This window comes from Phascolarctos cinereus, unplaced genomic scaffold (genome assembly GCF_003287225.1).
Source record: "Phascolarctos cinereus isolate Bilbo 61053 unplaced genomic scaffold, phaCin_HiC Scaffold_726;HRSCAF=1367, whole genome shotgun sequence".
Classification (NCBI taxonomy): Eukaryota; Metazoa; Chordata; class Mammalia; order Diprotodontia; family Phascolarctidae; genus Phascolarctos; species Phascolarctos cinereus.
The window spans coordinates 392,437,932-392,582,110 of record NW_027556098.1 but is presented as its reverse complement, the minus strand read 5'-3'; the positions used below and the strand labels follow the sequence as shown (position 1 = coordinate 392,582,110).

General features: G+C 43.5%; 2 protein-coding genes and 1 pseudogene across 2 annotated transcripts; 1 reads left to right on the top strand and 2 right to left on the bottom strand.

Annotated features, from left to right (window-relative positions):
- LOC110203157 (lysosomal enzyme trafficking factor-like) overlaps positions 1 to 433 on the top strand; it is a 715-nt pseudogene extending 282 nt beyond the window's left edge.
- Positions 434 to 5,157: 4,724 nt separating this feature from the next.
- On the bottom strand, positions 5,158 to 21,059 carry LOC110199589 (solute carrier family 2, facilitated glucose transporter member 5-like). Its single transcript, XM_020974486.2, has 11 exons — positions 20,981 to 21,059; positions 19,614 to 19,774; positions 18,290 to 18,414; positions 15,413 to 15,565; positions 14,814 to 14,939; positions 13,831 to 14,018; positions 13,374 to 13,484; positions 11,378 to 11,479; positions 10,612 to 10,687; positions 9,640 to 9,767; positions 5,158 to 5,934 (listed from the first exon to the last, which is right to left on the bottom strand). The coding sequence occupies exons 2-11, from the start codon at positions 19,769 to 19,771 to the stop codon at positions 5,734 to 5,736; spliced, it is 1,368 nt and encodes a 455-aa protein (XP_020830145.1). The 5' UTR covers positions 19,772 to 19,774; positions 20,981 to 21,059; the 3' UTR covers positions 5,158 to 5,733.
- Positions 21,060 to 85,637: 64,578 nt separating this feature from the next.
- GPR157 (G protein-coupled receptor 157) lies at positions 85,638 to 125,758 on the bottom strand. Its single transcript, XM_078145692.1, is given in 5 exon segments — positions 85,638 to 89,666; positions 90,592 to 90,786; positions 104,433 to 104,474; positions 104,476 to 104,647; positions 124,765 to 125,758. Coding segments are annotated over 5 exon segments (1,056 nt in total). The 5' UTR covers positions 125,160 to 125,758; the 3' UTR covers positions 85,638 to 89,414.
- Positions 125,759 to 144,179: the final 18,421 nt, after the last annotated feature.

Here is a 144,179-nt window from a genome sequence, read left to right as displayed (position 1 = left end):
TTGATTCCAGTTTTCAACTAGAGGCACAGAGCATGGAGAAGGATGAACTTCCGCCAGAGAATGGGATGGATTGGAGTGAGGCTGGGTCTCTTAGCAAGTGCAGCTGCAATCTACTATGTTTTTGAAATCAATGAAACTTACTACAGACTAGCACTGGAACACATTCAGCAGTGTTCAAAAGAGCCACAAGAGGGAACCATATGGACACGTTCCTTGAAAGCTCCATTACTTTCTCTGCCTTTTTGGCTATGGACAATTATTTTTCTAATTCCATACTTGGAATGTTTTTGTGCCTTTATGCTTGCACAAGAGCTGACCCCAAACGGTGGGCTATTGTGTCATTCCTATATGCCTGGCAATTATTTGCCATCACCACCAAACTTTTGTCAAAGCTTCTAGTCAGATCAGCAGATTACGACTGATTGATCCATAAAACAAACACTTTTCTTAAGTAATTATAAAACTGCAAGTACTGTATCAAGTTTAATCACAGGACTGGGGTTCTCAAATTTACAGAGGAAGTTGTGGTTGGGATGGGCCTTTCTTTCCGAAACCTGATGAGGCAATTTTTTAATTAATGAAGTTTTAGGTAGACTGGTATACAGTGCTGCAATCCTGCTGGCTACAGATTTTCTTTGGAAGCAAGACCGTGTCAGACCATCTAGAGCTTCTAGAGCACATACATCTGGACTCTGGTTTTGTTTTTATTGTGTGAGGAAATAATGATTCAGAAATATTTCTTTTTGGCAAATGTGAGTATATATGGGCACTGCCTTTGTATTAAATATAAGAAGTTCCTAACATGATCATAAGATTTAAATTTTGCATAAAAAAAATAAAATGAGCAAGAGAAGGAAATGGCAAACCACTCTAGTTTCTTTGCCAAGAAAAGCCCAAATGGGATCACGAAGGGTCAGACACAATTGAAACTCAACAACAAGAACATTTTGGACATGGTGAGTTTAAGATGTCTGTGGGACTTTCAGTTCCAGATATCTAACAGGCAATCAGAGATGCAAGGCTGGAGATCAGCAACTTTTTGGCAACTCATGTTCTCAGTGTCTCCTGGGACACTGAGAGGTTAAGAGGTTCGTCTGAGGACACACAAAAATATGTGTCAGATTCTGCTGACTTAAAAGGTAGTTTTTTAACTGATACACCGAGCAGGTATCAAGAATAATGATAGTAATTATACATTATAGATAGTCCTCTAAGTTTTGCAAAGCCTCAAAAATGCATTTTCTAACTTGATCCTCAATAACCCTGTGAGGTACGTGAAATTACCTCCATTTCATGGAAAAAGAAACTGAGGCTTAGGGAGGAAGAGTGACTTTTTTTTGTTTGGGCAATAGGGGTAAGTGACTTGCCCAGGGTCACACAGCTAGTAAGTGTTATGTGTCTGAGGCCACATTTGAACTCAGGTTCTCCTGAATCCAGGGCCAGTGCTCTACCCACTGCACCACCTAGCTGCCCTCTGGAAGAGTGACTTTTTCCAAAGTCACCTAACTAGTAAGGGAGGATTGGTATATCCAGTCTTCCTGCTTTCAAGTCCAGCATCTGTACCCACAATGCCCACATTGCTCCAATAACAACAAAATATGCAAAGAAAGCCCCAGAACAGACCTTGCCTTCAAGAATCTGTTATACTTCAGCTGCTGTAAAAAAGGCAGGGGTAGCAACCATGATCTCAGACAAAGCAAAAGCAAAAGTAGATCTAATTAAGAGATGATAAAGGAAACAGTTTTTTGCTAAAAGGTACCATAGACAATGACTATCAGTACTGAATTTATATGTACTGAATGGTATAAAATCCAAATTCTTAAGGACAAGTTAAAAATGAGTTATAGTAGGAAATAGGCAGTAAAACTATTCTAGTGGGGGAACTCAACTTATCCCTGTCAGAAACAGATAAATCTAACTATAAAATAAATAAGAAAGAAGAAAATGAATAGAATTTTAGAAAATTTGGATATGATTGACCTCTGGAGAAAAATGAATGGGAATACAAAAGAATATATCTTTTTCTCAGTTGTACATGGCACCTTTACAAAAATTGACCATATATTAGGGCCTAAAAACCTCATAAACAAATGCAGAAAGTCAAAATATTAAATGTACCTCTTTTGAACCATAATACAATAAAAACTACATTAAGTAAAGGGCCATGGAAAAATAGATTAAAAATTAATTGGAAACTAAATAATCTAATCCTAAAGAATGTCAACAAATCATAGAAACAATCAGTTTCATTAAAGAGAACAGCAACAATGAGACAACATACCAAAATTTGTGGAATTCAGCCCAGGATTTAGGGGAAAATTTATATATCTAAATGCTTATATCAATAAAATAAAGAGCAAATCAATGAACTGGGCATGCAACTAAAAAGAAAATTAGAGGAACAAATTAAAAATCCTCAAACATAAAAACAGAAATCCCAAAAAAATCAGAGAAGAGATTAATAAAATTGAAAGTTTAAAAAAAAACTAAATAAAGCCAAAAGCTGGTTTTATGAGGAAAAAAAACACAAATAAACCTTTGGTTAATTTGATTAAAATAAAAAAGAAAAACAAACTACCAGTATCAAAAATGAAAAGGGTGAATGAAGATGAAACTAAAGGAATTATTAGGAGCTATTTTGCCTAATTATGTGCCAATAAAACTGGCAATCTAGGTGAAAAGCATATTTATGAAAATATAAATTGCCCAAATTAACAGAAGAGGAAATAGAATACTTAAATAACCCCATCTTAGAAAAGAAATTGAACAAGCCATCAATGAACTCCCTAATGAAAAAAAAAATCACCAGGACCAAACAGATTTACAAGTGAATGCTACCAAACATTTAAAAAATGTTTAATTCCAATAGTATATAAACTAAATTCCTTTTATGTCAAATACATGATGCTGATACCAAAACCAGGAAGAGCCAAAACAGAGAAAGTAAACTATAGACCAATTTCTCTAATGAATATTGATGCAAAAATTTTAAATAAAGTATTAACACAGAAATTACGGAAATACATCACAAAGATCATACACTATGACCAAGTGAGATTTGTACCAGGAATGAAGGACTGGTTCAATATTAGGAAAACTATATGTATAGTTGACCATATCAATAACCAAGAACAACAAAAATCATATGATTATGTCAATAGATACAGAAAAGAACTTTTGCCAAAATACAACACCCATTCCTATTAAAAACACTTGAAAGCATAGGAATAAATGGAGCTTTTCTTAAAATGACATCTATCTAAAACCAAGAGCAAACATTTTCTGTAATGGAGATAAACCTAGAAGTCTTCCCAATAAGATCAGAGGAGAAGAAAGGGTGTCCATTATCTCCACTATTATTCATTATCATACCAGAAATGCTAGCAATAAGAGAAAAAGAAATTGAAGGAATAAGAATAGGCCTCAAGGAAACAAAATGATCACTTTTTGCAGATGATGTGATAGCAGAGAATTCCTAGAGAATCAACTAAAAATCTAGTTGAAAAAAAAACTTTAGCAGAGGTGCAGGATATAAAATAAAATCCACATAAATCATTAGGATTTCTACATATTACTAACAAAACTCAGCAGGAAGAGAGAGAAGGAGAAATTCAATTTAAAATAACTATAGACACTATAAAATACTTGGGAGTCTACCTTCTAAGACAAACCCAGGAACTATATGAACACAATTACAAAACGTTTTTCACACAAAGATATATCTAAACAGTTAGAGAAATATTAAATGATCATGGATAGGCCAAGTCAATAAAATAAAATGACAATTCTACCTAAATTAATTTACTTATTCAGTGCCATGCTAAAGAATTATTTGATAGAGCTGGAAAATAACAAAATTGATCTGGAAGAACAAATGGTCAAGAATATCAAGGGAGAGGGCAGCTGGGTTGCAAAGTGGATAAAGCACTGGCCCTGGAGTCAGGAGGACCTGAGTTCAAATCTGGCCTGAGATACATAATGCTCACTAGCTGTGTGACTCCGGGTAAGTCACTTAACCCTTATTGCCTCATCAGCAAACAAACAAACAAACAAATAAAAAAGCAACCCCCAAACAAACAAGAATATCAAGGGAATCAAATTTTAAAATATGAAGGGAGGCAGTCCAGTATTTCACAAAATGGTAGTCATCAAAACAATCTAGTACTGGCTAAGAAAAAGACATTGGGCAATCATTTAACTTATCTGAGCCCCAGTTTCCTCATCTATAAAACGCCTGTAGTGTCTACCTGTGAGGATAGCATAGCAGAACATATAGAAAGCACTTGGCAACCCTTTTCTTATGTGATGATTTTAAACCAATTCCATCTTCCAGCCTCCTCCTTTCTCTCCTCTCATCCTTCCCTCTTCTCCTAGCCCCTTTTTCTGACCTATTCTTATCCCTAAAGAAGGCCAGGCTGGGGATGGAATTAAAGTCAGTTCAATTCAGCCTGTGCCAGGCTTGGGGAATAATACAAAGCTAAAATACAATAATACAAGCTAAAAACCCAACAGGAGCTTATATTCTGACATCTGTAGGGGACCAGATAGCCAGGACCAACTGTGTCTTATGAGCAGGGGTGGGGGTAGTGTCTCTTCTGAGTTTCCTACCACAGCCCTGAGCTCCAATAACTTCTACTAGTGAATCCATCCACGGTACCTTTCTCTTTCCCCTAGAAAAATTCTTCCCATTTTCTTTGCCCACTTCTCCCTGTTTCTGCTCAAGTGTGTTAGTCATCTAAAAGTTTACTTTTCATCGGCTCTTGCCCGGTCTGGAAGACTTGCCCCTTCCAAGGATTTCTCAGATGTTCCCATAGTTCCTCTAGGAGAGTAACACATTTCTGGCTCCCTTTTAAGCAGAGTAACCAATGTAATGGATAGAAAGGGATGATATGTGGGTTGCACTTTGAACATGCTAGGAAATAGCCAATGATATTTTTATAGCCCAACTCCAAGATCCCTGCAGGCCTGCCTTCCTCTCACTCATTTCTTCAATGAAAAGGCCAGACTGATGTCAAGACAATGGGAAGAAGATACCCAATACATTGGGTGGACCCTTGGGGTAAACCATGAGAAGGACAGATGAGAATCTCACTACCTGGGTAGCCAGAGTGGGTGGAGCACTGCAGAATCAATGAGACCACAGAGAAGAAGCCTGTCTCAATGGAAAAAGATCAAGTCTTCTTTAATGAGTACATAAAACAATCAGAGTTCTTAACAAATAACATTTTGGATTAAGGTTAGAATGAGTCCTTGAGTCTTTCTTTATGCTCCTACTTAGCCAAACCAATCGCAACCATCTATTTGTCTTGGTGCACTGGTGTTTCTAACATGACATTTTTCTGAGAATGATGTTTCCAGGGCAGAATAGTGACAGGAAGGAAGAAATTGATTCAAGCAGGGTTACCCCAAGGCCCCTGGAGGTCCCCAAACTTTGCTGCTATCATCTCTCCATGGTGGTTGTTTTCAATATAAAAGTTCGTATGATGAGAAGTCACAAAGGAGTTGCTGCTCAAGCCAGGCTGAGGAGCAGCTGTGAGTCCTGGCTTGGACTCAGCAAGCAGGTGACCCACAGAAAGATCTTGATTTTTTCAGAATCTCCCTCCACCCAGGAGTTCAGTGGATATTCCCGGTTTTCCAGGAGTCTGGAGTCTTGGGCCACAGTCAGTATGGAACCCACTCCTGTCTCTGGATAGGCCCAGTTCTGAGCTGGACAAGTGAAAGAGGCAGGCACTCCTACAGAGCAATGGACAGCTTGAAATCCTGCAGTTCCTGTTTCTCTGGCTGAACTTCTGACACCTTATTAATCTTGGTAAAAATCCGGTTGATTTCCATAAATGTCTTAGCCTTGGTCTCTGGGACGATGAAGTATGTGTAAATTGTGGTAAGGAGACATATCACACCAAAGATGATGAAGCTGTAGGCACCAAGACCCTCCTGCGGGCGTAGAAGTCAAGTCAGCAAGTATTTATTAAAGCACCTGGTTATACCTTTCATATCCGAGTGACTCTGAATGCCTATAAATCATCATCCATACCCCCTTCCCATCTGATTCCTCATTCTTGTCCCTTTCAGCCCTCCTACTCCAAAATGTTACCCTAATTCCACCCAGCCCTTCCACGGTGACGTATGGAATCCTTGTTCTACAGGCAATAAATTTCCCTTCATCTTAAATCTGTTCCTCTCCCACTCCTTCCATCTAGAAACTTGCTGAAACCTGGCTTTCCCTTGATGACACAGACTCTCTGGCTGCCCTTTCACTCATTTCCCTCAGCTCACTGGTTGAGGAAGGGAGGTGGAATAGTCTTTTCCCCTCATTGCCACTTTCAGGTTCTTCACCTTCTTCCATCACTCAATAGCCTTTCAATAACCATTTTTTTTCAGGTTCACCTTATTCATATCTACCACCAAATCAAAATCCTGGTAGTTGTTCACAGCTTACAATGTTTTTCACCTCCAACTCCTGCCCTTATACTACTTCAACACACATCTTGATTCTCCCTTAAAATATCCTGACTTCTCAGTTCCTCAACCTACTCACGACCTCCCATGAGCTGTTTCTCCACCCCATCTCAGCCACAGAAAGATAGTCTTAGCCTTAATCTTGTTATTACCTGCAAATGTACCACCTCCATATATTTAAGAATTCTGAAATTCCCTTATGTGACCATAATCTATTGAGGTTTTGCTTCTTCCTCTGCCTTCCCTTACAGAAACCTACAAATGATCTCCAATCCTTTAATGCCTCAATCCTCTCCCAGGCCATCTCCCCTGCACTAGCCACTCTCTTGTCTTCTCCTCATCTTGACTCCTTGGTGAAGAACCAATTCACCTCTATACCGAACTCCTCTCTCAAACTCCCTAACCCTCTTATCACATCACTGATTATGTCCGGCCAAGCCTCAGCCTTAGATGGCTCCCACCCATTTGTTTTCACCTACACATGTGGAGCAAATGTGGAGAAAACTGTGCTGCTATTCTGACTAGGTCCACTATAAATTTGTTAAATAACCTCAAATGAGCTTTCACTGCTACTAGGCAATCCTACAATATGCCTCCCTTATCAACTCACTACCTTCTCTCCACAAGATCTCTTCCAAACCTTTCCATCCCTCCTTGAGCATTCCATGGCTTATCTTCTGCCATTCTGTCAGCTGAGAACCTTACTTCATATTTTATAGGAAAAATAGTGAGACAATTCACTGTGAGCATCCTCCTCTCCCCTCTTCTTTCTCTCCTATCACTCAGATGCCTTCTGCCACTATCTCCTTTATTCCCGTCTCACATGACGAAGTGGCCTTACTTTTTACCAAGTCTAAGCTCTCCATCTTGTTCAAGTGATCCCTTTCCATCCCATCTCCTCCAGATTGCCCCCTCTGTCATTCCCATTCTTTCACTTATTTTCAATTGATATCCCTCTCTACTAATTTTCTAGGCAGTATGCCCATGTCTCCCTTATCCTGAAAAAAAAACATTCCTCACTTGGTCCTTCCATCCGGTCCATTTCTCTTCAGCCCTTTGTAGATAAACTCTTCAAAAAGGCCATTTACAATAGGTACCTCCACCTTCTCTCCTCTCACTCACTCTCTCCTCCTGGGTCTCCTCTTCTCTCCAGGTTTTTAGGGACACCACTCTCTCCCGGATCTCCTCCTACCTGATGGCTCCTTCTCTGTCTCCTTTGCTGGATCCTCTAACTGTAGGTGGCCCTCAGGGTTCTGTCCTGGGCCCTCTTCTTTTCTCCCTCTATACTACTCCACTTGGATGATCTCATCGGCTCCCATGGATTTAATTATCATCTCTGTGCTGATGACTCTCAAAATCTAACTTTCCTGTCCTGATCACTCTGCTGATGCTCAAATCTCGCATATCTCACTGCCTTTCAGACACCTTGAACAGATATCCAGTAGACATCTGAAACTTTGTCTAAGAATTCATTATCTTTCTCCCTAAACCCTCCCCTCTCCAACCTTCTCTGGTACCGTAGAGGGCAACACCATCTTCCCAGTCCCTCAGGCTCTCAACCTAGGAGTCATTTTGGACTCCTCACTATCCCCATATTCAATTGTTGCTAAGCCTATGGATTTTACCTTTGTAACCACTCTAATATGCCTCTTTCTCTCCTCTGACACTGCCAGTATTCTGGTACAGGCCCTCATCACCCCACCACACCTGAATTATTGCAGTAGCCTGAGGGTGGGTCTACCTACCTCACACCTCTCCCCACTCTAATCCACCCCCCATTCAGTCACTAAAGTGATTTTCTAAAGTTTAGGTCCAGTCAGGTGTCACATGCACACCCACCTGCATACACAATCATATGTACAAACATATACACTCCCACCACCAATCAATAAACCCCATTGGCTTCCTATTGCCTCTAGAAGCAAATACAAAATGCTGTGTTTGGCATTCAAAGTCCATAATCTAGCCCCCCCCCCCCACCTTTCCAATTTTCTTACACCATCCTCCCTCCCCCTACACAGTCAATCCAGTGACCCTGTCCTACTGCCATTCCAGGAAGAAGACCCTCCCTGTCTTGGTTCTGGACATTCTTTGGCTGCCCCCCAAGCCTGGACCACTTTCCCTCCTCTGCTTCAACTACTGACCTCCCTGGCTTCCTGTAAGTTTCAACTAAAATCTCACCTTCTATAGGAAGCCTTTTTCAACTCCTCTTAATTCCAGTGTTTTCCCTCTTAATTATTTCATATCTACCCTGTATACAGCTTGCTTTGCATAGATTTGTTTGCAAGTTGTTACCTCCATTAGATCATAAGCTCCTTGAGGGCAGGGAATATTGTTTGCTTCTTTTTGCATCCCCAGTACTTAGTAGCACATTGCAGGCACTAAGTTTTTTTTTGTTTGTTTTGTTTTGTTTTTTGCTTTTTGGTGAGGCAATTGGGGGTTAAGTGACTTGCCCAGGGTCACACAGCTAGTAAGTGTCTAGCACAGTTACTAAATGTTTCTTGATTGATTGAGAGGCACTGGGCTAAGCTCTAGGGGGTGGGGAACCTGTTACATGTGGCCCTCTAGGTCCTCAAGTATGGCCCTTTGACTGAATCCAAACAAATCCAGTTCCCTCACCCCTGCTCTGGGGAATACAAAGAAAGGGAAAGACAGTTCCTACTCTCAAGGAACTCACAATCTAATGGGAAAGACTACAAGCAAACAACTACACACAGACAAGGTACATACATGATAAATTTGAGATAATCTCAAAGGGAGGGCACTAGAATTAAGGAGAAAATCAGGAAAAGCTTCCTGTAGAAGGTGGAATTTTAGCTGGGACTCGAAGGAATCCAGGGAAGAAATGAGGAAGAAGAGCATTTCAGGCATTCTTCCTAATTAGGAGCCAAGGTCAGTTGTTTCTACATGGCTAAAGGCTCACAAGAGCCATCTGTACCTCAAAATCCATTGCCCTGGAACAAAACACCTGAGTTATGGCTCTGGACAGGGACAAAACTTGTATCAGATGCAAGGCAAGGATGGGCTCCATTTTGGAGGGCATGTCCACAATGAGGAGAGCCCCGGTCCACCCGATCTCATTTCTTTAAGTGCCTGTTTTATGTTGGGCCTGTGCTAGATGCACAAAAAGAGCTTGCCCCTTGAAGTTTTTGTCAGTCTGGGGATCAGTTTTCGTCTTACCTGAATGAAAGGAAAGATCAGTCCCACAGTGAAGTTGGAGAGCCAGTGGACTGTGCCTCCGACCATGAATGCAGCTGGCCGGGAGGACTGCAGGAAGATTTCAGTGATAATCAGTGAAGGAATGGGACCTTAGAAGGCAGAAGATGGATGAATGAGAATGAGATGTTGGGGCTCCTTCCTTGTTATTCCATTTGCTTGTCAGAGCATGGGGAAGGCTCTAAAACATTGGTACAGATAGGGAAAAATCCTCTACCAAATGAGTCAGAGTGAATTTTTTCCTTCAAAGGTACCTTTTTAATGGCTGGGTACTATAGAGGATGGCAATCATATGGTCAACTACAAAACTAATAAAGAATGTTACCTGGCCCCAAATGCCCACTAATTTAAGGAACCATTCTATGCTTCATTGCTGTGAGATGAGGAATGAGTCAGAATAAGGAGAAAATTAGATGATTATACTGTATTTTCCATACATTCTCATTTGACCTTTATAACAACCCTATGAGGTGGGTTCTACAGATATTTATGCCTGTTGTACAGGTGAGGAAATTGAGGCAGGTGAGGCAATTTGCCCTGGTTACAAAGCTAGTAAGTGTTGGAGGAGTGGATATGAACCTGGAACACTCTGTGCATTATATCAAGGTGCCAGCCCAGTATGGAACACTACTTTCCACAAAAGATAGCAGACTCTCTGTAATGCTCCCAATGGACACCTCTGTAAGGTTCTCAGTGAACTCCTTTGTAGCATTTTCAGTTGGACACTTTTTTAGAGTTCTTAGTGGGCCCCTCTGTAATATTCTTAATGGGCTCCTCCATCGCATTCATCATGGGACCCTCTATAATGTACTCAACAGACTTCAATTACTCAGTGGGCTCATTGCAGAAGTTTCTACAGCTAGAGTCGAAGTTATATCAAAAGGATTCAGTGGATTACCTTGACTGGGGGAAATGATATCGTGAATGGATACTTACTAGGCCCAATAGCATGACCCACAACATAGGCGATCACGCAGGCAATGCTGACATAAGGCATCCCAGCCACAGTGTCCTACGGGAGAAAAATCTTCATCATCAGATGTATGGCAGAACAGAGGCACCCAGAAATTGGCTAGGGTTGGGGGAAGGATGGAGGATGGAAAGGGTCCTCCAGGGGAGCCTTAAATTTTATTTCTTAGTGTTCATAGAAAAAAATGAGAGTACTGAGATTACTCAACAGAAATGAGTTTTTCCTGCTTAGGGGGTTAATCTCATTGCTTGGGGTTGAGTGGGATCCAGATGGCCCAAATTTTCTTTCAATAGAAGATTCCATCATTCTTCCAGGATATCTTAGGACTGTAGTAGATTTAGAACAGGAAGGGTCTTTACAACACAGGACTGGGAGGGCACTTAAAACACAGAACGTCAGAACTGGGAGAACTGTTACAATACAGAATAGCAGAGTTAGGAGGGACTTATTTGAACATTTTTACAAATGAGGAAATTAAGGCTCAGAGATAGGATGATAAGTTTAGAGTAGGAAGGGATCATACAGGTCACCAAGCACAATCCCTTAATTTCACAGATGAGCAAACTGAGGCCCATGGAGGTAAAAGGGCTTGACCATGGTCACACATCTAGGATGGGAAAATGGAGGGGAAGGGAAGTAAGAGTGACACTGATTTTTCTGGGCAGAGATTAGTGTCCGTGCCCCATTTTACAAGGCCTAGACTCTTAAAAAAACAAACCCATGATGCCCTACCTGGAGTGAAAGGGCTACTGTTAACACGATACATGCCAGGCAGCAGATACTGAAGCCAATCAGGATGAGCAGCCTCCTGCCTAGGCGCTCCACAATGAAGATCTGAAGGAGAAAGAAGCAGAAGTGAGGAAGGTCGTGGTCCAGAAGCTGGGACACCCCTGGGGTCAGCCCTGGGCTAGTCCAGGCCTCAGAGTCTGCAGGTCAGTAGCAGGTCCTGCCTGCAGGACGTAGCAGTCCAGGAAGCACCACGCCCACCTGGCACTCATGCCTCTTTTACATTAGGAAGAGCAGCCAAGAGATTGAAGACAGGCCCAGGAAACATGGCCACTTAAAGAACAAGAGGGAGGCTGGGTGTGGTGCTGTCTGCCTGCAATCTCTGCTACTGGGAAGACTGAAGCTGCTGGATTGCTTGAGCTTAGAAGTTCTGAGCTGTATGCAGTAGGACTAAGGCTAACAGGATGGTCACACTCAACCTGGCACCAAGAGTGGGAGAATGAGAGGTTGCCTAATGAATGGGCAAATCAGCCCAGATCAGAAAGAGAGCAGGTGAAAGCTTCTAGGCTACTCAGCAATGGCATCAGACCTAGGAGTGGGTGCTACACTTCCAGACTGGCTGACAGCCAGTGTGACCAATGTGATTCAGAATATTTCCATCTTTACTGGGCATTTGAATCCTGAAAACTAGAAACCAACAATTACTTTTTTTTTTTTAGCCACTACCAAGGGCTTCTTCACCATAACTTGTCTGCCAATTGCCATGGAACTGGATGAGCCAAAGGTGTCCTGCCTCCAAATGCCAGGCTACCCATGGACTAAACTATAATTAGGGCTGATCAATTGGGACTTTGTTCCAGGCCCCAACATTTAGAAGGCACTGGGTGCTGAGACCATTTCCAGTCCTCAGTTTATCTTCCATTTAGACCATGTATATCATGTGCATGTTGACTCTCCCAGTAGAATGTCAGTTCCTTGAGGGCAGGAGATAGAGACTGTGTTTTTATCTCTCTTTCTATCTCCAGCACAGTACAGTGTCTGACACACAGTAAATGCTTAATAAAGGCTTATTGGCTGACTAGCTTCAGTAATAGGGAAACAATGAACCCAGCAACTGATTATCAAGAATCAATTGAGTGTATATGTCCTATTGTCTCCCATAACAGAGTGGAAGCTCCTTGAGGGCAGGGACTGTTACATGATTGTTACATTGTTGTTTTTGTTTCCCTAGCACCAGGCTCAGTGACTGGTACTTTGTATTTATCTGATATATACCAGTTTTGTGCATGCTGATGTGGACAGATATGTTGTCTCTCCTGATACAATGTAAGCTCTTTGAGGGAGGGGACTGATTCATCCTCAGTACCCAGCATAATTTCTGCCAAGGAGTTTCAATAAATCCAACAAACATTTGTTGACTGACTGATTGACCATTCCTAAAGGACAAATGTAGAATGAGCCCTGCAGGGCTGGAGAGCCTAGAGTTGACCTCAAGGTCAGTCAAGACACGTGGTACATCATGTCATTTCTTTTTCCATCTCATTTTACAGATGAGAAAATTTGAGGCAAACACAGTTAAGTGACTTGCTCAGGACCACACAGCTAAGTGTCTGAAGCCAGAGTTGAATTCAGAAGATGAGTCTTCTTGACTCCAGACCTGGCACTCTGTGTACTATGGTACCCCCTAGCTGCCCCTCAGTACGTAACATTACTGGAGCTTTAAGTACAGAGTTATTGGGAAAATCTAGGGATGTAGGAAGGTCTCTGAGGATAGCTAGTCTTACAGGGAAGAGATGACTATATGGGAGTGCCATTTAATGACAACTGAGGTGAATTTGTGGATGGGGGCAGTGTGAGCAGAGAGGGAGAATTTCCTAGCCATTCTAGACAACTAGAAAGAGTTCCTCTGTGCACGCCATTCCCATTACCCTTGGAATCTCTCTTTCAGAGCTGCTGCCTTCAGAAAGGAAAAGAAGGTCTTGGGAACACAGGATATACGTACAGCTGAGAAGGTTATCAACACGTTGACCGCACCTGTCCCCACTGTGACATATTGGACATCCTGGTCATTCACTCCTGCTTCCCCATAGATCTGGTCTGCATAGTAGTAGATCTAGAAATCATAGCCCAGGAGACATCAGAGGGAGCCAGAGCAAGAGAGAACAGAAGAAGGGGTGACGCTTCTGGCAAGTGAGACATTTAGAGCTGTCCTGACACTGAGCCCCTAATGCATTTCAGGGGATGTCTTCTCTTCCTCCACAGGAACGTCTACAAGGCTCCAAGCTCAGCTTTTCTACTAGCCTTGGGATTCCCTCCCCCACATTGATTCCCCTACTACATTGATCCCCAATTCCCTCCTGGGCCTTAGGATTCTCCCACATGATGTTCCATCTATAGAACTGATTCCTAATTCCCTCCAGGGCCTCAGGGTTCTTCCTTTCTTTCATTGCTCTACCTACCGCATTGACTCCTGAGAGTTGCTGGCCAGCCATTAAGATGATAATGGAAATGAGCTGCCACCTGAGGGACTTTGTGGCAAAGAGTTTCAGCACAGACACTCTGCCAGCAGCTCTCTCCAGCTCATCCTCCATACGGATCTCCTCCACCTCAGCCTCAACATCATCAGAGTTTCTCAGTTTCTTTAAAGCTGAATGAGAGGACAGGGAAACAATTTGGAATTACACAAGTAAAATAACATACCCCTTGACCCTGAGATTCTGTTGCTAGGCATATTCCCCAATGAGGTGACTGATGAAAAGAGAGACCTCATATGTATCAAAACATTAATAGCAGCATTTTTAAACTGAAAACAAAGTAGGTACCCTTTACCTAGGGGATGGCTAAACGCATTGTGGTCCATGGATATAACAGAATATTATTGTAGTGTAAGAAAAGAGATGAATGAAGAGAAACATGGAAAGAACTACATGAACTGATGCAGACCGAAGTCAACAGAGATCAGAAAATGATATGTACAAATACAACAGAGCTCAGAAAATGATATGTACAAATACAACAATGTAAGTGGAAAGGACAACTACCATAAAACAATCAAAGATGAATCTCACAAAAGTACAAAGAACCAGCTTGATGCCCAAGAAAAGGCAATGAGAGGACCCCACTCCTTTGAAGAGGTGAGAGTTGAAGGGGTGGATAATTACCTTTGTTTTTCGGATTTTTTTTTTGATGTATCGATCTGTTTTGCTGCATGTCTTCTCCCTCTGTCCAGAGCACTCAAACCAACATCATATCAAAACATACAACTCTCCCTCTTCCTAAGACCTTCAACCAGATCTGCTCTTCTTGTAACCACCAATTGTCCTCTTGACTTTCAGAAGACCCACCACATCCTCGAGAGTGAGAGCTAGGAGGAATCTCAGAGTCCAATCTTCCTCAGCCCCAAAGCACCACATACTCCTGACATATTCTAGGGGAGTCTTACCTTTTCGGGCTCCTTCTTCATCTCCTTTCTGAATCAAGGTGTACCGGGGACTTTCTGGGAAGAAGGGCAGAAAGAGCAACTGCAGAGCTGCGGGGATCCCAGTCAGGCCGAGGAGAATGGGCCATCCTGCAAGGAATCACAGGAGCACAATCAGAGCTGGAAGGGACCTCAGAGGCCAGTAAGTCCAAAAGCCTCATTTTACAAATAAGGAAACTCAAGCCCAGAGAGGGAAAGTGTACTGTGTAATAGAGCTGAGATTTGAACCCGAGTCACTGATTCTTCTTAGAACAACACAACCTTCCTCAACCTACCTTTTCAGACTGAAATTCTACATTTTCTTCACTCTACAATTTAGTCAAACTAGCCAACTTGCTATTCGTTGCATATTTCATCCCATCTTCCAAATCTGTGCCTTTGGTTTGGCTTGGAATATACTGTCTCCTCACCTCCATCTCTTACAAGTATATCTTGTTTCCTGCAGGACTTTCAACCTCTGCAAGAGACAAGCCTTGTAACTAGTACCCTCCCTCCTCTCCACAATGCCTGGTGAAAGAAGGAATAACTTCCTAACTAGTTACAGCTGAGCTCATCAGCCTTACCTTCTTCACTTGTGAGGATAATCCGGAGACCAAAGATTTGGGCTGTAAGGATTCCAACAGTAATAAACAGCTGGGGGACCACACCAATGGCCCCTCTCAGGTTTTTTGGGGCCAACTCTCCCAAGTACATGGGAACCACATTGGAGGACAGACCTGATATGGATAAAATAAAAATCAAATTAGGATATATTAGTCTTGTGGGAGGGGGAGGGGGTATGCTATTCACATACATCTCTCCCATCTCAACATTTACATAAGCCGAACCCTTTGTTTTCTTAAAGCTATAAGAGGAGAGTGTAGGAGATGGATTAATGCATGAATCTTTAATGAAAACTTTTCATTGTAGTTGACTTGGCCAGAAAGAAGGGTTTATAGTTCTAGCAGACCAGAGAATAGCTAGTTAGGACCAGAAATATCTATTTAGGGGATCAGTCAGAGGATGTTGCCTCCAGAATGGCATCATTGCTGAAACTTAGATGAATGGAACTTCTGTTCACATTCCAACCCAAATGGAGTATATATATATATATATATATATATATATATATATATACACACACAAACACATATATGTATATATATATATATATACACACACACACACACATATATGCACACATATACATGTATACATACCCACATATATAAATTAATTTTTTTCAATTAGCCAAAGTACCTTCTTTTCCTCTCTCTCTCTGTATGTATGTATGTGTACATACACACACACACACACACACACACACACACACACACACACACTATCTCTCTCTCTCTCTCTCTCTCTCTCTCTCTCTCTCTCTCTGTATATGTATATAATCTCAATCTGTACTCTGAATCCATCATCTCTTTGGAGGTGGGTAGCAGCCTTCATCATGAGTCCTTTGGAACTATGGTGGGTCGTTGTGTTGAGCAGAGTTACTAAATATTTCACAGTTGATTATCTTTATAATATTGATGTTAATGTGTAAACTGTTCTCCCGGCTCTACTCTCTTCACTTCTGTATCAGCTTTCCCAAGTTTATCTGAAACCATCCCTTTCATCATTTATTACACTACATCCATCACATTCTTATACCATAACTTGTTCAGCCACTCCAAAATTGATGGACATCCCTTCAGTTTCTAATTCTTTGCCACCACAAAGAGCTGTTACAAGTATGTTTGTAAGCATAAGACCTTCCTCTTTTCTCTTTGGGGAAATAGTTAATTAATTAACTTGTTTAAATTAATTAATTAAAATAGGATTACTTAATCCTAGAAATTTCAATTTGTGTGGAGGAGAAATCCTTCCCTACCACTCTGGGAACCACTGAAATAAGAGTTGAAAGCATCCCCTCTTTTTTGGTTACAGATCTGTGGTTTCATTGGTATAGGGAATTTGAGTAAAGAAACTCCCTCTTCCAATACAAATGGACAACAAATGGGACACAAAGTTTCAATGATTTGTCCAGAGTCACACAGTCAACACGTGAGACAGGTGATACTGGAACCCAGGTCCTTCCTGATTCTCAAGCCAACTGGCTGTTCACTAGGGCACTTGGCCAACATAATAAAAATAAGGTTATGTAACACCTACTATGTGCCAGGCACTGTGCTGAGTACCTTCCTGTCTTGTCTGATCCTCTTAACAACCCTGGGAGAAATGTGTTGTTATCCTCAACACGCAGCAAAACTTCTGGAAGGAGAAAACGGGCTGGAGAAATTGTTGGTTGAGGGGGGTTGGGCTTAGGGGCACACTGCCTATCCTAGGATGAGATAGAGTGAAAGCCAGTCACAAAATGGTGTTGGTGTGGTAGAGAAATCAAGAGAACCAGTCAGATTCTGTCTCATGAACACTGCCCGCATCTTGTGCTGCCACATATTTTCTCCTCCATCTTGTTGCTTTTCTGTAAATCATCGGTGAGAAACTGGATGATATAAGTCATCTATTGTTCCATAAATGTAGATGGATGCAATTCATCAGCGTCCCTCCATTCTGAGAATAGAATTTTCCCCCCTCCCAACTGGGAAAGCCCCTAATCTTTCCTCTAATTAGAAATCAGATTACCTAATTGTGCATTCTGGTTTGTATCCTGGTTAATTGTTTTCTTATATTTAATTGGTTAACTTGATTAATTATTTTGAATACATAAAAATCTGCTTTGCTCTGTCTTCAAGGCCTTTGGACAAACTGGGGAGTCCACTGATCCATTTATTATGACTGCCCAGCTCTAAATTGCTTTTTTTCAGATCATTTCCTCAGTTATTATTAATGACTGCCACATCTAGACAGGGGAGATATGGGTGGGATGCTCTAGCGGAGATCACTGGTCAACCAGGCAGAAGGAAAGTTCTGGAATCCTAGAAATGAAGGCAGCCAATATGAGGGAGATGGGAGGACACAGAAGCCACAGAGATTCTTGTCCAGGTCCCCAAGGGACGAGGGATCCTTTCCAGCTCTGGATATAGGATCTAGTCTGCAGTCCTCATTTTACACATGAGGAAACAAATGCATAAGGAAATAAGGAGACATGCCCCTACTCACAGAGTTGGGATTCCAACCCTGATTCCAGACCCAGAACTCTCTTTCCACTGGGCCATGGGACCTGGAGGAATAGCTAAGTGATGTCTCCAGAACAATGCCAGGGGTTCCTCGTGGCAGAATGGATGGAGTGCTGGACCCAGAGTCAGGAAGACTTGAGTTCCAATCCTGCCTTTGACCCTTACTACCTATGTGACGTAGGGCAAATCATTGCTTAACCTCTTGGAGTCTCCATTTCTTCACCTGTGAAATGGAAACAATACCTGTAGTTTATTGAGATCCAAAGAGCTAACGTGTGGAAAACACTTGCCTTCCCACTAAGTCTGGCTATAACAATAGCCCATCCTCATGTTTACCTGCACATATTCCCACCACAATTCGGGAAAAGATGATCAACTCAAAGGACCCGGCCACTTTGCTGCATCCCATCAAAATAGCAGGGACAATGGAAAATATGTTGTTGATCAGCAAGGTCCCCTTTCTACAGAGAAAGAAAAGGCGGGAAATTAAGTCCCTTCTCTTGAGAAGAGAGACATGCAGTAACTACTGTGGCCTCTAGAGGGCACAGTGTCTAGAGAATATTCAACCTGGAGTCAGGAAAACCTGAGTTCAAATCCTTCCTCAAGCATTTACAAGTTAGGTGACCAGGGGGGAGTCACTGAGAATCGCTGAGCCTCAGTTACCTTTGTCTGTAAAATGAGGGGGTTGGGCTCTCTGGCCTCTGGGGGCTCATCCAGCTTTACATCTACGACCTCACTGAATCTTCCAGGAAAAAGCTGGATAACCCATGATCAGGGGCTTGGGGATAGGGCTGGACTAGGAGTCAAGATGACCTGAGTTCCATTTGACCTCTATCTGTCTCAGTTTTGTCAGCTATAAAATGGGGATGATGATGGCACTTAGGTCTCGGGATTGTTGTGTGGATCAAAAGAGATTATATCTGTAAAGTGCTTTGCAAACTTTAGAACACTATATAAATGCTAGCTATAATTACTGAAGTGGTGGATTCTTGCTCAGGCACAGAATAAGGTGCATTCTACCAGATTTTATGATTCTGTTCTGAGTTCTTTTATAGGTCCTAATCCAATGAATGCTTATTTTAAATTCTAAAATTTGCTGTGTATATATTTGTATTTCAGTTCTTATTAATGTTTACAAAGTACTTCACATATTTTATCTTGTTAGAACTCATAGCAATACTATGAGATAGATGCTGTTATCAATGAGAGGGAGCTAGGTAGCTCAGTGGATAGGGCACTGTGCCTGGATTCAGGAAGACCTAAGTTCAAATCCAGCCTCAGATACTTGCTAGCTCTGTGACCCTGGGCAAGTCACTTAATCCTGTTTGCCTCAGTTCCCTCATTTGTAAAAATGGGCATAATAATGGTACCTACTGCCTCTCAAGGTTGTTGGGAGGACTGAATGGCATAGTCTTGGGATCATCACCAGTATCATTATTGTTATCTTCATTTGGCTGAAGAGAAAACTGAGGCTAAGTGGTCATGAAGGTGATATCAAGAGTGAAATTCGAACTCAGGTGTTCCTGACTTCAGATCCAGCAATCTATCCCCTCTGCCACCCTATATAAAAACACAGGCTGAAGTTTTAATCCTAAATGTTCAAAGTTCTGCCAAGGCCTGATGATGGATTCCTGAGGGTTGGAGAACTTTTCTCACTTACCTACCACATTTATTTACCATTGGGGCAACCATGAGTGACCCAATGAAGCCTCCTAGAGGAAACATGGAAACGGTGACAGACCACAGCAGGGTCACGACTGTACTGCTCATATATTCTGAATTCCTCTTATAGTAGGTTTCATTGTAAAAGTTTTTCATGATCTGGAAACATTAAAAAAAAAAAAGAATTTGGTGGCTTTACTGAGAGAAGAGAAAACTGACAGCAGGAGGGATCATGTGAACAGTTTTCAACAATCTGGAGAGCAGTTTCATGAAGAGGGATTGGCCTTGTTCTGCTGGGACTTAGAAGAAAGAACTAAGAGAATGGGCAGGAAATGTGGAAAGAGCCCAAGAGCTTGCTGTCATGAAAATCTTCCTGCTGGGAGGAGCTGTCCAAATGTGGAATGGGTGACTAGGGACAGGACTCTCCATCACTGGAGGTCTTCAAGCAGAGGCAGGATGACCACTTGTTGGGGATGGGGCAGAGGAAATTGTCATTCCAGTGTGAGTTGGACTCAATGACCCTGAGACCCCTTCCAACTCTGGGGTTCTGGGTTGGGTCAGCAGGAGAATAATTGAAGCTATTAAGCACCCCACTCATTCTATCCCTTTCCAAACCTCAGACACCAACACCAGCTAGACTGAGTAGAGGGAAAGAATGTTTGGACAGTTTCCTTCAGAGGATAGCTGAGGTTGTAAGCTGGCCTTGCCAGTGTGTCTGAAGAAAAGGTCAGGCAGCTGTCACCAGGGCCGTCAGTCAGTACAACTCTTTTGATTGAGCACCTACTGTATGTAGAGCCCTGGACCAGTCAGGATACCTGAGGAAAGGCTGCTTCATCCTCGTTTCTCAACTTGTCCACATTCTCTGTTATTAGATCACAGGCTGACAAAAGCTCAGGGCTGAAAGGGACCTAGTCCAACCCAGACCTCAATGGGAATCCCCTCTGCAGAAAACCCAACAAGTGGTCCTCTGGCTATCTCCACTGGAGGGTAATCCACTAACCCCAGAGGCTGCCCATCTCACTTTGGGATGACTCTAACTGTTAGCAAGGTTTTCCTTTAAGGGGCCCCAAATCTGCCTCCCTACACCTTCCACTCACTCCTTCTTGTTTTGGCTTCCATGGCCAAGGGGAGCAAGTCAAATCTCTTTTCCACATAGTGGCCCTTCAAACACATGAGGAGAGATTCTGGAAGAAGTCACGTAGATTACAGGTTCTTCGAGGGCAGGGAACCCTACCCCTTATTATATCTTGTGTCTCCCCTTAATGGCAAGCATGAAACCTCATACACAGAAGGTCCTCAGGAAATGGTGTTGAATGAATGAATGAATGAATGACTCGATTTATTTCCTTTGCCAACACAACCTACCTCTGAGGGAGAGTTGACAACAGAAACATTGTACCCATACTGGAAAGATGATCCAAACGCGGCTACCAGTGTGACCAAAGCCAGTATCAGCGTAAACCTCTGTGGGAGAGACGACATCTTAGATTCAGGGAGCAGGTAATGGAAGTAAAGAGGCATTGGTGCATCTGGGAGCTTTGCTGCCAATGGACCTAGCCTTGGAATCTCAAGACCCAGAGAGCTTGACAAGAGTCCTATTACTTACTTCTAGTTTCCCACCTTCAATTAGGCTAATCAATCAATTCGCAAGCATTTATTAGGCACCTACTCTGGGCTAACCACTGTGTCAAGTTCCGGCCAGTTAAATCTCTGCTTAAGTCAATAGCCTCAGATTTAAACCTCAAGCACAAAGGCTCTTAAAGCTCAACAAAAAGGAAATTGATTAACAATCCTGTCATTGGTTTTCAGAGTTAGATGACCTGAGTTCCTATTCCATTTCTGATGTTTAAGTCACTTAGCCTCTCTGGGCCTCAGTTTCCTCACCTGTAAAATGAAGAGGATGTCTAAGGTACCTTCCAGCTCTCTAAGGTACCTTTCCCGTCTAGCACTCTAAGGGATACTGTCAGGTTCAAAACTCTCTTTCCTTACAACTACCCCATGAAGGAGGCGTGGCAACTATTAATCGTGTTTCCCTTTCTACCAGCAAGGAAAATGGGTCTCAGAGGGAAGCCACTCTGAGGGCTCATACAGCTAGTAGGCGGAGGGGTTATCATTCAAACTCAGGTCTCAAGTGCCACTTCTTGGTTCTTTCTTCTACACTGTCCCTCTACAGAGAAAGCACGAAGCATCCCACTGAGGAAGTATGCGCTGTGTATTTCATGGAAGACCTCACTTGAGGATTTCTAAAGTAAACACCATCTGGGGTTATGGCTGTCACTTGGATGATGGAGAAATAGAATCCTCATTTATAAGCAGTCTTCAACATCAGACAGAGGTATCATCAGTCTAAAGTGAGGCCCTGGGGCCCATCAATAAACCCATCTCATGTACCTTTAATTTGAAGAGGGGATGTTACTATTACTCCCTGTCGTATGTCTCCTTGTCTGGCTCTGAAGAGCCCTACTCACCTATCTTCAAAGATAAGCTTAGCATCTCAGTGAGGCAGGTATCCTCTGCTTTCAGGCAGGAAGCCCTGGGTTCAAATTCTACTCCAACAGTTTCTAGCTGAGTGACCTCAGACAACACACTTCACCTTGGCCTCAGTTTCCCCATCAGCAAATGGGGAATAATAAGACACCTACTTTACAAAGTTGTTCTAAGTGTCAAATGAGATAATATGTGGTAAGTGCTTGTAAAAATTCAAAGTGCAATATTCTTTTCAGTTTTTATTATTGTTAAGGATAATGTCTATTTCTGATAGATCCAGCATGATATAGTGAGAATTGGTCTCAGAGCCAGGAAGACCCAGGTTCCAATCCTGGTCATTAGCTCTATAATTCTGGGCAAGTCCCAAGACAATAGCAGAGAAAGTGTTGACTTGCAGGAGTGGAGAGACAATCCTTTAAATCAGTGAAAACACAATTATCCATTCCTTATGGCTGACTCTGGTAGAATGGAAGAGTCTGAAGGACAGGGATTATTTATTATTATTATTATTATATGTTATTATTTCACTTCTGTATATCCCTGGCCAAGCACGGTGCCTGACACAAACATAGCAGGTGCTTGTTAATGAATGAATGAATGAATGATCTCACCAGATTTGAGAATCAGTAAGCATTTGTGAAGCTCCTACTATGTGCTAGGGCTTTGTGCTAGGTGTGGGGAATACAAAGGCAGTAAGGAAACAGTCCCTGCCTTCCAGGAGCTTACATTCAATGACAAGAGACAATATGGCCACATAAGTACATGCAGACACTTGGTATTTGTGTGACCCTGGGCTAGTTTCTTAATTTCTCTCTGTCTCAGTTTTCCTCATGTGTAGAACTGGGATAATAATAGCATATACCTCCCAGTGTGATTGTGAGGATCAAATGAGGTAATATTTGTAAAGCGCTTTGCAAATTTAAAGTGCTATATAAATATTAGCTAATATTATAACAGAGTATGGACAACATAAAAAAGGAACTTAGAGGAAAAAAAAGATTAACACAGAGAGGGAGCAGCAGTTGTGATAAAAATCTCCATAGTGTGTGTTTGTGTGTGTGTGTGGTTTGCATGTATGTAAGATGTGTGTGTGGTATGTGTATTTAAAAGGTTGGGGATGTGTATACGTGTTTTGTGTGTGTGTGTGTGTGTGTGTGTGAGAGAGAGAGAGAGAGAGAGAGAGAGAGAGAGAGAGAGAGAGAGAGAGAGAGAGAGAGAGAGAGAGAGAGTCAGAGAGCACAGGAGGTAATAACTAAAACAAAATACAATCATTCTCTGTCCTGGGTGGGCAGGCACCCTCTCCCCACTCCATGACCCCCTCAAAGTTCTAGAAGGAAGGTGAAGGCACAAAGGGAACAGAGAAAGGCTGAGTAGAAATGCAAATTAACCCTGCTCTTGACCCTGAAGGACCCTGTGCAGCATGATGGGGATGGGGGTGAGGGTTCTACTAATGAGAGAAAGCATATTCCAGCTGGCCAAGTCAGCTTTCACCAGGGTGAATGATCAAATTAATAACAAATGCTGAAGACATCAGGAGGATTCTGCTGGAGAAAAGCTGTTCTCAGCAGAGAGAGAAATAAGATTCAATCCAATAATGAAAACTACTAGGATGGACACAGTACCCTTAGATTTTTCACACATTGGCTTATTTGATCCTAACAACCCTGTTATCCCCAATTTACAGTCAAGAAAACTGAGGTTCAGACAGATTGAGTGACTTATGCAGGGTCACACAGGGCTAGTAAGTGCCTGAAGAAGGATTTAAATTCAAGTTTTCCAGATTCCAAGTTCAGGATGTCTTACACTGCACCTCCTAGCTGTCTACAATAAGAAAATTAAAATAAAATTTCAGGCCTAATCTATGATTTAATTGCTATAGGGAGCTTCTTCTAGCAGTGGGATGGGTCAGTTGATAAGCATTTATTAAGAGCCTACTGTATGCCAGGCGCTGCGGATGAAAAAAGAAAGGCACAAAACAGTCCCTGCCCCTGAGGAACTCCCACTCTAATGAGGGAAACGTCCAAAAACGGTTGTAAGGAAGGGCAAACTGGAAAGAAACAGAGGGAGGAACTAGAATTAAGGCTTCCTGTGGGGCGGTGGTGCTTTAGCTGGCACTTAAAGGAAGCCAGGGAAGCAGGAAGGCAGAGATGAGGAGAGAGAGAGCATTCCAGGTATAGGAAACAGCCAGAGAAAATTGAGTGTTGTTTTGCTTTCTAATAACAGCAAGGAAGCCAGTCTCACTGGAGGGACAGGGGACGTGTAAGATGTTAAAAAAAAAAAGTTGGGGAGGGGCACTTCTGGAGGGCTTTAAATACCAAGTATCAAATTTTATATTTGCTTCTCTAGGTAATAGGGAGTCATTAGAATGTATTGAGTAGAGGGGTGAGAAATCACTTTTACTTTAATAGCTTTACTGAGGATAGACTGGAGTAGGGAGACTTAAGGCAGGCAGATTCACTAGCTGACAATTCTAATAATCCAGGCAGGAGGGGATGAGTGTCTGCACTGGAGGAATGGCAGTGTCAGAGGAGAGAAGGGGGCATACTTGAGGGATGGTGCTTAGGTGGAACTGACAGGGTGACAGATTGGATATGGGCATGGAGAGGGAGAGACAGACAGACAGACAGATAGACTCCAAGATGGTTCTTAGGTTGAGCCTGAGGGACTGGGAGGATGGTGTTGCCCTGTACAGTAATAGGGAAGGTGTGTGTGTTGGGGTGGCGGGAAGTTTAAGGGGAAAGCTAATGAGTTCAGTTTTGGATATGTTCAGTTTAAAATGGAACATTCCGTTCTAGAAGTCTGAGAGGCAGTCAGAGAGGCAAGGCTGGAGAGCAGCATTTTATAGTATTGATATCCTAGAGAACCCAGAGGTTAAGAGCCATGATGAAGAGTGGGAGTGCAGAGGAAGCCCCATCTGGGTCTTCATCTAGGACTGTGCCTGAACAGGAAGGTGGCTCTAACAGGATGGCCACTGAGTACCAGCTACCTGATGGGCTTAAGCGGACATTGCAGCACCTGAGATGGAGAGGAGAGTGGAGGAAGGAAAGGAGATCGGATGTTTTCACAAGCCAGGAGGCTCGAGGGATCCCCCCAGCTCAGTTAACAGCACCTTCCTTTCTTCTCCCCCTGTGCCCCGCCCCCCTTCACAAAAGAGGAGAAGCCATTGTCCCATTGGTCAGTTAGTCCTTTACACAAAGTTCTCTCTATCTCTGTGTTTGTCTCTGTCTCTCTCTTCTCCCCTCTTCTGGAGAAAAGTCCATTTTCCCTTCTTAAGATGTAGCTTCAAGCAGTCAGCTTTGGCCAAGTTCTTCTGATTCCTTTCAGTGTGCTATTTAAGCCTTTGTTATAAAAAGTGATGGAGATCAGCTTGGGCTTTCTTGATTATTTAAGGTATAGGAGAGTGAGAGAGAAGTCAGAGCTCTTAGAGAGAAAGACTCCCCCCACCCCTACCTCAGCAAAGCTGAGAAAATCTCTGGTCAGAGCCATAGAACAGAGTGTGTTATTTCATAGTAATCGAGAGCAATCCCTCCATTTCACAGATGAGTACACTGAGACCCAGAAGTTCAGCAACATGCTCAGGGTCACTTAGGCATCAGGTGTCAGAGGCTGACTATTTATCATCTCTTGGAGCTAGAAGCCTCCTGGCCTCTCTCATGCTGTCTCCCAGTGGCTGGGCTCTAGCCTTAGCCACTCTCCCACCCTTGATCCATGCATCCAATAAGCAAGCAAATCCCAGTCGACGGTTAGAATTTTATAGCAGTTTAAATAGTACAGAAATAGAAGGTAAGCAACCAGGGAATGATTTGCCCAAAGCTAACTGTTTAGAGCTGTGTCCAGAGGGGATAAAAATAGGCTTTTGTGTCTTCCACACTATCTTTTAAAATCAGGAGTGGAAAAGCAGGAATTCTGACCTCCACTAGGGGCCATTTGATGAACCACAGCTAGTGACCATTCATGAGGGGGGGTCCCCCCACCTCCTAACCCCCACCTTTGCCTCCCCCTCCCCAACTGTGGGTGTCTACCAACACTCTGTCCTGGATCCTCTTCTCCTCTCTGCATTCTCTGTTGGCGATCTCAAAGGCTCCCATGGGTCCATCATGATCACCTTCCAGATGACTTTCAAATCTCCACAGCTCTCACCTTTCTCTAAGCTCTAGACCCATGATGGTCTATTGGCCAACTCCACCTAAAGGTGCCATAGACATCACAAACTCAACAGATCCGACATAGGGTAGCCCTAGGAGTCAGCCCGGATTCTCTCCTCCCATTCACCGCCATGTGCAGTTACTTGCCAAGTCCTGTCAATTCCACATCCACGTCTGTCCCCTCCTCTCCAGTTACACCACATCTGTACTAATTCAGGTCTCATCACTTCTTGCCTAGAAGTTGTCCCTCAGTTGGTCTCCCAACATCCAGTGTCTCCTCTGCCAACTCATCTTTCACTGAGCTGCCAAATAGATATGCCTAAAGTACAGAGTTGGGCATATCCCTCCCTTGCTCAAAAAACTTCATGTTCCCTCTTGCCTTAGGAAGAAATATAAACTCCTCAGTTTGGCACCTAAAGCCCTTTCTAATCTGGCTCTAACCTCTATTTCCAGGCTGATTACACATTCTTCCCCTCACATTTCCCCACCATACATGAAATCCCATCTCCTATCTCAGTTCCAGCATGTCCTGCCCTCCTCTCTTGGGGCTCTGTGATGGGTAACTGGGAATCAAATAGGTTCTGCAGTTTACCTTGTTTTCTTTTTTCTGGTCTCTTAAGATTTTTTGAGAGCCTGGGGAGAGTGCACACAAACTGGGCTGGCCCTATAAGCAGGGTGTAAAGTGGGAAGATGGGCTCACCCACAGGCATCTCTCACCTGCATTGTCATCCTTAGAAATTTATTCCTCAGGTTGATTTATTCCTCTGAGAATCCTATTGTAATGCAAATGATCTTGGTGAGGGGTAATGAGGTTTTAGCAATTATTAGCACCTCTGTTGAGGAGTTTCAGGCCATGGGCTAGGTGCTGAGAGTACAAAGACAAAATGGAGTGAAACCATTCCAGTGCTCAACTACCACTAGGGAAGGTAGTATGTGTATATAATAGTACTTATAGTATATACCCAACAGTAGTTTGTGGAGGGAGGGCAGAAACAGCTGAGGGGCCCAAGAAATGCTTATTTGAGCTGAGCTTTGTAAGAAAGAAAATTTAGAAATTTTAGTAGAAAGTAGAGATTCTCAGAGACAAAGGTAAGGAATGGAGAACATGCCAGGCATGGAGCACAGCCAATGCTGTTGAGGTCTAGAGGTTTAGGGGTGCTGGGACCCCAACATCATGACATGTGGTCCTGCCTGAATGAATTTGACCTAAACCTTCTTTCACCCAAAGACAATGTTTATTAAACATCCTCCATATTGGCCATACTCAAGGAATCTGAACATTTGTAAGCTATTGACTAGATTGTAAAAATCTAAGCCCTTGGCTAGGTTCTTCTAGAAATCTGAGCCCCTTAATGGAGACAAGATGAATCTTATATACAGAAGACTGTGGGAGGGATCCAGGAGTGGAGAATATTGATGGGAGTGACTGGGAGATGGAATGGAGTTTAGATAGGATCAAGGGTGGGAAATGGTTATGAGCCATCAGCAGGTAATAGACAATGGAGGGCTAGGCTAGGTTAAGGGTTACAGAGAATTTATAGATTGAGCTTAGGTAATAATGAAAGGCCAGTTGATAATCAAAGACTTCCTTGATCAAGTGGGAGAATTCAAGGAGAATCCCATAGACAAATGGGACCCAAATTCCTTTTTGGGGTGAGGGGTAAAGGTCTCAGCTGGGGCCATACCCCATCGATGCAAAGGTTGGGAGACAGGAAATGGAATTGTGTGTTGTGAAGGACTTCAAGAAGACCAGTATGGCTGGATGGTAAGGTGTATGGAGAGGAGTATATGTGATATAGATGTTAAGGAAAGATGGGTGCAGGTTGTACAGTCTAAAATACCAAAAAGAGGAGTTTCTAGTTGATCTTATAGCTAGAATTTATTGAGCAGGGGGTGGCAGAGTTAGATCTGCATTTAAGGTTAGTGGCTTTATGGAGGATGGATTAGAATGTAGGGGAGACTTGAAGCAGGGAGACCCATCTGGGAAAGAATACAGGGAAAATTTAGGGAAAGATTGGAGATGGGTCCTAAGCAGTCTGGGGTGTGGGGGATAAAGTAGTTCTGGGCACTCTGAGATAAGGGAACATGCAGGGGGAGCCACAGCAGGTGGGGCAGGGATACTGATACCATCTAATTTGGCCTGGAGCTGGGGGTCCAAAGACCAGGGTTCAGATCCCGACTCTCCTCTGATTAGCTGCATAACTTTGGACAATTTTCTGCCCCTCTCTGGGCCTTGAAATGAGGGGGTTCAACTGAATGGCTTCTAAGTCTTTTCCAGCCCTAGCTCCCTTATCCCCTGCCTCTGTTATCCTGTGCCCAGGGGTGTGGCAATGCCAGCCTGAGAGGACTTGGTACCCTGAGGAGGAGGAGGGGGCAGCCACCTTTGCTTCATCTAATGATTTCCTAGATTTTTTGAATGAGTAGACAATTCCCAGGGCTTTGTATTTGTTTCTTCCTCATGGATTCCTGTCCTGCCTCCTCAAGAACTCTGACCCTTGAACTGGACTGGGAAGGTAAGGGCTTTAGGAGCAGTGTGGCAGCATTTAAGATGAGACCCTGGGGACGGACTAAACCCCTTTATCAGGCAGCAAAGAAAAGCCTGGCCTGGGGACTGATTGGCCCTTAGGCTCAGTACCTGGCATGAGGCCAAGCACGTGGCAGGCAATGTATCCATGTCTGCCAAACTGAATCCCAGCTTAAGAGTCCCAGGGGCCTTAGACATCCAGTCCAGTTCCCTCATCTTACAGATGAGGACACAGGGGCTCAGCATTAATAATAACAATAGCTGACATGTATAGTATTTGCAAAATACTTTGATTCTATTATCTCATTTGGGCCACCTAGAGAGGAGGGTACAGCAGGTATTAAGATACCCTTTTTCCAGATGAGAAAACTGAGGCTCAGAAAGGGAAAGCAACTTGCCTAAGACTTTCAGTCCAGTCCTGAGGGATGTCCCTTCCCTTCAATATTACATGTGTGTGGTGCATTTGAGTATATGATTATGACAAAGTAGTAAGGGCAAGTGGCTTGGAATCGAGAAACCTGGCTTCAAATCCTTCCCCAGACACTTACTAGTTGTATGATAAGTTATTTGACCTCTCTAGGATTCAGTTTCTCCAACTGCCAAATAGCTTAATAATAATAATAATAATAATAATAATATTAATAATAATAATAATAATAATAGAATTACCTACCTCCTAGGACTGCGTGGGGAGAAATTACTTTATAAATGTGTAGTATGATTATTATTATTACCTCTATATTTAAATTTGTAAATTATCTCTATATTTAAATATATTATTACCGCTATTATAACTAATTTAAATCTTGAGATCACTTAGCCATCAAAAGTTCTTTGCTCTCCAAAAGGGTTATTTAGCAGAGATAAGAAACTGAAAGAATAGTTATTGAAAGCTCTGAACACACACACACACATACATACACACACACACACCACACACACACACACACACACACACACAGAGTTTGCAAAGCTCTGATTAGTTTAAAAGCAAAACAATAAAAAAAAAAACCCAAACCTACCAATATCTAAGTAACTACAACAAATATTTCTATTAGCCAACATTTTATGGCTTCAGAACCTGTCTCTCAAGGGTCTCATTTGGATAAGGAACTCCTTGATTTTCACATGAGAGGCAATGCAGTGGGATAGAGTGCTAGCCTTCAAGTCAGGAAGACCCAAGCTGGAAGCCTGCCTCAGACACTGGATAAGTCACTCAATCTATCAGAGCTTCAATTTCTTTATCTGTGAAATGGGGACAACGACACCTGTAGTGCCTACTTGGAAAGCTTGCTGTGAGGGTAGAATTGACTATATAGAAAACCTCTAAGTGTCAGTTATTATTATTTTGAGCCCTTTTCCTGCATGATGCTTTCAGCTTCCAGCTTCCTCCCTCCCTTTCTCCCCCCAGTCCTTTTTGTAACCTATTCTGGCCCTTAATAAAGCCAGGCTGATAGAATTAAATTCCTTTCAGTTCAATTATATAAAGTGGCTACTCTGCACCAGGTGCTGTGCTAGGCTCTGGAAATACAGAGCTAAAACCCCAGTATGCCCTGCCCTCAAGGAGCTTACATTCTTATATCAGTAAAGGGGCCAGGCAGTCAAAGATATGTCATGTGGGCACAGGTGGGGGGGTGTCTCTTCTGAGTTTCCTCCTACAGCCCTGAGCTCCAGCAGCTTCTATCAGTGACTCCATCCATGGTATCCTTCTCTTCCCATTTTCTTTGGCCTCCTCTCCTGTTCCTGTTCAGGTTTGTTAATGGCTTTAGTTAGTGTGCCTGCCCAGCCTGGAAGACTTACCCCCTGGGTCTTGGCTTGCCCAGACTCTTCCATTGTTCCTGCAGGACAGTGGCACACTTCTGGCTCTCTTTTAACCAGAGTAACCAGTGCAGTGGATGGAAAGGGAAGACATGTGGACTGCACTTTGGCCATGCTAGGAAACAGCCAATAATATTTTTATAGCCCAGCCCTGGCCTGCATAACCCTTCGTAGGCTGCCTTCCTCTCACTTATTCTTGAAATTAATGGCCAGGCTAAGGTTTAAAGGGACCACTACCCTTTCTCTCACATGCCCAGCTCTCTCCTGTCCCAGGAGAGATAGGCAGGGTGCTGCATTTCTATCCCAGAGATAGGGCAATTCTAAGGGTTACTTTTGTGAGGTACCATCTGGAACATCGCAGCTGTCACTGGACCCTGAGGTACACCAGGTGATATGGGAGCAATGGACTGGGGGTCAGGAGAGGCTTTCAGTGAGTGTCTAAAGGGGCTGGGAAACCTGCACCCATTTTCTCACCTGGGGATTCTGCCACAATGAAAATTAGTACATTGGATAAGATAAATAAGGTTCCCCAAACTGGCTACAAGCAAGGCAGACAAGTGAGGTTTTGTCTAAGACATTAAAATTCATAGGAAAGAGATGAAAAATACAGCACTAATAACAGCAAAATCTTCACATGCACACTCATGCAGCAGAAACCATGATTGTTCATCAAAAGACAGGAAATGAGAGTTTGCAAAAGATTCCCCGAATGATTAATGAGACATTAATTAAAGCAAGACTGGGTTTTCACCTCACAACTATCAGGCTAGCAAATCTGACAAAGGCTGGTGGGGATTATGAAGACAGGCACATAGATGTACTCTTGGAGATATGAAGTGGTCCAACCATTCTGGAAAGCAATTTGAAATTATACTATTTTTTAAAAAATCACTAATTAGGCTGACCCAGCAGTACCATCCCTAGGCATATATTCCCAAGGAGCTTAAAGACATAGGAAAAGATCCCAGAGATACAAAAATATCTGTGGCAGCAATTTTTAATATTGTTGGTCAGTTGTTTTTCAGTTGTATCCAATTCTTTGTGACCCCATTTGGTGTTTTCTTGGCAAAAATATTAAAGTGGTTTGCCATTTTCCTTCTCCACTTCGTTTTACAGATAAGGAAATGAAGGCAAACAGGGTTTAGTGACTTACCCAGGGTCACTCAGTTACTAAGTGTCTGAGGCCAGATTTCAACTCAAAAAGATGAGTTTTCCTAACTCCAGGCCCAGTACTCTACCCACTGAGCCACCTAACTGCTCTGTACATAGTAGGTGCTTAATAAATGTCTAATTGAGTCAATGCATCAATATGCTCCCATTGCTTAAGATTTAAAAAAAATTTTTTCTTAATTCTTTTTGGAGGCAATTGGGGTTAAGAGATTTGCCCAGCTAGTAAGTATCTGAGGCCAGATTTGAACTCAGGTTCTCTTAACTCCAGTGCAGGTTCTCTATCCGCTGTGCCTTCTAGCTGTCCATTCCACTGATTTTTTTAACTGCGACTTTAGCTGTCCTAACTTTTACTGTAGCAAGAACATTAGTTGGTAGATGACTGAACAAATGGTCACATAGAAATATTGTGGAATATTAGTATGTAACAGGAAATGACAAATATGAAGTATTCAGAGAAAGTAAGATGACAGAATCAGGGCAATAATTCACATGATAACTATAATAATATTTTGACATCAAAACATGTTAGAACTCTGTTCAATCTCATGATTAGGGAACTAATGGTGGTGGAGTATGCCTCTCATTTATTGGCAGAGAGGTGGTGAACCACAGGAGTGGAGTGAGGCATATATGGTTGGACATGGCCTTTGTATAGACTTGTTTTCTTTGACTACCTATCTGTTACAGGGAGGAAGTCAAAGTTATCAGTGATGTTAAAAATCACCAGTAAGGCGGTTAAAAGCAAGGAAATTTTTGGAATGAAATACAGAAGTATACAATAAAAATAAACTGTTCGTATCTCTTGTGGGTGGAAAAAACTCATAAATCAACTAATTCCAGAAAAAAAGCCTATCATATACCATTTGTAGCTACGGATAAGGGTGAGTTCTTACCCAAATAAAGGTCAAAGTTAATTCTGATTTCATGAAATTGAAAAGTTTTTGAATAAGTGAAATCATTGCAACTAAGATAAGGGATATCGTTGACTAAGAAAATGTCTTTGTATCAAATGTTCCTGAGGAGTGCCTGCTATCAAGATACACAGACGACAGAAATATGTAAGACCAAAAACTGTTAGGAGATAAGGGGTTAAAACATATGAATAATCAAGTCTTAAAAGCACTACAAATTATTAACAATCATATGCAAGAATGCCCCAACTCTAGACTACTAAGAGAAATGAAAAGCACAACAATTCTGGAGTTTTATCCCCACATCCAGCAAACTGTCAAAGAAGACAAAATTAGAAGTAGTCAATGCTGGCGAAATTGTGGAAAGCTGCAAAGGTTCACACATTGCTGGTCTAGCTGTGAATTAGTGTGACCATTTTGGAAAGCAATTTGGAAATATACAAATGAAAGTGACTAAAATCTGTGCCCTTTGACCCAGAGATCCCGTAGTTAGTCATATAACCTGAGGAAGTCAACGATAAAAGAGAAAGGTCCCATTATATACCTACACATTTATTGCGGCTCTTTTTGTGAAAGCAAAGAAAGGGAAACAAAGCAGATGCCCATCAACTGGAAAATATCCAGACAAATTGTGGTGAGGCATAGATAATGAAATATTATAATGCATATTGATATAACGTATATTAATATAGTAAAATATAACAAGAAACATGAACATGAGGAATTCAGAGAAGCATGGGAAGACTTATACAAACTGAGGCAAAGGAAAGTAAGCAGAAGCAGGAAAACAATATAGACAATGTCTACAGCAATAGAGAGGCAGAGAAAAACAAAACAACCAAATCTGAATGCTGCAAAATTAGAGTGACCACGCTTGGCCCCAAGGAAGAGTTATGAGAAGACACCTCCCCCTTATTCTTTGCAGAGATGGAGGGTCCCATGATTATGGAATGTAGAATAACATCAGACTTTTTCAACAATTATAGTATTTTAATTAATTAGTTTATTTTGTTCCTCTTTTAAGATTCTTTATTATGACGATCACTCTCTGGAAAAGGTTGGGGAAGATACGATGCAAAGCTACATTAAGGTGGTATTTTTTTTAAAATTATATCGTGTTTACTACATGCTAGGCACAGTGCTATCTCACTTGATCCTCACAGCAACCCTGGGAGGTAGATGTTATTATTATCCCCATTTTACAGATGAGGAAATTGAGGCAGATCAAAGGTAAGTGACTTGCCCAGGGACACATAGTAAGTGTGTGAGGCTGGATTTGAACTCAGGTCTTCCTGAGGTCCAGCCTGGCACTCTATTTGCTGATATCAAAGATATCAACAAAATGCATTTAAAACACTGAAGTGATTAGTTCCCTCACTCACTCAACTGAATTTCTCAATTACTTCTTGTCTTATTTTCCCAAATTGTCAAAGAAGCAAATTTTGTTTTGTTTTATACATTGTCAAAATAAATGAAGGTGGTTATTTCTAGTTAAACAGCTCTCTAAAATGTTAAGGATTAGGGTAATGGAACTAAATTATAATGTTACCAATACCTAATACAGGTGCAAGATGCCACACCCAATCTGAAGAAACCTCTGATATGGAGCCTTAACAGTTTGCAACCTCGGTCCTTAGTACAGCTTTCAGAGCCAATAGTTTTGTACCAAGTTAAATCTTCGGGCATGCTTCATACTACTCACCCCGGATGCCGAAAGGATTTTTGGTTCTGCCAGATGAGGAGACAAGAAGACTGTTCTAAGCCAGACCTTGTCACTAATTCATTGTATGACTGGACAGATCTCTCTGGACATAATTTTCCTCATCTGTAAAATGAAGGAAAACTAAGCTAGGTGATTCCTAAGGTTCCTCTCATCTCTAATGATAACATTCTCTCTCTCATCAAATGTTCACTTATTACAATAATAGTCTTTGTGGTTTTTAAAGAGCAGAGCATTCCATCAATGCCATCTTGAGGATGTCTGCCACATAGCTGTGGCCCACTGTCTCCCAAGGGATCCCTTCAGTGATTCCAGAGAGGTCCCTTGCCAAGTGGTCAGGGTTTCATCTGTTGATGAAAATGTTTTCACTGTGTTTAATATTTTTTTATGATCTTTTTCTGTAGGAGGGAAATGGTTCTTTCTCTTTTTCTTTCCTTCTTCTCTCCCTCCCTTTCTTCCTTGTCACTTAGTCCAACATCTTCTTTTTACAGATGAGGAAACAGACAAAGAGTAAATGACTAGTTCAAGGTATCTCAAATAGTAAGTAGCAAGGCTGGAATTTGAAACCAGATCGTCTGACTCTGAATCCAGGGGTTTTTGAAAAATATGTATTTATTATACTCTTACTCTTGCAGGCACTGTGCTAGGTTATGGGGATGCCAAGAGGAAAGAAAGCCCTCAAAGAGTTCATATTTTAATGGGGAGCAGGGATCAGGGACCACATGCCTGTATATAAGTATATACAGAATGTATACCATGAATACAAAGTAGTTTGGGCAGGGTAGGCACTTGTAGCTGAAGGCTCAGGAAAGGATTCATGGAGAAGGTGGGAAACAGTCCCTGATCTCAGAAGGGCTTCCATCACCCCTAATAAATAGAAGGATCTGAGGAATGCCTAATGATAGTGGAATAGATAAGTCCCCCCAAATTACCATAGATTCAAAGAGATTAGAAAATATAATTACATTTATATAGCATTTAAGATTATCTTATTTAATGTTTTATTTTAAGATCATCTCATTTTTTTTCCATCACAATTACCCTGTGAGGTAGAAGCTATTATTATTCCCATTTTACAGATGAAGAGACTGAATTTAAAAGATTTGCCCAGGGTCACACAGCTAGCCAATATGCCAGGCCATACTTGAATTCACTTCTTCCCTACTACATTTATTGTAGTAACCTAGGTGTGGCTCAAAGTCACACTACTAGAAAGTTTCAGGTAAAATTTGAACCCATCTCTCCCAAATTTGGGTGGAAAGCTCTAGCCACCACCCCGGGCTGTCTCTGGACCTTCACCAAGTACTCTTAATCAAGTTCAAAGCAGCTTAGAGTCATTATCTTTGCTGGGTTTACCCCAAAGGCGATCTTTCATAAACCCCACCTTCTTTTATTGACCAGGCAGGGAAAGTGAGTCACGGCAGCTGCTTTGAGCAGGCTGCAGAAGACACATCGCCCAAGACAAGGCTCATGTCAGGGCCCCCTGCTTTGCACGTGGACAGCTGCTGAAAGCACCAGGTCAAGTAGCTGGTCCCTGGGGCAAAGTCTCACTAAGCCCATAGCCCACTCACCGTGCCAATTTTATTTTCCCCTTCTAAAATTGGGTTCATTCCAGAAGTGACTATCGAATAACCCTCTTGTGGCCTTGGGCAAATTGCTTACCCTTTCTGTTCTCCTGTCCACCAAGCAGGAGTCAAGACTCTAGTACCACCTATAGGACCTTTAAGGGGCTGCTAGAGCCTCAGGACTGGGCAAAAACTTGGAGAGAAAGAAAAGTTATTTTACAAAGGCGTTTTCTTCGAGGTAGGGAGATCATTAATAGAGGGGTGATAGAGAGAGAGGGAGACAGATAGAACATTATTCAATGCTTACTATGTGCCAGGGCAGGAGCCTAGAAGAGTCCTTGTTGGGGGACTTTGGAGATCAGATAAGTCCAAACAGCAGAAGCTGGAGAAAAGGTGCAAAAAAGATTGGGCTGGAAAGGACCTTAAATAGAGCCTAGTTCAAGCCCTTCATTCTATAGAGAAAAGTAAGGACCAAAACATCTGTAGGAGATTTTTTCCAGATCTTCACAACTAACTAGGTGGCACAGTGGATAGCGTCCAGCCTTGAGTCAGGAAGACTTGAGTTCAAATGTTGCCTCAGATGCTTACCAGGTGTGTGACCCTGGGCAAGTCACTTTACCCTGTTTGCCTCAGTTTCCTCAACTATAAAATGAGCTGGAGAAGTAAATGGCAAACCACTCCAATATGCAGTCCCAAGAAACCCCCAAACAGGGTCACAAAGAGTCAGGACACAAATGGAAAATGACTGAACAACAAAATATACAGAATATATACAAAATGAACACAAAGTAACTTCGGGAGAAGGGGCTCTATAATCTTGGCTATCAGTAAAGGCATCCTGTAGAAGTTGGAGTTGAGCTGAGTTTTGAAGGAAGCCAAAGATTTTCAGGGGCAGAGGTAAGGGAGCAAAGCATTCCAGGCACCAAAGACAGCCAGTGAAGAGAGAGAGAAGGAAAATGGTCAAGACTGAAAATGACTGAACAGGAAGTACCACAAAACAATGTGCCTGGACACCTGAGATTCAAAGGCAATGCCCTCTTACATCCTGCTGGAGAGACAAGAAATAAACAGTGCACACACACAAAAAATAAAATAAATGCAAGGCAATTTTTTTGGAGGGAGGGCACCCACAGAGAGGGGTGATCTATAAAGACTTCATGTAGAAATCTAAAGCCTGGGAAACTGAAAAACCAATAATGGCCGCAGAAACATAATGAAATAAACTCCCCTGCACAGCATACATGGCCAGACAGGATCCCTGCATTAGTGGTTTTTTAAAAATTGCTTTTCTCTGTTATAATGGAAGGTTCATTCACAGGGGTAGGAGTAGTATAGGGGGAGCATATCCAGAAATGACATTGATGGGGGGGGCATCAATGAAATTTATTTAAATCAATCAATAAAATAGAATCCATGTTTAACTTGTATTCACACAAACTTCCTAGAGCATTAGGTCATCCTAAAGAAAAGAAGTAGGATGACCCAGGAAGAGGGGCAGAAAAGGATCAAGGAAGTTGTCTCCAGTCTAAGCCCAAGAAAGACAGTAAAGTGGGGAGGCACTATGGATATCACCCACTGCTATCTCTTACCTAGAAGGGGGTGCCCTCCAATCCATGCCCCTAAAGCTAGGGAGGACCAAGGAGATTACTCCACACCCCTGCACACAGATACATACTCATCATCATCATCATTATCTGCCATGTTCTTTCCTTGTGCTTCTAACCCTTGTTTGGTAGAGTTGGACTTTGGCCCAATTTCTTGCACAGAATTGAACCAGAATTCCACCACCTAATTGAGCCTGAGCTTCAAGACTAGCTCTTTTATCCTCTATCTCTTCCCAGAATAGGTAAGAAACCTAAAGATCAGACAGATGGAGGACACTGAGCCACAGTGTCTGTAGTGTTATAGAATTATAGAGTCATAGTTGTAGAACTGAAAGGAGCATGAATGGTCATCTAGTTCAATCTTCTTATTTTACAGAGGAGTCAGTCAGTTCTTCATTAAGAAGCATTAAGCACCTACTACATGCCAGGCACTATGGTAAGCGCAGGGGAGACAAAGAAAGGGGAAAGTTCTCCAGAGGCTTACAGTCTAAGTGGGAGGGAGGAAAGCCTCAACGCAGATCACAAAACCTTAAATGATTTGCCCAAGGTCACATAGGTGGCAAGTAGAGGTCAACAGTGGTCAGCAAGCATTATTAAGCACCTACTATGTACCAGGCTCGGTGTTGTACCAGGCTCGGTGTTAAGCACTGGAGATACAAAGAAAGACAGAAACATTTTCCCTACCCTCAAGGAGCTTACATTTAATAGTGGAGATGACATGCACAGAACACGTTACTCTGACCCAAACCTAGGACTCTTTCCACAATAGCAAGAAATGGACAATTAAAATTAGAAGGTGCCCTGGAAGGATTCTTTGTCAGGAAATCGATCAAGGCCAGTTTGATGAAGTATGGTGCAATGGTGTGCTCCCAAAGCTTTCCCAAGGTAGGTGAGAAACCTGACCATCTGATAGACGGAGAAAATCCAGAACCAAGATGGTTAAAGATTTTCTTTACAACAATCCAGGAACAGCAGCTGGGAGTTTTCATTTTAACTTTGTTGTCAGGTTTTTTTCCTTTTTAACCCCTGGATCTTCTCACGTAAATAATTGCTACAAATTTGTGGTTAATCAAATTAAGAAGATAAAGTCTCTATTCAAATAATCTGCTCCACCCTTCCCAGCCACACCTCTGTCCCTCTCAACCTGCACTTGGTCAGACAACTACCCAAGTTTATCAAGGTTAACTAGAAGGCAGGCCAAAGAATTTGAGACTCTCTCTTTTCACCAAGATTTGGGGTGGCAGGGAGGGCCAAAAAAAAAAAACCCAACCCAAAACCAAAACGAACAAACCACTAAATAGTAATAAACCAACACTAATTCACTCAAGGCTAATTAGAGACATCTAGCCAGGGCATGTAGTACAGCCTGTTTTCCAAGAAATGGGCCTGTTTAGAAACACCCATCTCTGGGCTGCTTCACCAAGTATTTGCCTGTCAGTCTTCTTTTAGGAAGACCACACTTTCTCCTCTCATCATCCTCTTCCCTCAGGGCTGTTGGACTGAGGACAGAGAAAACATATCTAACAGTTGATTCATTTCAGGAAGAGACCAAGAGCATTTTCTGACAAAGTTTTACTTAGATGCCCTCTGTCTTCTTCACCGCAGAGACTTGGCTGCTTTTAAGTAAAGAAAGGATTTTGTCAGGTTGATGGAACAGAGGACTTCCAGATCTGGAATCTCTTCCAACTTCATCCAAATCACAGTTATGCAAAGTCCATTGGCTCTCTTCAGAGCTGCAAGAGGAATCGGGGACAGGGACCCTGTTTTCTTAGAATTTTCCAGGGCACAGATTGAATTGGAAAAATGTTAGTGGAAGATCTAGGCTAGCCTCATGATGGCTGAAGAGCTGTGCAGTTTCCAAAGGTTATCCTCCTTTGCCTTTGGATAGAGGCCCAAAGTAGTAGAAGTTAGACCAGAGAGTGTTGGAAAAATGCCTGAATCTTTATTCAGGTTTTGACATCATAAAATCCTAGATTTAGAATGAGCAGAGCTCTTGGAGTCATTCAGGCTAACCCTTTCATTTACAGGAGGAAAGTGAACCTCCCAGCAATCAAGTAATTTGCCTTAATTTGGTTTCTTACAAGAAGTGAGGAGAGGGAAAATACTATTTTTGTTCACTGAAAAAATTTAAATTAAAAAAATACAGGCACGTATTGAGGAAGTGACAAAGCTGGGATTTGAACTTCAGCTTTTTTCTCCCTCCACTTCAATTCAAAAACCATTTATTAAGTCCCTACTCTGTGGCAGGCACTGTGCTCATTGCTGGGGATACAAAAAGAGGGAAAAGAGTCCCTGCCCTCAAGGAGCTTACAATCTAAAGGATGGAGGGGTAGGGGAGGCAACATGCAAGCAAATATATTACAAAGCGAGATGATCATATATAGATACATGTGACAAGTAGGAAATAATAGAGGGAAGGCATCAGAATTAGGAGATCCTAAGTCCTTCCAAGCTTCTTTTATTTTTCATATTCATAGTTCATATTTGTATTTTTATGGCAGCTAAGTGGTACAGTAGAGAGCTGGATTGAGTCAGGAAGACCTGGGTTTAAATCCTCCCTCACAAACAAGCTATGTGCCACTGGGCAAGTCCCTTAACCTCATCCTCTCTCAGCTTCAGTTTCCTCATCTGTAAAATGGGAATAACAGCAGCTACTTCACAGGGTTGTTGTGAGGCTCAAATCAGATAAGGTATGCAAAGTGTTTTATGAACCTTAAAGCACTACATAAAGAAATGCTAGCTATTGAGATTAATTTTTTTATGGCACAGTAATATCCCATTACATCCACATCCTACTAGTTTGTTTACCCATCTCCCCACTCATAGACACCTACTTTTGTCTCCAGCTCATTGCCACAAATACTCTTTTGTTGTTGTTTTGGGGTAGGAAGGCAATTTGGGATAGATGACTTGCCCAGGGTCACACAGCTACTCAGTGTCTGAGGCCAAATTTAAACTCAGATCTTCTTGATTCTAAGGCTGTGCCACTTCGCTGCCCCTGCCACAGATACTCTTTTTAGGGCAATAGAGGTTAAGTGACTTGCCCGGGGTCGCACCACTACTAGGTGTCTGAGGCCGGATTTGAACTCAGGAAGATGAGTCTTCCCTGATTTCAAGTCTAGCCCTCTATCCACTACACCACCTAACTGCCCCCCACAAATACTTTTGATATCTACAGGATCTTTCTTTTTCCCATTGACCTCTTTGAAGCGGGATCTCTGATATGGTTGTTTTAGTCACTTTCCCCCCTATAATTCCAAAGCTCCCTCAGCAATGTACTGGGGGTGGGTGGGGTGCTGTCTTCCTGCTATTCAGGTAAAGGTTGAACCAGCTGTCCACTATTGTCTCTTCTGAGTTATTCAGAGCTAGAAGAGACCTTAGAGGTCAATCAGTCCAGTAACCTTGTATGGGACAAAGGTCATTTACTCAAAATTAAAAACAAAGACTTAGATACCTTGAAAGTAGAAAGGAGTTTATTGCTTTCTCCTGAGAAAGGGTACCGCCGCCGCTGTTAGCCACTGCTGGCCAGGAGAGTACCAGTTCGTTACAGAAATCAAGGCTTATTTATACCCTAAGTCCAGCTCCTCCTCCCTAACTCCCTTCCCCTTATCCCATTGGCTGGGCTTTCAGGGGGTACAATCTATTCACAGAGATGCAAATTTGGCCAGAGACAAGAAAAGTCGGGAAGTTTTGCAAGGGCAAGCAATTCAGGTTGGGGGCAGGGCTATTCTTTCGGCTAAGTACTTAAAAGCAAAGTCTGATTGGGGGGAGGGTTTTGAAAACAACAATACAAGAACCGTTAACAAGAACTAATGACCCTTTGAGGAGGCTTCACTTCAGAGAGATCATCTCACAACTTCATTTTATAGAATTGGCAAATCATATATAATCCTGAAAGTTCTGAGCAGAAGGCTTCTCAAGTGCCTTCCATCTCTGAGATTCATGAGAAACTGAGGCCCACAATGGGGAAATCCCATTATAGAACTTGGCCAGAGCCACCCAGTTAGGCACTGTCAGCATTTGAACCCAGATCCTCAGCCTCCCAATTCCCCTGCTCTCACCCCTGTACCACACTGTTTCTTTTTGATCAGGATATCTTGCCATCAGCTGGAAGCTGCTGCTTCTCACCTCAAAGGCTTTACAGCTCCAGCTTGTCTGGGGTAAGAAACTAAATATTGATTTTTTTCAGAGCAAAGACATCCCTAGGAGCAGTTATTTATTTCCAAGCTAGACCAAAAGACAAAATGAGTATGGCTCAGGTCAGCTGATAATATGCTCTTAAGAGAGAGGGAGACAGATGAGGTGCTGCTCCACCCCAAGAGGACACTTGTAAGTATTAACGAGACAGCCACCATCCTCTGTTCTCTCCTGTTGCTAGGAGTCATACAATGCACAGCGTTTCTTTCTTCTAGCCAACAAACCCAACAGTGGGAGAGGGGTGGTGTGACGGAAAGAATACTCTTATCTCCATTCAGAAGGGGCAGCTGGGTGATGCAATGGGGTCAGGAAGATCTGAGTTCAAATCCTACCTCGGACACTTCCTAGCTGTGTCACCCTGGGCTAGCCACTCTGGTCTGCCTCAGTTTCCTCCTTTGTCTAATAAAGGTGATAATAGCAGCTACCTCCCAGGGTTGCTGTGAGAATAAAATGAGATAATATTTATAAAGCACTTTGCAAACCTTACAGAGCTATGTAAATGCTGGCTATTCTAAGACTCTAACACATAAGCCCCAGCTTCACCATCTGCTTACTATATGAACAAGTCATATCATAATAATAATAATAATAATAACAACAACAACAACAACAACGATGACGAGAACAACCGCACGTGGCATTCCTACAGAATGCTTTAAGGTTTACAAAGCACAGATGCTGTCTTATTTGATCTTCACAGCAATTCTGGGAGGTAGGTGGTGTTATTATCTCCTTTTTACAGTTGAGGAAACTGAGTCAACAACTAGAGTTTGCCCAGGGTCACATAACTAGGAAGTGTCTGAGGCTGGATTTGAACTGAGGTCTTCCTGATTCCAGGCCCAGGGCTCTATGCACTATGGCGCCACCTAGCTGCCTCTAATTTAGTCTCTAGGAATCAGTCTTCCAATCTGTGAGATAATGGGTTTAGACAAGCTGCCCCCTAAGGTCCCTTCCTGTTCTAACTCAATTCATTCAGCAAATGCACATAAAACACTTCCTGTGAGCTTTGTACTCATCCCCCCACCTTCCTCGGGCCTCAGTTTCTTCATTTGTGCGTCCTTCATTCTCGAAGAGAACCAATGACATCAGGAGGGTGATGTCTCACAAAATGAAGAAGTTGGACGATGTCACAGCTAAGATCCCTTTCAGCTCCAAATTTTGATCAATTAATTAATGTTTTTTTAAGTGGCTGCTACATCAGGGCTGGAGAAATGGGCGAAATAAACAGTCTATGCCTGCTTTCAAAGAGTTTGCCTTCTGTGGACAGCTAGGGGCGCAGTGGATAGAGCACTGGCTCTGGAGTCAGGAGGACCTGAGTTCAAATCCAACATCAGACACATACCACTTACTAGCTGTGTGACTCTAGGCAAGTCACTTAACCCCTATTGCCTCACCAAAAAAAAAAAAAGAGTTTACCTTCTCCTGGGAAAAAATACAGAGAAAATAGTGTGAAGAAAGAGAGAAAACTAACAACCAAAGCATTGGGAAAGATCCTGTAGAAGGTGGCTCCTGAATTTGAGCCTTGAAGGAAGCTAAGGATCCATAAAGATACTCCATGAGGAAGATAGGTGGAGAAGGTCAGTTGATAGAGGGCTCTATCTGGAATCAGGAAAACCTGAGCTCATACCCAACTCAGACAGTTCCTGTCTGTATGACCCTGAGTAAGTCATTTCACCTAAATCTCAGTTTCCTCATCTGTAAAATAGGGATGATAACAGCATCTCACCTCATTGCCTGGCATATAGTGGTATTTACTGCGTCCAACTCTTTGTGACACCATTTGGGGTTTTCTTGGCAGAGATATTGGAGTGATTTGCCATTTCCTCCTCCAGCTCATTTGACAAATGAGGAAACTGAGGCAAACAGGGTGAAGTGACTTCCCCAGGGTCATACAGCTAGTGAGTGTCTGAGGCCAGATTTGAATTCAGGAAGATGAGCCTTCCTGAGTCCAGACCCAGCGCTTTGTGCACTATGGCGCCCCCTAGCTGCCCTTACTTTACCCATCAGGCACTGCAGGAGCTCGTGAAGATTAGTCTTCCTAATTCCAAGTGTTCTGTCCACTGCGCCATCTGGCTGCCCCTACAGTGTTTAATAAAAAATGCCTGTTAGTTGATTGAAATCACAATCAGAGATCTAGAGTTGGAATGAATCTTAGAAATCACTTCATTTTGACAGATGAGGAAATTGAGGCCCAGAGAGGGGAAAACACTTACCCAAGCCCACACATGTGGCAAGGATCAGAGGAAAGATTGGAACTCATGTCCTCTGACTTTAAACCCCATGTTCTTTTCCTAGCTGGGGGCGGGGGAGGCGTAGACACAAACACACAAATAAGTAAAACAGAAATTATGTACTAATTACTTAGGGCCTCGGTTTCCCAATATATAAAATGGAGAAAATAGTTGCAGTGTTTTTTTTGGAGGAAAGCTCTTTGTAAGCCTCAAAGTCTAGAAAATAGAATGTCCCATCTATCTCAGCTCTACCAGGCAAAAGTGGGTGAGAGGGGAAAAAAAGTAGGGGAGAGGGACTTCAGGAGTATAGCAGAAACCCATTTCTGACTGCATGGCCATGTGTGATCTGATCAGTTAGCAGGAAAGGCTGGGCGTTGAGGCTAATAATTTCAGATAAATCCAATGGGGCTTGGTGACCCATGTGATTTGAGCTTGAAATCTCTGGGTAATAAACTCAAGCCTTATTAGAGCTATTAGTACCTGGCACCACACCCCTGAAGGTTCAGTGCTAAGTGGAAAGGGGAGTGAGCAGGGGGCAGAAACATGACCTCAGTGATTTTTGTTCCACCTGATTTTTATGTCCCTGGTGGTTTGGATAAAATAGAAACTGCTCTGTTGGGCATTTAAAGTCCTGCATAGTCTGGCTCTAACTTATCTTTCTAGAATGATTTCAGATTACTCCCTTTTAAGCACTTAATAGTCCAACCAAACTGTTCCCCCAACAGGACATGTCATCTCTCATCTCTGCACCTTTGCACTGGCTGTCCCCCATGCCTACAATAGACTCCTATTAGAATCCCTGGCTTAATTCAAGATTCAGCTCAAGTGCCATGAAGCCTTTCCCAGAGCCCCTGGCTCCTAGTACCTCCCTCTTCACCAATCTGCTAACTCCCCGCCAATGGAATGTAAGACCTTTGAGGGCAGGATCTCATTTTTATTTTTGTATTTCTAGTGCTCGGCACACAGTGGGAGTTTCATCAATGCTTAGTGGTTGTTCGATTGATACCTTCAGCCATGGAGTGGAGTGGGGTGGTGATGATGGTGTGGTCATTGTAGCCATAGGAGTAGAAGAGATCACAGGAGTGGGGGTGGGGACAGTAAGAGAGAAAGCTAGGAACAGAGTGTTCTGGATGCTTGAACTTGGAACAGAGGTCAGACTGATCACAAGGGTTGAATTGAATGATGCAGCATCAGAAACTGGACAATTCTTCAGACATTCAATTAACACACTCATTAAGCTCTTACTGTGTGTGTGCCAGGTATAGTGCTGGAGATAGAAGGAAAGGCAAAACTACAATTCCTGCCCTCAAGTAGCTTGCATTCTATATAAATAACCCTATGTAGGCAAGCTACATACAAGACAAATGGGGAGAATCAGCTGATGAAGGGACTAGGGTTAAGGAGGGCTGGGAAGGGGAGGCTTTAGCTGAGGCTTGAAGGAAGCCTGGAGACAGATGAGGACAGAGAGCATTCCAGGCATAGAGGACAGCCCAAAAAACGGTCAGGACTCAGGACATGGAGTGTCTTGTCTGCTAGGAGCAGCCAGGAGGCTGGTGTCAATGGATACATGTGGTGGGGGAGGGGGGGGAGTGAGGCCTAGGAAAGGTAGGAGAGGCAATGGTTAGAGCACCAGCCCTGGAGTCAGGAGGACCTAAATTCAAGTACAGCCTCAGACACTAACTGTGTGATGCTGGGCAGGCCACTTAAGCCCCATTACCCCTCCCCCTCAAAAAAAGGTAGGAAAAGATACGATTATACAGAGCTTTAAATGACAAACAGGGTTTTATATTTGGTCATGGAGGTGATAGAGAGCCACTGAAGTATACTGAGTAGGGAAGGTAACATGGTCAGAACTTGACTCTGGAAAGAGCAATACAACAGTGAATTGTATATGGATTAGAGTGGGAAGAGAGACTTGAGGCAGGTGGGACCCACCAGCAGGCTATTGAAACAGTCCAATAGTCCTAGGGGTGATAAGGACCTGTCCCGGAGGGGTGGCAGTGTCAGAGAGAAAGGGGTGTATTGGAGAAATCTGAAGGTGGAATTGACAGGTCTTGGCAACAGACTAGATATAGGGGGAGAAGGAGAGAGACAGAGAGACAGATACAGACACAGAAAGAGACAGAGACACAGAGACATACAGAGAGTGAGATGGCATGTAGGAGGACTGGGAAGATGGTGATGTACTTGATAGTGACAGGAAACCTTGGAAGAGGGGAGGGCTTGAGAGTAATAAAGAGGTCAGTTCATAGATTTAGGAATAGAAGGGACTTACAGGCTCTGGTCCAATTCATCCTGTTTTAAAGATATTGAAATGAGGCACTAAAAGCTGAAGTGACTTACTCATGGTCACACACACACACACACACACACACACACACACACACAGTGGCAGGAGCTGGATGTGAATCCTGGTCTTCTGACTCCAAACCCAGCATTCTTGCCACGGTACCACTGACACCTAGTCAAGGGAGGCCACTAGCCACAGGATGCCACGCCTACTGTGTAAACCCTCAGAGGCCATTAAAAGCCTAACAACCTTTTCCAACAGGCACAGAATTTGACCTCAGTTATCATGCAGTGAATCAGGGAGGAAAGGGTGTGTTGGGGGGAAATTACAGCCTCAAGGAGTAGGGCACATCATGAGTGCTCAGTCCAGGCCAAGGGAGTTGCACCCATAGATTACATATCAGCTTTTATCACTGAGAAGGGGACAAGGCAAGCAAGGAATAACATCAACAAGGATGCGGTCATCAAAGAAGGTGAAAGTTCTGGCAGAGGGGGCACATGGGCACGTTCTAAAGTACGTGTGGGACCAAGCCACTCCCCAGCTGAAGAAACCTCAGTGACTCCCCATTGCCTGGAGACCAAAAGACAAATTCCTCTCTAGAGTGGCTGAAAGCCCAGCACAATCTCGGAGGCTATCTTTCCAGACTGATTTCATTTCACTCCGCTTCACACACAGTAAGATTCAGCCAGCCTAGCCTACTTGGGCTCTTCCCTACACAATATCTCATCTCCCACCTCCGTGCCTGGACTGCTCTCCCTTCCCTTTTTCCTGTCTTGGAGCACCTAACTCCCTTCAATGTTTCATCTCAAGGGTTCCCTCCTACAGGAAACCTTTTCACTTCTCCCCTCCTCTCACAATTACTTTGCATATATTGTATTGACTTACGTTTTGTGTATACACTGCATTGACATCTCTTTGTGGATACATTGTATTGACATCCCTTTGTGTATACACTGCATTGACGTCTCTTTGTGGATACATTGTATTGACATCCCTTTTGTGTATGCACTGTATTGACTTACCTTTTGTGTATATGCTGTATTGATATCCGGCTGTATATACACTGTATTGACTTATCCTGTGCACTTGTCCATTTCCCCAAGGAAATGGAAGCCCCTTGAGGACAGGGGCAGTTTGGGGGCTTTTTGTCTTTTTATCACCAGCAGCCAGACAGCCCTGGATTGAATTGAATTCCATTCCTTGGCTTGTGTTTCAGAAACAGGGAAGAGATTCACTCCCTTAAACGGGGAGTTCAAAGATTTTACAATTGGGTCAGAAGGATGCTTTCATAGCAGATTTAATTATCTCTTCACCCCTTTGCCCAGGTGTCCTCCCCATCCCCACCCCAGTGACTGGCATGCTCTTCCTCTTCCTCGCCGTCTCATCTCTTTCCTTCAAAGTATACCTTAAGGACCACCTCCTCTATGAAACCTTTCTTCATTCCCTCATAGGATTGGTCATTGACCCAGAGCTGGAAGGAGACCTCAGAGCACATTTAGTCAAAAATCTCTTCACTTTTCAGGTGAGGAAACTGAGGTCCAGATAGTTAAGTTACTTGTTCAAGGTCACATGAGGAATAAGCAATAGGGGCAGGATTTGAACCCAGGTCCTCTGACTCCAGAGCCAATGTTTTTTCCATGGTACTATGCTACCATTAGCTTCCAGGTCAACTTCATTGGCAGCCAGGTGGGTGGTGCAATGGTTAGAGTACTGGACCTGGAGTCAAGAACATTTGAGTACAAATTCAGTCTCAGACATTTCCTAGCTATGTGATCCTGGATAAATCATGTAATCTGTCTGCCTCAGTTTCCTCAATTGTAAATTGATAATAATAATGGCACCTACATTCCCAGGTTGTTGTGAGAACCAAATGAAGTAAAGTTTGTAAATAAACACTTGTTCCTTTCTCCCTCCCTTTCATGGGATAATAGTTTTAGATCTGGAAAGCCATTCTATTATTTTATAGATGAAGAAACTGAAGCCAGAGAGAGAATATGTGACTTCCCCAGGGTCAACCATCTCAGAAGTGTCTGCGACAGGATTTGAACTCAGTTCTTCCTCTAAGTATAGTGCTGTATCCACTGAAACACTTTTGTCAGATTCTCTTCTTTGCCCCATCACACTGTACCTATAACATTTATATACCTCTGTGTGTGTGTGTGTGTGTATGTGTGTGTGTATTCTAACTCCTCCACCCCCAACTCCCACAAGTTCCTTGAGAGTGGGTCCTGTGGTGTTTTTCATTTTTGCCTCCATAGTAGTAGTAGTAGTAGTAGTAGTAATGCTGTAAATTTTAAAAAACACATCCTTAACTTATCTTACTTGAACAAGACAGTAATCCTGTGAGGTTGCTGCTTCTTGTATTACACCCATTTTACAGATGAGAAAACAGATTCAAGCAAATTAAGTGACTTGCCCTAGGCTGGGCAGTACCTGCTTTTGCTTTTATATTTGTATCTTCAGTGATTAGCACAGCCTGGCTGTTAGTAAATTATTAAGAAATGTTTTTTCATTCATTCATTTAATCTTGCTTTTCCCAAGTTCTGCTAATAGTACAACAATCAGTCATTTCCCCAGGTTTGTTGTGAATTGAATGTTGACATCAAGCCAGAATCCTTAAAAGTCAAGGTTAATGTGACCATTCTCCAGGCCATGTAGAGTCCCATAATGATCCCTCCTTAAACAAGCTTTAAATAATTGAACAGCCAGAACTATTTTATATTTATTTATTATTTATATGTTATTTTATGTGTGTGTATTGATTTATGGACATGCTAATTATATAAAATATACAAATATAATTAGTTATAAATGTTATTTCTTTATATGTTATATGCACTATTTCTATATTATTTATATATCGTTTTAAGGTTTGAAAAGCACTTCAGTGGCAGCTAGGTGGCGCAGTGGATAGAGAACTGGCCCTGGAGTCAGGAGGACCTGAGTTCAAATTTGACCCCAGACCAAACACTTGACATTTACTAGCTGTGTGACCCTGGGCAAGTCACTTAACCCCAATTGCCTAATAAATAAGCAAAAAGTTTTTAAAAAGCACTTCAGAAATAGGGGGTACAATGGATAGAGTAGCAGGGCCTAGAGTCAGAAGGACCTAAGTTCAAATACAGCCCCAGACACCTACTAGCGATGTGCATCTAGACAAGTCACTTAACCATGTTTGCCTCACTTGTTTCTCATCTATAAAATCAGCAGGAGAAGAAAATGATAAACCGCTCTGGTATCTCTGGTATCCTAAATGGAGTCACAGAGTTGGACACAAGTGAACAACATCACCAAATATTATCTCATTTAACCTCACAACAATCCTGGGAGGTAGATGCTATTATCATCTCCATTTTACAGCTGAGGAGGGGCCAACTCCAGTTGTACTGACCTGTATCCTGCCACTGGGCCCAAATGGCTCTGGGGGTAAGAATGATGTAGTTGACTTTACACCGCCATGCCTCACTTAAATCCAATTCACTCACAAGTCATGATATCATCTTTCCCATGTCATGGTTCTCTTTGAGAATGAAGGACAAGTAACAATGAATGATCTGTGAGTATTAGCAGCTGCCCCAGTGGAAACCCAACTTGTCAACTCTAGTTGGGCAATGTAGCTCCTCCTTCCTTTTTTCCTTTTTTTTTTTTGCCTGTGCAAGTAGGCACTTAATAAAATGCTTATTCCCTTCCCATTTACCCAAATTCTTTGAGAGCCAGGACTTGTCTGTGTCTCAAAAATGCCTGCCTCATAATAGGTCTAACAGGTACTTCAATGCCACTGGATTGATCAACAGATTGGTTCATAGAGCATGTGGTTATTTAGAGCTATGCTTTAAAATGAGGAAGGATTTCAGAAGGTTGAGATCAGGAGACATGGGATTACAGGCCTGGGAGACAACCAGTATACATGCACAAAGGTGGAGGGGGAGGGGATCAGGGGTTCAGGATTAGCTAACAAGCCAATTCCCCAGAATACAAAGGGCAGGAAAGAGATTAGTGTCAAATAAGACTGAAAAGGTAGGTTTGCCAAATTATAGTAGGTAAGGGTTTGCATTTTATCTTATGGGCAATAGGAGCCATTGAAAATTTGAGTAGGGGAAGAACAAAGCCCGCACATCATGAAGAATATTTTTGGCAGCTACATGGAGGGTGGCTTGGGGAAAGGGAGGCAGAGAGACCAGTTATGACAATGGTGGTGGTGGTCCTTCATTCTCAAAAAGGAACAAATTGACATCACTATGTTAGAGTCAAGTTATAACGCATCTTGACTGTGGCCACTCAGATCAATACAAGCTCCGAATGCTCTACCACAGGTCGGGCACAAATAATCCATGCGAACTTTTGGGGTGGATTCTCTAAATCTGCGCATCTGCTTCTTTTGAGCAACTTCAGTTGTGCTTTGCTCATAGAACACGTGCTTTGCTCATCGATGCAGGTACACCATGCTGTGCTGGCCTATGTCCATGTCTCCCACATCATTCAATCAATTCCAAAGTTCTTTGATCCCAAAGCTCTGTAGACCTTCAGTTTGGAAGGCAGTCTAATACCTCTTTTCTCCCACACTTTCCTTTGGAGCTTCCCAAATACTGAGTATACTGAAAGTATACTGCCAAGGTAAGTGAACTTATCCACAGTATTCAAAACTTCTCCATTTGCTGTAACTGATGCAGAAGTTTTTTGTACATTGTGTGTGTGTGTGTGTGTGCGTGCTTTCACTGCAGGATGGTATAGCAGTAAGCAGGCCAGAGTTGGGCAAGCAGATAATTTTTAGGGCACCTTTCCTAGCCTTTTCCTCACATCAGGAGGTGAGCAGTGAAATCCTTCAAAAGGGCTGCTCACACACCCAGGGGGCTGGTAAAATGGTATGGATAATGTCTTTTGATTTGTGCATAAACTGGATTTAAGTGAGGCAGAGCTGCACAAAGTCATTGGCCTCACTCTGTCTTCCAGAGTTGTCATAGTCCAGTGGCAAGACAGAGTCAAGATGACATCATGGCTCAAGATGCAGTGGACGACTTGGTGTCTTCAGTGCCTTAACCAAGCTCTGAGCGCTTCCCAGCTCCTGCTTGAGCGGCCTTCATGGCCATTGGAACAAATTGTTCTCATCCATCCATCCCACCAGGGGAAGTCTTCACATGCTTGGGGTAAACACCCCCTAACTCACTGATAGGCTTGGGACCCCTTGGTTACCCTCAACCTGGTTTAGCCCTATCTACCCAAACAGCTTACTGGAGCATGGCTGCTGTTAATACTACAGCTTCTTGGAACTACAGAGGAGAGTTGAGTGGATCAGGTAGACACCAAAGGTGGAAAACAGCCCTGAAAGAGGCTCTGTAGCCCTCACACCAGAGGTACTAGTCTTCCCTGAACACACCCTACACCCCTATTATGATGACAGTCCAGGGTAACAGGTGATGAGGGCTTGAACTAAGGTGGTAACTGTGAGGATAGAGGAGCCAGAGAAATTATGAAAGAAGGATTAAGAGATCTAGCAACTGATTGGTTTAGGGAGAGTGAGAAAGAGAGGCAAGGGTCAAAGATGAGTTAGAACTGGAGGAATAAAAGGATGCTGTTACCTTGAAAAGAAATAGGGAAATCAGTGCAATAGAATAGGTATGGGATTCAGAGTAGTAAATGATTACAGTACTTCGTGTTTGATAAATATAGTGACTTACATTTTGGGGATAAAAACTCACTATTTGGTAAAAATTGCTGGGAAAACAGAAGAGCTGTGTAGTGGAAACTAGGTATAGAACAATGTCTTACACCAGTTACCGAGATAAGGTCAAAATGGATACATGACCTAGACATAAATGTAATAAATAAATTAGAGGAGCATGGAATATATTACTCATTACATTTATACATAGGAAAAGAATTTATGGATAAACAAGAAATAGAGAACATTGTTGGATATAAAAATAGATCATTTTGTTTACATTAAATTGAAAGGTTTTTGTACAGATATAATCTATGCAGCCAAAATTAGAAGGGGGAGGGATTTTTATAGTCAGTTGCTTAGATAAAGGCCTCATCTCAAATATATAGAGAACTGAGTCAAATTTGTAGGAATATGAGTTATTTACCAATTGTTAAATGGTCAAATAATATTTGGGCAAATGGTCAAAGAAAAAAACAAAGCTATTTATAGTCATCAAAAATGCTCTAAATCGGGAGTTCCACTTCCAGGAGCCAAGATGGTGGAGTAAGAAGTAAGTCACGTTCACCCTCCCTTATTGACCTCTGAAAGCCCAGAAAATATCCCCCCAGGAAAAACCATGGAACAGCTTAACCAGCAGAAAGACAAGGGGCAGCAGTCTTGTAGCCCAGGATGCTTGGGGGATTAATGGGAAAAGGCCCTCTTGCTCTGGGGGAGGGGGAACAGTACAGAATAGGTGTCCCAGAAAGCCCCACCTCAGCATACCAGGGGGAGATCCTGAACCCCAGGGTGGTGGAGCAGGCAAACATCAACACCAGGACCCCCAGGTGCCTCAGTATGGGCAGGGGAACCAGTGGAAACAGACCTGGAAGATCACCACATGCCACTGCATTCTCTGGCAGCCAAGTCTCCTGGTGCCTCAGCAAAACTCTGGGAAGTACAACTCCAAGAGGTAAAGCTCCAGGCTGAGAGACATTCTGCAGCAGCAAAACATCCCTGTGCAAGGCCCAGGTGAGCAGGCATCCTCTTGGGGCCAGATTCCCCAACCCTAACCATAGAGCAACAGTGTTGCTGATTCTAGGCCAACACCAGGTAAGCTGTCAGAACCCTACAGCTTCCAACTGTCAGCACCGAGGCCCCAGCACACAAAACCAGTGACCAGGCCACAGGCTTTCAGCACAAGAAGCTTGGGTCAGTGCTCCCTGCTCTCCAGCAGGAGAGCTCAATTTTTTTAAAAGTCAGGAAATAACTAGGGCTATATCCCAAAGAGATCAAACAAATGGGAAAAGGACCCACATGTGCAAAAATATTCATAGCAGTTTTTTTCGTGGTGGCAAAGAATTGGAAATTAAGAGGATGCCCATCAATTGGGGAATGGCTGAGCAAGTTGTGGTACATGAATGTAATGGAATACTGTTGTGCTATAAGAAATGATGAACAGGCTGACTTCAGAAAAACCTGGAAAGACTTATATGGTCTGATGCTGAGTGAAGTGAGCAGAACCAAGAGGACTTTGTACACAATAACAGCCATGTTATGCAATGACTAATATTGTTAAACTGAACCCTTCTCAGCATTACAAGGATCTAAGACATCTCCAGAGGCCTCGGGAACCATCTTTCTGATGGTTCCTCCTATTGGTTTTAATTTTTACTTACAACTTCACTAATGTGAAAATATGTTTAATAGGAATGTAAATGTAAAACTTATATCAGATTGTGTGCCGTCTTGGGGAGGGTGGGGGGGGAGGAAGGGGGAGAAAAATTTTCAACTCAAAAGCATGTGGAAGTGATTGTTGTTAAATCAATAAATTAATAAAATTGGGAGTGAAAAGTCAGGAAATAAGCAAACACCATAAGCAAAAAGAAATGTACAAAGACCATAGATTTTTATTATAAGGATGGGGAAAATCAAGGCAGAAATTCAGACGACAACAACATTGTCAATATGTCCACATCTGAAGCCTCAAAAGGGAATATGAACTGGTCTTAAATCCAAAAAGCCTTCTTGGAAGAGCTCAAGAAGGATTTTATGGAAGAGCTCAAGAAGGATTTTAAGGCAAATAAGAGAGGTAGAAGAAAAATTTGGAAAAGAAATGAGAGGTATGCAAGAGAGAGTCAATAACTTGGAAAAGGAAGGATAAAAATTAATTGCAGAAAACAAGACTTTAAAAAATACAATGGGAGGCAGCTAGGTGGTGAAATGGATAGAGCACTAGCCCTGGAGTCAGGAGGGCCTAAGTTCAAATCTGGCCTCAGACACATAACACTTACTAGTTATGTGACCCTGGGTAAGTCACTTAACCCCATTGCCTAAACTGCCCCCCCCCCAATACAATGGGGCAAATGGAAAAGGAGGTACAAAATCTAATAGAAGAAAACAGTTCATTAAAAATTAGAATTGGGCAAATGGAAGCTAATGACTCTATGAGAGAGCGAGAATCAGTCAAATAGAAAGAAAAGAATGAAAAAAATAGATGAAAACTGCCCTGAGGTCCTAGAACCAGAGGGTAAGAGTCATCAAAAGAATCCACCAATAACCTCCTGAAAGAGATAACAAATTGGAAAGGCTAAGGAACATAGTAGCCAAATTCCAAAATTGCCAGGCCAAAGAGAAAATACTGCAAGCAGCCAGAAAGAAACAATTTAAATATCACTGAACCATAGTCAGGATTATCCAGGACCTTGCAGCTTCTACATTAAAAGATAGTAGGGCTTGGAATATAATATTCCTTAAGGCAAAGGAGCTTGGAATTCAACCAAGGATCAATTACCCAGTGAAAATGAGCATAATCTTTTAGGGGAGATGGATATTCAATGAAATAGGGGACTTCCAAATATTCCTGATGAGAAGACCAGAGCTCAATAGAAAATTTGATCTTCAAATACAAAACTCAAAAGAGACATAAAAAGGTAAACAGGACAGAAAAAAATATGTTATTAATAACTTGTTTACATCCCTACAAGGGAAGATGACACAGGTTAACTCTTAAGAATTGTATTGTTATTACACCATTTAAAGGAGTATACATAGATCCATACACAGATTAAGGGGGTGGGTACAAATTGACTTTCATGGGAAAGAAATTTAACAACTAGTATCTCTGATAAGGGCTTCATTTCTAAAATATATAGAGAACTAAGTCAAATTTATAAGAATTCAAGTCATTCCCCAACTGATAAATGGTCAAAGGATATAAACACACAGTTTTCAGAGGAAGAAATCAAAGCTGTCTATAGTCATATGAAAAATGCTGTAAATCACTATTGATTAGAGAAATGCAAATCAAAACAATTCTGAGGGACCACATCATACCTATCAGAATGGCTAACATGACAAAACAGGAAAATGATAAATGTCGGAGAAGATGTGGGAAAATTGGAACACTATTGCATTATTGGTGGAGTTGTGAACTGATCCAACCATTCTGGAGAACAATTTGGAACTGTGTCCAAAGGGCTATAAAAATGTGCATACCCTTTGACCCAGCAATAGCACTTGTAGGGCTGTATCCCAAAGAGATCATGAACATGGGGAAAGGACCCACATGTACAAAAATATTTGTAGCAGCTCTTCGTGTGGTGGCAAAGAATTGGAAATTGAGGGGATGCCCATCAATGGCTGAATAAGTTGTAGTACATGAATGTAATGGCATACTATTGCACTATAAGAAATGAAGAGCAGGTGGACTTCAGAAAGACCTGGAAAGACTTGTATGGTCTGATGCTGAGTCAAGTGAGCAGAACCAGGCTGTACACAGTAACAGCCATGTTGTGCTAAGACTAACTTCAATTAGACTTAGCTCTTCTCAGCAAGGCAAGGATTTAAGACATCTCCAAAAGTCTCATGATGGAAAATGCCATCCACATCCAGAGAAAGAACTAGAGTTTGAATGCAGATCGAAGCATACTATTTGCTCTTTTTTTTTCTTCTGTTTTGTTTTGTTTCTTCTTTCTAGTGGTTCCTCCTATTGGTTCTAATTCTTCTTTACAACATGACTAATGTGAAAATGTTCAATAGAAATGTATACGTAGAGCCTAAATCAGATTGTATGCCATCTTGGTGAAGGAGGTGGGGAGGGAGGGTAGAAAATTTAAAACTCAGAAGCTTATGGAAGTGATTGTTGAAAACTAAAAATAAATTAATTTACAAAGGGAAAAATGCTCTAAATCATTATTGATTAGAGAGGTGCAATTAGAACTCTGAGATCCACCTCACACCTACCAGATTGGCTGATATGACAGAAAAGGAAAATGACAAATGTTGGAGGGGATATGGAAAAATTGGGATACTAGTGCATTATTGGTGGTACTCTGAACAAATCCAGCCATTTTGGAGAACAAACTGGAATTATGCCCAAAGAATTATAAAATTGTTTCCACCCTTTGGCCCAGCAGTACCACTATAAGGTCTGTTTGCCAAGGTGATCAGGAAAAAAGGAAAATGTTCTAAAATATTCAAAACAGCTCTCTTTGTGGTGGCAAAGATCTGGAAAGTGAGGGGATCAATTGGGGAATGGCTGAACAAATTGTGGTGTATTGATTATGATGGAATACTATTGTGCTGTGAGAAATGGCAAGCTGGTTGTTTTTAGAAACACAAACAAATAAAATTAAGGGGTAAGAGAGGATTATACTGTGAGAAGAAGAAAGGGAGAGGTAGAATGGGGCAAATTATCTCACACAAAACTGACAAGAAAAGGCTTTTATAGTGGAGGGGAAGTGGGGAAAGGTGAGAGGGAATGAAGAAATCTTATTCTCATAGGATTTGGCTTAAGGAGGGAATAACATACACACTCAGTTGGGTATGGAAAGCTATCTTACCCTACAGGAAAATAGGGGGGAAGGGGATAAGAGGGGGTGACGACAGAGGGGAGGAGAGATTGGGAAAGGCAGTAATCAGAAGCAAATACTTCTGAGGAGGGACAGGGTCGAAAGAGAGAATAGAACACATGGACAGACTTAAATGAAATAGCGCAGAGTAAAATGAGCAAAACCAAGAGAATGTTGTATATAGTAACAGCAATATTGTTACAAGTATAAATGTGAATGACTAAGCTGTTCTGAGTAGTGGGAACATAGCCTCATCCTCCTGAAAGAGCTCCTCAGACTTGGTATTCCACCTCATCACCACCCCTCTGGCTCTCTTACAGAAGGAAGGGGCCATGAGCTCCAAACCTCCATTTATCTGAGAGACCTCAACTTACACATCTCATTTCACACCTAGTTTAGAGACTTCTTTAACTTACTTTGGGCAGGTGGGTGACTCAGGAAGACTCATCTTCCTGAGTTCAAATCTGGCCTCAGATATTTGCTAGCATTATGACTCTGGGCAAAACCTTATTTGCCTCAGTTTCCTCATCTGTAAAATGAGCTGGAGAAGGAAATGGCAAACCATTCCAGTATCTTCGCCAAGAAAACCCCAAATGGGGTCACAAGAAGAGAAAAAGAGTCAGACAGCACAAAGCTGAGTTAAGTTCACCACTTGGTGTTCCTTCATTTGATTGTAAACTCCTTGAGGACAGGGACTGTCTCTTCATATTTGTAAAGCACTGAACCTGGCTTAAGCAGGTGCTTAGTAAATATTTATTGACTTTTGTTGCTAGGAAATCTCATCAATCAATCAACAAAGCATAAGATACAAGCATTCCCATCCTAGTGACAAGTAGGTACTAGTCACTCAAAACCTAGTACCCCAGGCACCTGCTAGGTCTAGAGCTACAAAGATTGAAATGATCTCTACTCTCAAGGGGTTCACATTTTAATTGAACACCATATGAATAACTACCACATAGACACAAAGGAGAGTCAAAGCAGTTTCTAGGACAGAGAACAACTGGGAGCAGAAGGGAAGACTTCACTTGAATTAAACTTGGCAGTTTAGAAATCATTTTCTTATATTCAGTTTCTACAGTAAACTGAAAAGCAAAATCCATTTTGCAATGAACACAATCATATTGTCAGGAGATAGAGATAAGGAAATAGTACATTCTGTACATGTGGGCTTAAACTGGCATAGAGACGGGCAATGTGGATGTCGCATAAGGAGAATAACAACAACAACAAAAAAAGACGGTTGAATAACAGTTAAGAACTGGCTGATAAGCTTTAAGTGAGGTGAGGATAGGAAGTAGTATTGCCAGGGGGTAAACAAGGGCATACAATTATGTCTCTATAGCCAGAAGGGACCTCAGAAACCATCTAATCCAACCACTTTCTTTTACCGGTTTGGATACTGAGGCAAGAAGTTATGTGCCCTATTTAAGGTCGAATAGCTAAAAGGCAGGGGCTGGATTCAAGTCCAAGTCCTAGAGATTCTAAATTCAGCCTCCTTTCCACTGGAAATGCCTCCCTCTCATCTTTGGAAGCCAAAAGGCACAGAGGGATAGGACAAGCGAAGACAGAGGCTAAGCCTGAGACTGAGAGCTTGAATCCCTCCCTGACGCCAAACAAAATAGGTTGCCAGGCTCCATACTCACCCCTCAATCCTCAGCACCCCTGGAAACTTTGCTAGTACACATCCTGGGTCTTGCTGGAGTCCCAAGTAGAGCAGGTAGAAAAGCCTGGGACCAGGAGGGACTGCTCAGAAATCCTTAGCTGTGGGGGCTAGCAGTTGGGACTGATCCAACCCTGGTCCCACTTCCCTTATCTTCCTGGGATCTTTAGAGGTGAGAGGGAAAGGGAAGGAAACATTCCCTTCCCTGTAGGCAGAGCCTTGGCTTCCCAGGCTGTTCTTTCTCTCTTGTGTTTATGTTTCTGGTTTTTAGAGTTGCCCTTCCTGGTGGGCTGAGCCTTAATGAGCCTGTGAGTCAGCACACATCTAGCTTAAGAGCAGCCTTTTGACTGGGAGGTAAGTAACCAGGAGGAGAGATACCTAAAATGGGGGGGGTTGGGGAGAAGAGGAGCAGTCCTGGCCCAATTCTGATTGGATTCTTGGGAGGAATGCTGGCTATTCTTATGACCTCATTATGCAAATGAGATGTGTTTCAAATTAAGACACAAGATTTAATAGGTACTTGGTAAGTGCTAGGTACTTTGGGGACACAAAGGCAAAAACACAGTCCCTGCTCCTTAAGAGTTTACACTGTTATGGGGGAGAGGAGAAATTGGGAACACAGTATGTGCACAACTAATTGGTTTAAAATTGGAAAAGGAGCATGATTAGGCCGTATATATCATCACTAACTTATATGCAGAGTATAAATTGTGAAATGCCAGGTTGAATGAATGCAAAGCCAGAATTGAGGTTACCGGTAGAAAAATCAATAATCTCAGATAGACAGAAGATACCACTCTATGACAGAAAATAAAGAAGGTGAAAGAAGAGAGTGTAAAAGCTGGTGTGAAGCTTAACATCCAAAAAATTAAGTTCTTGACAACTTGCTCCAATCATTTCCTGGCAAAAAGAGGGAAAAAAAATAGAAGCAGGGTCAGATTGTATACTCTTGGGCTCAGAGATCACTGCAGATGGTGAATGCAGCCATGAAATTAAAAAACACTTGCTCCTTAGAAGAAAAGCTGTGACAAATCTGGGCTTTGATCTGAAACAACACCTGGCCAGCAAAGGCCCATATAATCAAAGCCATGTTTTTTTCCAGTAGCAACATATAGCCCTGAGAGTTGGACTATAAAGTGTTTGTCTTCAGAGTTCGGTCTAAGAAAAAAAAATTAGGTTGTTTATTTCTTTCAAAATGGGTGGCATGCATGTGTCCATGCATGGGAGCTACAGTTTGGAACTGAAGTTTAGGGTGCATAGTTTATATACTCTTCCAACATGAGCTGATGCTGATGGGCTGTGGGCCCAAGCCGAGATCTTTACCCCTTGTTCCAAAGGGAATCTGGTTCTCATTTGTCTACAGGCCCAGCTCCTCATCTCTCTTTGAAAGCCTTAGCCCTACCTTTTGATCTTATTCAGATGTGCCTTCACCCCTTGTATTAAAAAGAATCTGGCTCCCATTTGTCTACAATCCCAGAAAACCCTTAAACTTTTAGGTTCCTTATTGACTCCCCTTATCTCCCTTTGAAAGCCCCAGCCTCACCTTTTGATCTTATGCAGATGCCTTTCAAACTTCTTCCTTCCAGTCCCCTTCATTACTGTTCCCATTGTCCATTCAATCTCTCAGACCTTCCAATATGAATTCTTACCTAGACCCTTTTCCCAGCCCCCTCCTCTGGCCATCAAAAATTACTTTAGTGTATATAAGATCCACCCTGGCCCCCATTAAAATGCTGAGAATCTCTCATGCCTGCTCATCCTTAGGGGCATCACCTGGCCTATATGATTTATCACTAATAAACTTTTTCTCTGTCTGGCAGAAGATTTGAGTTGAATTAATTCAGACAGGGCCTGGCGTCACAATCTTGGGGGTTCCCAGCGGCACCCCAAACTTCTAGACCTCTTCATATGGTTCTCTGCACTGGCAATAACTGCCAAATCTCAAACTCTTCTCCAGCCTCTACTGGAAGGTACGTAAACCTCCCCCTCCCCAGTTCCTTTGTTGTCTTGTGGCTGGGAGGGGGATTTCCAAGTACCTAGCTAGGCTTGGCTTTGGAAGTATTTTCGAGCCTGACCTCTCAGGTCCCACTAGGGCAGACAGCTACGAGGCTGTCTCACACTCAGCCTGACGCTCTCAGTCCAGTGGTTCTGTTGCTCACTTGGACCTGGGTATACCTTCCTTAGCATAGAGGACAGATTCCCTGTCAGAAAGCATAGGTCCAATCCTCTCAGTTCTAGGGAATTGGGAAACTGTTGGATAATTTTTTTACTTTTTCTTTTTTTCTTTTTTTTTTCCCTTTCCCCTAAACCCACAATGGGTCAATCCTCTTCAATTCCCAAAAATTCGCCTTTGGGCTGTCTTTTACAAAATTGGAAAAATTTTAGCTTCTATAAAGGACTGGCAAAGAAAAAGCTGGTGTATTTTTGCAACACCGTTTGGCCTCAGTATCACCTGGAAAATTATGAGGCATGGCTCCTTTTTGGGAAATTACGGCTAAAGACCCTCACAGAGTTAGAAAGATATTGTTGCAGAGAAAGAAAATGGGTGGAGATTTCTTACTTAATGGCTTTTGTTGAGCTTTCTAGAGACCCCATTCTCAGGAAGGATTGTAAAATGCTTGTAGCCAGAGCAACCCCACTAACGGGGGATGGAGATCAAATGGCCTTTTGGGATGATCCTCTTCTTATGGCTCCTGGGATTATGGCACCCCACAAAATATCCCCCAGGAATGGGATTACTAGAAGAGTGAGAGTAGGGGAAAGAGAGACTACATGATAATTTGCTTGTTAGAAGGCCTGAAAACAGCATTTTGAAAGCAAGCAAACTTTCAGAAGATTAAGGGAATTACTCAGGAAGAAAAGGAAAACCCTGCCCTTTTCCAAGATAGGCTAGTAGAAGCCATTAAAAAGTATACGAATTTAGATCCTGTCTCTACAGAAGGGCCAACAATCCTTAGCATGTATTTCGTTAACCAGTCTGACCCAGATATTGGGAGGAAACTACAGAAATTGGCAATGGGACCCCAAACACCTCAGGCCCAGTTATTGGAGACTGCCTTTGGAGTCTTTAACAACAGAGACCTAGTTGCAGTAGAGGAGAAAGAATGCAGGGAGAGGGCTAGAAACAAAGAACCTGCCCAATTTCTGGCTGCTGCCATGGCCAGGAAAAGACCCGGGGTTTCATCTGGCGACTCGGGCACTGGGGAAACCTGCTTTTGATGCCACCAGAAGGGCCACTGGTCCAAGGAGTGCCCCTCCAGGGCACCCCCCCCAGAGGAAGCCGCCAGGACCATGCCCCCACATGTGACCAGGAGGGACATTGGAAGGATTGTCCCCAAGGGTGGAGAAGTGGCGGAATACCACCAGTATCTAGTCTTCCAGTCCTCACAAGACTTGGAATGACAGGAGGGCCTGGGGCTCCGTAATGCTCCCACTTCATCTCTCTGTCAGAGCCCTGGGTCAAAATCGAGGTTCAAGGTAAGGTTACCCGGTTTATCTTGGACATGGAGGCTACTTAATTCCTTTTAACTAATTACTCTGGCCCTACTTGCCCCTCAAACCGTCAGGTCGTGGGCATTGAAGGTAGAATTTCGAGATGTTGAGAGACACAACTTCAGCCCTGCCTATTGGAGGATCTGTTGTTTGAACACTCCTTCCTCATTATCTCCGATTGTCCTGCCCCCTTGTTGGGAAGGGACCTGATGGTGAAACTGGGAAGCCAATTTTCTCTAGTTAAGCCTCCAATGTCTCTTTTTCCTATGTCCCCCATGTTCCCCTGGAAGTGTGGTAGACATCTGAGACAATTGTTTGGGATCAGGGAGTGCCTGGAGGAGCTACTCGTGCCACCCCAGCTGTTGTTAGCCTTCGAGATTCTAATGTTTTTCCCCATCACTGTCAATATCAAATTAAGCCCGAGGCCTGGGAGGGGCTACAACCACTGATTGAAAAATTCCTTAAGGGCAGCGAGGCGTTGGCAGTGGATAGAGCACTGGCCCTGAAGTCAGGAGGACCTGAGTTCAAGTTTGGCCTCAAACCAAACATTTGACACTTACTAGCTGTGTGATCCTGGGCAAGTCACTTAACCCCAATTGCCTAAAAATAAAAAAGAAATTAAAAAAAAAAAGAAAAATTCCTTAAGTACAAACTCCTGGTTCCTTGTGAATCCCCATGTAATACCCCTATACTTCCAGTGAAAAAGCCTAATGGGGAATACTGATTGGTTCAAGATCTCAGGGCTGTTAATGAAGTTGTAATTCCTATACACCCCCTAGCCCCCAGCCTATATACTATAACTCACTCAGATCCCTGGGGGTACACATCTCAAAGATGCCTTTTTCTGTATACCTCTTCATGCAGATTCGCAATTTATTTTTGCCTTTGAACGGTCACTAGCTGGAAACCAAGTCCATGTCAGCTTACATGGACAGTCCTACCCCAGGGGTTCTGGGCTAGCCCTCATTTATTTGGCCAAGCTTTGGGGAGGGATTTAAAGGACCTGGGACTAGGGGATAGTAGCTTGATCCAGTATGCGGATGATATTCTTATGTGTAGCCCCACCCGGGAGGCTTCTCTAAGACTTTCTTGGCACTAGAGGCTATAGAGTCTCTTTGAACAAAGTCCAGTCTGTTAAGTACCTGGGACATGAATTAACACCCACCTCTCGATCCTTAACCTTAGAGAGGAAGAGGACAGTTCTGTCTATCCCTGTCCCAGCCACAAAAAAAGCAACTTCGAACTTTTCTAGGCATGGCTGGATTTTGTAGACTCTGGATCCCAAATTTTGGTCTGATCACTAAACTGCTCTATGACTCAACCCATGGCCCTGATTCTCTCCCTCTTGAATGGGTCCCCAGCCAGGCTAAAGCCTTTGAGATTTTAAAATCTAAATTGACCACCTCACCAGCTTTAGCTCTTCCTAATTTAGAGAAATCCTTTACTCTGTTTGTGGACAACAGGAGAGGGCAGGCTTTGGGAGTCTTGACCCAGCTCTTAGGACCTAATCCTAGACCAGTAGCCTATTTTTCAACACAATTGGACTCAGTAGCTGCTGGTGGCCCACATGCCTCTGGGCAGTGGCTGCCACAGCCATTCTAATTGAGGAAGCCTCTAAACTTATACTTGGCCTGCCCCTAGAAGTCCTGACTCCCCACCCAGTTCAAAGCATCCTAGAAGCAAAAGGCCACCAGTGGCTAGCTAGCGGCAGGCTCACTAATATCAAGCCTTACTTTTAGATACCCCTGACCTAATCCTTCGGGTGTGACCTACACTCAACCCAGCAACCCTTCTTCCAGACAGTACCCACTCAGATATTCTTGTTCACGATTGTGAGGGGACTTTAGACAGAGTTTTTGCTAGTCGACCTGATCTAAAAGATTCTCATCTTCCGAACCCTGAGTTAGTATGGTACACGGATGGTTCGTGTTTTATTGAACAGGGGGTTTGGAGGGCTGGATATGCAGTGGTTAGCCTCCACCAAACTATAGAAGCCAAACCCCTGCTCCTGGGACCTCTGTTCAAAAGGCAGAATTAATAGCACTCACCAGAGCCCTAGAGCTAGGGGAAAATAAGTGGGTGAATATTTATACTGCCTCAAAATATGCTTTCCATGTACTACATGCCCATGGAGCAATTTGGAAAGAAAGGGGATATTTGACAGCAAAAAATTCACCTATCAGACATGCCCAGGAGATTTCTCTTCTCCTTCAAGCTGTTCAAAAGCCATCTGAGATAGCTGTTATCTTTTGTAAAGGCCACCAGAAAGGGGAAAGAGATTAGGCTGTGGGTAATCCCCTAGCAGATACTGCAGCAAAGAATGCTGCTCATCAATGACTATGCCGGCTCCTTTATTCCCACAGCTCCCTGACTCCTTTGCACCTTCCTACAGCCTCCAGGAACACACCCTTGCTCTAGCCTTCTTTAGAAAGGGGATATTCTCTTTCATCCTTGGAGTGGTTTTAGACACCCTCTGGCCAACTCCTTGTCCTAGAGGCAAACCAATGGAAGCTTCTTTTTAGCTTACATCAGGCCACACACCAGGGAAGAAACTGCCCTTCAGTCTCGATAAGTCCTATTTTTACTGGCAGTAAGTTGGGAGAAACCATTTGACAAGTCTGTCGGGGTTGCCCAACCTGTACCCAGGTAAATCCTGAAGGGGCAGTCAGACACCCCCCCCTTTTAAAATCTATTCAGAGGAGGGGTACCTACCCCGGTGAAGATTGGCAAATAGACTTCACATATATGCCTCCATGTAAGGATTTTAAATTTCTTCTGGTTTTTGTTGACACCTTTACTAATTGGGTGGAGGCTTCTCCTTGTAGAGCTGAAAAGGCTGGGGAGGTATTGAAGTTCCTATTAAAAGAGATTATACCTCACTTTGGGTTGCCTAGCTCCTTACAGAGTGACAGTGGCTCAGCTTTTATTTCACAAATAACCCAGTCTGTGGCAAAGACACTTAAAATCACTTACCACCTCCACTCAGCGTGGAATCCAAAGTCCTCTGGTAAAGTAGAAAAAATGAATCATACCCTAAATCGCGTCCTTACCAAGCAGTGCATAGAAATCCCAGAAGATTGGATCAAGAACCTACTTGTTGGGCTACTCAGAGTGCATATCACACCTCTGGAAAATATCAAGCTTCGCCCCTTTGAACTCTTGCATGGGAGGCTCTTTTTAACCTCAGACATTCTATTAGACCCTGAACAGCATTTGATCACTCAATTTTCAACCCAACTAGGAACTGTCAGAAATGCCCTAACAGAATATGCTAATAAACATCTTCCAAAGCCTCCTGACTGTGAAAAAGAGGGTCATACCCCAGTACAACCTGGGGACTGGGTCTATTTAAAATCCTGGAAAATTCTTAAGGGAGAACAATTGGATGTCAACGGGAAGGGACCCTACTGAGTCATACTCACCACTCCAATGGCAGTAAAACTTGAGGGCCTTTCCAGCTGGACTCATAATTCTAGGATTAAACCAATGTCACCTCTTGCTTCCCCCTCAGAGATTCCAGAATATACCTGTAAGCCTTTGGAGGATCTCAAGCTACTGTTTGGAAAGGCCCTAACCCCCTCCTCAGGATGGTAGATGGAAAAAGGTGAGAACTATCCCTGCTCTTTTCCTTCCTCTTGAAATCATTTACAACGATAGTGTTAATTTTTTTCCTCCTCCTCCTCTTCCCTGATACCTCCAACACACTTGGCCTCCAAAAGTGGGAGGAGAATTCCCTAATTAAACTGGGAAACTCATTAGGCCAGGGTGGAGTCCAGGATTGCTGGGTATGCCATTCACACCCACATGGCAATTCCCATCTCCCACCACCTGCCATCTTTGCAAAAGCCCCCCTCTCCAATATGACTTTCTCAGAAGTCCATGACACCCCATTTATGCTTGCCACTCCTCTATGGGCTACCCTCTCTATACCTACACCTTGCTTCTCTGCCAGGGAATATTCCCTTACTTGGGGGACAAGCTCCAAGGCCACTGGACAAGTTCATACCCCTGTGAAGGGAGGGTTCATAAGAATTTCTGCTGGCCTCCTGACCTGTACTACTTGTACAGATACCACTAGTGACAAATGTCTTTGGAATTTTACATCAGCTAGTTGTACCAATTGTACTGAGGGGGCATTCCCTACTTGCACCTATGATCACATCCCTTCCCCTACACTTCTAGTAGGTTCCTCCTTTTTAAGTTTTCCTTCCAAATTAATTTGAAATGCTATAGCCCCTTCTGGTTTTAACACTCTTATTGATCTCCTACAGACACCCCTCTCAACTGGGAGCTTAATTTGCAACCAATCTGATGGGACATCTATACTAGAAACTTCTTATGAACTCAGCTTATGTGCGCCCCCAAAGGCTATACTTTTCTTTGTGGTATTGGTGAACCACAGGACAAGAATTCTGGGGAAGAAGTAAGGTGAGGTGCCAACATGTGGCAAGACTCCAGCACTACTGTCTTGGCTACCCAATGTTTGACACCCTACAAGGACTTTGGGGTGTGCACTCTCGGATTTTTAGCACCCCCTTGTGAGAGATTATCTCTCAGAAGTGAAGCCTCCTCAGGGGGTCAATGGTTCTTGTTGAGTGGGATGAGGGGTTCCGTGAAGACTTCTCAGAAGAATAAATAGAAATTGTATTGAGACTCAAGGCAGGTATAGCAGCCCCATAAGCCTAAGTTTTGATTTACTAGAAATCACCCTGATTTATAGGAATCCAGCCCCAAGTACTCTGCCCCCCCCCGACACTTTTACATTCTGGTCATGGTGACCTTGTCACATCAGCTGACCTTGTCACATCAGCATCTAGCCTGACACACATTCTAATTGTTCTTTGTTCTCTGTCTCTGGGGGGTAGATTTTCATGCTTAGATTGTGAGCCAAATATTGGTCAGTTGGTGGGAGGGGGAATTTTCCTATTAGGGTTATTTAACCTGGCTTTTTTTTTTTCTGTATTTGTTTCCCTTCATCAGAGCATACTGGTGGAGGGACATCCAACTCTTGAGATTTGAAAATAAACTTTTTGTTCCTATCTTGAGATACCTCTAAGTTTTTTTTTAAGTATCTCATCTCACACACCCTTTCTCCATTTTCAATGCCATACAGCCTGCAATCTCTAACTTGAAAAGGGTAAATTGTAGATTTGGGGGAAATGTCCTTTGGTCTCTTAAAAAGAGAGTAGAGTATCTCATGCCCTGGTGTGGTCATCTACAACATGAACATATTCTCTCTAACCTTACGGAGACTATTCACCACTTGGCAAATGACACACCTTATGGTCTTTGGGAAATCCAGCAATCTCTGGATTCCTTAGCAAAAGTAGTTCTAGATAATAGAATAGCTCTAGACTACTTGCTGGCCTCCAGTGGGGGTGTATGTGCTTTACCAAACACATCTTGTTGCATTTACATCAACAACTCTGGGCAGGTAGAACTCCACACTGAATGTATTTTGGAAAAGGCAATAACTTCAGTGCTCCAAAATCTTTTTCATGGAAGTCCTGGCTTCTTTCTATACTGGCCCCTATTCTTATTCCCTTACTGATTATATTTCTCTTGTGTTTGTTTGGTCCATGTTTACTAAATATTCTTGCCTGGTTCCTTTCTTCTAGGGTCAGAGCCATCAACTTCCAGATGACTGCTCAGGCTGTATACCAACATGAGGACTGTAGCCAGCTGAACCTGGCATCAGCCGAGTTTTGAAGTTTGACCCCTCAAATGGGACCCAGAAAGGCAAGGACAGTTCTATGCCCCTGGCCAGCAGGAAGCAGTTTCAGAAGCTGAGACCTTAGCACCTTACCCCCAAAAAATTTGGGTCTCATTTGTTTGAGGGGGGAGTGATGGGGTGTGGGCCCAAGCCGAGATCTTTGCCCCTTGCTCCAAAGGGAATCTGGCTCCCATTTGTCTACAGGCCCTCGCTCCTCATCTCCCTTTGAAAGCCTTAGCCCTACCTTTTGATCTTATTCAGATGTGCTTTCGCCCCTTGTCCTGAAAAGAATCTGGCTCCCATTTATCTTCGGGTCACAGAAAACCCTTAAACTTTTTAGTTTCCTTATTGACTCCCCTTATCTCCCTTTGAAAGCCCTAGCCCTACCTTTTGATCTTATGCCTTTCAAACTTCTTCCTTCTAGTTCCTCTCATTATCTATTCCCATTTGTCTACAGGTCCCAGAAAACCCTTAAACTTTTAGGTTCCTTATTGACTCCCCTTATCTCCCTTTGAAAGCCCTAGCCCCATCTTTTGATCTTATGCAGATGCCTTTCAAACTTCTTTCTTCCAGTCCCCTTCATTATCTGTTCCCATTGTCTATTCAATCTCTCAGAACTTCCAATATGAATTCTCACCTAGACCCTTTCCCCAGCCCCCTCCTCTGGCCACCCAAAGTTACTTTAGTGTATATAAGATCCACCCTGGCCCCCATTAAAATGCTGAGAATCTCTCATGCCTGCTCATCCTTAGGGGCATCATCTGGCCTATATGATTTGTCACTAATAAACTTTTTCTCTGTCTGGCAGAAGATTTGAGTTGAATTCTTTCAGGCAGGACCTGGCATTGCAATCTTGGGGGTTCCCAGTAGCACCCCAAACCTCTACACCTCTTCAATGACACTCTTATCATCATTTCATCCCAGACACAGAAAATACCACTGAGAAAATACCAGACCATCCCCAGCTTTATCAGACCACTCCAAGGCTTGGGCTATATAGACAAAAGAATGTCTCCACCAAAGTTTGAATTAAATTACTTGCAAGCTCTGGTGGGGGGCTGACCAAGATTAGGAGAGTCAATGAAATCTCATATCCTTAAGAGGAAAAACCGAACTTAAAGTCAGGACTTTGGAAGAAGGGGCAAGGAAGCTCTGAATCTCCAACATATTGATTATTAATACTTATTTTTCACAAAGGTAAATTGAATGCTGCAGAATCCTTTGAGTTGTGGAAGAAGACTTTTGAGAGTCCCTTGGACATCAAGGAGATCAAATCAGTTAATACTTGAAGAAATTATTCCAGGCTATTCACTGAAAGGTCAAATAATGAAGATGAAGCTGAAATACTTTAGCCATATAGTGAGAAGAGGGGACTCATTGGAAAAGACCCTAATTTTGGGAAAGATTGAAGGCAAAAAGAATGGGGGACAGCAGAGCATGAGATGGATAGACAGGGTCATGGAAACAATGAACATGAACTCAGACTTTGAGAGATAGTGGAGGATAGAAGGGTTTGGTGTGCTGAAGGGTCCTGAAGAGTCAGACAGGACTGAACAACATGATAATAAACCAAGTCTTGAATTTACCCAATGGTAAAAGTTCACACTGAAAATTTAGCAATCAACTTGAGTTGATATAAACCAGTTCCAATACAAACCTGGACAGGACTTGTTAATAGTTAATTTTTTTCCTTTTTTTTTTTTAGGCAGTTGGGTTAAGTGACTTGCCCAAGTCACACAGCTAGTAAGTATCAAGTGTTTGGTCTGAGGCAAGATTGGAACTCAGGTCCTCCTGACTTCAGGGCCAGTGCTCTATCCACTGCACCACCTAGCAGCCCCTAACAGGACTCTTTAAAAAATACTGGTGGAGTGGATAGAATACATTGGAGCCTTTGAATTCCACCTCTGACATTTGTGTTGTGTGACCTTGGGCAAGTCATTTAACCCTGTTTGTCTCAGTTTCCTCATCTGTCAAAATGAATTGGAGAGGGAAATGGCAAACCACTCCAGTATCTTTGCAAAGAAAACCCCAAATGGGATCACAAAGAGTTGGACACACCTGAAAAAAACCAATAACCAAATGACAGAGTTGTCCAACACGGTTTCTAAAATTCCTTCCAGTTCTAAAAACTATGATCTATGAACAATACCAAAGGGAATGTCCAGTGTCATAAACATATTGTCAGTCTCTGGAGGGAAAAAAAATAAGATTCTTTAAATTAAACTGTATCTTCCATTCTAACTCCAAGCTCTTTATTGTTTGCAAAGCTCATTACACATATCATTTTACTTGATCCTCACAACAACCTTTGGAGGGAGGTGCCATTTATTTTCCCCATTTTGCATCTGAGGATCCTGAGACAGACAAAAGTCAAGGGACTCAGCCCGGGTCATTCAGCTAGTAGGTGTCTGAGGCTGGATTTGAACTCAGTTCTTCCAGACTCCAAGCCCAGGGCTCTCTCCACTGCACAGCCTAGCTGCCCAATGATTTAGAGCTAACCAGACTAGATCATAGATAATCTAGTCCAACCACCTCAATCTATAGTGAAGAAACTGAGGCTCAGAGAATGGGTTGGGTTTGTCCCACGTTATATCACTAGTAAACAAAAGATTAGCTCTGAATCCAGACCCTCAGCCTCTTAGCTGTTACTTGTACTCCCAATCTGTATAAAATGGAGTTAATTGCCCCCAAATAGGAATTCAGCCATATCCAGAGTAAGTTAACATCTCAACTGTGGAATTATGAAAGGGAAAGAAAAGGACAAGAACTGGATAGAGCTCTGGCATCAGGAAGACCTGGATTCAAATCCTCCCTTCCCAGGGTCAAACACTTCTCTAAACCTTAACCTCCTCTTCTGTAAAATGTGGAGGGTTGGACTTATTGACCTCTGAGGTCTGCTCCAGATCTCCTAAATCTATGAAATGAACTGAAGCTGTGGAAGTCTCTAGTCCTATCAATCCTACCTTCCTAATATCTGTTGAACCCTTTTCCTTCTCTTCCAACACTGCCACCAACTTGGTGTAGGCCCTCATCTTCTCATGCCTATATTATCACAATAGCTGCTGGTAGGTAGGCCTGCTTCAAGTGTCTCTCCACTTCAACCCACCCTCTGTTCAGCTGCCAAATTGATCTTTCTAAAGTGAGAGTCACTCCCTTACTCAATACACTGGTGGCTCCCTATTACCTTCAGATTTTAGTGTATCTATCAATAAACATATATTAAGTACCTCTAAGTGCCAGGTGGGACAGCTAGGTTCTGCAGTGGATAGAGCACCTGGCATGGAGTCAGGAAGACTCATCCTCATGAGTTCAAATGCAGCCTCAAAAAATTACTCATAGTCAATAAAATGCTGAGAAAATGGGGTATAATCTTAAAAATGACAGAATGGTGTTTATTGAAATCTGTTCAAATCCAAGGTAAAGTCATCACAGTAATACAAGTCTATACGCCAACCACTGATGCCAAAGAGACCAAATTGCACAGTTCTATGAACACCTACATCTTCTAGAACTAACACCAAAAAGAGATGTCACATTCATCCTAGGGGATTAGAATGCTAAAGGAGGAAATCAGAAGACAATCAGAACAACATGCAAGTTTGACTTTGGAGTACAAAATGAAGCAGGGCAGAGACAAATAGAATTTTGTCAAGACAACTTGTTGGTCATTACAAAGACTCTTTTTCAATAACCCAAAACGTGACTCTACACATGGACATTACCAGGTGGTCAATATAGAAAGCAGATTACAGCCAAAGGTGGTAAAGTTAGATATTGCTAGTTAAAACAAGATCTAGAGCTGACTATAGCTCAGACCATGAGCTTCTTATTGCAAAATTCAGGCTTAAATTGAAGAAAGTAGGGAAAACCACCAAACCACATAAGTATGACCTAAATAACATCTCTTATAAATATGAAGTAGAAGTGAGAAATAGATTTAAGAGATAGAGTGCCTGAAGAATTATGGATAGAGGTTTACAATATTGTACAGGATGAAGCAACAAAAAACATTTTAAAGAAAAAGAAGAGCAAGAAAGCAAAATGGTCTAATGAGGCTTTGAAAATAGTTGAGGAAAGAAGGAAGGGGAAGGGAAATGAAAAAAGGAAAGATATACCCAAATGAATGAAGAATTGTGGAGAATATCAAAGAGAGATAAGGTTTTTCTTAAATGAGCAGAGGAAAGAAATAGAAGAAAACAACAGAATAGGAAAGACAAGAGATCTCTTCAAGAAAAATTAGAGATATCAAGGGAAAGTTTCATACAAAAATGGACTGAGAAAAGGCAAAAATGGTAAAGATTTAACTCTACCAGAAGAGATTAAGAAAAGGTGGCAAGAATACACAAAAGACCAGAGCTCAATAGAAAATTTGATTTTCAAATACAAGACTCAAGAGAGACATAAAAAGGTAAAAAGGACAGAAAAAAACATGTTATTAATAAGGGCAAACTGTTTACATCCCTGCAAGGGAAGATGACACTTGTAACTCTAGAGAACTGCATTGTTATTACATCACTTAAACGGGGCATACAAAGACAGAGGGGGTGGCTATAAGTTGACTTTGATGTAATGATAAAAATCTAATTAAGTGGGCTTTAAGTGGATCTAAGTAAGTGGATTAAATGGATCTAATTAAGGGATTGTACTGGGAGAAAAGGAAAGGAAGAGGTAGACAAGGGCAAATTACATTACATAAAAAGGCACAAAAACCTATTATAGTAGAAGAAAAAAAGGGAGGGAGATGAGCATTGTTTGAACCTTACTTTCATAGGATTTGGCTCAAGGAAGGAATAACATAATCAGTTAGGTATAGAAATCTAACTTGCCCAATAGGCAGTAGGAGGGAAAAGGGGAAGGGAAGGGGGGAGGAATAGAAGGGAAGGAAGAAGTAGTAAGGGTAAAGGGGAAGAAAAGGGAGGGGGCTAATAGAAGGGAGAGTAGACTGTGGGAGGTGGTGGTCAAAGCGAAATACTAGTGAAGAGGGAAAGGGAAAAAGGAGAAAGAAAAGCATAAATGGGGGAAAATAGGATGGAGAGAAAGACACAAATAGTAATCATAACTGTGAGCATGAATGGGATGCATTCTCCCATAAAATGGAAGCAGATAGCAGAATGGATTAAAAACCATAATCCTACAATATGTTGTTTATAGGAAACACATTTGAAGCAGAGGGATACACACAGGATAAAGGTAAAAGGCTGGATATATTATACTTCAGCTGAAGTAAAAAAAAGCAAAGAGTACCAATCCTGATTTCAGACAAAGCAAAAGCAGAAATAGATCTTATTAAAAGAGATAAGGAAGGAAACTATAACCTGCTAAAAGGCAACATGGACAATGAAGTAATATCATTACTAAACATATATGCACTAAATGATACAGCATCCAAATTCTTAGAGAAGTTCAGCATGTTCCAGGAACAAACAGACAGCAAAACTATACTAGTGGGGGACCTCAACCTCCCCCTCTCTGAACTAGATAAATTTAACCACAAAATAAACAAGAAAGAAGTTAAGGAGGTAAAGAGAATTTTAGAAAAGTTAGATGTGGTAGAACTCTGGAGAAAACTGAATGGGGATAGAAAGGAATATACTTTTTTTCTCAGCAGTACATGGCACTTACACAAAAATTGACCATGTACTAGGGCATAAAAGCCTCATAATTCAATGTAGAAAGGCAGAAATATTAAATTCATCCTTTTCAGATCATGATGCAATAAAAATTACATGTAATACAGGGCCATGGAAAGATAGACTAAAAATTAATTGGGAACTAAATAATCTAATCCTAAAGGATGAGTGGGTCAAAAACAAAACATAGAAACAATCAATAACTTCATCCAAGAGAATGACAATAATGAGACAACATACCCAAATTTACAGGATGCAGTGAAAGCAGTTCTTAGGGGAAGTTTTATATCTCTAAATGCTTACATGAATAAAATAGAGAAAGAGGAAATCAATGAATTGGGCATGCAACTAAAAAAAAATTGAAAAAGAACAAATTTAAAAATCCCCAATTAAAAACCAAATTAGAAATACTGAAAACCAAAGGAGAGACTAATAAAATTGAAATTAAGAAAACTATTGAACTAATAAATAAAACTATGGGCTGACTTTATGAAAAAAAAGACCAATAAAATAGATAAATCTTTGGCTAATTTAATTTAAAAAAAAAAAGAAATAAGAAAACCAAATTACCAGTACCAAAAATGAAAAGAGTGAATTCACCACCAACAAAGAGGAAATCAAAACAACAATTAGGAGCTATTTTGCCCAACTGTATGCCAATACATTTGACAATATTGGTAAAATATTTACAAAATATTTATAAAATATGTACAAAAATATAAATTGCCCAGATTAACAGAAGAGGAAGTAAAATACTTAAATAAGCCTATCTCAGAAAAAGAAATTGAACAAGCCATCAATAAACTCCCTAGGAAAAAAATCCCCAGGGCCAGATGGATTTACAAGCGAATTCTATCAAACATGTAAAGAACAATTAATTCCAATACTATATAAACTATTTGGGGAAATAGGTGAAGAAGGGGCAGCTAGGTGGCACAGTGGATAGAGCATGGGCCCTGAAGTCAGGGGGACCTGAGTGGATAGAGCACAGGCCCTGAAGTCAGGAGGACCTGAGTTCAAATCCGGTCTCAGACCAAACACTTGACACTTAACTAGCTGTGTGACCCTGGGCAAGTTCCTTAACCCCAATTGCCTAAAAAACAAACAAACAAACAAAAGACGAAAATAGGTGAAGAAGGAGTCTTACCAAATTCTTTTTATGACACAAAAAATGGTGCTGATACCTCAACTGGGAAGAGTCAAAACAGAGGAAGAAAATTATAGACCAATTTCCCTAATGAATGTAGATGCACAAATTTTAAATAAAATATTAGCAAATAGATTACAGCAACTTATCATGAGAATAATACACTACGATTAGGTAGGATTTACACCAGGAATGTAGGGCAGGTTCAATATTAGGAAAACTATCAGCGTAATTGATCATATCAACAACAAAACTAACAAACCACATTATTATCTCAATAGATGCAGAAAAAGCTTTTGACAAAATACAACACCCATTCCTATTAAAAACACTAGAGAGCATAGGAATAAATGGAGTCTTCCTTAAAATGATAAGTAGCATCTACCTAAAACCTTCAGTAAGCATTATATGTAATGGGATAAGCTAGAAGCTTTTCCAATAAGATCATGTGTGAAAAAAGATGTCCATTATCACCACTATTTTTAAATATGGTACTAGAAACATTAGGTTTAGCAATAAGAAAAGATAAAGAAATTGAAGGTATTAGAATAGGCAAAGAAGAAACAAAGCTATCACTCTTTGCAGAGGCTATGATGGTATACTAGGAGAAGCCTAGAGAATCAAGTAAAAAACTACTTGAAATAATAAACAGCCTTGGCAAAGTTGAAGGTTATAAAATAAGCCCACATAAATCATTGGCATTTCTGTAGATTACCAACAAAACCCAACAGCAAGAGATGGAAAGAGAAATTCCATTTAAAATTACTGTAGACATTATAAAATATTTAGGAGTCTACCTGCCAAAACAAACCCAGGAACTATATGAACACAATTACAGAACACTTTGCACACAAATGAAGTCAGATCTAAATAACTGGAAAAACATCAGTTGCTCATGGGTAGGCCGAATTAATATAATAAAAATGACAATTCTACGTAAGTTAATTTACTTATTCAATGCTATACCAATCAAACTACCAAAACATTATTCTGTAGAGTTAGAAAAAATAACAAGATTCTTTTGGAAGAACAAAAGTTCCAGAATATCAAGGAAACTAATGAAAAGAAATGCTAGGGAAGGTGGCCTAGCAGTTCCATATCTTCAATTGTATTATAAAGCAGCAATCATCAAAACTACTTAGTACTGGCTAAGAAATAGAACGGTGGGTCAGTGGAATAGGTTAGGTATGCATGTATTCAATTGACTACAGTATTCAATGACTACAGTAATCTACTGTGTGATAAACCCAAAGGCCCCAGCTTCTGGGATAAGAACTCACTATTTAACAAAAACTGCTGGAAAAACTGGAAAAGAGTATGGCAGAAACTGGGGCATAGACCAGAATCTTACACCATATGCCAAAATAAAGTCAAAATGGGTACACAATTTAGATATAAAGACTGATACTATAAGCAAACTGGGAGAGCAAGGAATAGTTTGCCTGTCAGACTTATGGAGAACAGAAGAATTTATGACCAAACAAGGGATAGAGAACACTCTATCAAAATGGATAATTTTGATTACATTAAATTGAAAAGTTTTTGCACAAATAAAGCCAATGCAACCAAGAGTAGGAGGGAAGCAGAAAACTGGGAAAGAATTTTTACAACCAATGTCTCTGATAAGGGCCTCATTTCTAAAATATATAGAGAACTAAATCAAATTTATAAGAATACAAGCCATTCCCCAATTGATAAATGGTCAAAGGATATGAACAGGCAATTCTCAGATGGAGAAATTAAAGCCATCTATAATCACATGAAAAAATGCTCTAAATCACTATTGACTAGAGAAATGCAAATCAAAACAACTCTGAGGTACCACATCACATCTATCAGAATGGCTAACATGACAAAACAGGAAAATGATTATGTTGGAGAAGACGTGGGAAAATTGGAACACTAACGCACTGTTGGTGGAGTTGTGAACTGATCCAAGCATTCTGGAGAACAATTTGGAACTACGCCCAAAGGGCTATAAAAATACGCACACCCTTTGATCTAGCAATAGCACTACTAGTTCTGTATCCCAAAGAGATCAAAGAAAAGGGATAAGGACCTGCATTTATAAAAACATTAGCAGAAGCTATTTTTGTGGTGTCAAAGAATTGGAAACTGAGGGGATGCCCATCAATTGGGGAATGGCTGAATAAGTTGTGGTTTATGAATGTAATGGAATACTATTGCACTATAAGAAACGATGAGCAGGTGGACTTCAGAAAAACCTTGAAGGACTTGTATGGATTGATGCTGAGTGAAGTGAGCAGGACCAGGAGAATGTTGTACACAGTAACAGGCACATTGTGCTACAACTAACTTTATTATACTTAGCTCTTCTCAGTAATGCAAGGATCTAGGACATCTCCAAAAATCTCATGATGGAAAATGCTATCCATATCCAGAGAAAGAACTATAGAGTTTGAATGCAGATGAAAGCATACTATTTGGTCTTTTGTTTTTTCCTCTGTTTTGTTTTGTTTCGTCTTTCTAGTGGTTCCTCCTATTGGTTCTAATTTTTCTTTACAACAAGGCTGATGTGAAAATATGTTTAATAGGAATGTATATGTGGAGCCTATATCAGATTGCATGCCATCTTGGGGAGGGAGGGGGAGAAAATTTAAAACTCAAAAGCTTATGGAAGTGAATGTTTAAAACTAAATCAATTAATTAAAAAAAGGATACACAAAAGAATTATACAAGAAAGATCTTAATATCACTGATAACCACGATGGTGTGGTACTCATGTAGAGTGAGACATCCTGGAGAATGAAGTCAAGCAGGCTAATGGAGGTGACAGAATTCCAGCTGAGCTATTTAAAATGATGATGCTGTTGAAGTGCTGCACTCAATATGCCAGCAAATTTGGAAAACTCAACATCAGCTGCTGGATTGGAAAAGATCAGTTTATGTCCCAATCCTAAAGAACGGCAATACCAAAGAATGTTCAAACTACTGAACAATTGTGCTCATTTCACAAGGTTATACTTGAGATTCTGCAAGGTAGGCTTCAGCAACTTGTAAACTGAGATTTACCGAAAGAGCATGCTGGTTTCCAAAGAGGCAGAGGAATTAGAGACCAAATTGCCAACAGTTGCTGGATTATGGAGAAAGCAAGGGAGTTTGGAAAAACATCTACTTCTGCTTCATTGACTACATACAACTGCGGGGATCACAACAAAATGTGGCAAGTCCTCAAAGAGATGAGAGTACCAGATCATCTTACTTGCCTCCTGAGAAACTTGTATGCAGGTCAAGAAGCAACAGTTATGGAATAACTGTTTGGTTTAAGTTTGGAAAAGGAGTAGGACAAGGCTGTACATTGTCTCCTTATTTACTTAACTTATATGCGGAGTACATCATGGGAAATGTCAGGCTGGCTGAATCCAAAACCAGATTAAGGTTGCTGGTGAAAATATCAACAATCTCAGATATGCAGATGATACTCCTCTGACGGCAGAAAGTAAAGAGGAATTAAGAAGCCTCTTGATGACAGTGTAAGAGGAGAGTATAAAAGCTGGCTTGAAGCTTAACATGCAAAAAACTAAGATCTTGGCAACTGGTCCCATCACTTCCTAGCAAATAGAGGGGAAAGAAATGGAAGCAGTGTCAGATTTTTTATACTTGGGCTCAAAGATTGCTGCAGATGGACTGCAGCCATGAAATTAAAAGATACTGCTCCTTGAAAGGAATGTTTTGGCAAATTTGGACAGTATACTAAAAAGCAGATACATCACTTTACTGACAAAGGTCCATATAGTTAAAGTCATGGTTTTTCCAGTAGCAATGTATGGCTGAGACTTGGACTATAAGGAAAGCTGACCACTGAAGAATTAATGCTTTTGAATTATGGTGCTGAAGAAGACTTTTGAGAGTTCCTTGGACAGCAAGGAGATTGAATCAGTCAGTGCTTAAATAAATTAATTCAGGCTATTCACTGGAAGGACAAATACTGAAGCTGAAGCTTAAATACTTTGGCTATATAATGAGAAGATGGGACTCACTGGAAAAGACCCTGACGTTGGGAAAGTTTGAAGGCAAAAGGAAAAGGAGATGGCAGAGGATGAGATGGAGAGGTAGTGTCATGGAAACAATGAACGTGAGCTTGGGCAGACTTTGAGAGATAGTGGAGAACAGAAGGGTCTGGTGTGCCATGGTTCATGGGGTCACGAAGAGTGGGACACGAATGAATGAATGAACTATAACAGAAGCCAGGTAGATACAGTCTAATGGGGGAGATAACATGCAAACCAGTATGTACAAATAAACCATATACAGGATAAATGAGAAATAGAGCGAGAACACTAGAATTCAGAGAGCACTAGGTTGGGGAAGGCTGTAGAAGATGGCATTTTAGTTGGGACTTAAAGGAATATCCTATCTGGTTTTTAAAGCCCTTCATAACCTGACCCCCTCCTACCTTTGCAGTCCCCTTATGCCTCACTCCCCACCCTCCCATCCCTACTACAAATTCTGCAATCCAGTGACACTGGCCTCCTTGCTGCTCTTCAAACAAGATGCTCCAACCTGGACTCAAAGCATTTTCACTGTCTGTCCCCCATGCCTGGAATGTTCTTCCTCCTAATCTCCACCTTTCTTTAAGTCCCAGCTAAAATCCCACCTTGTGCAAGAAGCTTTTCCCAGTCCTCCTTAATGCTGGTGCTTTCCCTCTTCGGTTCCCTCCAGTTAATTGTTTGTGTCTTGTAGTTTGCATGTCATCTCCCCCATGTTAGAGGGTGAGCTCCATGAGAGCAGGGACTGTATTCACCTTTCTTTGTCTCCCCAGCAGTTGTCACAGGGCCTGGCACATAGTAGGTGCTTAATAAATTCCTGCTGAATGACTGAAACTATCCTGGTGGCTTTCATTAAGATTTTGTTGTTGTCCCTGTGTGCTTGGGTTCCGTGAGAACGGGGCCGAAGGAACCTGTCACCCATGTGGGCAGTGACTCAAGCCTCTCCCAGCTGCCCTGACCCCCTTTAGAGGCAACAAGGTAGCACCATGAGGCTAGATGGCTCAGTAGAGTGCTGGGCTCAGAGTCAGGAAGACCTAAGCTCAAATCCAGTCTGAGACATTTAATATCTGTGTGATCCTGGGCACATCACTTAACCTGTCTGCCTCAGTTTCCTCAGCTGTAAAATGGGGATAATAACAGTACCTACCCTCCCAAGGTTCTTGTGAGGATCAAATGATATGATATAATTAACATAATATAATATGTACTTAGAGAGTAAGTACTTAGTGAATATTTCCTTTCTTTTATCAGAAACTTCTCTTCCATTCATTTCAATAAACATTGAATTCACTACATATGGTTGCTGCCCATTTTCATTGTATTTCTGACCTTGGTTGGAGTCCATCTGGTCTCACCTGGACCCTATTAGGATTCTCTTTACAACAGCACCATCCAGTGGTTATCTTACCTTTCTTTACTAACCTTGTCCGAGGACTTCACTTCTGAAGGGGAAGGCAGCCCCTTCCACTGTGAGATAGCTTGGACTCCAAGCTCTACTCTGGGTTGAGGTCTAAGGCCTCTGCCCCTAATGCCTAGGAAGGCTTTCAGGTCCACACTGGCCTGTCTGCAGCTTCCACTCTGGGTGGTTCCTGGGGCCAAGCAATAGAAGGGTAGTTGGGACAAGCTATTTTTTTTCCAGTGTGAATTGAGCTTTAATTTCTTTTTTGAAGTGGGAGAGGGTAAAAAGAATGTCAGGGGAAGAGAGAGAGGAGGAAAGAGAAGGGGAGAGAGAAAGAAAGAAAGGGGAGAAAAGAGAGAGGCAGGAAAGAGGGGGAGAGAGAAAGGAGAAAAGAGGAAAGGAAAAGGGGGAGAGGAGGGGAAAGAGGAAGAAGAGGGAGGGGAAAAGGTGGAGAGAGAGGGGAGTGGGGAGACAGAGAGAGAAGCACAACACAGAGAGAGAGAGAGAGAGAGAGAGAGAGAAGAGAAAGAGAGAGAGAGACAGAGAGACAGAGACAGAGAGAGAGAGCGAGAGAGAGAGAGAGAGAGAGAGAGAGAGAGAGAGAGAGAGAGAATGTGCAATAACAAGTTTTATGAAAGCCAAGGATCCAGTGTTTCAGATGATGACAAAGTGCTTTTAAAATTGTTTATATATACTCCAAGGAGGCACAGTTTTGCTGGAGTGGGTTCCCACTGTGCAGATGTGGAATACAATATCTCTCTCTGCTTCCTCATGCTCTGATCTCAGAATGCACATCTGCTGGACATCTGCAGTGCTGCCCCTCCCACTCTATACTGGTCACTGGCCCCAGGACAAAGGCCCTCCTAAGCCTCCTGCAACACTGGAGGGAGCCCTGGGCCTTGGGAGTGAGCACTTCAAACCCCTATAACTAGCCGGGCTCCTGGACTCCACTCTCCCCTGCCTTGACCATCAGGTAGGACCAAAGACTGGGCATCATCTTTACCAAAGCTTTTCTCCACTTGCTGGGCACTAATCATTGAAGCAACATTATACTTGCTTCTGCAAAGGATTTGCTAGTCTGCTGCCCTGTGGTTCCACTTGGGAGGCTGCCTAGGCTGAAGGGACTTTCCATTTCCTATTTCCTCAAACCTATCAGTGACAGCCCCATTCCTCTTATGTCAGCATCCTGTTCTTCCTGCCCTCTGGAACCTCCTGTTCTACATTTAATAACCTGCCCTTCATAGACCCATACCCTCCAAAATACATACTCCGTATAAGCTGTCAAAGTTTAAAACTGCACTAAGATTTTTGGGACACCCTGTAACTTGTACTTCCTTGTATCTGTCCATTCCAGAGATGGGCAAAAACCTCTGCAAATATACAGAGCAGGAGACTGCGCTCCAAGAAGCTGTAGCATGCATAATGGCCACACCCTGGTGGCCATTAGACCATCTGCAGATGGGCTAAACCAGGTTGAGGGTAGCTGGTGGGTTTCAACCCTGTAGGTGAGTTAGGGGCATATCTACCCCAAGTCTGCGAAGATGTTCCCTGGCGGAGTGGGCGGATGAGAACATGTTGTTTCAACCCACATGAAGCAGGCGCTTGTGGAGCACTCAGAGGTTGGTCATCTAACCAAGGCCAAGGTCATCCATTGCATGCCGGACTACCACTGGTCCTTCTGACTTTTGTCCCATCATTAGACAGGACAGAGTCACGATGACTCTGGAAAAGAGAGTGAGGCCAACAAGTTTTGGAAAGTCTGCCTCACTTAAATCTAATTCATGCACGAGTCAAGAGATCACCCTGTGATGTCACTGATCCTCTTCAAAAACGAAGGATAAACAACATCTGTAGATGTTTCATTCTAATAGAATGTAGGCTCCCTGGGGGCAGGAACTGTTTTATCTTTGTATCCTTAGTGCCTATCTAGCTTGGCACATAGTAATTGCTTAATAAATGCTGATTGACTGACCAATGTATCTGAAACACAGCAGGCACTTAATAAACGTTTACAGAATGGAATAGGATCATAGGACTTAGAGCTAGGAAGGGCTTTAGATATCATCTAGACCAGTGCTTCTTAAACTGTGGGTCAAGGTTGTGAAAAATTTCACAATAGTAAAAGGTTTCTGAACATGCAAAGACCAAGAAATGAGAAAAGAGGTAGCGAGTGGAAAAAGTTTAAGAAGCCCTGGTCTAGACCAACCTTTTCATTTTACAGAAGAGGAAACTGAGGCCCAGAGAGCTTAAATGATTTCCCCAAGGTCTTGTAAGTAGTAAGTGGCAGCAGGATTTGAACCCAGATCTACCTTTCCAAATCCAGCACTTTTTCTTTGTTTTTGTTTTTGTTTCTGTTTTGGCTAGGCAATGGGGTTAAGTGACTTGCCCAGGGTGACACAGCTAGTAAGTGTTATGTGCCTGAGGCTGCTTTTGAACTCAGGTCCTCCTGAATCCAGGGCCAGTGCTCTATCCACTGCAGCCACCTAGCTGCCCCCAGCACTCTTTCTATGGGACCACTCTGCCTCTTGTTCTGGCATCCTCAGCAGAGAATATCGGATAGAGCTATATTTGGAGTCGGGAAGGCCTGAGTTCAAAGCCTACCTTGGGCAATTACTAGCTAAGTGACCCTGGGCAAATCCTTTTTTGGCCTGTAAAAGGAGAGATTAGGGGGGTGGGGAGCAGCACAGGTAGGTGGCACAATGGTTAGAGAACCAATCCTAGAGTCAGGAGGACCTGAGTTCAAATGTGGACTCAGACACTCATATAGATGTGTGATCCTGGGCAAGTCACTTAACCCCACTGCTTCAAAAGACAAAAAAAAAGGGGGGGGGGTTAGACCTAGATAGCTGCTGGCCCTCTTTCAATTCTCAAATTGGATGATTAATTCCATCAAGGAGAAAATTCTCTTTAGGTTTTAGAGACAAATGACCATGCAATACCCACTCATCTTCTTTAACCTATAGGACGACCGCTAGGTAATAAAGGCCTCAGGAAGCAAGAAGAAAATTGAGATTTCCTATAGCAACGGTTGTTAAATGAATCAACTGTTAAGTTAAACCATTAACTTTTAAAGCGTATCGTTGTTGAGTCCCGTCCAACTCTCTGAGACCCTATCTGGGATTTTCTTGGTAGAGACACTGGAGTGGTTTCCCATCTCCTTCTCCAGCTCATTTTTCAAATGAGGAAACTGAGGCAAATAGGGTTAAGTGACTCGCCCAGGGTCACACAGCTAGTAAGCGTTTGAGCCTGGACTTGAACTCAGCAAGATGAGTGTTCCCAACTCCAGGCCCAGCATTGGATACGCTATGGCACCACCTAGCTGCCCATAAGTCTACAAGGTACCCAAAAATGCTTTTAGTAACCTGAGAAGAAACTTAATGAGGAAGCAACATGAGGACAGGTAGTGTTGGGCCAGGACAGACCCAAGTTCAAATCTTGCTGCCTCAAGTGAGATCTCCCCAACCTTTGGGGCAGCCACCCCAAAATCAGCTTCCCAGTGTTTGGGGGGGCTCTGTCTCTGCTCCCATAGTGTGGGGACCACAGTTGGTCACTCCTCTGTATTCAGGAGGAGTAAGCAAAGCTGGTAGGAGTGCATGTGTGTGGGTGTGCACGCACACATGCATGCCATGTAGAAGCCACAGGTCTGATCCCCCTGCAGAAGGGCCCCTCCCAGCTCTGATTGTCCTCCTCTGGAGAGAATCAGGGCTGCGCCTATTACACATCTGTACCACGTATGCCGTGGAGCTGCCTGGGAACAATTCCAGCTAGAGTACTTGAACCCGACATCCCCACAAATAATGCTGCTGCCGCCCCTCCCCCCACACACGTGCCATGGAAAGATGCTCAGTTGCCCCATCTTATATGATTAAGCCTGTCTTGTTTCCCATGTCAAGAACAGGCCACACAGAATAGTGCAAAGGGCATGAGACGCAGACCCTAGAGGACCTGGGTTCAAAACCTGTCCTAAAGCACTTACTAGTTACAGGACTCCAGACCTCAGTTTCCTTCTCTGTAAAACAAGGGAGCAGGGGGTTGGACTAGGTGGGCCTCAAAGATCCCTTTTAGCTCTAAATCTATGATTTTGTGGACAGGGGTGATCAAAGCAGCTACATTAGTGGGAGATGGGGAGGAATGCAGTAGATGGTGGGGGGGTGGCAAGAAGACTGAATTTAGGCTGGACATGGTAACACAGACTTGCAATCTCAGAGGTGGGTCTCTCGAGCTCAGGAGTTCTGAGTTTCAGTGAGTTAAACCTATCTAGTGTCCACACTAACTTCTATACTAATATGATAAACTGATGGAGAGCAGGGGGGCATCAGGTCAGAAACAGAATAGGTGTAAGAGCCTATGCTGCTGATAGTAATAATAATAGTGGCCAGTATTAATGTATCACCTAAAGGTTTACAAATATTATTTCATTTTATCCTCAAACAACCCTGTGAGGGAGGGGCTCTTGTGCCCATTTTACAAATCAGGAAACTGATGCAGAGAGAGGTTAAGTGATTTGCCCAGGATCACCCAGCTAGTAAGTGTCTGAGGATGGATTTGATCTTCCTGACTCCAGGTCAGGGAAGGATCCAGCACTGAGCAGGCTCTTCACTTCAAGCCTAAGCAAGTTAAAAAGAACAAAGGGAAGGGAAAAGAAGGAAAGAGCTAACTTTTCTTCTAATGGTGTGGGTTCTGCAATTGTTAAACATGAGGCCAACACATAGGGCCACCAGAACCAGATTCAAAAGCAATTGGGAAATATTGAACAAAATAAAACTAATAAAACAAGCAATAAAATGAATAAAATAAAAAATACAATAGAACACAGTTAATGTTAATATGTGGTTTTCTAAGTCAATAAAGGTTCACAACCAAACAATTGGTAGAAACATTTCATCATTTCTTTTCTTGTATTAAAAAGATGAATCCGAATTCTTCAAGATTTTTACAAGTTCAAAGACTAATTGAGGATAATATTGAGAGAAAAAAAAGCCATTCTCCAAGCATCTCTCAATAGCTTCATAAAAAAAATGTGCACACCCAACCTCCAGGGACAAAGGCTGGGTGCAGTGGGTAGGGAAAGGGCAGAACTTTGTACACCTATGTTAACTTTACTGTACAGTACTGTGCATACTTTATCATTAACTTTCGTAATTCTGTTTATTATCCTGGTGCAGTATTCAACATGTCAGCATTTTAGTCCATTTTATCACTTGAATAAAGGTATTTTTTTGGGGGGGGTATGCCTTTGGTATATAGGCTGTAAAATGAGTTGAAGAAGGAAATGGACAAATCATTCCAGTATCTCTGCCAAGAAAACCCCAAATAGGGTCATGGAGTCTGACAACTGAAAACTGAACAACAATTATTTTATAGGCTAAGTGGCGTGGGTGGGTAAGGGCAAATTCACTTTAAGTAAAAATCACTTTATGTAGAGGTCCACTTTGTAATGCCCAGAACGGTCAGTATTAACATTACCTACTGTATTTTTATTTTGTTAAATATTTCCCATTACATTTTAATTTGATTCTTTGTATCTCTCCTTTACAGGATAGAACACTGGACCTGGAGTTAAGATCCGGGTTTGAATCCACCTCAATTGAAAGTCATTTCACCTCTGGTTCCTCAGTTTCCTTTTCTGTAAAATGAAGGGTTTGGATTCCATGACCTTCCAGGTCCCTCCTAGCTCTAAAGCTCATTCCCAACTCATCATTCTTTGTTCTGTCCTATCTCCCTCTCCTCCCTCGAATCAGTGGGGATGCTTCATCAACAAACATCGCAAGCCTTGGGATGGTTCCCAAACATCCTTCTGTCCAAATACATCAACTCCCACGAACACATAGCAGTTTATTAAGTTACAGCAAGGACTTTATAAAAATGTGTTTTCCCTGTAGTGGACAAGAGGACCCTGTTCATGCAGAGATAAAAATCATTTCTCTACAAAAACCATAACCCACAAAGAAATAGGCATTTGGCTGGTAGTTGAGTTAGAAAACGGGAAAGGATCAGAAAAACACCCCAAGGGTCTCAGCATCCTTCAGAATTTGTGTTCCAGATGAACCCAATTAAGAGCACTTTGGTGAAGAGAGTGAAATCCACTGGAGGGGTAGCTGGCCCAGGGCTGTGTCCAAAAGCATTGGAGTCACTCTTCTTGGCTGTTCTGAACTCAGGAAAAGAAGACTTGGGGCAGCCTGGGTAACTCTAAGCTGCAGACTCAACCAGAACCTGGGGCATGTGGCAAGAACACCTGGTAAAGGCATATTATTTAGTAAAGGGTTTTTTTTAAACCCTCCTAGCAAAGGAGAATTATCTTTTAAATTAAATGCAATTATATTCTTCAAGAGAGAAGGGCCACAGGGGCAGGTTTTGACTAGTTGCTGTCATCCCAGCTTACCCAAAGTGCTGCACAAAGGATGGACCAGGGCTGAGATTTCCTGCCAACCTGCCCTGGGCATGGCAGGTGATGCCAGCATGCTTTCCCCACCCCCCTGCACCCCTGGAGAAAAGGAATCCTAACTGTGCATTTGGTGGGGAAAGGGGTGGGGAGCGGAGAGCACTAAAGGGGAGGTAGTCCAATTAGCATCTGGTTGAGGACCTCTGGGAAGGAGGAAACCTCCCTCCCTTCTTCCCTCCAGGGGCTGAGCTCTAAGAGGGAGGCTCTTGAGCTTTTGACTCCATCTGCAGGTCAGTTTTCAAAGCCTTACCTGTTGAGGAAAATGGAAGATAACAATAATAATAATAAAAATAATAGCTAACATGTATATAGCACTTACATGCCAAACACTGTGTTAAGTGTTTTACAATTATTATCTCAATAGGTGCTCTTATTATCCCCATTTTACAGGTGAGGAAACTGAGGCAAAGAAAGGTGAAGCGACTTGCCCAGGGTTACACAGCTAGTAAGTGTCAGAGGGAGGAGTTGATTCCTATCCCCACTAATGATGCCACTCATATTTCAGAGATTAAGAATCCTACAGAATCACACACCTAGAACTCTGAGACTGCAGAAATCATATACGCCACCAGGTGGCGCCATAGCGCACAGAGCTAGAATCGGCAAGATTAGTTCAAACACTTCTGAGTTTCACCTGTCTGCCTCAGTTTCCTCATCTGTAAAATGGAGGCATAACAGCACCTAGCTGCTACGATTGTTGTGAAGATCAAATGAGCAAATATTCGTAAAGCGCTTGGCACAGTGCCTGGCACATAAAGAGTTACTTAATAAAATGCTCTTGACTTACTCCATTTAAGGTTTGAGGTTTTTTTCTCCCTTTCCTGTAGAAAGTAAAAATTCGAACGCTCACTTTCATAAGTGGAACTGTTTATAAAAGGAACCAAAAGTATTGTTTATCATCAACTCTCAGGTCTCCTCTTCTGTCTGAAAAAGTTTGTTACTGGCAAAACAGGAATCACAAGCAAGTGGGGCTATGGTTTTAATTCTGAGTATCAGTAAAGGGGATCAGTAATATTCCAGCTTCCTTTCTGCAGCGCCCAGTCACCTGAGGGAGAAACCACAGCAGGCAGGCCTGCATTTTCACTTTCCTCGCTCACTTCCCTGCTCTCTGTTCCCATCCTGGCTCCCTGCAGCCCCCTTCTCTCCCTGCAGGATCTCAGTGGAATAGAGAGTGCTGGCCTTAGAGACAGGGAAAGCTGAATTTGAAAAAGACCCACTTCAGCGATTTACAACCCCGGGCAAGTCACTTCTCTCAGAGCCTCAGCTACCCCATCTGTAAAACGGGGATAATAATAGCAACTGCATCACAGGAGCAAATGAGATCATGAACACAGAGAGCTTTGCAAACTTTGACAAGCTATTATTAGCCGTGTTCCACAGGACAGTACGTAGCCCAACCTGGTATTTGCTGGACTGGGTCCCACTTTCTCTGGGAAGGGTTATTGGGTAGTATAGTCTTACGCCTGACTGGCTGCTCACTGCCCAGGGTGTCGGAAACCTTTCCCTTCAGATAACTGGGAGACAGAAAGAAAAAGGCCACAGCAGTTGCGGGTGGGGGAAAATTGCTTTCCGGAATTAAAACAAAAAAAAAAAAGGAAGAGGAAGTTGGGCTAAGTGAGTGGTTACATCCAAAGAAGCTTATTCCCCATCTTTTTGTCCCCTGAAACTTCAGTGGCCGACCTCGGGGCCCATATCATCACTTCCCCCCAAATCCGCCAAGTCAGCAACTCTATCTTCGGCACTCAGTCCCCTGCCCCTCAACACACTGTGGTATTTATTTGGCTGGGGAGGGGGAAGAGGGCAAAAAGAATCAACAAGTCATTTATTCATCTGCTTTCCACAAAAGAAAAGTCAGTGTGAATTAGCAAAAAACCAACACAAGAGGGGTTAATGAACAAGATCTCAATTGCCTAGAAAAAAAATGTGACTTTACTCTTCAAGTATTTTCTTGTAATACTATTCTCATAAAAGGGATGATAGGGGCCTCTAGGCTGTCTAGACTCTAGACAAGGACTTCTTAACCCAGGGTCCAGCCCATGGATAAATTGGGGGGGGGGTCTGAATTTGGAGGAGGAAAAAAATTCACATCTTTATTTTCACTTAACCTCTTACTGAAATTTAGCATTGCCTGCAATTACTTTAAAACATTTTTCAGAAAAGAGGTCCATAAGCTTCTCCAGGCTGCCAGCAGAGTCCATGACACACAAAAATTCAAAGAAACACTTCTTTGCCTAGCTCTGATCGGCTCTTGGAAGTCTGAAGTAACTCATAGGAGGTGCCGAGGGCATCAACAGATTCAGGTGGCTCTTGGACACCCAAAGATGACCCACCCATGGTTAGGAGGGTTGGTGAGCTGTGCTATGCAGGTTGCATGTAACAAACTCCTGCTCTCAGGTGGTATGTTCCCCATCAGACACTCTCAGCTGGGGTTTTGCTGCAATTAGGCACCCAGAAACTTCCTAGAAACCTTTTGTTAATTCCTAGGTTGTTGGACACTTTGTGTAAACTGAGGCTGGGTTTCTTCAAAGTTTCCTGCCATGGAGTGGAAGGTCTAGGATGGTTCCTGGGAATTATTTGGTTGGGGGGACTCCATTTACCACCAACTTCCTCCCTGCTCATGCTCTCTGATAGAGGGGAGGCCTCCCAGCTCACAGAGGGGAGTGCACAGCTTCAGAAAGATTAATGAACCCTGGCCTGTGAGACCCTTCCCTCCTTGGCCAATAACACTAATGCAGAATATCAAGTCGGTGAGACCCTGAGACTTGGCTTCCTTTTCTCCACCTACTGAGCTATTGAGGAGAGAGAGAGAGAGAGAGAGAGAGAGAGAGAGAGAGAGAGAGAGAGAGAGTGTGTGTGTGTGTGTGTGTGTGTGTGTGTGTGTGTGTGTGCGTGTACCAAAGGCAGAGGCTCCCTGACCTCTAGGGCAGGTCACATGGGAAAACATTGCCCAAGAGTCCCAGGACACAGTGGAATTGGAGCATACAGCCTCCACCCCCATGTTTGGGAACACAGACAAATGAAAAACCTAGGAGCAGCAAATACACAGTCTATGTGCAACCCAATCCCCTGCCCAAAGTCGCCACCCCCCAGCAAGGACTCACAGATCAAGGGGGGAGGGGTGTTCCAGGAAACAAGAAGCCACCCACATATTTAGGCAAGAAGAGAGCTGGGGTCAGAAATTGAGGTGCTTGGCAGGTCGGAGGGGATCTATTTAGAATGCTGGGACTCTTCTGTCCTTGAGGGCAAGGGGCCCCTGTAATTGCTATCAGGATTCTCCAGAGAGGGAGACAAGCATCGTCGGCAGCAGCAGCAGCAGAGAGAGAAGAGCCGGGCTCGGACGGCTTGGGTACAGAGGACAAACATGATGCAGTTGGCACCTCCTTGGAATGTGTTCCCGATTCCCTGCCAGGGCAGAAGAGGAAAAGCATTCACTTGAAGGTCAGAAGGTGCCCTTCCAGATGTGGAAAGACCAAGACCTGTCTGTTCCTTCTTCCTGTCATATATCATCACCATCATCATCATCATCATCATCATACCTAACAGAAGGTTGGATGGTCCTGCCCCTATTGATAAGCTGGATTTGGAGTGTAAAAACGTGGGTTCAAATGCTACTTGTTACCTGCGGGTCCTTGCTCAAGTTCCTTACCCTCTCCAAGCCTTTAAGTTCCTCAACTGTAAAAATGAGGTGGCGGTTGCTCATGGTTCAGTCATGTTTGACTCTTCGTGACCCCATTTGGAGTTTTCTTGGCAGAGATACTGAAGTGGTTTTTGCCATTTCCTTCTCCAGCTCATTTTACAGATGAGGAAACTGAAGCAGACAGGGTTAAGTGACTTGCCCAGGGTCACACAGCTAGTAAGTGTCTAAGGTTGGATTTGAACTCATCTTCCTGACCCCAAGCCTGGCACTCTACCCACTGTGCCACCTAGCTGCCCCATAAAATGAGGGGGTTGGACTAGGTCTCTGAGGGATCCTATGATCCTTCCCATTCTCATCCCCCTAGTCCCAGAGTAGTTCTAAGTCTGTTCACAATTATCTTCCCAGAGACTTCAGGAGATTAGATTGATCCTCTCTAAACAGAGGGAGGGGAGGGGAGGGATGGGAGGGGAGGAGGAGAGAAGAAGGGAGGGGAGAGAGGGGAGGGGAGGGGTGGGATGGGATTTTCCCCCTCCCCGACATGCCCTTGGGGAAGGTCTGCATATAACTGGGCTGGTGGCTCTCAGGGTCATTTCTATTTTTCCAGTTTTGGACAGAGGACAGCGGCCCTGAGTCCACATGCCCTGGGAACTTGCTCAGTCTGTATATCCGAGGCAGGGCTCCTCCACTTACGTGTAAGACCACCAGCACAGGAGTCTGCACAGCAGGGGAGTTACAGAGAGTCAGGATGAACCGGACAGTGCTCCATACGCGCAGGCAGATGAAGATGAGAGGAATGAGGATGAGCTTCTTATCTGCTACCGAGGTCCGGTGCTGACAAGCGTGCGTCTCTGCCAGGAGGGGTCGGTACTCTGAGAGCGCAGCACGCTGTGGACAGCAAAGACAATTGAGTTCCTGGCCTCTCCTCTCCTCCTCTTCACCTCCATGTTAGCGCTCTCTCCCTCTTAAAATGAGTTGGCATAGATTTGGTATTTACCCAACCTTATATACATAAGAATGGAAACTCTTCGAGGTCCGGGCTGTTCCATTTTTGGTGTCTAGCACCATGCCTGGCACTCAGGAAGGTTTGACACTCGAGGGAAGCAGAGAGCTGGGCTTCTGATAACACCTCCTCCTTCCAATAGTCTGGGGGGAACCCATGTAAGGCATCTGGTGGCTTCCCCCACAGACTCCCCAGAAAAGCAGCCCACACCTGTGGGATACCATGTGCTGAGCCTGGCCCCTGAGGAACGGAGCTGACCCTGAGCAAGAGGCATCTGTTAGCCTGGGACCTCTTGGAGGGGAGGAGAGAACGGAAGCTCCCCTAAGGCAGGGAATGTTTTCCATTGTTTTGGTCCTTCTCTCCCCAGGGCCTGGCACATAAGAAATGGCTGCAGTCCCTCTCTCCCTGGAGGAGGCTGGGCTGGATTGCTTGGGTCCTAGAGTCCTGAGCTCCTCTAAGGTTAAGTCAATCAGGTGTCTGAACAAAGACCGGCACCGATATGGGGAACCCCTGGGGGAGGGATGGCCTAGCAGGCCGCCTGAGGGGGACTGAGCTGATCCAGGAGGGAAACCAGGGCAGGTTCAAGCTTTGGAGCCAACTGGTATTGGGATGGGCCAGGGGTGGGGAACCTGTGGCCTTCTAGGTCCCCGAGTGCTGCCTTCTGAGTCTAAGTTTTATTAAGGGGATTTGTCCTGTGAAGTTTGGATTCAAAGGGCTACACTTGAGGACCTAGAGGGCCACATGTGGCTGGATAGCCCATGAGGGTCTGTTCATCCAGCCTGGGTGAGACAGGGAGACCCAGTATTTGTCCCACTTGCCTCCACCCCTCCCTGCCCCCCAAAAGCTTATTAATTAGCAGAGTGCCTAGGCACACTGTAGGCACTGACTAAATATTTCTTTTCTTTTTTTTCTTTTCAGCCAAAGACAGGGTTTATTAGAACATCGATTAGGTGTGGGTGAGATTTAAAGAATCTGCCATATTGGCCAGACTTAAGGAATCTAAGCATTTGTATTGCTAATGAAAGCAGGCCAGATCTTAAGAATCTGAGCCGTAAATGTTTCTTGATTGATTCCCAGCTCAGCTACAGAGAGGAGGCAGCTTGGTACAGCTGCACCTGAAGTCAGAGGGCCTGGATTCAAATCCTGACTTTGCCACTTATTACCTCTGGGACCCAGGGCAACTCACTTCACTTGTGTACCCTCACTGGGAGGAAGCTAGGACCCACTCTAACCTTGAACCTCTGCTAAGCCTGGATTCAGGACTACTGTCCTCTCTCCATAACAAGATGACCTCAATTTGAACTAGATGACCTCAAAGGTCCCTTCCGGTTCTAAATCTAGTCCTAAGGGAAACTAGATCCCTGGCTTCCTCACAGCTATCCCACTTCAGTCACTCTTTGAGGGGGAACCCCTGAGGGATCTGTAGACACTTCCTCCTCTGCAAAAGAGCTCACCCCAAGCGCAGCCCCAGCTAAGGAATCAGGACAAATGAGCCAGCAGAACTTCAGAATGCACTAGACCAGGGGTGGGGAACCTGCAGGCTTAAGGCCATATATTTGTTCTATAAAATTTGGAGTCAGTCAAAAGGTACTTAAGGACCTGGAAGGTGGCATGTGGCCTTAAGGCTGCACTTAAGGACCTGGAAGGTGGCATGTGGCCTTAAGGCTGCACTTAAGGACCTGGAAGGTGGCAAGTGGCCTTAAGGCTGCACTTAAAGACCTAGAAGGTGGCATGTGGCCTTAAGGATGCAGGTTCCCCATCCTGGCACTAGGCTCTCACACAAAGCAGACTCTTGAGCCTGGGACATTTATTTTTAAGCTCTTTGCCCTAGACCGAGTTAGGGAGGACAAGCTGTGCTACACACTTGACTGTGTGACCCTAAGCAAGCCCCTTAACACCTCAGGGCCCCAACTTCTGTGAAGAGAAGGAGTTTTGTGGCCTGCAGTTCCCTAAGAGTTGCCAGCAGCGCTGCTTCCTATGAAAAACTGCCTTTGGGCCACTCTGTTGACCATTTCCATGGTTTCCACGTGGGCATTTCCTTGGAGAGGCCAGATTGAAGCACACCTGTGCCTCTCTCTCATCCTGATCACATGTAGACCCTACTGAAGCTCCACCCAACCTACTGGAGGCCTTCCTCTATCTGCTAAGCAGAGCACTCTTAGGTCTTCATCTCTGCATAGGCTCTCCTTTCTTCCATCATACGGTTCCTGGATTATATTGTTTTTATGCCACTTCCTGGGCATAAATGTCATTCATAAACAGGAATGATGGGAAGACCTCACCATCTCTGGCACATCCCCATTCTATTTGGACTCAGCGCCAGACCTTCATGGGGGGGGTGATGGCGGGGGCGCCTTTGTGGAGCAGGAGTCTTCTTGTTTTAGGGGCCACTTGATACTGATAACGAATGAGTCATTGAACAGAATTCTGGCATGTCATTATCTATTATAGGATCTTGTATGATCTTAAAATATGGGGGACCCGTTGATGGAAAAGAGACTGTACTTGACTCTGTTGAATTAAACAAACATTTCTGAAGCACCTATACCTCTGCCAAGTCCTTTATAAGGTACCAGGGAAAATGAAACAGATACCGTCTCTAGGAGCTCACATTCTACACTGGACTTGAACGTACAGGGCCATTCATTCGACAAGCTTTTTTTAACTACTTACCACGTCCCAGGTACTGTCTTAAACACTGGGGCTACAAAGACAAAAAGAAATAGTCCCTACCCTAGCTTACATTCTATCAATGGATGGGGGCAGAGAAAATAATGTGTATACAAATAAGCATGTACCAATGCTATATAATATATACAGTAATTACAATGCAAGGCAGCTAGGTTGTGCAGTGGATAGAACACCAGAAGTGGAGTCAGGAAGATCTGAGTTCTAATCTGGCCTCAGACATTTAGGAGCAATGTGATCCTGGGCAACTCACTTAACCCTTCTCCCCCTCAGTTTCCTCATCTGCAAAATTAGCTGGAGAAAGAATGGCAAAAACCACTCTAGTTTCTTTGCCAAGAAAACCCCAAATGGGGTCACAAAGAGCCAGACGACTAAAGTGGCCGACCATTGTTACTATTATATGCTTACATTTATTATCATTATTATTATTATTAGCCACAATGGCTAATACATTTTACATACTTTTTTTTTAAGTTTGCAAAGCACCTTTTCACATGTTGCTTCATTTGGTTCTCACAATAACCTTGTAGGATGACCAGGCTCGACTCCACTGGGTCAAATGTTGCTTTAAACAATCAGTAAATAATAAACTCAGGGTGATCTTGTAGTCTCTGCACTTGTCACTCAACTGCATGACTGAAGACAGTCCATAAAAATCCTTTTCTGTTCTCATGCATTTTTTGTTTAGTTTTGTTTTGGTTTTGGGTGAGGCAATAGGTGTTAAGTGACTTGCCTAGGGTCACACAGCTAGTAAGTGTCAAATGTCTGAGGCCAGATTTGAACTCAGGTCCTCCTGACTCCAAGGTTGGAAACTCTATTCACTGCACCACCTAGCTGCCCCCATGTATTTTTTTTTAAAGCCAATAATACCTTTGATACATGTACAGATCATTCTCAAAGATCTTGTAGGAATGGAAAAGAGGCAGGTGAGTCAGTAGTTACCAACGTCTCTTCTCTAGTCTTTTGGGGGACAATGATATCATTCACAATCTGGACAATAGACATTCTTCAGTCACGTGGACTTTCCAGCATAAATAGACTTTTTGAGTGGTCACCGACTTCTTGTAGAAGGTTCCACCAACACAATTCTCTAGAGGACCTCACTAACCATAGAGAAGTCCTCTTCAACATGTGGACTCTGAACTGTATCTTCCTAATCTATGGCACCAACATACATTTCCCTGTTATATGTCTCCTGAGATTTATGATCTAAGAGTTGTTGAAGTGTTACTTTTGTTGTTTTTTTTTTTCAAGAAATCTTGGATGATTTGAGTAGCTAGATGGATGGGAGATATCATGTTGGAAAAGAACCTTTAGGGAATTGTTTTTCTTCACCGAATCAAATAATTTTTCATAATTAACAAACATCAGGTACAATAGGATTTCTTTTCTTCTTATATTCTCTTCTCTTCTTTATATACATCTTTCAGTCAACTGTGAAATGGTAAAGCTGTGACCTATCATTGAATACTGCTTTCAAAAGCCTGCTTGTCCCCTACCAATGATCTCACTGAGGATATTTCTGTTTGTATATTAACGACTTGCATAAAGATTTCATATAGGTGGATGAGTAAATATAGAACTAGTTATAGTTTTCTTGGTTATCCTTTTTTTTTGTATTAACAATGTTTGAAATATTTTCCCCACTCTATTGGCATTTTCCCTCTCTTCAGTCCCTTAGTATCCTCATAACTGTGTCTTCTTCTGCACAGATCTTTCCTATACACATTTTTCCCATTCCAGCTGTTTTCCCATCTTTATTCTTCTCAGGGCCATTTCTACCAGCAAGCATATCTGGAGGTGAAGGTAGATTCCATGTGTAGTGGTTCTACTCTTCTTGGGAGTGAAAGTAGTTGGCAATCATTGTTAAAAACTTTCCCATTTTTCTTCCTGGAAAAGTTGTCTTCCCTTCATTTTCATCCTTAAATGCCCTTAGGATTATTTTGCTCAGCTGGAATTCTTGCCACACTCTCTTTAGACTAGTTTGACCTTCCACTGCCTCTCTCTTCTTTACTGTCTGCTCATGATCATCCATCATTCGTCTTCATAAGACTTTACAGAAAGGTCATCCCGGGCAGCTATCTGTCTCTGCTTGGGAAGGAAGTCAAATTTTTGTCAGAGGTGGTATTTGAACCCAATTCTTCACAATGTCAGGAGAAATTGAGAAAGGCCTCCTCACACTGGGTAGAACCCTCTCAGCGACCTTATGGAAGGATATGGACAAGAGTGGCATAGGAAGGGCAGACATAGGCTGAGAACTTGCTGTTGGAAGGAACTCCCAAGTCAATGAGATGATAATAATTGTTATCACAACTACATGTGCAAAAATATTGATAGCAGCCCTTTTCACGGTGGCAAAATATTGGAAACTGAAGAACTGCCCATCAATTGGGGAATGGCTGGACAAGCTGTGGTATATAAATATTATGGAATACTATTGTTTCATAAGAAATGATGAACGGACAGATTTCAGAAAATCCTGGGAGAACTTGTATGAACTGATGCAAAGTGAAATGAGCAGAACCAGGAAAATATGGTACAAAGTTTCAGCAATATCATGTGATGATCAATTATGAATGACTCAGTTCTTCTCAACAATACAACAAGACAAGGACAAAGGACTCACAAAGGAAAATGCTATCCACATCCAGATAAAGAGCTGATGGACTCTGAATGCAGATTGAAGCATTCTTTTAACTTACTTTATTCTTTCTCATGGTTTTCCCCCTTTTGATCTGTTTCTTCTTTCACAACTGTGACAAATGTAGAAATTTTTTTACATGACAGCACATGTATAAACTATATCAAACTGCCTACCATTTTCAGAAGAGGGGAGGGAGAAAATTTGAAACTCAAAATCTTGTAAAAGCAAATGCTAAAAATTTTATTGATATAACTGGGTCAAAAATAAAATACTATTAAAAAGAAAAAAATAATGATGACAAATAGTGGGTACTTGTATAGCACTCTAATGTTTACAAAGCAATTTACATATGCTATCTCATTTGATCCACAAAGTCTACTTCTGTGAGGTAGATACCATTAATTACCCCCTTTTTACAGAAGGAAAAAAATTCTTTAGTGCTTTCAAAAGTATGTTGTCACAATACAGCTCAGAGAGGCAAGTGTTTTGCCTAAAATTAACACAGCTAAAAAGTACCAAAGGTGGGATTTGAACCCAGGTATTCTGACTTCAAATCTGGTATTCTAGGCACTTTGTGGCAGTTGCCTCCCATATGGAAAATACTCTGATTAGAGCAATCAGACCTCCTAATACAAGAGCTTATTAATACCATCCTGATCTCAGCAGGAAGCAGAGTATGGCCAAGGAAGCCATGCACCCCCAAAGAGAAAAGAGTTAAAGACTGCATTCAAAAGCCTTGAATCAAAGTCTCTTTCACTAGGTAATGAATTAGTGAGTTTGGAGTGGGCTTTCTCTCCACTGATGGAGATCATAGCCCTAAGTAAATGGTCTTCATATGCTGGGGTTCTGTGATTTCACCAGTCTGGGGAACCCCTGGTGTAGACATGCCTTCTACTGATGTAATTTGGCCACTCATCTCCACCTTTAAGTTTTATAGCATTTTCAGGGCACTGAAGTCTTCCTGACTGAAAGTTTGTCTCTGTCACTCAGTTTCTCTCTGTCTCTGTGTCTCTCCATCTGTGCTGTTTCCCTTCTCAGTACCTAGCACAGTGCCTAGTAAATATAGGGTAATTAAATAAATGGGCTGCTAATTAATTACTGTGGGGGGGGGGTGTCAGATAGGTGGAGCAGTGGATAGAGTGTCAGAGTCCTGGAGTCAAGAAGACTCACCTTTGTGAATTCAAATCTGTCCTCGCTAGCTATGTGACCCTGGGCAAGTCACTTCATCCCTTTTGTCTCAGTTTCCTTATCTGTAAAATGAGCTGGAGAATGAAATGGCAAACCACTCCAATATCTCTGCCAAGAAAACTCCAAATGGGGTCACGAAGAGTTGGAAATGACTGAAAATAATGGAACAACAACAAATTAACTGACTTATTCACTAGGTATAATAATAATAACAGTTAGAATTTATATAATGCTTTAAGATTTGCAAATCACTACATAAACTGATGCTGAGTGAAGTCAGCAGAACCAGAAGAACATTGTACATAGTAACAGCAACACTGTGCGATGTCTAACTGTCATAGACTTGGCTCTTCTCAGCAATGCAAGGATCTAAGACAACTCCAAAAGGTTCATGATGGAAAATGCTGTCCACATCCAGAGAAAGAACTCTGGTGTCTGAATGCAGATAGAAGCGTATTATTTGCTCTCTTTTTTTTTCTTTTTTCTTTTGTTTCTTCTTTCTTGTGGTCCCTTCCATTGGTTCTAATTCTTCTTTACAACATGACTAATGTGAAAATACGTTTAACATGAGTGTAGGTGTACAGCCTATATCAGGTTACATACTGTCTTGGGGAGGGGAGAGAGGGGGGAGAAAATTTAAAACTCAAAATCTTATGGAAGTCAATGCTAAAAACTAAAAATTAATTAATTTAAAAAAAGATTTGCCAAGCACTTTATAAATATTATCTCATTTATCCTCACAACAACCCTGGGAGGTAGATACTATTATCTCCATTTTACAGATGAGGAAACTGAGTCAAACAGAGGTTAAGTGTCTTGTCCAGGATCATACAGCTAGTAAGTGTCTGAGACTGGATTTGAACTCAGGTCTTCCTGACTCCCGACCCAGTACTCTATCCTTTATACATATCCCCACTTTATGAATGAGGAAATAGATTCAGATTAAGTGATATCAAGGTCACATGGTTTGTATTTGTCAGAGGGTCTGAACCCAGGTCCTCTTGATTCCAATGCTGGTCTTCTTTCTATGATGCCATGGGGCCACAGTGCAGTGGAAATAGAGTAGCAATTGGAGTCAGAAGGCTTGGGTTTGAATCCTGGCTCTTCTGCCCATCAGACCTTGGCGCGAAGTGGGGGTGAGGAGTCAGTTCCTTTTAATGGACCTCAGTTTCCTCAACTATAAAATGGGGGTGCAGTGGACCTAAATGACATTGAAGTCCCTTCCTGCTCCAGAGCTATGATCCTATGTTTCTGTCGATTTTTCAGCCATGGTAACTCATGAAGGATCAGAGGATCACAGATTTCGAGTTTGCTCAGCTGGAAAAACTTCCCACCCTCTGGGCAGCACTTAGAAACCTCTCCAAAATTGGCTAAGCTTGCCGATATATAATAGTCCATGGCCAGGCCCACATTTAAGACCCTTCTTCTGTTTTGAGAGCACGCACTCAATCAGCATAGCCTTGAGAATTCCCCATCCCCTCTATTCCACAACAGGGCCCCAAAGGGTTTGTAAAGAAGAAGCTTTTGATTTGTCCCATCCCTGGGATTTCTTTGACATGGGGGACTCCCAGCGTGGAAACTCCCTCCACTCCTGAGGACAGGCAAAATGGCCTATAATGGCTACTTTTTTTTTTTAGATTTTTAAATTTTTTAAAAATTACCAAGTATTTACATAAATTTTTTCTTCCTGGAACTACTGGAAAAATAAAAACAAAGCCAAAATTCTTGTAACATATATGTATAATCAAGAGGAACAAATCTCCCATATTGCCCATGCCCCCAAACTCAGGTCTCATTCTGCATATTAGCCTAAGGAGGGCTGCATGTTGTATCATGGGTTGATCCTAAAGTGTTGATCAGAATTCTTAAGTCTTTTCAAATTTTTTTTTTGATGAGGCAGTTGGGGTTAAGTGACTTGTCCAGGGTCACATAGCTAGTAAGTGTCAAGTGTCTGGTCTGAGATTGGATTTGAACTCAGGTCCTCCTGACTCCAGGGTCGGTGTTCTATCCACCGCTCCACCTAGTTGCCCCCCAAATTGTTTTTGAAATGTTAATGATAACTTAGACTCTTCTTCACCAGTCACTAAGAAGTTGAGCGTCTAGCCCAGGGCCACTCAAGCAGCATGGGCCAGTGGCGACACTTGAACTCAGGCCTTTGTGATGTCAACTATCTTTTAATCATCTATTATACCATTTCTTTTCAGGAAGAAAAGGCTCAGGAGAGAGAGAAAAATATAGTTAACAACCCAAATGGCTTATGATGTAGGTGTCCCTTGAAGCAAGCTCGTGTGTGCCTGAGGCAGGAAGGGCCTGGTGAAGGGTGGACACCTTCCATGTTCAAGCATAACGAAAGGTCTTAATTCTCAAAAGGAGCAGGGCACAGCTCAGAACACTCCGATCTGAAATGCTGGGCACTGATTAAGTTTCCTGATGGCCACAGGACAGCTGCAGAGAGCTTCGGTCCTTTGCATTAGACAGAACTGCTAAGTTCAGAATACTCAGAACCAGAGAGCTGGCATGAGCCTCAGAGGTCACCTGGCCTGACTCTAACCTGAAGCAAGGCTTCTTGAACAGCATCCCCTGCTTGAGCATACAGCCCTGGAGGAGTCACTACCTTTTCAGGCAATCCACTCAAATCTGGGATGGTTGTGAGGACTCCAGTTGCTTGGACTTGTCTCCTGGGTTGAATGGAAACCTGTCTACCTGCATTTTTCACCTGTTACTGCTATTTCTGTCCTCTGGGTCCAAGCAAAACAAGTTGAATCCCTCTTCCATATGACAGCATGTCCCACACTTGAAGACAGTTATCATGTTCTTCCCGAGTCTTCTCGTTTTCAGCTTAATCATTCCCAGTTCCTTCAACTGATTCTCCTCTTCCTTCTTCTCTTCCTCCTCCTCCTCCTCCTCCTCTTCCTTTTCCTCCTCTTCTTCTTTCTCCTCCTCCTATTCCTCCCTCTCCTCCTCACAAAAGACATTTACATAGCATTTTTAAATTCTGTATAGGGTATTACATGCCTCAGTTTCCTCATCTGTAAAATGAGGGAGTTGGACCCAGTGACCTCTGAGGCCCCCTTCCAGGTCTAAACACTAGGATACTGTAATCCTATGATTATGTCATTTCAGCCTGACAACCACCAGATGCTACATTTATTTTTAACCCCATTTTACAGATGAAGAAACTGAGGGTCACAGAAGTGAGGCGAGTTGCCCAGGGTTACACAGCTAGTACATGTCAGGGATAGGGGTCGAACCCTGGTCTTTTTTACTTCAAGCCCAGCCCCTTTGTTCCCTTCACATATTCTAGTCCATCAGCGTCCCTCCTGAAACATCCCAGAACTAGACACAATATGCATCTTATGTGGTCTGACCAGGCCAGAGCAGTAAAACCCTCCCAACCCTCATTCTGAGGACCATATGTCTAACAAAGGACAGGTCTGACCATATCACTGTCACTCCATTACCTTTAGGGGATTAGTTAGGACCCAATACAAATTCCTTTTCAGGCTCTTCTATTTAATAAGCTTGAAATTTCAATGATGCAGGGGACTCCCAATGAGATTTCCTCCCCTGAGGCAGATCAGCAACTTATTGTCAGCATACAGCATCAGAAAATTGCCCGAGAAACTTAGAGGTTAAGTGACTTGTCCAGGATCACACAGTAGATCTGCATAGAGGGAGGGGTTGAAGCCAGGCCTTCCTGGCTGGGGGAGGCCAGGCTCTGCCTTGCTCACCCATCAGCCCCTTCTTTAAAGACCTTATTATAATTAAGGGTATGGGCTGGCCCCTGTGATTTCAGTGGTAGAGAGGAGAGCTGTCCAACACTCCTGGTGCTGCCAGCAGCACACTCCCCAGGGCTCCCAAACCACACTAAAATACCATTGGGAAATATTTAACAAAATAAATAAAAATACAATAGAATGAAGATCAGATGAATATGCGGTTTTTGAAGTCAATATGCAGCTGGCAGGGATCATATTGTTTAGTGGTCCTCCTTTCTTTCTTTCTTTCTTTCTTTCTTTCTTTCTTTCTTTCTTTCTTTCTTTCTTTCTTTCTTTCTTTCTCTTTCTTTCTTTCTTTCTTTCTTTCTGTCAGCTAGGCAATAGGGTTAAGTGACTTGCCCAGGGTCACACAGCTAGTAAGTGTCAAGTGTCTGAGGCTGGATTTGAACTCGGGCCCTCCTGACTCTAGGGCCAGTGCTCTATCCACTGTGCCACCTAGCTGCTCTCAGATCCTTATTTACTTTCAAGGCTCAACTCAAGTACTATCATCTCTGTGAAGCCTTTGACAGATAAGGATCATTATATGACCACTGCTTTCTCTGGCGTCCTGCACATGGTTATTGTCTGGTCCTTTCAGTCACATCTGACTCTTCATGACTCCATTTGGGGGTTTTTCGGCAGGCACACTGGAGTGGTTTGTCATTTCCTTCTCCAGCTCATTTGACAGATGAGGAAACTGAGGCAAACAGGGTCGCATGACTTATCTAGGGTCACACAGTCAAGTAAGCATCTAAGGCCAGATTTGAACTGAGGAAGATGAGTCTTCCTGCCTCTAGGCCTGGCACTCTATCCACTGAGTCACATAGCTGCCCCACACATAGTAGCTGCTTCATAAATATTTAACTGAGTCCATGCATCAACATTTTCCTATTGATTTTTGGAACTCCAGTGCAGGACTTTACATTCCTCCCTATTAAATTTCATATTTTAATCTTCAGCCCGCTGTTCTTGCCTGGAAGACTTTCTTTGGGGTAGGGGGAATCCCAATTCTGTTTCCAATGAATGCACCATCTCTCCTAGGTTCCTATCCCCTGCTAATATAAGTAGAACATCCATGCTTAAAATAGATGTAGGAAATCCATTGGATTCTCTTTTTTTTTCTTTTTGAGGCAATTAGGGTTAGTGACTTGTCCAATGTCACACAGCTAGTAAGTGTCTGAGGCCAGACTTGAACGCAGGTCCTCCTGCCTCCAGGGCCAGTGCTCTATCCATTGCACCAACCATCTGCCCCTCCCATTGGATTCTGAACTCCAAACTCAGGTCACCAAGATTTGTGGGCCTCTTACTGGAAACTGTTTCATAAGCTTTCACGACTGGAAACCTTTGTCCAATGCCTATAAACTTGTGGAGACAGAGGCCAGATTTTTAACCTCCCCCATCACAGCTTGAGCTTAGCTGGGTTTTAGATCCAGATAACAGGATTGCAAGGCTGGTGGGATGGAAAAACATAATGGCTTTTTTAAAAAAAGGTTCACAGACCTTCTAGGGAGCATAATTAATGATTGAATGGTTTTTAAAAAAAAACCCTACCATTTATCATCAAGTATTAGAGCTGCATCCTGGGAGGCATTGTTGTTTTTTTTCCCCCCCACAAATGATCAGAACATCTTACATTTCTTCCTAGGTAATCTTCTTGTCTCGCCAGCTTTTCCTTCCTACAGATGTCAAAAGAAATCTTCCTAATTAATCCTCATGTCATTGTCCAGCTCAGAAACCTTCTATAGTTCCCTACTGCCTAGAAGTTAATACACAAAACTCACCAGCCTGACATTTAAAGCTGTACACAGTCTGGCTCTGCCCTACCTTTCCAGCCTTATTTCACATGACTCCTCTTCACGCCCTTGACCTTCCAGTCAAACAAGATTCCTAGTAATAACTCTCTGATATCACCCTGCCATCACCTCCAGGCCTAGGACACACCCTTACTTCATCTCTGCTTGCTGAAGTCTTTTTCCTTTAAGCCTCAGTACAGATGTAGCCTCCTCCATGGAGGAAGCCTACCCTGATCTCTCCAACGGAAAGTACTGTCTCCCTCCTGAAGAATTATTCCGGGGGCACGTTGTCTGGCTTTCTCCTTGGCCCCTCACAATTCACACTGTACCATGCCTGTCTGCGGACATGTCACAACAACAATGAAAATAGCTAGCATTTATAGTAAGCTTTGAGGTCTGCAGTGCGCTAGACATATTATTATTATATCCCCTAGTAGACTGTAAGCCCTTTCAGCAAGGGCTAGGTTGTCTTTCCATATTTAAATCTCCCCATCTCCTTACATATACAGTAGGCGCTTAATATGCGTTGATCTTCCATGAAATTTCTCCTATTCTGCTCCCCCCACCCCCCACTTGCTCATGTCTCCCTTATCAAATTATCTTGTATTTACTGGACATTTTTATACACTCCTATGGGTATATGTTATTTCCCCTTTCAGAGCACTAGGTCCTTGAGAGCTGCTCAATTTTCATCAGTGTATCTATAGTGCCTGAGACAAGGGCTGGCAATCAAGAAGCATTTATTAATGAATTACTCTATAGACTAGGCACTGTACTAAGAGCTACAGAGATACAGAGAAAAAGCAAAAACAGCAGGTGATTAAGAAATGCATTTCTTAAGCACTTAGTGTATACCAGACACTGTGCTAAGTGCTAGAGAGACAGAGAAAGCAAAAACAGCAGGTGACTAAGCAATGCATTTATCAAGCACTTGCTGTAAGCCAGGCACTGTGCTGAGTGCTAGAGAGACAAGGAAAAAGCAAAGACAGTAGGTGGCTAAGAAATGCATTTATTAAGCATTTACTGTATACCAGGCACTGTGCTAAGTGCTAGAGAGATAAAGAAAAAACAAAACCAGCAGGTGACTAAGAAATGCATTCATTAAGCACTTACTGTATGCCAGGTACTGTGCTAAGTGCTAGAGATAAAGAAAAACAAAAAACCCTACAAAAACCAGTAAGTGCTTAATAAATGCTGGTCTGTTCCTTGATTTCACCTGCCTTTCCAAGCCATCCCAGTGGGATTCTGCTGACTGCTGACTTAACTGCACACACTTCCCCACGCCCCCAGGACGCACACCCTTGGCATTCACCCTGTTAAACTACGGCCCCCACCCCCACCCCCACCCCAGAGGGCCACCTTCCACAGCAGTGGCATCAAGCCCTAGAGAGCCCAAGTGCATGTGCGTGCTCCTGAGGCAGCCTCCATCTCCCTGGTCAGGGACAGGGCTGGGGACCTACCGCCCTGCTGATGTGCTTCCTGATGAGAACGTATAGCACGGGGGAGCACCAAGTACGCCAGTATCTCCCAGACCTTCCCTGCCAGCAGCATCCACAGTAGCCGGTCCTCCACCTCAATGTTGACCCAGCACCAGCCCACCGACACGTCAGAGGCGTCATAGCCGATCTTCTTCAGAGCAACAGCAGCTGCGGTGATCGCCAGCGGGACGCCCCAGCTTTGGAGGAAAACAAACAGGAACGATCACATGAATGAGGAACTGGAGGCAAGCCAGGACCATGGACTTGGGGCTTCAGGTCACTCAGCCAGTCAACAAGCATTCAAGTAAGTAAAGACTGTGTGCCTGGCCCTGTGCTAAATGCTAGAGAAACAAAGAAAGGCAAGACCCATTCTGCCTGCCCTCAAAAAGCTTACATTCTAACGACAGAGACAACGTGTATATAACTAGGTGCATACAAAATACATGCCCGAGAACCTTAAATACCTACTGGAATTTTGATTTGATGCTAGCCTCCTACTGTTAAGTAAGAGAGACCTGGCCAGAACTACTCCTTAGGAAGGTCACCTGGATTGGGGCAGGGAGAGATCTGAGGCAGAGTGATCAACTAAGAGGTTATTTTAACGGTTCAGGTGAGGAGATGACGGCCTGCACAAGGGCAGGGGCTGTCTGAGTGATGAGAGGGCAGAGCACACGGGAGACACGTTGCGAAGGTGGAAATGGACGCCATATTGGAGAGACGAGGTGAGTCCAATGAAGAGTCCAGGACAACACTGAGTTTTTGAGCCTGGGTCCCTGGGAGGCTGGTACTAATAGGAAAGTAACAGGAACCGGTAATAGTTCCTAAAAAACAGACGAGCAAACAAAGAAACAAAAAAACCCAAACCAATAATAACCAGTAAACCCAGTAACTGGAAAGCTGGGAAGAAAGGAGGGTTGGGTGGGTGGGGGAAGATAATGACCTCAGTTTGCTTTCTTCTTTTTAAAACAGCTTCTTTACTTATTTTAAATTTTATATATTTTATTTTTAAAACTTTAAATATTTATTTTGAATTTTAAATATTTTATTTTACATTTTAAGCATTTACTTTAAATTTAAAATATTTTACTTTTTAATTTTAAATTTTTTTTTAAAGTATTTCATTTATTTCATTAAATATAATGAGATCAGTTTGGGGCAAGTGAATCTGAAAAGGGTCATCAGAGGCTATTTAGGACACCCCTTTTTTCCTCCCACAGATCATTCAACTGAGGCCCAGAGAGTCTGAGTGCCCAGCCCAAAGTCACACAGGCAGCTAATAGCCAAAGCAAGGACCTGTCCAGAGGTCCACGATTCCAAGTCCAGCAAAGGCCCAAGAAGTAGACAAGTGATGGAAATCACTGGATCCTACATCTAAAAGTGGAGGGAACCCTACGGTTCACCTCTCTAAGTCCAAACCCCTAAGTTTCTAGATGAGGAAACTGAGGCTCAGAGAAGTTGGGTGACTTGCCCACAGTCACACAGCTAATCAATGTCTGAGGCAGGACTCAAACCCAAGGCCTCCTGAATCCAAGGCCAGTGCTCTACCCACTGCACTGCACTGCCTCCAATGACTGGCTGCCCTCCTCCCACCCACTGACCTCTCCTCATCCCCAAATGCTAGAGCTAGATTGTGGCAATGGGGGATGACCCTCTACCCCAAACTCCTTCAGTCCGAACTTGAACCACTGGCTCTGGGCCCTTGAGTTCTGACTGGTAAGCATCCACCTTATCTTACCCAGCTTTGGGCCCACCCCCAAGCCACGCTGCCCATCGCCTGCCCACGGCCCTCCCAGCCCACTTTCTAACTCTTGCTCCCCATTGGCATTTTCTTCCCTTTTAAGAACACACACTGCTTGAATTCATGGCCCTAGGGCTAAGCACAGTGTGATGGACCATGATGTGATAATGTTATTGCTGTTACTATTATTATCATAGGTACCTAATCAATGCTCTTTTATCCATTCATTCTGGAAGGGCATGTCAGCCTAGCTCAAGCCCTGGCAGCTCCAAACAAGGACTCTCCTCTCTGCCTTTTCCTTCCCTTGCCTTCTCTCCCCTCCCCCATCTATTTCTCTCTCCTTCCTCCCTCCTTGTTTCTCCTTCTCTGTTTCTCCCCTCTTGTCTATTTCTCTCCCCTCCCCATCTATTTCTCTCTCCTTCCTCCCTCCCTGTCTCTCCTTCTCTATTTCTCCCCTCCCCCATCTATTTCTCTCCCCTTCCCCATCTATTTCTCTCTCCTTTCTCTCTTTCTCTATTTCTCTCTGTCTCTACCTTCCTCCCTCTCTGTCTCCCTCTCCATCTCTCCTCTTTTCTCTGTCCATTTCTCTCCACTTTCCCTTCTATTTCTCTCTTCCTCCCTCTCTCTCCTCATTCTCTCTCCTCTTTTCTTTACTTCTCTCCCCAGCCCCATCTATTTTTCTCCTTTGTCTCTCCCTCTCTCCCTGTCTCTCCCCCTCTGTTCCTCTCCTCTTTTCCCTCTTTCCTCTTTTCTCTATTTCTCTCTCCTCTCCTATTTCTCTCTCCTTTCTCTCTGTCTCTCTCTCCCTGTCTCTCTCTCTCCTTCCCTCTCTCCCTGTCTCCCTCCCCTCTACTCTCCCCCTCCCTCCCTCCCTCTCTCAGAATGCTTAGCATTCTAGACACCACCTCCTACACAAGCCCTTTCTTGACTCCCCCAGGTCTAAGTGATCTTTCCCTCTTGAAATTACTTTGTATAATAAAATTCAGACTGTGAGCTTCTTGCCAGTGGGGACTGGTTTTTGCCATTGTGTGATATCTCTACCTCTCACCACAGTGCCTGGCACACAGTAGGCACTTAATAAACATTGGTTGACTTGACTAATAAGATCACAGGTTCAGAGCTAACCAGAGACCTCTGACATCATCTAATCCTTCACTTAACATCTGTTTTTACATCTTACATTTATAAAATCTCTTCATTTTACAGATGAGGAAACTGAGGTCTGGATAAGATAAAAACCTTAGGGTCATATACTATAGATCTAGAACTGGTTGGGACCATGGAGGCCTCCTAGTGCATTTGACAGATGAGGAAACTGAGGCCCAGAGATTAAGGGCCTCACACAGGTGGTACATTCCAGAGCTGAGATTCAAACCCAGTTCCTCTGAATCCAAATCCTCTGTTTCACACTCCCACCTTCTTGGTTCATTCCTTTGTATATATACTTTTGTTTTTCTCTGTGTACAGGCTTTGTTTCACCAGGAGAAAATAAGCTCCTTAAAGGCTGGGAATTTTTCTTTTTTGTCTTTTTATCCTCAGCCCCTAGATCAGCATTAAGTATATAGTAGGTGCCTGATACATGCTGCTGCAACACTAATGATACTAACTAGCAGTTATGTACTGCCTACTACACGCCAGGGAAGGGCACAAATATCTCATCTCACAACAACCCTGGGAAGTAGGTGCTATTATTATCCCCATTTTACAGGTGAGAAAACTGAGGCAGACAAAGGTTAAGTGACTTGCCCAGGGTCACACAGCTGCTACATGTCTGAGGCAGGATTTGAACCTTGGTCTTCCTGACTTCAGGCCCAGTCTCTTTAGATCAGACTCCCTTTGGCAGTCTGGGGAAGCCTCTGGACCCCTTCTCAGAATGATGTTTTTAATGCATAGAATAAAACACATAGGATTACAAAGGATAGTAATTATATTGAAATAAGGTGTAATTTTTCCCTATCCATGTTCAAGTGCCCCCCAAATCTTACCCCAGGTTAAGAAGCCTTACTTACCCCACCTTTGGGGTGTTGGCCATCCAGTTTCCCCTCACATCCAACTTTTCCCCTCACCATAACCATTGCTAGGGTTGGCAGTCGCTATCAGAAGGATGTGATTCTTTGGGGACAAGGGACAGCAGAGGCCTGCACACTGCTGGCTTCTCAGAAAACACTGAGCAGCAAGCCCAGAAACATTCTAACACAAAAATGTTGCACAAAGAGCTACATTTACAAGGATCTGGTGGGAGTGGGGCTGGGGAGGGCCACAGGGAGGGGAAGCCGCATACTTGGCTGCTCCTAACTCTGTCTGCAGATTTCACCCCTGGGAACAATGAACCCTCATTGTTCCCTCTGAGGGAACGAGGGACAGGATGTGGGAAAAATCAGGGGAGTGATTCCCCCGTGGGAGGAGGCCATGGCTTCAGAGCCAGAAGAGCGAGTTTTCTAAGGAGCTTGTGAAAAAGACAGATGGAGAAGGGACAAGGGGGCAGAGAGGGCAGGCGGACACAGCCTAGTACGGCAGACTAGCTGCAGGGCTGGGCTTGGGGGTCAGTCAACAAACACTGATTAAGCAATAAAAGTGCCACGAGGCATTGTGCTGAGTATGGGGGCTACAGAAAAAGGAAAAACAAAGTCCTTACCCACAAGGAGCCTACACTCTAATAAGGGAGATCCCACACACCCAACTCTATACATGCAAGACACATACAATGTAAAAGAAAGCTCATCTCAAGGCAAATCTGGGGTCAAATCAGGTCTCCTACACTCACCAGCTGTGTGACTCCAGGCAAGGCACTGAATCACCTGGGTCTCAGTTTCCTCATCTGTAAAATGGGGATAACAACAGCATCTACCCCCAGGGTTGTTGTGAGAATCAAATGAGGTAATATTTGTAAAGCATTTAGCCAGTGCCTGGTACATAGTAGGTATTTAATCCTTTTTGTTTTCTTCTTTCCTTTTCTTCCTTCCTTTTTCTTTTTTTCCTTCCTTCTTTCCTCTTTTTCCTTTCTTTTCTTCCTTCCTTCTTTCCTTCCTTCCTATCATCCTTTCTTTTCTTTCTTCCTTTTCCTTTCATTCCTTCCTTCCTTTTCTTCCTCTTCCTTTCTTTTCTCCCTTTTTTCTTCCTTCTTTCTTTCTTCTTTCCTTTCTTCTTCCCTTCCTTCCCTCCCATCCTCTTCTCCTTTCTTTCCTTGCTTTCTTCTGTCTTTACATTTCCAAAAAGTAGCCACGCAATTTCATAATCATTAATTGCCTGCTACGTGGCAGGTGCTGGGGTTACAAAGACAAAATCACCGTTGTAATAACAGTCAACATTTATATGGTGCTCTGAGAGCAGCTGGCAGTGCAGCAGATAGAGCACTAAGCCTGGAGTCAGGAGGACCTGAGTTCAAATGTGGCCTCAGACACTCACTAGCTGTGTGACCCTGGGCAAGTCACTTAATCTTTTTTGCCTCAGTTTCCTCATCTGTAAAATGAGCTGGAGGAGGAAATGGCAAACCACTCCAGCATCTCGGCCAAGAAAACCCCAGATGGGGTCACAAAGAGTAGGACATAACTGTCACAAGTTGTCAACAACAACAAACATGACACTTTAGAGTTTGTGAAGCATTTTATTGCCACGATTTGAGCCTCACAATAGCCTCGTGCTTTTATGTCCATTTTAGAGATGGGGAGAACAGAGGCTTAGAGAAAACCAAACAGCCCTGCCTTCAAGTTGCTTCCAGTCTACTGAGGATGAAGGTAGGGGAAAACAACACTGACCAAAAAGCATTTATTAAGTTCTAATGATGTGCCAGGCACTACGCGAGCTGTAACAGCACAAATAAAAAGGCACGAACAGAGGTAAGTAAAGGAAAAATTATAGATAGAAGGTACAAAATAATTTTCAGGGGGAAACACCGATCTGGGGAGATCAAGAACAGCCTTGTCATTGTTGTTCAGTCATTTCCGTTGTTTCTGACCCCCCATGACCCCATCTGGGGTTTTCTTCGCAGATACTGGAGTGGTTCGCCACTTCCTTTTCCAGCTCATTTTACAGACAAGGAAATTGAGGCAAACAGGGTTAAGTGACTTGCCCAGGGTCACACAGCTGGTAAGTGTTTGAGGCCAGATCTGAATTCAGATCTTCCTAACTCCAGGCCACGTGCTCTAAACCTTCCATCATCTAGTTGCCCTAAAGGCCTCCTTAACCTTGAAGGAAGCTCCAGATGTAAGAGGCAGAGGTGGGGAGGGAGTGAATCCTAGGCATCAGAGATAGCTTGGAGAGATGCCTGGAGGCCCACAGGGAATGTCTCATGTAGAGAAGAGGCCAGGAGGCTGGTGCAGCTGGAACAGACTGAATGTGAAGGATGGGACGGTGTAGTAAGTCCGGAAGGGCCAGTTGGAGCAGCCTGGCAAAGGCCTGAAATGCCAAACAGAGGAGTGTGTGTCTCATCCCAGGCCCCTTGAGGAGGGGAGCGACCAGCAGTCAGAGGGAGGCAGAGCAGAAGGAGGAGAGGCTGTTAAGGCCTCCAGTCCTAGAGGCCCAAGAAGAACCTATAGATCTCCCCCAGGCATCAGGGCCAAGAACCAGCTTGGGATTTCAGGTCAACTTGTCCCTGGACAAACATCTTCCTCTTTAAGGCAGTAAGTGAATTTAGCAGGATCACAGACACCTCATGAGTTATGTCTCGTCAGGGCAATAGGAGCAGTCTCTGACACACTCTGGGCTCGCCTCTCACAGACTCATTATGGGACCCTGCTGGTGCCACCTCCATGCTCCAGCTCCTAGAGAGCAGGGAAGTTTCAAGGTCAGGGGACATTCTTCAGATCTCACCTCTGCCACTTACTATGTGACCTTGGGCAGATCACCTCTAAGCTCCAGCTTCTTCAAATGTCCAAAGCAGGGTGGGGGTTGTAAATTAGTTACCCTCTATGATCCTGGGATCAGAATGCCTGCATGACCTTTGGCTAGGCACTTCACTTCTGGGCCTCAATTTCCTTTTCTGTAAAATGAGGCCACTGGACTAGATCTGGTCCCTTCCAACTCTAGATCTGGGACTCCAAGAACTCACACCTCACTTTTTCTCACGCTGTCCAAGACTCCCCTCCCCTTCCAACATGCCTCAGCACAAATCCCCAACTTTCCTGGCAGGAAGCTTTTTTTTTTTAAATTAATTCCCCTGAAGGCAGAAAGATAACCTACAGAGCCTGTCTATCCATACACACATTTTGGACAGACACTGAAAATGGACACTGAGCTGGACCCAGACTTGGGGTTGGGGGGCTGGAGGGAGGACATCCTGGATTGCCTGATGGGAAACCATCGTCAAAGCTTTCAGTGACCCACCCTGAAGCAAAAGTTCATCTCTTTCATCACCAATATTCTTTCTGGGAATAGGTATGGCTGGGTGTCAAGAAACCTAGCAATCTCTAAAGAATGAGCACCTTAGGATCAACGAAAGGGAAATAGAGAGGTGTGTGGTGGGTGTGTGGTGGGTGTGTGCGGCTGTAACACATTTACGAACAAGGATTTATAAAGGGAGGGTGCAAGAAGTCATGAGAGTAACACCTTTAATCCCTGTGTGGTTGGGCCAATCACTCCACTCCCCTGGGCGGCTTCCAGGAAGGGGTCAGACCTCTAAGGGCCCTTCCAGATTTAGCTCCAGAATGCTCTCAGTGACTGCATCTCTCTGGGACTCAGTTTCCTCATCTGTAAAACGAGGGCTTGGCTTTTGAATAGGTGGCCAATGAAGTCTCGTCCAACCCTAAATCTATGGTTCACTATCCTATGAGTGAAAAAGAAATTTTCAAGTGAAACATGAAGTAGAGACAGGAAGGAATTGGACGGAAAGGAAAGTTGAGCCCCCACCACACGAGGTAGACCCCTTCTTCCAGTCTTCCCTTCCTCCTGTCTCTGGGGAGAAATTAAGGAAAGACGAAATCATGGCTTCTAAGAGGCAGAGTCTGGATTCAAACCCAGACCTTTTAACTCCCAATCTTGAGCTCCCTCCACTGGAGGGGGCTGCCTCTCCATAATAACTTCCACCGATACACCGATGTCTCTTCTGAGAAACCCTGTTGGACTTATAGAGTCTAGAAGAGCTGGGTTCAAATCCTGCCTCTGAGATCAACTGCTTGAAGTAGCAGTCGGTATCTTCACCTCTCTGACACAGAAATTTCTGAAATAGGGTTGCTAATGATTCCTGTAACACACACGAAAGCACAAAAGTGGGAGGAGCCCCTACCCCAACATCCTCGTGGTCCTGACTGCTGACATAACGAATACCACCAGCATTAGGCTTTAAACTTCCCTGATAAAAGTAGAGAGCACATTCTCACCTTCATTTTCACAATTAAGGCAACTTCTCACAATTACTCTCCCTCTTTAGAAATGGGCTGGGCAGTGGATGAGAAAATTAGAGGCCTGTCAGATCAGATGAACCAGCAGAGCCTGACCTACCGGTCCAGGCGATTTTCTCTGAAGGCCTTAGGATAAATTGGAGCAATTAATGAGAAGACAGAGGATGCAAGGACAGTACAGCCAGCAGCATGCTCAACTTGGAGTCACAATATCTGACTTCAAATCCCAATTCTGCCTCTAACTAGCTATATGACCTTAAGCAAGTTACTTCTCTAGGCCTCAGTTTCCTCAGCTACAAAAGGAGAAGGCTTGGACTAGACTCATCACTTCTTAACTGTGAGTCATAACCCCATATATGGTTCACAGCCTACAGTTTAAGATGTGCTGAAGGGGTCGTGAGCAGAAAAAGTTTAAGAAGCCCTGGACTAGATAACCTCTTGAGGTCCCTTCCAGCTCAAAATCTATCTAGCCCATGGTCACACAGTAAGAATGAGAAGCAGGATTCGAATCAGGTCTCTGGTGAACCCTGCACTCTTCCCATTTCACTCACGCTGCCTGTAACCATGACTTCCTGTCTCTGGGCCTCAGTTTCCTTATCTATAAAACGACCATGCTTGACCGGTGATCCTGAAGGTCCCATGATCTTAGCCCAACTTTTAATTCTCCTCCTCTCAAAGAGTATGGTTCTAAAGATCTGGAAAACAAGGTTTTGGGGAGTAGTTGAAAAAAAATTGTGCTCTATGAATGTGAATAGAATATCACTGGGGAGGAAGAAATTTACATGAGGAAATCAGAGAAGTCTGCAACGACTTCTAAGGACAAATGAAGAGCAAAGTAAGCAGAACCAGGAGAACAAGGGATACAGTGGAAATGAAGAGATCACTAAAAGGAAACTAAACTATGAGTAAAGAAAAAACAAAAATGGTTCCAGGGGACCCCTCGGCAGAGAGGCACAGCAGAATTCAGCACGCAATGAGGTCCAGGCAACGCTTATTTTGGCTTAACAGTTTTTGATAATGAAGGAGGATTCCATTTGGGGCAAGTGGTATATTTAGAAATGATAAAAGGCACCAATGAGTTTGTGGCATTTTTAAATGCTAGTTTAGTAGCCAAATTGCTCAGAATCAGACAATCTTAGAGTAGGCAGAGATCTGGGAAGCCACCAATAAGGACAAAGCCCAGTAGGACAGAGCCGAGCAAGCTATTAACTCGATTCTATCTTGGACACTGAAAGAAACGCAATACCAGGGACACAGACCCCTTGCAACACAAACACCAAAGCTGAGCTCCAGACATCAGCTAAAAAGCCAGCTCTCGAATGAATACACTTAAACCTTGCTCCCCATCGAACAGTTCAAACAGAGAAACAATTTATTTTGGGGACACTGGGAGGGTATGTTTTATGTGTGCTAATATTTGCTTTTTTTAAGTGTCAACTCACCTTTTGCTGGTGAGGAGACTTTTTTTTCTCTACTAACTCTATCTGGGCCTGTGGAAAGCTGGAGGCTTTTTTTCCCCTCTACTAATTCTGTCTGGGCCTGTGGAAAGCTGGAGACTTTTTTTTTCCTCTACTTATTCAGTCTGGCCCTGTGGGAAGCTGATTCCAAGGAAAAGAGCCCGGACTCAGGGATGGGAACCATGCTAGGCTCAGCACTTCCTCCAGGGGGAAATGGTTAATTAGCATTGCCACGTCCCTCAGCCATAGGCATACAAAGACTCCTGAGGGCTGGAGCTACTGGGACAGAGATAAGAATACAGAAAGGAAGTGGGATGGCCTCAGTGCCTGGGAATCCAGGATGGAATGTTCCAGCAATGCAGTAGCACCCCTGCTAACCCCTGTCTGATTCTTGTCCATCTTCTCCCAGGAGCTCCTCTTCATAGAGCGCCACTCACCATGATGGAAGCCTTTGTCCCATTCGGGCGGTGCCGAGGGGCCACTGCGATGTCCACCTACTAGCCCTTACTCTTGGTCACATGACCCACCCATCTCCTTTTCTGATCTAGGGAAACCCTTACAAACAGACAGACCCTCCCTGGCTAAAGTTAATTGGTCCCTCGAAGACAATCCAGCTTTGGGCAAATCACTTTGTGGAATTCCTTAGGGTGTCGCAGATTCATATAAAAGTTAAATGACTCAGGCTGAATAATACCATGCTATTGGAGGAGCCAGGAGTGGCCTTTTCCTTACAAACATTTTTTACATCAGAGATACAGATTAACAACAGCAAACACGAACAAAGACAATACATAATAACAATAATAGATCACCTACACCCATTTCTCTTTGTCAAATGCTGTTCTTACAACAAGCCAGCCCTTTGCACTGTGCTTGGCACAGTGGGAGGTCCTTAATAAATATTTATTGACTGATTGAATGAAGCAAATTTGATAAGGCTTTTGATGCAGTCCACCTGACAGGAAGGCCAGCACCACAACCACCAGTATGCCACACTGTTCTTGTGCACAATAGATGAAGGGATGAAAGATACATTGCATAAAATATATACACCTATACACACATATAGGTGTATATACATATATATATATACATATATATATACACTCCTTGTACTAGAAACATGTATGTGTCTATATACTATATTTAATACTCCTTGTACTAGAAACATATATGAATATTATAATATGTGTGTATGTGTAATATCTATTTCTGGTACAAGAAATATTTTCTTACAACCCTCCAAGAAAACTGGGCCTTCTCTAAATTCCTTATCTCATCACCCTTTGATGGACAACTGGGCGGTGCAGTGGGTAGAGCATCAGGCATGGAGTCAAGAAGATCTGAGTTCAAATCCGGACTCAGACACTCACTAGCTGTGTGACCCGAGGCAAGTCACTTCATCCTGTTTGCCTCAGTTTCCTCATCTGTCAAATGAGCTGGAGAAGGAAATGGCAACCCCACTAGTATCTTTGCAAAATGGGGTCCTGAAGAGTCAAACGTGACTAAAAAGATTGGAAAAACAACTACAACAATCACCTTTTGAGATGATGCATGTGAAGCACCTACTATGTTCCAAGCACTGTGGTGAGCACTGGACTTAAAGCAGGTGAGCTTAGCTAAAGCATTAGAAAGGCAGGTTCTAGAGTAAGAATTTGCTGAAAGGGAACATTGCTAAACCATCGAGGGAGGCACAGGGGGAATCTTCCTCCTGGGAGATTTGAAAAAGATTAATTCTCATCTGCCTGGGACAGTAGCAGAATAGCAGAGTTGGAGATGGAAGGAGCTCTCAGTCAGTTAATAAACATTTATGAAGCAACTACTGTTTGCCCAGCACGGTGCTAAGCACTGTGGATACAAAAAGAGGAAAAAGACAGCCTTTGCCCTCAAGGCACTCACAAACTAAGGGGAATTTAATGGTCCCCACCCCTGGTCTACAGGCCTCCTCATTTTACAGAAGAGAAAACCGAGGCTTAGGACAGTGTGGTACAGAGGAAAGAATGCCCAGCTTAGAGTCACAGGACCCAAGTCTAAATTCTGACTCTGGTACAACCCTGGGAAAGTCACCACCTCGCTGGCCTCAGTTTCTTCATCTGTAAAATGAGGGGAAGAGGACTCAATGACTTCTGAAGTCCCTTTCAGCTTTAAATTTATGAAACGGTGACCATATTGGCTGTGTCTCTGGACCTCACTTTTTCCAGGGTGGTCGTGAGTTTCAAATGAGATCTCATCCCAGAAAAGACTCTGCAAAGTTGAAGGCATCTTGGAAATAGCCGTTACTGTATTATCATTATTACAGAAAAGACCTTGTGGAAGGGGGGGGGGAGATAGCCCTTAGCAACTAATTGACTAGGGGAGGATCTAGGTTAATAAAGAGGGGAACCTGTCCAGCTGGTTTTTCCTTAATTCCCTTGTCCTGTTTTCCAGGACAGATAAACCCATCTAAGTACCAAGGACTGATAAAGAGCTGGGGACATAAATTTTCCCAACTGATCTCAGTCTAGAGCAGAGGTCACCCAGTGCGTAGGTTGGGTTTGTGTGTGTGCTAATCAGATTTGAACAGACAAGCTGGACAATACACTTATCTCTCATAGTCAGAAAAGGGAAGCTCAGTAGAGCATTCTCCCTCCCCCCTCCTCTTTTTCTTTTTTGTTATCCCTCTGAGAGTTTCCTAAGCAGGAAAAATTCCTTAAGAATCCCTGCTGGGGAGAAATATCAACAGTACTTGAACCAAGGGTTTTTTTTTTTAAATTTGCACTTTGTTCAATGGCAAAATTGGGCGTTCCAGAGAGTTAGAAACAAATCTCCTGCCATTGATCTCCCTGGATACTTTAATCTCAAAATGAATTAGAGTGACCAAGAGTGACCAAGATGTCACTGACCCACAGCTATTCCTTCCCACCCCCTTCTACCTGATGAGTCAGACATTTTAATGACTTCTTCCCAAAGTCCATCAAGCAAGAAAAGCAGGAGAAAGGAAGGCCAGAAGAGAAGTCACTTTTCTAGGGTCCAGCAGAATATAACCTGCTTGAGGGCAAGGATTGGATGTCTGTGCCCTCAGCTCCCAGAACAGCTCCAGAAAAAAACCTAGAGGTGACTCCAATAAACCCGATACTGAGTCACTCAGGTAAAATTGTAAACTCTTTGAAGGCTGAGACCAGGCCACACCTTTCTCTCTCTATCTAGTGCCTAGTACACCATCCTAGACAGAGTTGGTACTTACTTAATAATAAGGTTTGTGACTAATGACAATGATGAAAAGTGGCAGGACAGCCCTAATAGGCAGAGAGCCCTAGGAGTCAAGGGCCCCTGTTACTACTATTTGAGTGACTTTAAAACAAGTCATTTAACCACTCTATGCCTCAGTCTCCTCTCTCTAAAATGGGCTGCACTAGGCAGCTCCTAAGGTCCCTTCAAGCTCTAAATCTGTGACAAAATTATCCTATGATGACTTAGAGTCTGGAAAACCTAAGGTTAAAGCCTATTTACTTAGCTAAATGACCCTGGGCAAGTCACTTGACTCCTCTGAGCCTCAGCTTCCTCAACTCTAAAATGGGGATGTTCATAGGACTGTTCAGAACTCAAATGAGATAATGTATTTAAAGAGCTTCGCAAACCTTAAAATGCTATTAAATTACTATCAACACCATCATTATTATATCTCATCTTTTCAACTACCCATAGCTAGAAACAGTGCTGTTATTATAATTATCATCCAAGAGTCTTACCAACTTTACTTTTCTGGAAGTCAAAAGAAGTGGTAGGTTTAGTGTTTGGATATTAAGCTGGGTGGAAAGGAGGATAAAGGGGATGATTAAGGTGTATATACACAGGTTCTGGCTTTTAAAGGTGGGGCCCTAGTCTCACACCTACTTCAAGTACAAAGGTACATGAGTCAGTTGTGACAGGAAAGCCAGACCAGAGAAGCCCTGGGTAAGAGTTTCTGAACCCAGCCCAATCTAGGCATGAAGGGTACAAATGGAGAAAAGTAAGTCACCTCCCTGGCAATAGCAGCCTTTAAAATGTTAAATGACACTGTGAAATATTGATTTTCTGGGGATTGGTTGAAATTTGGGCCATCGAGATCCCTTTGATCAAATGAGATAATACTTCTAAAGTGGCTAGCATAGTGCCTGGCATATAGATGCTACCTAAATAATTATTCTCTCCCTTTTCCTTCCCCTTTGGACCAAACTGCCTCGCCTCTGGAAGCATGGGGGGAGGGGGAGGGGAGGTTAAGTGGGAAATAAGAACAGAGGGCAGGCTCTAAGGTTTAGAAGCCTAAGATTTAGACCTGAAAAGGATGTTAGAGGTCAGCCAGCCCAGCCAACACGCTTTTATTAAATGCCACACACTGCTAAGCACAGGAGATCAAAGGAAGGTAAAAAGTAGTCGTCCCTCCCCCAAGGAGCTCACAGCCTAATGGGGTAGATATCATGCAAACAATAACGTACTAACAAACATATATAGGAAAAATGGAAGATACTGAATTAAGAGGGATAAGGAAAGGCTTCCAGCAGAAGGTGGGACTTTAGCTGGGGCTCGAAGGAAGCCAGGAGGTACAGATGAAGAGGGAGAGTTTTCCAGGTATGAGGGACAGGCAGAGAAAAGGTGTAGAGGCAGGAGCTGGAGTGTACTGTGCAAGGAGGCCAGTGTCACGGGAGCACAGAGTATGCAGAGGGGAGTAAAGTGTAAGAAGAATGGAAAGGTAATAAGGGGCTGGGTTATGAAGGGCGTTAGGAGCCAAACCTCTGACTGCACTGTAAGTGTTCTTTCAATGGAACCTCAGTTTTTTCATCTATAAAAATATAGGAGCTATCTTTCCCAGGGGCTTCTTCCTGTGTTGCTTGGGAAACCTTAAAGTACTAGTGAACTAACATAAGCTATTGTCATCTTGTGTCTTTAGCCTCAGGCAGCTGTTGGGCTGGATAGACAGACCCCTGGGAGCTATGTCTTAATCAAGTCCCTTTTCCTCTCTCAGAGACAGACTCAAGTTTGGAATAGAGAGTCTAATCATTAAGAGCTAGCAGGCTGCTTGGAGCACTTAACTGTAGTGATGAGAAAAGAGGGAAAAAATCAGTCACACAAAGCTTCACCTTCAAACTCCCAGCTCAGCTCAGCACGGGCTGAGATAGCAGCCAACCACCAAAGGATTATTTTGCACCTTGAAGGCTGGCCGATCTGTTCTAACCGTAAAGTCTGTGATCCTAACTAGGGGCAAATGTGAGAGGCTTTAGTAGGCACTGCAACCTCCAAGGCAGACAGAGCCAGCGCCCTCGTTGTCCCTCCTGTCAAGACAACTCCATCCAAACGTTTAGTGTTCCTTTCAGTTACCTATTAACCTCACCTCTTAGAAGCTTATTGATACAGGAAAGAAAAAAAGGACAACCTTGTGGTCCCTCTGGAACACAGAGAAAGAAGAGAGCTAAGCTTAAATCCAAGCACAGATTTAAAAAAAAATCATGACTCTAAACATGATGCTGATAACAGCATTTCTGAGAAGTATCACAGTGGCTTCCTAATGGGTTTATCTACTTCTTGTGTCCAATCTGTCATCCTCTGAACAGCTGTCAAATGGATTGTGATACACAAGTCTGACCAAGTCTCTCACCATAACCTTCAGGGGCCCCCTATTGTGGATAAAATTTTAACTTCCTCTGCTTAGAGTGTGAAGCCCTTCACGCCAACCTACTTTGCTTACTTTTCTATTTTTTTAAATTTCCTTTTTTATTACAAGCTTAACAACCATCACCTAACACAAACATTTCAGTAAAGGAAGAAGAAATAAAACGTATAGTTCATGAAACCATAAACTTCTGTTTTTCTAAAACAAAAGGCATATACTAAATTTAACATGACAGTAACATGACAGTAAAGAGACCATTTGTGTCTCTTGATTTTTTTCCTTCTGTGTATTTAATTTTTATTGACTTTCTTTTCTTTAAAAAAAAAATCTCTATCATTACCCCCTAAACTCCCCCCCAAGCCCTAAATAGAAGCCCTCTCCCTGGTATAACAAGTAAGTATAATCAAGCAGAACAAATTAACACATTGGTTAAATCAGGAAAATGTATGTTTTATTACATACCTCTGGCCCATTACTTTTCAGCCAAAATAGGGGAGGCAGATTTAGTCATCAGTTCTCTGAAGTCCCGATTGGTCACTCTGTCGGTCTGAAGTCTTTCAAAGATATTTTCCTTTATACTATAGTCAAAGCTTCACTTTCCAGACTTTTTTCCCCTTTACATTACTCCCGTTCTCTTCACACACTCATCTCCTTGGACATCTCATTTTCTACCTGGCTGCACTCATTTTTGATTTCTCCACCATGCCCCCAGGAAGGAAACTCTTCATTGGAAAATCTCATTCTGCAAGATCCAATTAGCTTTGCTACTCACACCTCATCAGGACCCCCCTGTCCCTCTGTCTGGGAACCTTCGGCCTCAAGGTCCTTGGCCTTTTGACTGAGCCCAACTTTTACAGAACAAATCCTTTTATTAAGGGGATTTGTTCTGGGAGGTTTAGATTCAGTCAAAGGGCTGTACTTGAGGACTTAGAGGGCCACACTTGGCCTCGAGGCAGCAGGTTCCCTACCCCGGAGGGTGGAACCTTAAACTTCCACTTAAGGACAGACATCTCCTCCTTCCCACCCTGGTAGTGCTCATTTTGGATTTCTCTTACTTTTCCACCATTCCCCGACAGGTGTACTCCTCACCCGCTCTCACTGCCTCCCCACACCTGCAGCTTTCTTCTGTGTGTTGTCTTTTTCCATTAGATTACAAGATCTTTGAGCTTGTGAGGTTTCCCCCCCCAGCTATTGCACAGTGCCTGGCACACGGTAGGCACTTAATAAACATTTCTTGGTTGCTGACATTCCCCATACTAGCCTTACTTCCTCCTCTCAACATGCCATTTCCTGACTCCACGATCTTGCATGTAGTATACAGATCCTCTTCGCCTCTGCCTTTTAGAAACCTGCACTCCCTAATGGCTCAAATCAGGTCCCAGGTCCCAGTGGGAAGCTTTTCCCCACCACCCTAGTAGCTTTCAGTCCATACTCCCTCTTCAAATAGTAGCTTATCTACTTTAGAATGTAAACTCTTTGAGTAGGGATTGTATGTGGATCCCTAGTGCCTGGCACATAGTAGGTGCTCAAAAAATGCTTTCCAATTATCTATTTCTATATTGTCTCCCCCATTAGAATGTAAACTCCTTGAAGGCAGGGGATATTCATTTTTGTCTTTGGATCCTCAGTGTCTAGCCCTCTACCAAACAAGTATATGTCTTCAATGAATGTTTGTTGAATGATAAATAACTGTGAGACAAGATAGTCCCTGAAAGGCCCATATCTATTGTGACTGGAATAAGGGACAGAAAAGATCAAAGGAATAGAGGCTTCCAGGGAACTTATTTCCTGCCCCCAGCACGGTGACTTACCTCCAACTAGCTACAAGATAGTTCCCCTAGGCTGGGGATAATAATAATAACCTCCAACTAGCTACAAGATAGTTCCCCTAGGCTGGGGATAATAATAATAACAGTCATCATTTACATAGTATTTTAAAGTTTGCAAAGCACTTTACAAACATCTTATTTTATCCTGATAACCCAGGGAGGTAAGGGCTATTATTGTCCCCATTTGATAGATAAGGGCCCTGAGGCAAACAGGTTAAGTGATTTGCTCAGAGTCATATAGATAGTAAGTGTCTGAGGCAGGGTTTGAATTCAGGTCTTCCTGGACTCCAGGGCCAGAGCTGTATCTATGATGCTATCTAGCCACCTGCTTCACAGAAGTATAGACTCGGGGCTAGAAAGAACCTCAGGGATTATCCACATTCAGATCTCATTTTATGATGAAGAAACTCTCCAAGGAGCACAGTCAGGATTCAAACCCAGTTCCCAAACTCCCAACCCAAGATTCTTTACACTGTCCCACCTGCCTGCCCTGCACATCCTGTGTGATTTCTTGTTCATGTTCTACCATGGGTCCTTCATAGAAGAGTCTCCCGCCCTAGCTAAGGACTTCCTCTGGGCCTTTTTTTGTTTTTAAACTTAGATGCCAGTGAAGCATTAGGGCTGTCTGGCTTCTACCCATCCCTCATTCCTGCTATTCCTCTTCTGATCAATGCTATATCCCTCAGTAAATACTCTCCTTAAAATTAATTGGCTCCATGAAAACAAAAAAATTTGGCAAAACAAATTTGTATGAGACCTGGGGGAGTTGCTGAAGAGTCAAAGGTCAGATGACTTACCCAAAGTCACAAGGCTAACATGTTGTCAAGTAATGGAGTCAGGGGTATGCTGGTAAATGTTTAACAACCAGCTCTCCAAAAATAAAAAAATGTAGATACAACACTTTTAAGTTCAATCTTCGTCGTTAACATTTTCTCCATCATTTTGTTAAGTCTAGACAATCAGCAAAACAATAAACCAAGACCAGATTTATAGCAGTTGCTGATTTTTGAGGTATAAATGCTCACAATGAAATCAGCCCGGTTTGAGCTGCCTCCAGCACATCGCTGGACAGATTCCAATCTAGTCTTCCTAACTCCAAGTCCAGCCCCTTGATTCCCTTATCCTACTGCCCCAGGAGACAAAACCTTGTCTTTCAGAACATTTCTCAAACATTCATGTTGTGTCCCCTCAGAAAATGTAAGCTTTCTCAGGGCAAGGGACTGTACCATTTTTGCATTTTTGCCTTTCTATCCCCAAAGCCTAGCACAAAGTAGGTGTTTAATAAATGCCAGTGGATTGGACAGCATGATTGATACTCCCTAATCACATTTCATATTTCAGTAGAGATTTAAAGTGACAAAGTATTTTTCTCTACAACAGCCCTGTGATGTGTGTGTGAGGTCCATAGTACAAAGATTATTTTCCCATTTTACAGATGAAGAAGTTCTCAGAGCTGGTAAGAGTCTCAAGTGTCCAGTTCTCCAGACCCCAAGCAAAACTGGCCCTCTGGGTACCCCACCGTGCTGCCCAGGACATTGGCCTTGAAAACAACTGTTGTTACACAGGTTAGCAACTCACTTTTCCCTTGACAGGTGGCTGATAGATTCCTTAGATTGAATGTACTGGGATGAGCCGCACAGGGTAAGGAAAGGTAATGGAAAGGACAGATATCAAAGAAATACAGTGTGCTTCCCGACTTGGTTATCAGAGACCCTTTGGTCAAAGCCTTCCTCCTCCAAACATAAATCCTTAGCTGGGGAAGGAGGCTACAGTGCTAAGGGTTGGATGGACTTTGAATAAGGGGGAAGGAACTAGCATGTTAAGCACCTATATGCCAGGCTCTGTGCTAAGCCCTTTACAAAATTATCTCAGTTGAGTCACTGGTGAGAAGTCAACCACTTCTCACCAAGGAGTAAGGAAGCAGAGAGAGAAAGAGAGAGAAGAAGAGAGGGAGACTGGAGAGATGAAGAAAGAGAGGGAGAAAGAAGAGGAGAGAGGGAGAGGGAGCGAGAATAGGAGGAAATCAAAAGAGCACTTTATTTTGAAATGGGACTTGGGTTCAAATCCCAGCTTTTCCACTTTTAACATGCATAACTTTGGAAAAGACATAGTTTCATAGATCCAGAGCTGTAAGGGAACCCAGAGGCTATCTATTCTACCCCCTTGTTTTCTAACAGAAGACACTGAGACCCAGGGAAATTCAGTGGCTTGCTTACAGTCAAAGAGGTAGTAAAAGCATCAGAGGTAGGGGTCACCTCTATGGGCCTTGGTTTCCTCATTTGTAAAAGGCAGGGATTGGACTAGATGACTTCTAGGGCCTCTTTTAGCACTAACTCTATCATACTTTCCTTTCAGGGCCTTTTGCAGAGGACCACCTCTGCATAGTCAAGCTGGACAATGTCCCTGTGAGGGCAGCCACTCAACAACTTCTAAAAGCTAGAATCCTGCTCGGGCTCCCTCTTTCTACCTTAAATAGAAACAAAACAAAACAAAACAAAACACCTCAAGGCTGGCCTGCTACTCTCAGCTGACCTGACCTTGGTCATGCTTCTTAGGTGAACTTGCTTTTGGAGGTGACCCCTGACACCATCCCCAGTTCTGTGGCTTCTTCTGCAAAATGAGGGGCTGGGTCTTGATGGCTTCTGAAGCCGCTTCTAGCTCCAAGTCTATTTATCCTATGTAAAAAGGAATCCCCTCTACCATCCACTCTACAAGTGGGCTTACAGCCATTACTTGAAGACTTCCCCCAATGGAGAACACGACTTCTAACACAGCCAACTCCCTTAGCTGCTCATTCTGCTTGACACAGAAGCTGGTATAGTAAGTGTGCTTATCTATAATCTATCAATCATCCATCCATCCATCCATGCATCCATCTATCCATCTGTCTACCTATCTTCTATTTATCTACCTGTCTATCTACCAGTCTGTCTACCTCTGTCTACCTGTCTGTCTATTTATCTATCTATCTGTCCTTCTATCCTTCATTGGGAGAGTATCTTTCTGGAAGTTTTTATTTCCGGTAAGACTCCTCCTGTGTCAGCTTGCCCTTTCAAGCCAAGGAGAGCACGCCTACTCTTTCCTCCAGAACACAGCCTGGAACTACTTTAAGAGAGCAATCTATAATACTAGGTGAAGGATAACACCCTCTCCCCGCATTAATTATCAAGTTTTTATGATCTAGGCTTGTGTTCTAACAAAAGGGAAGCTGTGCCGGCCCACAAGGAGTTTACACTGAAGGACACCTTTGCTAAAAGCATGATTTCCTGAAGGGAAAGAGGAGAAAAGGGGCTCTCCGTGGGCAAAACAGCACGGGAGCCATGACCCACCTGATGATGTGGAAGCAATACAGGAGCCGAGTCCCAGCCCAGGGGCCCTGGCTGCTGCGGACGATGGTGAGATACAAGTAAATCGCGATGGCAACGGTCCAGAAGAAGGAGCTGGTGTTGGCGAAGGTGGAGAGGGCTCCCTGCACCACGCAGTCCCAAGTGGTGTCCTGGAAGTCCTGGAGGACCCCATAGAAGTAGGAGGCGGCAGAGAGCAGGTCTGCCAGGGACAAAAAGAGGAGCAGCTGCCTAGCTCGGCTCCTCAGGTCCGGCCACAGGGCATGAGTGCCTATGAGGAGGCTGGAGCCCAGGAAGGAAAGGACGCAGGACAGCAGGACCACGATCTTCTCCGAAGGATAGACTTCGGTTGGGGGTGCAGGCTTCGAGGGGTGCAGCATGGTCAAGGAAAGGAAAGAGCAAAGGGGCTCTGGGACGAGAGGCTTCCAGGAGCGGATAGCCAGGGGAGGAAAGGAGATGAGCTAGTGAGAGTTACAGAGGGGCGAGAGATGGGGATCTAGGAGACATGCTGTTGGAGTGCCGGACGACGAAGGCAAAGAAGAAAGAATGGAAAATGAAGCGGCTGGAGAGAAAGAGCTAGGGGGTCTTGGGGAAAGAGGGAAGGTAGAAAGGGCTGGGACAGGGGGATGGGGGGGTAAAGGATCGGGGAAAGGGAGTCCGGGAAGAAGTAGGGAGAATGTAAGTTGGACAAAAGGGGCAGAGGAGTGCAGAAGCTGGGAGTCTGGAGAGCGGAGAAGTCGGGGGGAGACAAGGGAGGTGGGAGGGGGGGCAGGACGGAAGCAGGGGGGAAAGGGGCCCAGGAACTTCAGCCAGAGAAAGTTCCCAGTTGTTGCTGCTGCGGCTGGAGCTGAGGGGTGCGGGGGGGTGGTGGTGGGGCCCCGAGAGGCAGCCGCTCTAACTGCTCCAGTCCCAGCGCCGCGCACCCGGACCCTCCAGTCCGCCCCCTCTCGCCGCGGGGCAGCGGCGTCATGTGAGCGGTAACAGCAGCCCGGGCTGTGCCCACGGATCGGCCGGCGCTCGGCTCGGCCCCGCCCCCATTCCGCTCCGGACCCGCCCTGTCCGGGCCCTCGTGGCTCAGCTGGCCGCAGCTGCCGCTGCTGTTAGTGCTGCTGCGCCCCTCGGGCAACCACGGCGTGCTCCCTGGACATCTCACCAAGACCCCCGCCGCGCTACTGGAAAGGCTTGGCATTTCTGAGACGTCTTCCTTTCACTTTCTTTTCCTTTTTCCACGAGCAGAGAGCCCTTTGCTGTGGTCCCCTTGCCCTTTGTCAGCTAGAGAAACAAGAAGCAGGTGCTTTCTGTTCAAGTCACTCAGGATGAGCTGGAATTTCCCCAAGGACCCTCCTCCTGAGCCCAAGACAGCCCCGCACCCACCGCCAGCTGTATCTTCCCCTCCGGCCTTGGGTGGGATATAGAGCAAACATCGCCATCATCCGTCATCTCATTTTACAGAAATCTTCCCTGACGGCCAGGTCTCTGTGCTGGATGTGGCAGAGACCACTTCTTTTAAGGGGGAAAGGGATCGAGCTTATCAAGTACCGACTCCACTCAAGGCACTGAGTTAAGTGCTTTACAAAACTAGCTCATTTGATTTGTTCTGATGCTTTTCCCCTTAAATCACTGTGGCTTCCCGCCAGAGGATACTTTTCCTACATCTTATTAAATGAGAGGCTGAGTAGAGAGAGTTCACCTCCTACTCAGGAAAACCTGGGTTCGAGTCTTGCCTCTGATATTAGCCAACCATGGGCAGGTAGGTCAAGGACCTTTCAGTGGATTCAGGCGGCTAAGATCATCACTTAAAAAGGGTCCCTGACTTTCAGAATGGAGGGGAGCTTCCCACATGGGGAGTTCTCTATACACCAGGAGTGACAGATGAAGATAATCCTAGGTTTAGAGCAGGAAGGGCCCTTACGAGCTATCTGGCCCATTCATTTTACAGAGGAAGAAAATGAGGCCCAGAGAGGTCGAGAGGTTGCCTGGGTCCCCACAGCTTCTGAGGTGAGATTGGAACCCAGGTCTGCCTGACTCCAGGGCTGGTGGATTATATCCGATGTGCCATGATACCTTCTCAAACCACTGATCTGGGTTCCTCTCTCCTCCCATTTTTTTTTCAAAGGAAGCTGAAAACCACTTTGGCATGCCCACTTCTGAAGATTAAACCTATTGGCTGTGTAGGATGGGAAGCAGTCAAAAAAGAAACCACTTGCTGATTGGGAAGAATATATAAAGAGCTTTATATATTACCTTTTCCCACTTTAAAAGCCTGCAAAGAAATTTAATAACCTAACAGTCAACTGTTGAGACGCAATATGTAAAAAAAGCTTGACATTCTATTTTGCATTGTTAGCACACCATGATGTTACAGCAACATATTGCAGGCATTAGTTATGAATTATGTGACCCTAGACCAGCCACGGGGTTCCTCTAACCATGATGGATAGCAAAGTATCCTCTAGCAACGCATCTTGGGCAAACGACCAGGATTTTCACGCAGAGAGCCCAAGCCTCAGATCCCATTCATATTTCCCCTGTGGTGAAAAGGCCACCTTCTGAGTGATCTCAACAAACACTCCACACACATAGATTCAATTCAGAAAACATTGATAATCACCTACTGTGTGCCAGGCTAGGCGATTACAAGCAGGCAGTTGGGGATACACTAACAAAAATTAACTAGTCCTTGTCCTCAAGGGGTTTGGGGGGGGGGTCAACACTCAATATGTACATAAAGATATGCATAATATAAGAAGAGGGCATGGCTTTCTGATTTCATTAGTTTAGGGAACTCCCAGATGGCTGGACGTCTATAAATGCTGGTTAGCACCTTCTTGGCAATTTATCATCTTAGAGAAATGGAGAATCACCTACAGCCTAGATGACTTGGGTCACACAGCCTGTGTGGATATCAGCGGCCAGACGAACCAAGATCCTTGGGGGTTGGACTCTTTATCCACCAAGCTACTGGGCCTCTCAGATGCAAAGTATAGACAAAGTCATTTCCAGTGGGAGGGATCATTAACAACTCTGTGGGTCAAGAGAGGCTTCACATAAGACACAACTGAGCTGAGCTCTGGAGGAAGCCAGGGATTCTCAGAGGCACAGGTAGAGGTGGTGATGCACAAGCAGGATCACAGATTTAAAGCCAAAAATGAACCTCAGAGGCCACCTCTAACCCCCTTGTTTTTCCAGAGGAGGAAACTGAAGCCAGAGTGGGGCAACGAATTACCCAAGGCTTGGACCACAAACCAGATTCCAAATGCTTCATTTTCCTGATGCACTAGGGACACTTGAACAAAAGCAGGGAGGATGAATTGGATTGTCCTGTGTGGGGAACTGGTGGTGAGTAGGCCAGTTTGATTGGAATGGAGTTGAATGTGGAAAGGACCCATGGGAGACCAGAAATTCCCAGCCATTTCTGTAGTTTCAGCTTCCTTTGAAGTTGGATTCCATTTACATAGCTGCATTCTTTCCATCTCTTCTTTCATGGTCTTAACACCCCATCATTCTAGGGGGAATTCCCAGGAAGCCAGCATGGATTTTTCTGGTGCCAGCCAGGAGCCACCCTTGCTGCGGCTGTCCGGTGTCAAAAGCAGCCGATGACAAAAAGACATCTCACCTTTCAGCTGTACTGCCCTATTTGTCAGGCTGGATGGTGAAGGCTATAGCCTGTTAACATCCCCACGATGGTGGCAAATGGAACATGTACTCATTGTCTTTGGGTGTCATTCCCCTGCCCCAAACAAAAACATGCCCAGTGCCAGCCTACACAAGGAGCTCTGTCCTCAGCAGCATTAGGGACACAATTGGGACAGTGTCATATCCCTTCTCCAGAGTTCTACAAGTTTCCCTAGAGAGTTCTCCAATTTCTGAGTTCACCCTTAACCTTATCCTGCTCCCACATGGCCATGCCAGTGTTTTCTTAAATATGAACCATGAAGACTTCCCCAGGGATTGGGGGAAATGGTGGAATGAGAAGCAGGATTGTCCAATTTTCCTCTTTGGGTGTTTTGCCTTGATTCATTATTACGCCTGCTAAGGGATCCCCACATGGTGGCATTGTGGGTAGAGAGCTGACCTCAGAGATAGGAAGGCCTATGTTCAATTCTGGCTTCTGACACTTACAGGCTGAATGACCCCAGGCAAGTCATGTATCCTCTCATGTCTCCTGGGCAACACTCTGAGATCAAAAGTCACAAAAGTGACCTTTGTTGGAAGGGGACTTTCTTGACTGGGAGTCCCCTGTGACAAAGAAATCACAGGTATGGACTAAAAAGAAAAAAACCCCACCAAACACTTATGTAGTGTTTTAAGGTTTATAAAGTTTTCTACTTATGTTATCTTGTGGCCTAATTTTTTTCTCACAACAACCTTGTGATGATAATATCATTCTCACTTTACAGATAAAGAAACAGAGATGAAGTGAGGGTGCAGGGTCACACATCACATTTACAGACATGGAAACTGAGGCCCAGAGCTATTACATTACAAGCAAATGTTAAACATCTGAGATGGGATTTGAACCCAGATTTTCCTGACTCTAGGCCCAGCACTCTACTTGGCCACAATGCCTGTCATTGCTTTAGCTGTCAGCTATCTAATCACCTACTCAGACCCTTCTGAGATTCCCTCAGTCTTTTCAAAATCACTTTGCATTATTATGTACGTGTGTAAGTGTGATGTCCCTACCATACCCTTCCCTCCATTTTCTCAGTCCCAGCTCTAAGTAGAAAGTAAGCTCCACTCCACTTTCTCAGTCCCAGTCCTAAGTAGAAAGTAAGCTCCCCAAGGGCAGGGACTGTTTGGGGAAGGGGGTGGTCTTTGTTTCTCTAGAGCCCAGGCTAGTACTTGGTGCAAAGTAGCAAGTTAACGAATTGTTCAATTCTCTGACGCAACTGGGACAAACTTTCAGAAAGAACTGTTTTGCCCTTTTGTTGTGAAATAAACAGATGTCTCCTCCCGAGGGGAAGAGAGGAACTGCTCCTTTCATGGACCTCCACAAGCACTGGGGTTGACTGAGCAACAGCTGGGCGGCTACCCATGACCTGGGAAGGCTGAGACAGAGCCTGATTTCTTCATAGTTCTGGAATTGGCTTCCTTCTTCTTTCATTAGTCCAGTGATGGAACATTTCGTCACCCAGAGGCAGAATTATGCCTAGGAGTGCTCATAGATCACAGCAGAGCAAAACTGAGTATTAGAAATGGTCAGTTCTGGCTTCTGACACTTACTGGCTGAATGACCCCGGGCAAGCCATGTATTCTCTTACAACTCCAGGGCAACACTCTGAGACCAAAAGTTACAAAAGTGACCTTTATTGGAAGGGGACTTTCTTGACTGGGAGTCCCCAATGACAGAGAAATCACAGGTATGGACCAAAAAGAAAAAAGAAGAAGCTGCATCAAACCTAAACCAAAACATTTATATCTAGGCCAAAGACTTTTTTTTTGGTCACAGATCCTTTCTATCGACCCCTTCTCACAATCATGTTTTTAAATATCTAAAATAAAAGACATGGGATTACAAAGGAAACCAATTAGATTAAAATAGTTATCAAAATATTTCTTAAAATTCATGGACCCTGCATTAAGAACCCCCAACTCCCCTCTTTACCACATGAGAAAACAGACCCTGAGAGGTATAGGACCATAAATTTAGGTCTGGAAGGAACTTTCAAGCTCAACTAGTGTAACCCCCTCATTTTACAAATGAGGAAACTGAGTCCCAGAGGACTAGTCCAAGGTCATACAGCTAGTGCATATAAGAACCCAGGTCCTCTGATTCCAGATCCAGTGGACTTTCCTAGTTCAGATTCCTGACGAGGAAACCTTTTAAATAGTTCTTCCTTTCTAGCCTTCCTATCCAAAGATACCATGGATACTTTCTAGTCAGTGTTCAAATACTCCAATCTATGATTCCTAGTCATCTTCAAAGAAGGCCAGGTTTTGTAGACCTAGCTTGATGTTGAGTGAAAGGTTTCACAATCTAATCATTTTCAGGATGCCTTTGGGGGTCGGAGAGGTGGGCATGCTTACTATTGGCTTCCTTGCCAAAGGATCTCACAGATGCTGTCCTATGCTTCGTTTAATGAGAGAGAAGGAGGCAATGGCCAGTTTGGGTGTTTGTTGGAATGTGTTTGCTGTGTCAAAAATAATATTTAAATATGTCAAGCAGCTGTGAATTTGGAGCTGTGGGAACTCCCTCCACCAACTCAGATAACAACTGTGTGTAACATAATCATGTTGGCACCTGTGACTCACATATGTTTAGTGACTTGCCCAGCCACCAAAAGAGGGCTCTAACTTTGGTCTGTCCCACTTCAAACTAGCATTGTTAAAGACAGAAAACTGTTAATACAAAATACGATATTAACCGACACTATCCCTTAATCACCCTAGCGATGTCATGGAATCCAGTAGTGTCCTTACATTCCTATCCTTAAGATGATATTGATTAGGTTGAGCTGAACTACACCCCAAGGCCCCACCCTGAGATTTTGCCTTCAGTGCAAGCTGGATCTCAGCTTCTAATGTCCTTGCTCCTTTCTGTTGTGATTCATGGCATGATGGGCAAAAAAGCCAGAGTGAAGTGATTTTCCTTGCCCAGACTGCCAAGGGCTACTGGGGTCTCATGATGAGACCTCCCTTCTCCTCCTAAAAGTATAAAGAACTTTTCATAGATTTTTCTCGGTTGGAAAGTCCACTGTGCTCATGTGACATCCCCCAGAGTGGCAGGTTTACCACCCTGTTATCTCAATTAAAGACACGTTATTCCTCAGTTCATGGCACTGATTTATTTCGGGACTTGACAATAACAATTTGTATATTTTTAATTAAACAAATCAGAATAGAAAGTGTGAATTTTTTCTCTGCATTTTCTCAGTGTGATACAATGGAGCCAGGGGTCTCAGTGTGGATCCCTAGCTCTGGCATTTGCCTGTGAGATCTTAGGCGAGTCCCTTATCTCTGTGGGCCTCAGATTCCTTGTCTGTAAAATGAAGGGGGAGGGTGGGCTAGATGGCCTCTGAGGTCTCTTCCCAGCTCTAAATCCTTTGATCTTAAGTCACTTGCATTGCTGGGCTTCAGTTTCCATATCTGTAAAATGAGACAGCTGGGCTACTAGAATTCTAAGGTCTATATGAACGTTGTAACAAAGCAACAATTTTTACAGATGCTTTAAAATAGATTTAATAAACTCAATTCCATAAAGCCTTATTAAGTGCTTCCTATGTGTTGGGCACCCTCCTTGAGGCAGGGGATGCAAAGATGAATATGGTATACAGTCCCTGACAAAGTAGCTTGCAATTTACCAGTGAATATCCACTAAGCAGACTTGAACCCTAGGTAGAGTCGCTGCTTGCCTATGCTGTTTTGGGTCAGGGTCTACTCTAGCCAGTTCTAGAAATGAGTACTCAGCTGCATGGCATCATGGAGAGAGCACTGGCCTTAGAGGGAATCCTGAGTTCAAATCCTGTCTCTGATACTTTTTGTGACCTCTCCGAGCCCCAGTGCCTCTTATGTACAATGCAGAGAATAAAACCAGTAGCACCTCCTTTGCAGAACTGTGGTGAGGCTCCAATAAAATAGTATGGCTTTGCAAGCCTCAGAGTTCTCTGCATCAAATGCCAAATAAGCCACATATCAGATAAATGTCAACTGCTATTAATGGATAGAGACATTTAGTTCAAAGGTAACTTGGGGGAAGAAAGTGAACCTTTCTATGAGAAGAAAGGAAATATGGGAAAGAGTGAAGAAGATAGTAGGTAGAAGAGCTATCATAACCAAAATACGACCCAAGTGGATCGGAGTGTGTAAGCTCGGCATTCTCAACACCTAGGACAGTGCCTGCCACACAGCAGGGATGAGGACTGGACTAGTGATTTTGTAGGTATAGGGAACTCCTGGGTGAGGAAGTTCCCTCCATCAGTGCAGGTCAGCACCTTTTCTGCAAATTAGTCTGAGTTGTCTAGAGCCCTGGGAAATGAAGCGGCATGTCCCAAGGCTTCACACAGACAAGAGGTGTCACAGGCAGATCCTAGCTTCAAGCCTAGCTGTCTCTTTACTACTCCACGCTGCCTCTCATAAACATACCAGTGTTGAATTCATCATGCATGGGCTGCTCTTTTCCAGAATCCCATTTATCCTTAGAATGGACCACACTGCCACGGTCAGACAGAAAACCTTTTATGTATGTAATGTGAGACACACACCACTAGATGTCACTGTGTCACCTATGTAAGAACATGGTCAGCCTCAAGAGCACGGATTTAAAGCTGGAATGGGGGGCTAAAAGGTCATCAATGCAAGCCCCTCGTTTTAGAGAGGACGGAACAGAAGCCCAGAGTTAGGTGATTCCTAAAACCTGGGTCCTACTAGACAGGCAGGCAGGTAACAAGCATTTAAAATATGCCAGGCTCTGACAAATACACACCTAAAAAAAGTCAGCCCCTGCCTTTAAGGAGCTTACATTCTAAGGGAGGAAGGAACACACTAGTGGGAACTGAAGCAGGGGAGGAGGAGATGAAGTCTGGAAAGTGAGAAGCACAGGCTGGAGGAGGAGAGCTGGCCAGTCTGGACCCCTCCCCAAAATGGAAGCCCCAGGAGAGGCTGACCTAGAGCAGAAAGGCCTCTCTTCCACATCACAGAGGGGGAAGGGAATAAGCATTTATCTAGCACCTACTGTGTGCCTAACACTGTGCTAAGTGTTTTTACAAATATCTCATTTGATCTTCACAACCCTGGGAGGTAATTTCCATTTTACAGATGAGGAAACTGAGGCAAATAAAGGTTAAGTAACTTGCCCAGGGTCACACAGCTAGTGTCTAAGGCTGATCTGATTCAGGTCCTCCTGACTCCAGGCCCACTGCACTATCCACTGCACTATCTACATACCCTTTGTTTAGCCATGTGGGGAATAGCTAAACAAGCTGTGGTACATGAATATAATTTAGGGGGCAGCTAGGTGGCACAGTGGATAGAGCTCCAGCCTTGGAGTCAGGAGGACCTGAGTTCAAAGCCAGCCTCAGACACTTGACACGTACTAGCTGTGTGACCCTGGGCAAGTCACTTAACCCTGATTGCCTCAGCAAAAAAAAAGAAAAGAAAAAGAAAAAAAAGAAAATCTTGACTATGGAGAAGCCTGGGAAGATTTACATGAACTGAATCAGAGTGAAATAACCAGGAAAGAACCAGGAAAACATAATGACTTAACAATGCAAACGGAGGAACTGCTGGAGACAGTGAAATGCTGATATGTTCAAATTTGTCCCTCAGAGGAGATACATATTTTGACAGAACTTGTCAGAGGTTTGGTTGGTAAGTATTGCAGCCAACCATTCAATCAACAACACAGAGATAGGACAAAAGTGTATTTATTAGGCTCAGAGGATAGACATCACTGTATACACAAAGGCATGAGCTCTGAGCAGCAGTTTTCTGCCACGTTATATACATCTGAGTTATACAGGATGGGTACCATGCAAGTTCAAAGAGTAGAAAGGGAAGATGATGATTTATAGACCAAAGGACATATGGCAAGAGGAAGACATACATCAAGTAAACCAGGAAACTAGCTGGCAAGCACTGGGCGTGATAGCTGTAAATTTGGAAAGGGAAGCAACTAACCAGTTAACACCAGGGCCACACTATCGTTGATGTCTCAGCTTGATTTTGCAGACTTTAGCTGTTGCATGATCTACTCATCTTAAGTAAGAATACTGTCTTATCCCAAAGAGAAGATCCATCCCCTCTTGAAAAGCCTTGGGACCATCAGCATGGAACACTTTGTACACTGTCAGACTTGGTTGATATATTGGCTAGTTTTGATGAACATTTATTACTCCTTCCTCTTCTTTTTATCCTTTGTAATAAGGAATGGATCCCTGGCAGGGGGGAAATGTGATTAAAAACAAAAGATAGAAATTTACTTTTTTCAAAGACCTATTAAAGAGACACCAATCTTGGCACTGATAGAGAGTTTCTTCCCGGAGAGGTCTCTATCAGTGAAGTCACACCTGGTCCCAAATTCAAATACTTCATCTATATCCAACTTACAGCCCCTTCACATCTACGCATCTCTCTCTAGTATAATGCAACCTCCTTGGGAGCTAGGACTGATTTGTTCCTGCCTCCCTGCACCCTGCATAATGTCTAGCACACGGGTTGGATTCCTTCTTCAGCAAGCTTACCATTTTTAAGTACTTACACCTCAGGAATCACATCTGCTAGAAATCAGGGCTTGGTATATCATTTTGATTGTCTCAACTTAACGAAATGTCAATAATTATTAACAACTAATAAGTTATTATTAGTTAATAATGAACTGATAATCAATAATAAGTGTAAATGTTTGCATGATTTCCCACCTCCCCCTCTTGTTGAACATTTTCCAGCACCCCGTTTTTGCTCTTTAACATTGAGTTTAATAGAACCGCTACAGCTCAGGGAATGAAGTTGTCACCAACTGGCGTGGTACCTGTAGGTTAACAGAAACATGCTTTAATCATGCCAAGGGCTTTGCATCCATGATATCATTTGGGTCTCTCAGCCCCACTCCTTCAGCCCATATCATTCGGGTTAAAGGCCCCTGGAGACTGAAAACAGTTGGCTACCTCTTCTCTAGACAGCAGACCTTCCTCTCTGTGCCTGGTGGCCATTTTTAAATTACCGTTCCTCAATTCTGTCTCCTCCTTGGCATTCCACACATCTCTAAGGGGACACGGGAGCCATTTTGTCCACGGAGTGAAGGAAGTTGTGTTTGTATACTTTCTCCCAGGCAATTTGTAACCCAGTTGGACTGGAAAAGCTTGAGGAGAGCAATCTGAAAACCTGATATGGAAATACCCGGGGTGGGGTGGGGGAAGGGCACCACCCAAACCAGCACAGAGCCCATCCCATCCCAGCAGAGGGATGGCACCAGGGCAAAGTTCCTCCTCCTAAAACAGCAGAAAGCAGAGGGAAAACTACAGATGTGCTGACTCTGCATGAGCCAGGGCCTGGGGGAACTTTGTTCACCCTATGAGAGAATGTGTCTCCAGATCTGTGTCCTCACTGACTTACTTACTGTGACACCCAATGCCTTCATGGGAGTATACAAAGGCCCCCTTTTCTCTCTCAAAGAAATTAAGAAATAAATATTTCTCTAGTCTCAAGTATTCCCAGACTTATCAAAATGATGAAAACCTTATCGGTGTTTACTCACATTTGTAGGGCAAATATGGCCTCTACCAACCAAATTCATTGCCCCCTTTTCTAAAGACCTAACCAGTTCCAGTGAGGAAACTGCAGAAAAAATTTACAAGGAACTCTAAGATCTGGGAAGTTGAATTAGGTTGATAATCAAACCTAGAGGGAGAATAAGGAAGCTAGGCGGTTCAGTGGATAGCACTCCGGCCATGGAGTCAGGACTTGAGTTAAAATTTGGCCTCAGACAACTGATACTTATTAGCTGTGTAACCCTGGACAAGTCACTTGACCCTGATTGCCTCACCAAAAAGCAAACAAAACCCTAGAGAGAGAGTGCCAGCTAATTAAAGTCATTACTGGTCTCCCCTAGATTAGATTGAATGGTTTAGGAAAATGATTCTCCAGGGAGCTGTCATTGAATTCTTTCAATCATGCCCGACTCTTTGTGATCCCATTTGGGGTTTTCTTGGCAAAGATGCTGGAGTAATTTGTCATTTCCTTCTCCAGTTCATTTAATAGAGAAGGAAACTGAGATAGACAGGGTTAAGTGACTTGCCCAGAGTCACACAGCTAGTGTCTGAGGCTTGATTTGAACTCAGGTCTTCTTGACTGCAGGCCCCTTGCTCTATCCACTGCATGACCTAGTTGCCTTCCCCAGGATGGCAGACATTCTAAGTGACTCGTCTGAAGAGGAATGAAGAGTGCGGATTGAACTTTTGCCTAAATTCTTTAACTGGTTTATCATATTGTGAATTGTCTTTGGCATTATCAAGGCACAGGGGAAACCCTGCCCTTTTTTGGGATTTCTCTCCCTAGGGGGAGATGTTTAGAACAGCAATAACTTAAGTAATAAAACCACTGGGCTTAGGCCCACAGTGCAGAGTACGCTTGGGCTTTTCTTCCACAGAACTTGAGCTCCCTGAGGGCAGGGGCAGTTTACTGTCGTTCGAAAATCCTCAGCTCCCAGCAGAGGATCCCACACCTAGCGCTGAAACTCCAATCCCTCACCTGTTACAGGTGAGGAAACTGAGGCCCAGCCTGTGGAAGAGACTGGGAAGAATTGTTTCATTCATTGTATTTGTAACTCCAGCACCCAGCAAAGCACCCGGTGCTTGGCTGGTGCTTAATATGAGTGGATTGACAGATTGCTCAAGGTCAAGTACATAATAAAGGCAAAGCCAGGATTTGAAAAAAGCAAGTCTTCAAACTCGAAATCCAACCCTCCTTCCGTCCCACCAGTGAAAGCCAAAGGCCATATGGAAATGCAATTATGAAGAAAACCAAGCATAAATACTGACAAGGTATAACACTGGAAGTCAATTAATCAACAAACTTTTATTAAGTGTTAGGTTACAATGCAAGCCCCGAGTTCAAATCCCACCAAATCTCTCCTAGCTATGTGACCCTGGGACAGTCACTTAACCTATGTCGGCCTGTTTCCTCAACAATAAAATGAAGATAATAATAGCGTCTATTTCCCAGGATTGTTGTGAGGATCAAATAAGCTCATCTTTGTAAAGGGCTTAGCACAATGCCTGACACATAGTAGGTGCCATAGAAGTATGTAACAGGCACTATGCTAGGTGCTATGAATTTGAAGGCAAAAATGAAATTATCTTTGCCCTCAGCTTACATTCTTGCAGAGGAGAAAATATTACACATATGAAATATGTAAATATACAATACATGCACATGAAATATTAATGTACAATCCAATAATATAATACATACGAAATGTGTAAATATATATATAAATATGTAAAAAATATACAAAAATATAGGCAAAATAAAGACAAGGTATATTTTTTGATGGGAGGCGGAATTAGGGAAGGCTTGATGTAAAAGATAAGGCCTGAGCTGAGCTTCTCAGGGAAACTAGGAATTCTTACAGGTGGCACAGTGGAGACAGTGCTGGGCCTGAAGTCAGGAAGATCCAAGTTCAAATCCAGCCTCAGACGCTTCCTAGCTGTGTGACCCTGGGCAAGTCACTTACCCGTTGTTTGCCTCAGTTTCCTCATCTGTAAAATGGGAATAATAATAGCACCTACCTTGCAGGGTTGCAGATCATATGAGGAGACTTAGCATAGTAGGCCCTACATAAATGTTAGCTATTATAACTATTATTATTCCGTGCATGGTGGTCAGCCATACAAGTCATGGATGGGAGATGGAGTGTCAGGTTTGAGGAGCTAAAAGATCCCAACTGGACAGAACAGAGTTGATGAAATCCACCTAATTAGATGCTAGGCACGTGGATTCTGGCTTTGTTGATACCTCAAGCCCGCCACACGGTGGCAGCCACCAGTTTCTGTAACATTTCTATAGGACTGGAACATGTGGCATGAAAGAGCCTCTTCTCTTCCCTCTGGCTTATTCTCCGGGCTTCATTCAATCCAATTTAAAAATTTTTTAAAGCACTTATTAACTACCTGGGCACTAGGTTGTTGGGGTTTTTTTTGGGAGGGGGGTATATCGTTCAGTCATTTTTCAGTCAATTCCAACTCATTTTCTTGGCAAAGATATTGGAGTGGTTTGCCATTTTCTTCTCCAGCTCATTTGACAGATGAGGAAACTGAGGCAAACAGGGTGAAGTGACTTGCTCAGGGTCACATGGCTAGTAAGGGTCTGAGGCTGGATTTGAATTCAGGTCTTCCTGACTGCAGGCTCTGTGCTTTAATCTCTACACCTCCTAGTTGTCTCACTGTGTTAGGCACTGGAGACATAAAGACAACAATGAAAAGTTCCGGCCCTCAAGGAGCTTGCATTCTATTTGGAACAGGAAGCATTAAAGTACTCCCCTCTTCGAGTCTACCAACAACCCTTTAAGGTAGGCAGAGCCAGAGCCAGAGAGTGGCTCAGAGGAGCATCCCTTCATGCAAAATGGAGAGGGCCCACCCACAGCCCAATACTGAGCTCAGCCCTGGGTGGCAGGAGTAATGAGCCCAAATCTCAGCATGGCAGGCAGTGTGGTCTAATGGGTAGCACCATGGACCTGCAATCTAGAAGCCCTGCGTTCAAATGCTGCCTCAGACATCTACTAATGGCATGATCCTCACAAATAATAACATTTATAAAGCACTATGTGCCAGGCACCGTGCTAAGTGCTTTATAATTACTATCTCATTTGCTCCTCACAATAATCCTCAGAGGGGGTACTATTATTATCTCCATTTTACAGATGGGCAAGCTGAGGCATACAGGTGAAGTGATTTGCCCAAGGTCACCGGGATATCAAGTATCTGAGGCTGGATCGGAATTTAGGTCTTCCTGATTCCAGGCCTGGCGCACCATCCAATGCGCCACCTCAGTTTCCTTATCTGTAAAATGGGGATAATATCTACCTCATAGTGTAATCATGAGGAGCAAACCAGATAACATATTTAAAGAGCTTTGTAGTCTTAAGGTGACCTATAAATGAAAGCAGTATAACTTTTAAAATTTATTTTTAGTTTTCAACATTCACTTTTATTTTATTTTTGGGTTTTGGTGAGGCAATAGGGATTAAATGACTTGCCCAGGGTCACAGAGCTAGTAAGTGTCAAGTGTCTGAGGCCAGATTTGAACTCAGGTCCTCCTGACTCCAAGCTTGGCACTCTATCCACTGCGCCACCTACATGCCCCTCAACATTTACTTTTATAAGATTTTGAGTTCTAAATTTTTTCCCTTCCCTCCTCCCCAAGATAGCATGCAATCTGATATAAGCCATACACATACAATCATATTAAACATATTTCTGTGTTAGTCATGTTGCGAAAGAAGCATCAGAACAAAAGGGAGAAATCATGAGAAAAAAGAAAAAGAGAAAATAGTATGCTTCAATCTGCATTCAGTTTCCATAGTTCTTTCTCTGGAGGTGGCTAGCATTTTCTTCTATGAGTCTTCTGGAATTGTCTTAGATCATTGCATTGCTGTGAAGAGTTAAGTCTATCAAAGTTAGTCATCGCACAGTGTGGCATTTACCGTGTATAATGTTCTGCTCACTTCACTCAGCATCAGCTCATTTAAGTCTCTCCAGGTTTTTCTGAAATCTGCCTGTTCATCATTTCTTACAGCACTATAGTATTCCATTACATTCATATACCACAACTTGTTCAGCCATTCCCTCAATTGCCAATTCTTGGCCATCACAAAAAGAGCTGCTATGAATATTTGTGTACATGTGGGTCCTTTTCCCATTTGTATGATCTCTTTGGGATACAGCCCTAGAAGTGCTATTGCTGGGTCAAAGAGTATGCAGTTTTATAGCCCTTTGGGCATAGTTCCCACATTGCTCTCCACAATGGCTGGATCAGTTCACAAGTCCACCAACAATGCATTTAGTATTCCAATTTCCCCACACCTTCTCCAACATTTCTTATTTTCCTGTTTTGTCATGTCAGCCAATCTGATAGTGTGGTCCCTCAGAGATGTTTTAATGGCAATATAACTATTAAAATAGGAAGCTACTCTTCCCCAGCCTGGCCCTTCCCTGTTCTCTTCTTCCCCTCCTGGTGGCGTGCGCAGCTGTGGCCTCATAAGTAGGGGTAGATGCCCTTCATCCCAGGGTCTCTGTCTCCCATCCACAGAGACACAAAGCCTGGAGGTCTGGAACCTTTTCTCAACATCCCTCCCCTCCCCCTTCCAACTATATTAGTCTGAACATTTTGTCTGGAAGTCACCTGCCTTTCATTCGGGCCTGCCCCAGGTATGTCCTACCCCTTCCAGCTTTGGGCAGACTCATGGTTTGGCGGATTCTTAGAATACCTGCCTCCTGATGGCAGAAAGGTGGGGAACTATCAGGACAGAATGTTGCATACCTTATCAAGCAGAATCACTGTACTGGCTGTTTTTGGTTAACTTTTTCTTGGCTCCAAGGGAGTCTCCAGTTCTGTTTTGGGTTTTTTTGTTTGTTTTTTGCTCTTTTTTTTGGTGAGGCAAATGGGATTACGTGACTTGCCCAGGGTCACACAGCTAAGAAGTGTCAAGTGTCTGAGGTCAGATTTGAACTCCGGTCCTCCTGACTCCAAGGCCCGAGTTCTATCTACTGCGCCACACAGTGGCCCCAGAGTCTTCAATTCTGGCAGGGGAGAGATAGGATATATCCAGAAATGACAGATGTAAAAATAAAAGGCATCCAATAAAATGATTTTAAAATTAAAATTAATAATTACTTGCTATAAATTTAAAAAATATACAAAAAATTATGTAATACTAATAGCTGTTAGATCTAGAAGAGAGCTTCATTATTACAAAGTTATTACAAAAAAGAGGCCTTTGTTATTATAAACATCACACTTATTTTACAAAGACGACTTTAAGTGACTTTCCCCAAGGTACGCAGAAAGCAGGGCTGAGAGGCTGCTGCACTCCAGCCCAGCACTCCCTCCCCTTTCCAGACAAAGCAGTATGGTTATACCAGCACGTAACATCCAGGACACACCAGCTCAAACATATCCCAGATTCTCTGGGTTCCCCGCCGGTGATCACTCCATACTAAGTAAGCAACATTTTCCCCAAAGACCTGAGTCAAAGCATAGAAAGTGTCTTGGCTTGGTTTCCCTGTTACCCAGAAACTCCTGAGGCTCCTTTCTGAGTTTTCTGTGTTGGCATCCTTGTTACCAAGCTGAGAAAGCAACAGTCTTCTTCCCAGATAGAGAAAAAAAAATGTGAAAAGAAACAGGGAGGGGGCAGGGAAGGGGGGAGTAGCAAAGGGTTATTTGCAAACCTTTTGACCTGAATTCCAATCAGCCGGGCCTGTTACTATAGAAAGCTTGTGGCCCCTTTAAATTGGTGGTGGCAGCACAGGCGGGCAGGCAGGCTGTGGTGGGGATGACATTCTTTAGCCCTATTTAAAACTGGGAAAAATGCAGAGACCTTCGTCTGCAGTGATCTGGAGATGCTGTGGCAGCGGCGTCATTGGGAGACTGGAGTGGAGCCTGTCCCTCCAGCCCACATTCTAGGCATTCCATCAAGTCCCTGACAGCCCACACCCACCTCCAGCAGACTGCAGGCTTAAGAACATGGAGTCTGGGGGGCTCAGTGGGTATGTGGAAAGGCATGTGCTTTGTAGAGGGGAATTCCATGCAGGCATCACCCTGGGCTCCAGTCTATCGGGATAAACAGAACAATGCCAGAAGGGCCTTGACTTGGCTAAAAATGGCACTCAGGTCCCCACTCCCCACCCCTTCACTCTTTAGTATCACAGAGGAAGTTACCAATTAGCTTGGGGGGGGGGGGACTGTATAGTCTACTAGTGAGGAAAGAAGGATGGATTTAGAATCAGATGACCTGAGTTCAAATTCTGAGTCTGACATTCCTGATTCATGTGACCTCAAACATGTCACCTCTGTGAGCCTCAGTTTCTTTTTCTGTAAAAAGGAAAGAATTGGACTAGACTTTTAAAGTCCTTTTGAACTCAATAACCACTGAATTTCATTCATCTAGGAGTGGAAGCCAAGTGCCTGTGTGTGGTACACCCCTGACCTCCGGATGCCTTCGGCTGAGACCCCAGGAAGGTTCCATCAGGCTGAGCCCAGAGCATGAGGACTCAGGACCTACATCAGATTACGGTTTCATGAGAGACTCCAGCTGGAGAAAGGGACTGGGAGGGTGGAAAGAGCAATGGCCTCAGAATCAGAGGTCTGGGTTCAAATCCTGTTCCCAAGCCTCAGTTTAATGTGAAAAAAGAGGGGTTTGGACTGAACAGCCTCTAGTGTCCTCGTAGTAACCGCGCAATGGTCCTCTGACCTCACCGAACTTCAGTTTTCTTCTCTGGAAATAGGGATGATCCTTGTTCTACAGACTTCACTGAGTCACGAAGGAAGTGCTCTATGAACCATAAATCATTATAGAAATATGAGTCATTCTCCTTTTTCTCATCATCATTCCAGGACCAGGCAATGTTGTGACGGAGGAAGAAGAATACAAAAAGCAGGAACAGGAAGCAATGGAAAAGCACCCTGAGTCAGACTCTAGGCAGGATGGGTATGGACGGGTAGCAGGTTCTGCCACTGACTTGGGGTTAAAAGAGATCCGGAACCAGCACCCCAGCTGGGCTTCCCCAGGGACCCTTAAGCGGTGCTTTGGCTGCGGGAGTCCAGGACACACACGGTACAGGCGCTTGGCTTCCGCAATGATTCCCGTCGGATGTGATACAAAATGAGGAACAGGTGGGATAGGGCATGGGACCAGATCCCCCCATGGCAAGAAGGGTTAGGATGGGAATATCCAAAAGGAAGCTAATGTCTGGAGATTGCAGCTGAAGACACCACGTCCCCCTAGAGAGTGACTTCACGTCTCCTCGTGGCTCATGACCTCTGACTCTGACCCCTTCATGCGATGGGTCCGGGCCCCATAAGCTTCATTCTTGTCATAACAACTTAGCCGGCCTCAGAACCCAACTGACCCCAGCAAACAGGGAAGGAAGCCACGGCCAGAGTCCCAGGGTGGAGCGTGCTTGACTCTGCTGAGGAAGGCCTGGGAGGATCTATCCCATTGTGGGTCACTGGGGTAGAGAATAACACTCACCTCTCCCCGTCATCATCCTGGGGCCTGGCTTTTAGTTAACGAGAAAGAAAGCTTACGATGCCTCTCCCAACACCCACGTAGGAATTATCATTTTCCTGTCTTACTAGCCTGGGTTGGAATTTGTCCTGTGGGAAGTAAAACTCTGTGTGTGTGTTTGTGTGTGTGTGCGTGCGTGCGTGCGCATGCACATGTGTGGCTGCCCCAGACTGTGTCCATTCCAAACACATGCTTACATGTAACTTCCCTAGGGTCACTGTAACATCTATCATATGATCAAAATTACCTAATATTTATTTTGCACATACCTATTTACATATGTATTTCCCCTGATCAAATGTAAGCTCCTTAAGGGAGTTTCATGATCACTTTGGCAGCCCTTAGTAACATAGTGCTGGGTATACAGTAGGCACTTAATATATGCCTTTTAATTGGTTGACTCATTGAGCACAGGATCAGAGCTCTAGAGCTGAAAGAGACCCCAGAAGGCATATAGTCTAACCTCCTCATTTTACAGATGAAGAAACTGAGTCCATAGAGGTAAAAATGATTTATCTGAGAGCATACAGGTAAGTAAGCATCAGAGAGGCAGAATTTGAACCCAGGCCTTTCACTCCAGAGCCAGCTTTATTTCCATTGTTCCATACTCACATGCAAACTGCAGCCACATTAAAATCTCGCTCCGCTGGTTCTATTTGTATCCACCTGCGCTCAACAT

What these genes read in the sequence shown, in the direction of transcription:
- LOC110199589 (XM_020974486.2), bottom strand. Translation starts at nt 19,771, where the DNA reads ATGAAAAACTTTTACAATGAAACCTACTATAAGAGGAATTCAGAATAT. An exon ending in CAGTAGCCCTTTCACTCCAG is followed by an intron (nt 10,688 to 11,377) that starts GTAGGGCATCAT and finishes TTTCTCCCGTAG; the next exon opens with GACACTGTGGCTGGGATGCC. An exon ending in GGGTCATGCTATTGGGCCTA is followed by an intron (nt 9,768 to 10,611) that starts GTAAGTATCCAT and finishes CTGCCTTCTAAG; the next exon opens with GTCCCATTCCTTCACTGATT.